Source organism: Paramormyrops kingsleyae, chromosome 25 (genome assembly GCF_048594095.1).
Source record: "Paramormyrops kingsleyae isolate MSU_618 chromosome 25, PKINGS_0.4, whole genome shotgun sequence".
Lineage (NCBI taxonomy): Eukaryota > Metazoa > Chordata > Actinopteri > Osteoglossiformes > Mormyridae > Paramormyrops > Paramormyrops kingsleyae.
In genome coordinates, this window is record NC_132821.1 from 14,898,931 (window position 1) to 15,011,379 (window position 112,449).

Here is a 112,449-nt window from a genome sequence, read left to right on the forward strand (position 1 = left end):
GACACAGACATGACATACAGTGACTACCAATATTAGCAGGATAGGCTCAATGTATAATGTTCCGAATATTTTGGTATATTGCTCGGCATTACTGGTTTTTTAATACATTTATTTGAGTCACCCTGTTTGTTTACGTGACCTGATGTTTACATGATCTCAGCCTAATTGTTACGTTGGCAGATTGCTGGGGGATGGGTAGCCCTGCATGTGCATCGCAGAGAAGTGCAAAACAGCAATCAAGGAAACAATAGCCCTAGGCTGGCAAGCCCAATCCAGGTATTTGTCCCCTCATCTCAGAAGCTGATGTTGACGGCTTGAGTAACTGACCTGCTTGATTCAAATGCTGATGACTCCCAGGCTGAGGAATTTGTAACTAAATAGTTGGATTAAAAATATTTGCATCATTGTAATTTGCTCACAACTACAGCTAACTTGCCTGTGTGGCCTGTTCCCTGTCCCTTGTTTTCTTCTGCTTATCACTTACTTTTAGTTGAATTTCCAATTGTCATCTCCATTGTTTAGTGCTCAATGTCTTTGATAAATAACATCATATTACACTCACCTAAAGGATTATTAGGAACACCATACTAATACGGTGTTTGACCCCCTTTCGCCTTCAGAGCTGCCTTAATTCTACGTGGCATTGATTCAACAAGGTGCTGAAAGCATTCTTTAGAAATGTTGGCCCATATTGATTGGATAGCATCTTGCAGTTGATGGAGATTTGTGGGATGCACATCCAGGGAATTAAGCTCCCGTTCCACCACATCCCAAAGATGCTTTTCTCAGACATGTCCTGGGAATTGTAGCTTTCATGGACGCTAGGTCGCTATACTTTATCAAAAAAATAACGTAACTACTGGAAAATCATTTGATTCAGAAATCAGCGACGCTACAGGCAAGCTACTAGAAAATGTAAGTAAACAAATAGCTTCGCTACATGGCTACCGCCCATCACTGACCGTACACCTCATCCAAAGCTACAGTAGTCACAGATGGGATCACTGCCCACTCTCTCCTTCATTGTTTGGCATCTTCATAGAACCACATGCGGCAGCAATACGACAGAAAAGTGAAATAAATGGAATTCATACCGATACCTCAACACAAAATAATCTGTGCAGATGATATCATGCTGTTTGTACAAAACTAGGGCTGCAACAACTAATCGATTAAAATCGATTATTAAAATAGTTGCCAACTAATTTAATAATCGATTAGTTGGGTCTACGTTATTACACACACAAGTACAGTGGTTACCTCCTAATTTGGGAGCAGTAAGCTAACCAAAGCCGCGGTGGCAGTAAAGTACGATTAAGCTGGATGCCGATCGCCATAAAAGGAAAAAGGTGACGAGAACCAATGGCGTGCCTTGAGAAGCTTACGTGATGAATTCTGGGAGAATTGAAAAAAAAGTTTAAAAATGGCGGAGGCGGACACAGCAGAATCTTGTTTTAGAAGCCAGAATTTGATGATAATTAGCTGAAATTAGGTCGGAGAGACACTGATGTATTATGTGACGTTGTGGAGTTTTTGGATAATTTTATGCAATTATTCAGATTACTTAACGCAAATCCTTCATTCAGTGGTGTAGTGGAGAGTAAATGCACACAAACGCCATTTACGCACCTTTTAAATTTACAAAACAGCGTTTACTTAACATTAGTGATCTCAAAAAAGGTAAGGATATAAATGGTTACCCACCGTTTTTACTGCTGTGCATATACACTCACCTAAAGGATTATTAGGAACACCTGTTCAATTTCTCATTAATGCAATTATCTAATCAACCAATCACATGGCAGTTGCTTCAATGCATTTAGGGGTGTGGTCCTGGTCAAGACAATCTCCTGAACTCCAAACTGAATGTCAGAATGGGAAAGAAAGGTGATTTAAGCAATTTTGAGCGTGGCATGGTTGTTGGTGCCAGACAGGCCGGTCTGAGTATTTCACAATCTGCTCAGTTACTGGGATTTTCACGCACAACCATTTCTAGGGTTTACAAAGAATGGTGTGCAAAGGGAAAAACATCCAGTATGCGGCAGTCCTGTGGGCGAAAATGCCTTGTTGATGCTAGAGGTCAGAGGAGAATGGACCAACTGATTCAAGCTGATAGAAGAGCAACTTTGACTTTTGACATCCCACAAATCTCCATCAACTGCAAGATGCTATCCTATCAATATGGGCCAACATTTCTAAAGAATGCTTTCAGCACCTTGTTGAATCAATGCCACTTAGAATTAAGGCAGTTCTGAAGGCGAAAGGGGGTCAAACACCGTATTAGTATGGTGTTCCTAATAATCCTTTAGGTGAGTTGATGGAGATTTGTGGGATGCACATCCAGGGCACGAAGCTCCCGTTCCACCACATCCCAAAGATGCTCTATTGGGTTGAGATCTGGTGACTGTGGGGGCCATTGTAGTACAGTGAACTCATTGTCATGTTCAAGAAACCAATTTGAAATGATTCGAGCTTTGTGACATGGTGCATTATCCTGCTGGAAGTAGCCATCAGAGGATGGGTACATGGTGGTCATAAAAGGATGGACATGGTCAGAAACAATGCTCAGGTAGGCCGTGGCATTTAAACGATGCCCAATTGGCACTAAGGGGCCTAAAGTCTGCCAAGAAAACATCCCCCACACCATTACACCACCACCACCAGCCTGCACAGTGGTAACAAGGCATGATGGATCCATGTTCTCATTCTGTTTACGCCAAATTCTGACTCTACCATTTGAATGTCTCAACAGAAATCGAGACTCATCAGACCAGGCAACATTTTTCCAGTCTTCAACTGTCCAATTTTGGTGAGCTTGTGCAAATTGTAGCCCCTTTTTCCTATTTGTAGTGGAGATGAGTGGTACCCGGTGGGGTCTTCTGCTGTTGTAGCCCATCCGCCTCAAGGTTGTGCGTGTTGTGGCTTCACAAATGCTTTGCTGCATACCTCGGTTGTAACGAGTGGTTATTTCAGTCAAAGTTGCTCTTCTATCAGCTTGAATCAGTCGGCCCATTCTCCTCTGACCTCTAGCATCAACAAGGCATTTTCGCCCACAGGACTGCCGCATACTGGATGTTTTTTTCTTTGCACACCATTCTTTGTAAACCCTAGAAATGGTTGTGCGTGAAAATCCCAGTAACTGAGCAGATTGTGAAATACTCAGACCGGCCCATCTGGCACCAACAACCATGCCACGCTCAAAATTGCTTAAATCACCTTTCTTTCCCATTCTGACATTCAGTTTGGAGTTCAGGAGATTGTCTTGACCAGGACCACACCCCTAAATGCATTGAAGCAACTGCCATGTGATTGGTTGATTAGATAATTGCATTAATGAGAAATTGAACAGGTGTTCCTAATAATCCTTTAGGTGAGTGTATATTCATATTTCAAGTAGCAACCTAGCAGTCGAGACATGTTCTGGTAAATTGAGCAAAATGGGTGGATTTTACCTTGCTACCAAGGTGAACCAATAGAGCAGGAGAATTGTGTTTGTTATACGTTTGAGCCTGGTTTTTTGGTGTTTTGTGACCAATCAGAACTTAGAAGTCCTTATCTGGAATTGAGAATTATCATGTCCATGTGCTCCACCACGCCTGGTCGCTGGAGATGCTTCAGAATGACCGTGGCCTCCAGGTAGTAGAGGACAAGGCAGCACTCTGCACACTCCAGGGGCATCTCCTCTGGATACACCTTGACACCAAGATTCAAGAGATTTATTTGTTACATACAGTACAACATGCAGTGAAATGTATCTCTGTGTCACCCTTATTTGGCTGTGAAAAATAGAAATAGAAGAGAAAAAAAGAAAAAAGGTAAGAAGTAAAGTAGGAGTAAAAAGAGAAATTACATTATATAAATACTATGGAACCAAGATATAATCTAAAATATACAGTGCAATATATACAACCTAAAATCAAGAATCTAAAATACAGTGCAAAAATCTGAATATAGTGCAAATGTGCAGTATTTGTGCATTCAGTGCAAACATACATAGTGTACAGAAAGGCCAGAGTTAGTTTAAATTGAGAAGCCTTATGGCTTGGGGGAAAAAACTCTTCCTGAGTCTCTCAGTCCTGGACATCAGGCAACGGAACCGTCTGCCTGAGTTCAGCCTGCAGAATAGGCAGTTTGCGGGGTGTGAGGAGTCCTTAATTATCTTGGTACCTCTGGACCTGCAGTGTTTATTGTAGGTGTCCAGCAGGGAGGGCAGAGGTACTGGAACTAAACGGTCTAGGCCAACCCCTGAAAAACAACCCCATACCATTACCCCTCTTCCATCAAACTTGGCACAATCCAGTCAGGCAGGTAACGTTTTCCTGGCATCTGCCAAACCCAGACTCATCCATCAGACTGCCAGACAGAGAAACTTGATTTGTCACTCCACAGAACACATTTCTACTGTTCTAGAGTCAAATGACATGCTGCTTTACACCACTTTATCCAATGCTTGACATTGCGTTTGGTGATGTGAGGCTTGCATGAAGCTGCTTGGCTATGGAAACCCATTCCATGAATCTTCTGGCATAAGACTTAATGCCAGAGAAAGTATGGAGCTCTGCAGTTATTGAGTCAACAAAACATTAACGAATTTTCCGCACTATGCACCTTAGCACTCTGTCACTTTTGTTGTTCCTAAACACTTCCACATTTCAATAATACCACTTCCAGTTGACTCTGGAATATATAGCAGGAAAGGAATTTAACAAACTGACTTATTGCCATGGAGGTATCCTATGACAATAGCCTGCTTGAATTCACTGAGCTTTTCAGAACGACCCATTCTTTTACAAACGTTTGTAAACCTGAATGCATGGTTAGGTGATTGACTTTATGCACCCACGACAATGGGTCTGAATGAAACACCTGTGATTGAAAGGTGTGTCCCAATACTTTTGTCCATATTGTGCCTGTCAAAATGTATACATTCAGTATGTTTCATGACTTCATTGCATTTCCCTCCGCAAAGATCAGTTTAATCTAAATGATGAAGTTAAAGACAGAGCTGAAAATTAGTTAAGTCATGACTTCGAAAGTTATCCTGACAAGGGATTCTGCAAAATCAGAGATGGAACTGCTGGTTGGGCTGGTCATCGCCTGCTTTTTCTAAGTGATGTAGGACTAAATGTAAAGTTTCAAACTGCTTAATGTATATTAGTCTGTTTTATAATGTTTAAACAAAAAGAACATTTAATGGGTTTGCATCTTATATCTCCTACAATGCGTTTTGCAGTTGATTCGTCCTTGATTTGGGTATAACGATAAATAACTGGCAAGAGAGACAGAGAGAAACTTTTGGGAAGTGTTATTGTTCAAAGTTAAACTGATTGTCCAAACCATTTTGGTTGTTAATTGTAAAAAGTTAATGTAAATCACCTATTACCCACTGTAATCCATTCTATACCCACCCCTGTAGACTTCACAGAGCATCACTGCCAACAAAATAAGAGGGTTACAATTAAAGAGGGTAAAAAATTCACGTAAAACTTGCCAATTCAGGTTTTCAGCACCATGGACAGCAACCTAATGTTGCTTAAAAGGCCATTACTATGCTCATATTCACTGTTCATAATTCAATTTTTAGGGGTCTACAAGAATATATGTACATGCTTCAATGTTCTAAAAGCACATATTTTCTTCTCATAATGTACATCTCTATTCACCCTCTGCCTGAAATGCTCCATTAAGGCTTTTAATCCCGCCTGGGTGATGAGCCTGCTGTGCCCTGATTGTTCAGCGTACCCTACATACCCCTACAGACAGATCCTTGCAGGTAGGCAGCCAATTAGGATTGTGTTACGAGGTGGATGTGTTGGCGCCCACTCCTGGGTTATTCCCTGCCCTGTGATGGGCTGGCGACCATAACACCTTAACTGTTGATGGTAGTTTGGCTTGACGGCAAAAACCCTGGGAAGCCTCATGTCTGTGCTTCCTTCCAGGTCTCACTTTTAGCCAGGTTGCCCTAGTTTCTTCAGTACTGCCGGAGGTTAGGTTAGGTGTAGGGCAATAACTCTTCTCCATCTTCTCTTTTCCGAGCTGATCGCGAGCCGACACTACACCGCTTGAACCCTCACCTGGACTCCTTGGAGATAACTACATGAAACCAACTGGGACTTTAAAACTACAGTATATGGACTCAAATTAATATCAATGTTAATACAGTTTCATGCTCCCCGGTCGCCCAGAGGAGGATGGGATCCCTTTCCGAGTCTAGGTTCCTCTCAAGGTTTCTTCCTGCTAGAGGGAGTTTTTCCTTGCCACTGTCACCTCAGGCTTGCTTGCTGAGGTTCTGGCCGGTTAAACGTAAAGAGCTTTGTGACATTTTCATCGTTCTACTCGGATCAGATAAATTTTCTTATTCAATGAGCAAATACATTTTAAAAGCAGAAGTGTACATGTTATCTGGTATGATACAGAAACAGCTATAACATCCAACATGAGTTAAGACAGCAATATTTATTTATTTTGTTTCTGGTACTGATGAGACATCTGAGACGGTTGCATCTTTCTCTCCATCAGCATTTCCAATTGTAACTGAAGAATCTTCATTTTAATATCATGCTCTTCCTGCAGATACTTTAGCTTTTGCTAATAAAATTCAATTGCCAGCCTTTCCTGGAGAGAGAGTCTTTGGTGAGCAGTACTGGCTGACATTGCTCCTGCAGATGTGAGCGGTGAATCAACTTGCAGGTCTTGAGTACTGTCCACATCATTTTGTCCTTGAAACAAGAAAAGTCCATATGTATGGTCAAATAAATGCAGATTGCATGAAGAGATATTTCATATCAGATGACACAGAAGTAAATGAAAGTGTTAAAGTAGAGAAAGAAAAGGCAAAGTGAAATGTTCTCACATACTTGAGGTAGATGTGTGTGACACCTCATCTGAACCCTCCGGATGGTCGTCAGTTGAGATGTGCTCCAACATTGGCTGGCTCTCCATTATTCCAGGCCGTGAATCATCCAACTGATCGGGTTCTTCATTTGCCTATAAATTGTAAATAAGACAACCTCAGTTCAGCTAATTCAGACTAGTATAGGTGATTTTAAATTGATCTTGCCTACCGCAAGTCAGGACTCCATAGTGCAGTAATCAGTAATTAGTCATTCAGAAAGCCATTTTTAAAACCATGATAAACTATTCCAGATTAAGGCCAACCCCTGACTTAATTTAAACCGTATCTGGGAAACTGCCCCCTTAAGATTAAACTCAGTACCTTGATGCTGGTCTCTGGGACCTCAACGAGGACAGAACTCACATGTCTGTTACCCACAGCTTCAGTGGCGTCTCCCTCACTGTCTGCCTCAGGTCCCACACCTGAAAACAATACTGAATGGGGTGTACAGGCATTTGTTCCACTTTTCTTTACCTTCTTCCTAGTCACTCAGTGGAAAGGTGTGTGATCTACAGGTGATGCAGTAGGCCTACCTGTCTCAGCCTCTGCAGCTGGGCTGCAGATATCATCGTCAGCAGGAGGGCTGCATGATTCCAGGCACTGATGCAGAGTGTGGTCCAATGAGAGAAAATTCTGGACAATACTTCTCACGAAGTACTGCCCAGCAAACTTCCACTCAGACCCTGCTTTCACGATGGCATTTGGTGCGTCATATTTGACAAAGCACCTTTTTCTGCCCTTTGTGATGGTGAACTCGATACACCGTGTAACGCCCCCCTGCTCATAAAAGACCTCCACACGGTAGACTACTCTCTTAACCTTGCACATTTTGGTGACTAAAAGAAGTTTGCAGTTAATGCGTGTTGCAGAAAATGTCAAACTGAGATGATCGTCCGACAACGATCAAATTTATGCTCTGGGTTCTAGAACTTACACACGTAAGCAACTGTTTATGCATGTAAACAACTGCTTATGCACGTAAACTACTGTTCCAAAATCTTCTTGGAAACGGACTGGAACTGAATGGAGGAATGTCACTTTGTAGACGAAATGTATTTCGTGAGTGAAAGAAATGCATTTTGTTTACGTAGAGGGTGCGCGCCTGTGTAGCACCTTTCAATGAACAGAAGGTGGAGAACAGGTGTTACGGAAAATTCAGTTTCCCCATGTTCCCCCTGTCGCACGCTGATCTGAAATCACGACGTCACCCGCTGCTTCGTAGTTATACGGTTTCGCTGTCGTCTTAATGTCTTACTTTATTTCTTTCATATCTTTCTTAATGTCTTTAGTGTGCTCCGGGAAACAAACTATTTATGCAAAAACATCGCCTGTCTTTTCGATATCTGTGTATTTAAAGAACTGAAACTATTTCAATCGCTGGTAATACTCCTTTGCGTAATACTGTTTATTCTAATTATGGCGTAATTGTACGCAACTTACTCGTTACATTTAACTACTGCTGACAGCGCTGTACATGGAAATGCATGGCTGAATCACTTTTCATGAAACCATCAATACGTTTGCGTATAGATACGAAAGGGGAACACTATTAGCGTAAGGCTGGAATATATGGTTCCCCTCGATAAAGCAGACACACAGCAAGTCTGGACCTCGATACTGATAATACAACTTCATTATTACATTATGCAGTTATGTGCCTGAATGACTTTCAGCCATCTCACGTGGTTCTTCGCACAAATATGAAAGGGAAACACTATTTCCTAAAATCCAGGATATTCAGTTCCCCCTGCTAAAACAGGCATGCAGCAACTCTGGGCCTCAGTACTGATAGCAATAGTTTATAAGTATTTAATCATATCTAAATGACTTCTAGCCACCCCTCATACTTCCACAGACAGTAAGATGGGGGGAACGGATTTTCCCAGTGCCTGGGAAAATCTGTTCCCCCTACTTAAATCACAAAGACAGTGTTTCTAAAACATGCTGCTCTTTGTGTTAACTCTGATATAGGTACACATGTCATTGAATAACTTTCAGCCACCCCTCATACTCCCACAGCCAGCAAGGCAGGGGGAACGGATTTTCCCAGTGCCCGGGAAAATCTGTTCCCCCTACTTAAATCACAAAGACAGTGTTTCTAAAACATGCTGCTCTTTATGTTAACTCTGCTATAGGTACACATGTCATTGAATAACTTTCAGCCACCCCTCATACTCCCACAGCCAGTAAGGCAGGGGGAACGGATTTTCCCAGTGCCCGGGAAAATCTGTTCCCCCTACTTAAATCACAAAGACAGTGTTTCTAAAACATGCTGCTCTTTATGTTAACTCTGCTATAGGTACACATGTCATTGAATAACTTTCAGCCACCCCTCATACTCCCACAGCCAGTAAGGCAGGGGGAACGGATTTTCCCAGTGCCCGGGAAAATCTGTTCCCCCTACTTAAATCACAAAGACAGTGTTTCTAAAACATGCTGCTCTTTGTGTTAACTCTGCTATAAGTACACATGTCTTTGAATAACTTTCAGCCACCCCTCATACTCCCACAGCCAGTAAGGCAGGGGGAACGGATTTTCCCAGTGCCCGGGAAAATCTGTTCCCCCTACTTAAATCACAAAGACAGTGTTTCTAAAACATGCTGCTCTTTGTGTTAACTCTGCTATAGGTACACATGTCATTGAATAACTTTCAGCCACCCCTCATACTCCCACAGCCAGTAAGGCAGGGGGAACGGATTTTCCCAGTGCCCGGGAAAATCTGTTCCCCCTACTTAAATCACAAAGACAGTGTTTCTAAAACATGCTGCTCTTTGTGTTAACTCTGATATAGGTTCCTGTGTCATTGAATAACTTTCAGCCACCCCTCATACTCCCACAGCCAGCAAGGCAGGGGGAACGGATTTTCCCAGTGCCCGGGAAAATCTGTTCCCCCTACTTAAATCACAAAGACAGTGTTTCTAAAACACGCTGCTCTTTATGTTAACTCTGCTATAGGTACACATGTCATTGAATAACTTTCAGCCACCCCTCATACTCCCACAGCCAGTAAGGCAGGGGGAACAGATTTTCCCAGTGCCCGGGAAAATCTGTTCCCCCTACTTAAATCAGAAAGACAGTGTTTCTAAAACATGCTACTCTTTGTGTTAACTCTGATATAGGTTCCTGTGTCATTGAATAACTTTCAGCCACCCCTCATACTCCCACAGCCAGTAAGGCGGGGGGAACGGATTTTCCCAGTGCCCGGGGAAAACTGTTCCCCCTAATTAAATCAGAAAGACAGTGTTTGTTTGTTTGGTTTTTTTTTTTAGAAGAATAAGCTTAGGTATTTTATACATTATTTTAATAAATCTTTTAAAGTTAACAACATCAAATAAATTAAATAGCTGTTTAACAGATATAACCAGTTAAATAATTGCAAACTTCAGTTAAAAGTGCAAAAGAACCATTCAGAAAATGCTAACATGCATAAGTTGAAAACTCGCTTAACGAGTTTTTGGTATCTTTCCGAAAACTTAACAATAAAAAATGTTAAAATATAATTACAAAATAATTAACATAAATACAGAAAAACAACCAAACTTAACAACAAAAAAACAAAACGTCACATGTAAATAAATAAATAAATAAATAAGGCAGAAGTTTCAAAGATTCCAAACTACTTCTTATTAAAAGTGCAAATGCCAAAATAATTCACTATTCATTAAAAAATTAAGCAGTCTTATGTGTAATTAGACATTCTGCACAAAATAAGTCCACATCTGTGGCTGGGTTTCCACTGCAAGACAAATGGAACCACCTGTCACATCCATTGCAGGCAATCTGAAAAAATAACAAAAATAACCACAACATTATTTCTAATAAATATCAAATCTCAATAAAAATATGACATGTAGTTTTATAGTAACTGCAAGTGTTTATTAGTGTAGCATTGAGACTGCCGACTAATTTTGATTATTTAAAAAATATAACGATAAACAAGTCTCCTATAGGAAATCAGCACTATGTGAAATTTCTCATTAAGCAAATGTTATATGGAGTACAATACTAAACCAAATGAAGCAGATTAAAATAGAAGATTCCAATCATTTTGTTAAGCGTAGTGGCTGTGAAGGCAGTATGCTTGTCTCTTAGCACTAGGTTTGCAACTTTCTATACAGTCATTTCAGTGGGGGTTTCTACGGGGTACTCTGGTTTTATCTCAAAAACATAGACAGTAGCTGAGCTGAGTGTTAAAGTATCCAAGTGGAGAGTGAATGTGATTGTGTGTTTTGTGTATGTGTCCTATAGTGAACTCTCACTTTATCCAGGCAGTACTCATGCAATACAGCGGGTTATCACATTTTTAGATAAAATAAGTTTTAAAAAGTCAGTGTGCATATGTGACTGCCTGCATTTATTGATTGCTCCTTTACCCATGAGTTGTCCGTTTCAACTTCTCCACAGATTGAACAGACGTCAGTGATGTCATCTGTTAAACATAAAATGTATGCAGAAGAAAACCCTTTATTAAGGAAGATATGACAAAGTGCATATTTGCTGATACAACAAAACAAACAGAGTTGTAGATCCTTTATGTTACTTACCTGACTCCTGGAGAAGTCTTATGGCCATTTCCTTTCTGAACTGGTCAATCGTCTGTGGATTATTAGAGAACCAGACAGGCTGGTCTTCCAGTATTTTCTCTGCAAACTACAAATATTTAAAATGTCAGAAAGAAATGCAAAACTTCAAATAGAATACAAAAAAACTTTGTATTTATTGCATACCTTGCACACGAATACCCCACGATACCACATCTCTCTGCTGTGTATGTGGGAGAGTCTCACACCTCCATCTGGATACATTGCATCCTTTACTCCTCATAAATGCTCTGTAATTTAATTGAATATTTATTTTGTCATATATATTATTTTATTATACAGTTCATACGTGTGTGTGTATGTGTGTGCGTGCATGCATGCGTGTGTGTCTTTCATTTGTCAAATGGGACAGACAATATCTGTAATTGGTACCTTGTGCTGTCAAGGCGTTTGTGGATCTTCTCTTTTGATTCCCCCAGTGGATCCAAAAAAACAGTTTTCTTTATAGATGGGTATATAACAAATACCACAGTGCAAAAAATTTATAGTCAGAAATAAACACTAAATGACGTGTACTTGCAACATAAAAATACATTTATGCAAATAAAGCTACAGAATGACTGCACCCAAAAAAGTCAAAAGCCAAAAACTGAAACAAATGAGGCAGATAATTTGACAGGAAATCTATGTAAAAAAACCAGCAGATAAATTAATGATTACAAATTGGTTGATTGTGGAGAAGTGAAGAAGAGACAGAAATGATCTCTCAACTAGAGCAGGTACTTACAGTATCCCAGCACTACATAACATAATAAGGGCAAGGGTATGGAAATGTTGTATTATATATTATTTAATGTGTCATAATTGTGTATATCTACTTACAGCAAGAGTCCAGTGTCCATGCTCCCCAATAACACCCAGAAACAACTTGAACCCATTTGGGTCCACCTAAATTATGCAGACCATAACAGCACTGTCTCAACTGAAAATTTCATACAATACAATACAATACAATACAATACAATAAAATACAATACAATACAATACAATACAATACAATACTCATTCACAGCTTTCATTATGAAAGACTGTCAGTTACTTTGATACTGCACCTTTCTAAGGATTCTGTAGGATCCCCGCCACACCTTAGTCATGGCATATGAATCAATAAGAAATGCCTTTTCAACTCTCTCCTGGTTATGCTGCCTTATCAGTGCAAATAAGTATCCATTTATAACCTTTGGAAAGACAGACAACATTTTTAATGACACTGATATATTTTCATGTAGAGTCATATTGTCTGAATCATGTGTGACTGGCCTACCTCACTCTCAAGTTCTCTCCCAGGTGCAATCCGTGCTATATCCCAGTTAAATATTTTATAGGAACCAATCTTAGAGAGCAGTAACGTTTTCTTTTCCTCAGCTTTGCCTGACCAAGCTGCATTGACACCTGCCAAAGTTATTACACACAATGTTAAGAGCCACTTAAAAACCTTAAAACCTTTTACAATTAAATAACTTAAAATGAAAATAATACAGCATTATACAATAAATGTATCACCTACTTTTCTCAACTTTGGAAAACGTGGTCGGTGCTGGAGACTGTGGGTCCTGAGGGGTCAGTGCAGGGGACTGTGGGTCCTGAGGGGTCAGTGCAGGGGACTGTGGGTCCTGAGGGGTCAGTGCAGGAGACTGTGGGTCCTGAGGGGTCGGTGCAGGAGACTGTGGGTCCTGAGGGGTCAGTGCAGGAGACTGTGGGTCCTGAGGGGTCAGTGCAGGAGACTGTGGGTCCTTAGGGGTCAGTGCAGGGGACTGTGGGTCCTGAGGGGTCAGTGCAGGGGACTGTGGGTCCTGAGGGGTCAGTGCAGGAGACTGTGGGTCCTGAGGGGTGGGTGCTGGAGGTTGTGAGAAACTTTTTTGAAGTCTGTGAGGCACACGTGGCAGTTCTTGAATATATGGAACCAGATGATCCAAATTAATTTTGAGAAACTTTATCCCTTTCTCATTAACCAACATTCTTCCCTTCAATCGAGGTTATTGTGAATGGCCCCAGAAGCTCTTTGTCAAGCTTTCCTCCTTTTCTCTCCAGACTCCTGACATTCTTCCTGAGAACTTTGTCGCCAATTTTAAGATTTTGTGGTGTAGCCCCAAGGCCCAGCTTTCTTCTCCTTGTTTTTTCCCTTGCTTTTGTCATATTTTTCTTCACTGCACTGAATATTAGGTCCTGAGTTTTAAGAGCAGGACTGACAATTTCGTCCTCCAAAACTGTCTCCACTGTTTCATTAATCTAGGCAATAATAAATAAATAACATTACTTTTACATCACCGATACTTTTAGGTTATCATTATAATATCTATCTTTCAATGTGAAGAAACAGATGTTTTGAGAAATATAAATTATTACCACAAATATACTCACATCAAAAGACTCTGGGACCTCTGAAAAATAACGAGCCTCCCTGCCAAACATAAGGAAGTATGGGGAAAACATTGTAGTCAGTTGTTTTTTGGTCCTGATGTTGAAAAGGACGGCATCAAGATAGGTGTCCCATAATGTGGGTCTTTCATCACAAACTTTTGAAAGGGTTCTAAAGAGAACAGAAGGAGTTTCAGGAGTTTACACACAGTGGTGGAGGAAGTACTGAAGCTTAGTACTTAAGTAAAAGTACAAATATTGTGCAAAATATGTACTCAAGTAAAAGTAGAAGTGCTACATCAACAATCTTACTTAAGTGAAAGTACTAAGTACTTACTTTTAAATTTACTTTAAAGTATTTTTTTAAGTAAAAGTACTCACCAATGGTTTATCTCGACGTCTCGGGTGTGCCATTTTGTAAAAGAATAGTAGATATACTGACTTACGCCTCTACCGATGTCATTGCTCGTAACAATTACAAGGAACTATACAGTATATGTGTATTGGAAAGTTTGGTGTGCTTATTGTGCGTGCACTCTGCAATACTGTCTGTACCCTAACTTAGAATTATGTGGATGACAAGTTATCTACTAGGTATCACCATTAATATACCATTAAGATAAACCATGTTGAATGGGTCCATGTTGAATGTCTCATCTTCTTGAAATCAAGCCAGTCTACCAGCTCGTGCTGCTAATTGACACACGCTCTGCCATCATTGGAGCTAATAAAGCCACCTGATTGGTAGGAAATGGCAAGCAACGGCAGAATGCAATAGGCTAACTATTTTTTCATGCAAGATTTTAAGGAAATTGTGTTCATGAAATGTAACGACTAACGGCATAAATTGTAGAAATGTAGTGGAGTAGAAAGTACAGATAATTGCCGCAAAATGTAATGGAGTAAAATAAAAAGTATGCATTATTATTTTTACTTAAGTAAAGTACAGATATGTAAAAATGTACTTAAGTACAGTAACAAAGTACAAATACTTTGTTACATTCCACCACTGTTTACACATAATATGCAGTGTAATACCTTAAATAAGTCATGCAAACAGGAAGTTACCTCTGTATAGTACCATTCATCCGTTCCACCAGTCCATTAGTTTGAGGGTGGTAAGGTGAACAGAGACTTCTCTCAATACCAAACAAGGTGCATACTTCTCTGTTTACCTAGGGAAAGACCAGCAGGAAAAATAACACCGTGGACTTCACATTTTTGGTGACATTTCTAACCAAAATTAGTATACAGTGTTGTTTTTTTTTATTGCTGATAATGTAGATAATTTTCTGGTTTTGATATACCTTTTATCCAGACAAAATTGTTCTCAGTCAAACCCTGAATGAATATGTATCTGAACTGTACAAGGCTATTCTTGAACATTTTTCAATATAAAAATTATTCCGATGTCCAACTTAAATGTAATGTTTTCATTAATATTGTATTAAACTACTTCACATTCCTCTTTGTCAAACCAGAAAAATTAAAATGAAAAGATATGTGTGTGCTGTTATAATGCCCATACTTGCTATTCAAAAAATGACATATATCCAACCTGATTAACAAATTCTCTGCCTTGATCAGTGAGAATCCTCTTTGGTGCTCCAAATCGGTAAAAAAAATTCACAATGCACATGGTGACATCTCCTGCTGCTTTTGAGGGTAATGGATATGCCTCTACCCACTTTGTAAAATAATCAATCAGTACACAAATGTACTGATTGCCTTTTTCAGTCAAGGGCAATTTTCCAATAAGGTCCATACCAACTAATTCCCATGGTTCATTTACCTACAAACAGAAATAAGTTCATTAGTAATTATTAAATGGAATAATGCTAATAGCTATAAAATCACAGAAATGAGAAACAAATTAAGTTACTTACAGTTATTGGAATATAAGCTTCTTTGAGTTTTATTACCCTTTTAGACTGGCATGCTGGGCATTGTTTAATCTGCATTTAAACATATAACATGAATACATTTAAAGAGCAATGTTAAGAACTATTTTCTAATAAATGTATAGATGAATCCATTCTAAAATAACTATTCTTTAAAAGATAATATATCAATGATGTATTATGTAGGAACCAATACATTAATTTTGGAAGACAACAGTTGATTTAGTGTTATAGCATAGTAAGAACACACATTTATAGACTTATTATAATTTTAGATAATGATTACAATTGTATTTCAGTCTTTAAGACATGTTACATCGTCTACGTGTCATTTGCCATGCAAATGCTTATCATAGGCTTTAATTAGCCTAATTGTAAATAATTAAAAACTTACCCAATTTTCGATATCGGCAGTCATGCTAGGCCAGTAATACCGTTTGGAAATTGCATCCTGCGTTCTTTCTTTTCCACTCTGTCCACCTGTGGCAGTGGCATGGAACTCTTTAAAAACGTCATCTGCCTCTTCAGCACTTCGCACAACTTTAACCAAGCGCTCTTCATTTGTGCCCTTTCGGCGGACATAATAAAGCACCCCATCTGTCAAGAGATTAAATAAATAAAGCAGAACCTCGATTGCAAAATATGTGTATGCCACATACCAATTTGGTATTTTCATTTTGATACAAAACGCCATATATTGTAACAAAGGCAAAATGTAAAATAATGGCCTATAAAGCTAGGCCTGTTAGGTAAGATGTGGTCAACAGGCTTAGGATAGACATGGAAAGTATATTTTTATGTAACATAATTATACCTTTTACTTAAGTAATGTAGGTCTATGTAAAATATTTGTATGACTCATGATTTAAGACAGATCACTATGGTAGGCCTGTTTAGAATACGTTTTACCTTTGATGGAATACTGTTGCGCACGTCGTCGAATGACATATTTTTCTGCCTTAGTTCGGGAATCAGGATATTTGCCAGCTGTTAAATATGTATATATTATACCATACTGTATTGGATCCATTTTGTCAATCTGTTAGTAGTCACACTCGAAAAACTATAATCGACCGCTATCTTCTTTCGCCTTCCAGAACTGAGAAACGTACAATGACGCAAACGACGTAGATATTTACGACAGAGCAATGCTGTTAAAATGATCTTTCAGAGAAAGCGTATGCGTCATGGAATAAACCAGGGCCTGATTATACGAAAAATCTGTACCACTGCCCCAAACAAACAAACAAACGAATAAATAAAATATAGCGCGTATAAAAGATTGAGTGGAAGTAAAATGTAGTTATTTGTTTATGAATGTTCTTAACAAAATCCAGGCAGTACAGTTATTGCTCACCATATGAAGCAAAGGTCCATACAAATCAAATTAATATGTTTCTAAATCTATTAGATTTATTATTAAAGTTGTGGCAGCATTGAAATACTTGTGATTTTTTTTTTTAATGAACAACAGACTTTAGTCTTTATTCTTGATATTTAAGAATTGAAGATACATTCAAGTGAAATTGGGGAGTCTGAGTAAAGATCTCAAACCATAACTTAGGTTTAATCCTAAGTAAGTGGGAATGTGGTGAATCATTCTGCATTATAACATGTTTTAGAAACACTGTCTTTCTGATTTAAGTAGGGGGAACAGATTTTCCCGGGCACTGGGAAAATCCGTTCCCCCTGCCTTACTGGCTGTGGGAGTATGAGGGGTGGCTGAAAGTTATTCAATGACATGTGTACCTATAGCAGAGTTAACATAAAGAGCAGCATGTTTTAGAAACACTGTCTTTCTGATTTAATTAGGGGGAACAGTTTTTCCCGGGCACTGGGAAAATCCGTTCCCCCTGCCTTGCTGGCTGTGGGAGTATGAGGGGTGGCTGAAAGTTATTCAAAGACATGTGTACCTATAGCAGAGTTAACATAAAGAGCAGCATGTTTTAGAAACACTGTCTTTGTGATTTAAGTAGGGGGAACAGATTTTCCCGGGCACTGGGAAAATCCGTTCCCCCTGCCTTACTGGCTGTGGGAGTATGAGGGGTGGCTGAAAGTTATTCAATGACATGTCCATGTACTGTACCTATAGCAGAGTTAACATAAAGAGCAGCATGTTTTAGAAACACTGTCTTTGTGATTTAAGTAGGGGGAACAGTTTTTCCCGGGCACTGGGAAAATCCGTTCCCCCTGCCTTACTGTCTGTGGAAGTATGAGGGGTGGCTGAAAGTTATTCAATGACATGTGTACCTATAGCAGAGTTAACATAAAGAGCAGCATGTTTTAGAAACACTGTCTTTGTGATTTAAGTAGGGGGAACAGATTTTCCCGGGCACTGGGAAAATCCGTTCCCCCTGCCTTGCTGGCTGTGGGAGTATGAGGGGTGGCTGAAAGTTATTCAATGACATGTGTACCTATATCAGAGTTAACACAAAGAGCAGCATGTTTTAGAAACACTGTCTTTGTGATTTAAGTAGGGGGAACAGATTTTCCCGGGCACTGGGAAAATCCGTTCCCCCCATCTTACTGTCTGTGGAAGTATGAGGGGTGGCTAGAAGTCATTTAGATATGATTAAATACTTATAAACTATTGCTATCAGTACTGAGGCCCAGAGTTGCTGCATGCCTGTTTTAGCAGGGGGAACTGAATATCCTGGATTTTAGGAAATAGTGTTTCCCTTTCATATTTGTGCGAAGAACCACGTGAGATGGCTGAAAGTCATTCAGGCACATAACTGCATAATGTAATAATGAAGTTGTATTATCAGTATCGAGGTCCAGACTTGCTGTGTGTCTGCTTTATCGAGGGGAACCATATATTCCAGCCTTACGCTAATAGTGTTCCCCTTTCGTATCTATACGCAAACGTATTGATGGTTTCATGAAAAGTGATTCAGCCATGCATTTCCATGTACAGCGCTGTCAGCAGTAGTTAAATGTAACGAGTAAGTTGCGTACAATTACGCCATAATTAGAATAAACAGTATTACGCAAAGGAGTATTACCAGCGATTGAAATAGTTTCAGTTCTTTAAATACACAGATATCGAAAAGACAGGCGATGTTTTTGCATAAATAGTTTGTTTCCCGCAGCACACTAAAGACATTAAGAAAGATATGAAAGAAATAAAGTAAGACATTAAGACGACAGCGAAACCGTATAACTACGAAGCAGCGGGTGACGTCGTGATTTCAGATCAGCGTGCGACAGGGGGAACATGGGGAAACTGAATTTTCCGTAACACCTGTTCTCCACCTTCTGGTCATTGAAAGGTGCTACACAGGCGCGCACCCTCTACGTAAACGAAATGCATTTCTTTCACTCACGAAATACATTTCGTCTACAAAGTGACATTCTTCCATTCAGTTCCAGTCCGTTTCCAAGAAGATTTTGGAACAGTAGTTTACGTGCATAAGCAGTTGTTTACATGCATAAACAGTTGCTTACGAGTGTAAGTTCTAGAACCCAGAGTATAAATTTGATCGTTGTCGGACGATCATCTCAGTTTGACATTTTCTGCAACACGCATTAACTGCAAACTTCTTTTAGTCACCAAAATGTGCAAGGTTAAGAGAGTAGTCTACCGTGTGGAGGTCTTTTATGAGCAGGGGGGCGTTACACGGTGTATCGAGTTCACCATCACAAAGGGCAGAAAAAGGTGCTTTGTCAAATATGACGCACCAAATGCCATCGTGAAAGCAGGGTCTGAGTGGAAGTTTGCTGGGCAGTACTTCGTGAGAAGTATTGTCCAGAATTTTCTCTCATTGAACCACACTCTGCATCAGTGCCTGGAATCATGCAGCCCTCCTGCTGACGATGATTTCTGCAGCCCAGCTGCAGAGGCTGAGACAGGTAGGCCTACTGCATCACCTGTAGATCACACACCTTTCCACTGAGTGACTAGGAAGAAGGTAAAGAAAAGTGGAACAAATGCCTGTATTCACCATGCAGTATTGTTTTCAGGTGTGGGACCTGAGGCAGACAGTGAGGGAGACGCCACTGAAGCTGTGGGTAACAGACGTGAGAGTTCTGTCCTCGTTGAGGTCCCAGAGACCAGCATCAAGGTACTGAGTTTAATCTTAAAGGGGCAGTTTCCCAGACACGGTTTAAATTAAGTCAGGGGTTGGCCTTAATCTGGAATAGTTAATCATAGTTTTAAAAATGGCTTTCTGAATGACTAATTACTGATTACTGCACTATGGAGTCCTGACTTGCGGTAGGCAAGATCAATTTAAAATCACCTATACTAGTCTGAATTAGCTGAACTGAGGTTGTCTTATTTGCAATTTATAGGCAAATGAAGAACCCGATCAGTTGGATGATTCACGGCCTGGAATAATGGAGAGCCAGCCAATGTTGGAGAACATCTCAACTGACGACCATCCAGAGGGTTCAGATGAGGTGTCACACACATCTACCTCAAGTATGTGAGAACATTTCACTTTGCCTTTTCTTTCTCTACTTTAAAACTTTCATTTACTTCTGTGTCATCTGATATGAAATATCTCTTCATGCAATCTGCATTTATTTGACCATACATATGGACTTTTCTTGTTTCAAGGACAAAATGATGTGGACAGTACTCAAGACCTGCATGTTGATTCACCGCTCACATCTGCAGGAGCAAGGGTGGCAATGTCAGCCAGTACTGCTCACCAAAAAATCTCTCTCCAGGAAAGGCTGGCAATTGAATTTTATGAGCAAAAGCTAAAGTATCTGCAGGAAGAGCATGATATTAAAATGAAGATTCTTCAGTTACAATTGGAAATGCTGATGGAGAGAAAGATGCAACCGTCTCAGATGTCTCATCAGTACCAGAAACAAAATAAATAAATATTGCTGTCTTAACTCATGTTGGATGTTATAGCTGTTTCTGTATCATACCAGATAACATGTACACTTCTGCTTTTAAAATGTATTTGCTCATTGAATAAGAAAATTTATCTGATCCGAGTAGAACGATGAAAATGTCACAAAGCTCTTTACGTTTAACCGGCCAGAACCTCAGCAAGCAAGCCTGAGGTGACAGTGGCAAGGAAAAACTCCCTCTAGCAGGAAGAAACCTTGAGAGGAACCTAGACTCGGAAAGGGATCCCATCCTCCTCTGGGCGACCGGGGAGCATGAAACTGTATTAACATTGATATTAATTTGAGTCCATATAGTTTTAAAGTCCCAGTTGGTTTCATGTAGTTATCTCCAAGGAGTCCAGGTGAGGGTTCAAGCGGTGTAGTGTCGGCTCGCGATCAGCTCGGAAAAGAGAAGATGGAGAAGAGTTATTGCCCTACACCTAACCTAACCTCCGGCAGTACTGAAGTAACTATGGCAGCCTGGCTAAAAGGGAGACCTGGAAGGAAGCACAGACACGAGGGTTTCCAGGGGTTTTGGCGTCAAGCCAAACTACCGTCAACAGTTCAGGTGTTATGGTCACCAGCCCATCACAGGGCAGGGAATAACCCAGGAGTGGGCGCCAACACATCCACCTCGTAACACAATCCTAATTGGCTGCCTACCTGCCAGGATCTATCTGTAGGGGTATGTAGGGTACGCTGAACAATCAGGGCACAGCAGGCTCATCACCCAGGCGGGATTAAAAGCCTTAATGGAGCATTTCAGGCAGAGGGTGAATAGAGATGTACATTATGAGAAAAAATATGTGCTTTTAGAACATTGAAGCATGTACATATATTCTTGTAGACCCTAAAAATTTAATTATGAACAGTGAATATGAGCATAATAATGGCCTTTTAAACAACATTAGGTTGCTGTCCATGGTGCTGAAAACCTGAATTGGCAAGTTTTATGTGAATTTTTTACCCTCTTTAATTGTAACCCTCTTATTTTGTTGGCAGTGATGCTCTGTGAAGTCTACAGGGGTGGGTATAGAATGGATTACAGTGGGTAATAGGTGATTTACATTAACTTTTTACAATTAACAACCAAAATGGTTTGGACAATCAGTTTAACTTTGAACAATAACACTTCCCAAAAGTTTCTCTCTGTCTCTCTTGCCAGTTATTTATCGTTATACCCAAATCAAGGAGGAATCAACTGCAAAATGCATTGTAGGAGATATAAGATGCAAACCCATTAAATGTTCTTTTTGTTTAAACATTATAAAACAGACTAATATACATTAAGCAGTTTGAAACTTTACATTTAGTCCTACATCACTTAGAAAAAGCAGGCGATGACCAGCCCAACCAGCAGTTCCATCTCTGATTTTGCAGAATCCCTTGTCAGGATAACTTTCAAAGTCATGACTTAACTAATTTTCAGCTCTGTCTTTAACTTCATCATTTAGATTAAACTGATCTTTGCAGAGGGAAATGCAATGAAGTCACGAAACATACTGAATATACATTTTGACATGCACAATATGGACAAAAGTATTGGGACACACCTTTCAATCACAGGTGTTTCATTCAGACCCATTGTCGTGGGTGCATAAAGTCAATCACCTAACCATGCATTCAGGTTTACAAACGTTTGTAAAAGAATGGGTCGTTCTGAAAAGCTCAGTGAATTCAAGCAGGCTATTGTCATAGGATACCTCCATGGCAATAAGTCAGCTTGTTAAATTCCTTTCCTGCTATATATTCCAGAGTCAACTGGAAGTGGTATTATTGAAATGTGGAAGTGTTTAGGAACAACAAAAGTGACAGAGTGCTAAGGTGCATAGTGCGGAAAATTCGTTAATGTTTTGTTGACTCAATAACTGCAGAGCTCCATACTTTCTCTGGCATTAAGTCTTATGCCAGAAGATTCATGGAATGGGTTTCCATAGCCAAGCAGCTTCATGCAAGCCTCACATCACCAAACGCAATGTCAAGCATTGGATAAAGTGGTGTAAAGCAGCATGTCATTTGACTCTAGAACAGTAGAAATGTGTTCTGTGGAGTGACAAATCAAGTTTCTCTGTCTGGCAGTCTGATGGATGAGTCTGGGTTTGGCAGATGCCAGGAAAACGTTACCTGCCTGACTGGATTGTGCCAAGTTTGATGGAAGAGGGGTAATGGTATGGGGTTGTTTTTCAGGGGTTGGCCTAGACCGTTTAGTTCCAGTACCTCTGCCCTCCCTGCTGGACACCTACAATAAACACTGCAGGTCCAGAGGTACCAAGATAATTAAGGACTCCTCACACCCCGCAAACTGCCTATTCTGCAGGCTGAACTCAGGCAGACGGTTCCGTTGCCTGATGTCCAGGACTGAGAGACTCAGGAAGAGTTTTTTCCCCCAAGCCATAAGGCTTCTCAATTTAAACTAACTCTGGCCTTTCTGTACACTATGTATGTTTGCACTGAATGCACAAATACTGCACATTTGCACTATATTCAGATTTTTGCACTGTATTTTAGATTCTTGATTTTAGGTTGTATATATTGCACTGTATATTTTAGATTATATCTTGGTTCCATAGTATTTATATAATGTAATTTCTCTTTTTACTCCTACTTTACTTCTTACCTTTTTTCTTTTTTTCTCTTCTATTTCTATTTTTCACAGCCAAATAAGGGTGACACAGAGATACATTTCACTGCATGTTGTACTGTATGTAACAAATAAATCTCTTGAATCTTGGTGTCAAGGTGTATCCAGAGGAGATGCCCCTGGAGTGTGCAGAGTGCTGCCTTGTCCTCTACTACCTGGAGGCCACGGTCATTCTGAAGCATCTCCAGCGACCAGGCGTGGTGGAGCACATGACCGTAACCCATAATGTTTTATCAAAAAAAAAAAACAATGTCCAAGACAATTTGGACAATTCTATGTGTCCCTATTTGTGGGAAAAGTTTAGGGAAGAGGCCCTTTTCTATTCTAGCATTCTGGTAGTAAAATTATAAATTAACCTCTCTGATAACTCTAGTTGAGCCACTTAGAATAAAACTCAGGGCCTCTCACTTGGTGAGCAAAGGTATCTCTTTTATCCAGCAATCCAGCAAAGCGCTCCCATCACACTCTGGCACCAGGTACCAAGGACCCCGAGCACAAAGAGAAACCAGTTGATAAACCATAATTCTCAATTCCAGATAAGGACTTCTAAGTTCTGATTGGTCACAAAACACCAAAAAACCAGGCTCAAACATATAACAAACACAATTCTCCTGCTCTATTGGTTCACCTTGGTAGCAAGGTAAAATCCACCCATTTTGCTCAATTTACCAGAACATGTCTCGACTGCTAGGTTGCTACTTGAAATATGAATATACACTCACCTAAAGGATTATTAGGAACACCTGTTCAATTTCTCATTAATGCAATTATCTAATCAACCAAACACATGGCAGTTGCTTCAATGCATTTAGGGGTGTGGTCCTGGTCAAGACAATCTCCTGAACTCCAAACTGAATGTCAGAATGGGAAAGAAAGGTGATTTAAGCAATTTTGAGCGTGGCCTGGTTGTTGGTGCCAGATGGGCCGGTCTGAGTATTTCACAATCTGCTCAGTTACTGGGATTTTCACGCACAACCATTTCTAGGGTTTACAAAGAATGGTGTGCAAAGGGAAAAACATCCAGTATGCGGCAGTCCTGTGGGCGAAAATGCCTTGTTGATGCTAGAGGTCAGAGGAGAATGGGCCGACTGATTCAAGCTGATAGAAGAGCAACTTTGACTTTTGACATCCCACAAATCTCCATCAACTGCAAGATGCTATCCTATCAATATGGGCCAACATTTCTAAAGAATGCTTTCAGCACCTTGTTGAATCAATGCCACTTAGAATTAAGGCAGTTCTGAAGGCGAAAGGGGGTCAAACACCGTATTAGTATGGTGTTCCTAATAATCCTTTAGGTGAGTTGATGGAGATTTGTGGGATGCACATCCAGGGCACGAAGCTCCCGTCCCACCACATCCCAAAGATGCTCTATTGGGTTGATATCTGGTGACTGTGGGGGCCATTGTAGTACAGTGAACTCATTGTCATGTTCAAGAAACCAATTTGAAATGTTTCGAGCTTTGTGACATGGTGCATTATCCTGCTGGAAGTAGCCATCAGAGGATGGGTACATGGTGGTCATAAAAGGATGGACATGGTCAGAAACAATGCTCAGGTAGGCCGTGGCCGTGTCTTGACTGAAGGATTTGCGTTAATTCGCCACCACACCACAAATATATAGTGTATACTATAATATAATTTACCCAAACAACAGATCCCTTATGTTGCTTGCTCATATACATTTGATTTGTCTGTGTTTGCCATGACTGGTACAAAAAGACCAGACGGGAAAACACAGCAGGAGATAGAACATGGGGACCAAAAATCAACTGACTCGGGAACAGACGCGGGGACGGAGGAACAAATCCTGGGGCATGAGGCGGAAAACAAAATGTAGGGGAACCAGAAGGGAAAGGACCAGGGACATGGGACTGGGACCGAAGCAGGGCAGAGGGACTGGAAGGAAAGGGCAGAAATGGAACTTGTTGGGGCAGCTGACCGGGAAACGGAGAAGGGAACTGTTTGGTAGGATGTGGGGTAGGTGGTTGGTAGGAGGGCGACAAGGAAGGGACTGCAGAGTGAGGATGGGAACTGGGACCGGAGGGTGACAAGGAAGGGACTGCGGGACGTGGACAAGGACGGGTACTGGAGGGCGATGAGGCAATGATGGCAGGACGGGAAAAGGGACCGGAAGGTGACAAGGAAGGGAGCGAAGGACCACAGGATGAGGAAGGGACCCTAGGACAAGGGCGGGAACTGGGAACGGAGGGCAACAATGAGGAGGGGACTACAAGACTGGGGAACGACGAGGAGGGCACAAGACCGGAATGGGGACTGGAGGACGATAACGAAGGGACTGTAGGATGGGGACCAGAGGGTGACAACGAGGAAGGGACTGCAGGATTGGGACAGGAACTGGGACTGGAGGGCGATGATGAGAAGGGAGACAGAACCGGGCTGGTCCTTTGCTGGGCCCCCACCAGTGCCAAGAAAGGTCCACTTGTGTGGAGGTAGAAGTCCGGGCCTTGGGGCATGGGGTCGGGACGGCCTTAGATGGAGAAGCAGAGGCGGCGGCCCCCTGTGGGCCGGGTGCGGACAGAGCAGAGACGAAGGTGGTCCCCTGTGGGCCGGATGCGGGCAGAGCAGAGACGAAGTCAGCCCCCTGCAGACCGGGCGCGGGCGGCTGGGACGTCGCAGAGGCGGCGGCCCCCTGCGGGCCGGGTGCGGACAGACCAGAGACAAAGGCGGCCCCCTGTGGACCAGGCGCGGGCGGCCGGGGCATCGCAAAGGCGGCAGCCCCCTGTGGGCCGGGCGCGGACAGAGCAGAGACGAAGGTGGCCCCCTGTGGGCCGGATGCGGGCAGAGCAGAGACGAAGTCGGCCCCCTGCGGACCGGGCGCGGGCGGCTGGGACGTCGCAGAGGCGGCGGCCCCCTGCGGGCCGGGTGCGGACAGACCAGAGACAAAGGCGGCCCCCTGTGGACCAGGCGCGGGCGGCCGGGGCATCGCAGAAGCAGAGGCCCCCTGTGGGCCAGGCACGGGCGGCTCGGGCAGAGCGGCGGAGGCGGCTGCGGCTTCCCCTGGGCAGGGCTCGGGCAGAGCGGCGGAGGCGGCTGCGGCTTCCCCTGGGCAGGGCTCGGGCAGAGCGGCGGAGGCGGCTGCGGCTTCCCCTGGGCAGGGCTCGGGCAGAGCGGCGGAGGCGGCTGCGGCTTCCCCTGGGCAGGGCTCGGGCAGAGCGGCGGAGGCGGCTGCGGCTTCCCCTGGGCAGGGCTCGGGCAGAGCGGCGGAGGCGGCTGCGGCTTCCCCTGGGCAGGGCTCGGGCAGAGCGGCGGAGGCGGCTGCGGCTTCCCCTGGGCAGGGCTCGGGCAGAGCGGCGGAGGCGGCTGCGGCTTCCCCTGGGCAGGGCTCGGGCAGAGCGGCGGAGGCGGCTGCGGCTTCCCCTGGGCAGGGCTCGGGCAGAGCGGCGGAGGCGGCTGCGGCTTCCCCTGGGCAGGGCTCGGGCAGAGCGGCGGAGGCGGCTGCGGCTTCCCCTGGGCAGGGCTCGGGCAGAGCGGCGGAGGCGGCTGCGGCTTCCCCTGGGCAGGGCTCGGGCAGAGCGGCGGAGGCGGCTGCGGCTTCCCCTGGGCAGGGCTCGGGCAGAGCGGCGGAGGCGGCTGCGGCTTCCCCTGGGCAGGGCTCGGGCAGAGCGGCGGAGGCGGCTGCGGCTTCCCCTGGGCAGGGCTCGGGCAGAGCGGCGGAGGCGGCTGCGGCTTCCCCTGGGCAGGGCTCGGGCAGAGCGGCGGAGGCGGCTGCGGCTTCCCCTGGGCAGGGCTCGGGCAGAGCGGCGGAGGCGGCTGCGGCTTCCCCTGGGCAGGGCTCGGGCAGAGCGGCGGAGGCGGCTGCGGCTTCCCCTGGGCAGGGCTCGGGCAGAGCGGCGGAGGCGGCTGCGGCTTCCCCTGGGCAGGGCTCGGGCAGAGCGGCGGAGGCGGCTGCGGCTTCCCCTGGGCAGGGCTCGGGCAGAGCGGCGGAGGCGGCTGCGGCTTCCCCTGGGCAGGGCTCGGGCAGAGCGGCGGAGGCGGCTGCGGCTTCCCCTGGGCAGGGCTCGGGCAGAGCGGCGGAGGCGGCTGCGGCTTCCCCTGGGCAGGGCTCGGGCAGAGCGGCGGAGGCGGCTGCGGCTTCCCCTGGGCAGGGCTCGGGCAGAGCGGCGGAGGCGGCTGCGGCTTCCCCTGGGCAGGGCTCGGGCAGAGCGGCGGAGGCGGCTGCGGCTTCCCCTGGGCAGGGCTCGGGCTGAGCGACGGAGGCAACCGTGGCTTCCCCTGGGCAACCTGGTTCGGGTTCCTTAGGCGACCCGGCCAGGTCCACCAGGTGCCAGAAGGCCCTCACCAGCCTTCGCACCTCCTCCTCCGGAGATGCTGGAGAGAGCTGGAGCAGCTGGTTGCCGGCCTCGGTCACGGCACGGCATAACCAGGGTGACTGGAGGACAGCTGGAGTCAGGGATAGCCATCTCCAGACGGCCTGAAGAGTGCAGAGCTCCTCAACAGAAGCCTGGACATCATCCAGAACAGCAGGTGTCCCAGAGCCTGGGGATCGTCCTTTTGGCTGGTTCATACTGTCAAGGTTGCGGGCAGCTAAGGCACGGGAACGGGAACGGGGCATGGTGCACGAAAAAGGGCGGACGACCCACTTGCGGCTCAGGGAACAGAAAGGGTTTATTAAAATAAACCGAAGACACTACAAACACAATGAAACCAAAAGGACCACGAGGGGTCAAAACTAAAGGGGATTAATTAACAAAAACTAAATAACAAAAACTAGGATGGTAAACAGAATACAGATCTAATCAAGACAAGCAACAACCCTCACATAGACACGACGCGATGAACCAGCAGGGAACAGAACAAAGGCAGGAACTAATATACTACGGGGGTAATGACTAACACAGGGCAGGTGAGGCTGATTAACAAAGACTAGGGAAACAGGACACAGGTGAAACCAATTAACTCAAAGACACTAACAATCAGGGAAACTAAACACTAACCAAGGAAGCATATATCAACACACGGAAGGTACATAGGCAATAACATAAGCAGGGGAACAAGAAACAAAACCAAAACCAATTACAAAGCAAACACCAGGAATAATTAAGCATAAAGGAAAACACCAGGGAGCTAAATAAAGGCGGGATTCGAACTCACAACAAGAGGGAACTCAGGACCGAGGGGCAAACAGACAACACATGCTTAATACATTGAGCCACGAGACCAGACAAGTAACAGGGGAGAAACAAGGACTGACGTATGGATGGGATGACCAGCACCACCTGCTGGTCAAATGGGGAAGGGGCACGGAAGGACCACAGCGGGAGGCCGACCCTGACAATGAGCAGGTTGGTGGGAAAACTCTTCAGTCTTTTTTACACATCTCACGTCGTTTCTTCAGTATGACATTTACTAAGAGTTTTTTATTTACTTATTTATCTGAAAGGATGATCCAGGAGCTGGAGCGTCGCCACATGGTGGTGCCTGACACCCCCTCCCCAGCAGTAGCGGCGCAGACCAGCAGTGTTCCTGTGGTGGCTGGTACAACCGTGCAGCGACCGGAGAGCTCGGCGACTGAGCAGTCGGAGGACGCAGTCAGTGTCAGCAACGGCGAGATCTTTCAAGTGTGAGTATGAGTGTCTCGGCTTTGCAGCTTCATTGATACCTTTTGCTTTTGCTTGTGAGCCAATTGAAGGTGCAATTTTAAGACGAAATATGTTTTCCACATGGCAGTACCCGGGAGGTGCAGTGGCCACAGACCTCCAGGCACATGATGCAGGAGAAGGGACTGTACCGGAAACATTCTCTGGACCATCCCCTCCTGAAGGGCTTCGCCGCATACTTGGAGAAGGATCTCCTGAATGAGAATTTCAAGCAGACGGTGAGGTCTCCCATAAAAGTTCACTCTATTATTTTTTGGAGCTTTATATCTACGCAATATATTCATTAAGTAATGCCGATTTTATTTTCCAGGTGGAAAATGTCAGCAGGTTCATGTTTTTTGTGAACCCTGAAGAGCCATCCCTTGAATTTCTGAGGGAGAGGGAGAAGACGAAGCTCTTCTTTAGGGAGCTGACTGAGGCTGGTCTCTCCAGGCAGACTCAGGTCAACTACATGAAGAGCCTGAAGAGGTTGGTAGCATGTAGATTTTTAACAGTATATTGTAGGTTTGTGTTGTATTGTCGTATCTGTTTTCTTCAAGGAAGTTCAGTCCTCCCACTATTGTCATGGTGGCATGTACAAGTTTATGTACATATGGATACTTACATACATGTCCTTCCTCTGACAGATTCCTCAAGTACCACACCGTGGCCACCGACCTCGGGCGTGACAACATTGCCTTGTGGAATGAGGCAATGTTCTTCGTGGAGTACCTGGGCTCACTCCAGCAGAGCTCTGCAAAGTTGGTGAGTAAGGAGATGACGCAAAGGAGGTAAGTTCAACTGTCAACACCCGTTAAATTCCATATTATGATTTGATTATACATCTCCTCTACTGTGTTTAACACACTCATAATGTTTTTTTTTTATCTCCCTCACTGCTCCTGGAGTGCACTGCATGGAGAAGCAGAGCCATTTTACATTGTGAGCACATTTTATTAAAATGTGTACTGAATTGATTAGGATTGACAGTAATTTAATTTTCTTCTCCCACCCACATAGTCATGTCATTCTCACGGAGATGAGCCCAGAGAAGAGTCCAGAGGACTGCTGGGCCGTGCTGAGGGCTGCCAAGAATGACTTCTTGGCAGTCCTTGGCAAGGTGTATCTGGAGGAGATGCCCCTGGAGTGTGTAGAGTGCTGCCTTGTCCTCTACTACCTGGAGGCCACGGTCATTCTGAAGCATCTCCAGCGACCAGGCGTGGTGGAGCACATGACCGTAAGTGTTGTATTCTTTTTGTCTTCACTTTTCCTCTTTGCCGATACTCTTATTTATCAGTGGGACATCATTGTATTGTGTAGGTCCAGGAGTGCATGACCAGGAGCACGTCCGAGGCCGACCATACGGTGATTGTGGTGAAGGAACACAAGACGTCGGCGCAGCAAGCGGCCACGTTTGCATTATCCTCTGAGGAGACGGTAAGTATATCAAGTTTGATAAGATTTATTTCATAGTTTATTTCAAGAGCAGCGATTTAATCTGTTTTCCTCTGCCAACAGTGGTTCGACATCTACTTCACCCAGGTACGGCCACAGCTCCTGAGCTCCAAGAGGAGCCGGACGACACCGGATGACCTGGGAGGAGACGAACGGTTCTTCATCTCCACCGCAGGCAGGCCGGTGTTCAACGCTTCGAGTGACCTCAACCGGCTGCACCAAAAGTGAGCTGATCATCATGATTAATTCCCCCTATAATATGTTCTACATACATGTTGTCAGGTGTTGTGTGAGACGTATTAATAAATGTATTTTTGTATTTTAGATACAAGCTGGATCCAGTCACCTACCAGACGGCCCAGCGCATCTTTGAGACGGCCACCAAGGACTTGACGGACCAAGAGAAGTCCTTGGTGGCCGATTATCTCACTCATTCCACTGCGACAGCTGACGAGCACTACCGGATGAAGCAGTCGCGGAATGTGGTGCTGGCCAGTTAGCTGCTGAAGAAGCTGGCAGGTGACTCAAGGTAGGCATGTTTTCTGTTTGTCAACACACCAACATCAAGACACACAACCAAAGCCCTCACCACTGAACACTAACCTTAAACTTTTGTGTTTTTTTTTTTTTTAATTTTTTAATTTTTATCTCAGCGCTGACTCCGCAGAGGAAGGACCCAGCTGTTCTGCCCGTGGTGCCGCACGGGATGCTGCCCCGGCATCCAACCAACAGATGGATATCCAGGCAGCGTTCGATCAGCTCCTTTGGACCCACCCCGTGACCCTGGATGGCGACATCCCAGACAAGACAGCACGCTCGCAGACGTCGGGCCGGTTTCAGCGGCAGCTCTATGAGCGCTGGCTGAAGGCCCAGATGGGGATGCGCGTACGGCATGTCTTGTGTGAGTATTGTTTGTAGCACTAATGACATTTTTTACTGTGAAACGGTCCTATCTACATAGGCTTCTTAACTAACAACAATTTACTTTGTTCTTGACAGCACACTTTGGCAGACGGCAGCCCACCGAGTCCTGGGTCGACGCTTGGATCAGGAACCAAGGCTGGAAAAGTAACGTTCCCAGCGCGGCCAATGTTCTGAAGGACTGGAGACCAGTGGGTTCGGTGGACACTGCCGTGGACTCTAGCCACATCCAGGAGCTCATCCACAACCAGAAGTGGAAGGGACTTGTGGTGATGGACATTGCGGGGAAGGGGAAGGGAGTCTGCGCCACCCGGCAGTTCCAGGCTGGTGAGGTGGTGTCCCAGACAGCAATTCCCTCTGTGCCGGATCCGTTTTCGAATCACTAGATTCGCGTAGCAGTCACACTCACTATGCACCTCTGCGCCAGCTTTGCAGCATATTTGTCCGCAAGCTCTGACTGACAGTCCGTCAGAAAGGTCCGTATCTGATCCGGAGCAGCAGCGCAGACCGGACCCGCGCTTTTTTTAAATCTCGCAGATGCGCGTGTACGTGCCTCAGTAAGAGGTAACTGAAGAGTCACACAATAACCAGTGAAGACCTGCTTGTGGTTCTTGGTAAGTGCATTATAAAACTATATTAAGATTGACATATAGGTGATAGTTCCATCCATGCGATTAAAAAACATAACTAATGCGAAAGTAGGCTTAAAGTAAGAATTGGCGATTGTGGTGAAAGCCTGTTCTCAAAATTGGTGAATATCTCCGTTCGCGTGGATGTTATGTGCAATGAGATGCGGGCAATATTTTTGTACGTCTGCGTAAAATTCTAATTTTGGGTTCAGTGTCACCAACTTGGCAGTAAATATTATCTAAGCTCATTTCCAGCCTGTTTGTGTCTTCCAGTTCATTTATCTGGTTAGCATGCAAACGTTACTTAAAGTTGCTCAAACTTAGTAGGCCCAGTTGATGGGACCCTGTTTACACGGTTTTTGGATAAATCAGCAAACTTCGTTTAGTTAAATGTTTGCTAGTGTTAGCATAAAATATTTTTCAGATTTAATTTTGATAGTGTTTGAACAAATATGTTTATTTAGATTTGAATTGTATTTTATCTATTAGGTGAAACATTAAGTGTATTTTTCCCCCTTTTTTCAGTTTCTTACTTGTTCATTTCAAATTCAGATTCTCATTTTTGCAGCAGTGTTAGAGTTTTTTTGAGTAGCTAAATATCTGCTATTTCTTTGAACTGTGCTCCATAGGTTTTTTTCCATTCCATCTGCTGATGCTAGTCAAGTTGAGGTCAAGCTGCCCATCATCTCTTGCAGGTAACCAGCTATATCACATACATACAGTCACATTTTGAGACACATAATGCACCTGTACCTTGATTTTGAAACTTGTTGCTTGATCTTTATTTCCACCTTTATTTCCACCCAGGTTCCTCAGATCTTTTGATAAAGGTTTCCTTCATGTTGCTCGGTCCCACCACAAAAACAAAGGGGACCGTGCTTTTGCCGTGGCAGCTCCACGTCTTTGGAATGGTTTGACTCCAGATATTAGATCTGCACCCACGATCACAATTTTTAAATCCAGACTAAAGACTTATTTGTACTCTTTGGCCTTTGCTTCTTAGTTTTTTTTTAAATTTATTTATTTATTTTATTTTTTATTTTTATTTTTTATTTTTATTTTTCATCTTGCTTTTGCTTTTTATGTATGTAATATATATTTTTTTTTATTGTGTCATGCTATCATGTTGCACTGTGTCCACGTCTTTCTATGCAGGTAGTTCTCGTTTGTGTTTACTGTAATGCTTTTAGCATTTTATGCTTGCTGTCTTTATTTAAATTTAGTTGTAGTTTTAGTTTGACATTGTACAGCACTTTGGTCAGTTTTCACTGTTTAAATGTGCTATATAAATTAAACTTACTTACTTACTTACTTACCTGATGCCCTGTCGAATAACACATTAAGATTTAGAAATGACACTCTATAGCGAGGGTCTCCAACTCCAGTCCTGGAGAGCTACTATCCAGTAGGTTTTCTGTCCCACTTAGACTAGAACAATATGTGGTACCATCAGTAATGCGATCTGGGCCCTTTAAGGCTGGCTCACTCCAATTAGTGAGCGAGTGCTTTCAGGCAGAAATTTCAGGGTAAAAACGGCGAAATCGAAATTGGATCATACTGCCAATATTGCTCAGAATCGCTGTAGCTTTCCGAAGGAATGCGGGGCGTTGCAGTTGCTTACCGTGACCGACGCATAAGAAAGCAAACATTCTTTATTATCATCCTATGTATGTTAAATTACGATCTTCCACATTAATCAAGAGAGTGTAAAACGTAAATTATTACAGCTCCAATAGCTTATATTAAAGTCACCCAAGAGTCACAACATGGTTTTGAAATGGCAAAGACAGACAGAAATTAAATGTATATGAGCAAGCAACATAAGGGATCTGTTGTTTGGGTAAATTATATTATAGTATACTATATATATGTGGTGTGGTGGCGAATTCGTGCAGAAATTTCAGGGTAAATACGGCGAAATCGAAATTGGATCATACTGCCAATATTGTGTAGCGGATATAAAGATCCGTAGTTTTTATTTTAAAGTTTTCCTGCTAGTCTCTGGGCTCGGTGGATCATGCGGTCATGCCTTAGCCTATCCAATGAGTAGCGTTGCTGGGCGAGTCTCTGGTAGTGAGGGGAGCGGTAAAAAAAGGTCGGTTGGGCGAAGTGGAAGCAGAGTCGCGTGAAGTTTTTTTTACAAGGAATCGCGGCTAGTATAGTTGGAGCCCGGCTTCGTTTTGGCAGGACGAAAGTCTGTTGTTTTTTTTCTTTGTGTTGGAGTTGGGGATTATTGGGGCTGCGCCATCCCAAGCGGAGAGCGTGGCGAGCAGCCTGGTGTGCATACGCCGGACGCCATCTCGGTCTGCAGCGGAAGACAGGGACGCGGAGGGGCTGTTTGAGTGGTGTCGACGACAGCGGGTATGACGAGTGGCATCTTCGGGAGTCTAAGTCGTGTCCTGGCATCCGGTGGAACTGAAGGAGCTGGGGAATATCGTGGAGGAGGGCACCCGGATTAGCGGTGCTGAAGTGGAGGCAGTGCGCGCCGGTTTTGAGATCCAGGGCCCCGGAGCTGTGTTACATGGGCGTATGGTTACATGGGACATGATACCTGGTGAAGTTCATGGCATTTCCTCCAAAATCAGCGTTCATTGTGGCCCAGTCACCTTTCAGCTTCCTCCGGAGAACTTGTTCCCATTCCCTTCCACTGCGTTGGTAAATTCCATCCAATGCAAGGACTTCATTCCAGAAACGGGCCCCTCCCACTTGGTTTGGGTCTGGCAGACTGTTGACCACCTCCTTCAGTTCACTTAGATCCCATTTCCTCTGCACCTGTACCATCCCGTAGTCTCTGGGGTTTGGCATTTCCACCAAGGGGAACTGTCTTGGCACTCCAACAGTTGCCCTTTGCTTATAATTGAAAACGACATTGACATAGTAAATGAGTTCAATGATAGTTTTGCACGGGTATTCACTGTTGAGGACACTAGTAACTTACCAGTTCTTATTACTAATCCAACAATTTTGAGGGATAGCCAGCATGGATTTAGGAGAGGTAGATCCTGTTTAACAAATCTGTTGGAGTTTTTTGAGGAAGCTACTCAGGAAGTTGATGATAAGAAGGCCTATGATGTCATCTACTTAGATTTCCAAAAGGCTTTTGATGTTGTCCCCCACAAGAGGCTCTCTCTTAAACTCAAAGCGACAGGTATTTTAGGAACTGTCGCGACCTGGATTGATAACTGGTTAACGGATAGGAAGCAGCGAGTAGTTATAAGAGGCTCAATGTCACAGTAGGCCTGCGTTCATAGTGGGGTACCGCAGGGTTCAATTTTAGGACCACTATTGTTCCTAATTTACATAAATGATATAGACACCAATATATACAGTAAACTGGTGAAATTTGCAGATGACACCAAGGTGGGTGGTGTAGCAGATACTGAACTAGCAGCTCAGCAGCTACAGCGGGATCTTGATTTAATTAGTGACTGGGCCGATACCTGGCAGATGAAAGTTAACATAGACAAATGTAAGGTACTCCATGTAGGGAGCAGAAATATAAAGTACAGGTATTTTATGGGACCTACTGAAATAAAGGTAGCTGATTATGAGAAAGACCTTGTTGTGTATGTTGATGCTTCCATGTCTCATTCTCGCCAGTGCGGGGAAGCAATAAAAAAGGCCAATAGGATGTTGGGGTATATCTCCAGGTGTGTGGAGTTTAAGTCAAGGGAGGTAATGCTAAGATTATGCAATTCCTTGGTGAGACCTCACCTAGAATATTGTGTGCAGGTTTGGTCACCATATCTTAAAAAGGACATAGCGGCCTTAGAAAAGGTGCAGCGTAGGGCCAAAAGAATGATTCCTGGTCTTAGAGGAATGTCATACGAGGAAAGGTTATTTGAACTAAATCTGTTCAGCCTCAAGCAAAGGAGATTGAGGGGGGACATGATCCAGGTCTATAAGATTCTAACAGGTTTGGATGCTGTTCAACCGAATAGTTACTTCAGCATTAGTTCAAATACAAGAAGTCGTGGCCATAGGTGGAAATTAGCGGGAGAACATTTCAAACTGGATTTAAGGAAGCACTTCTTTACACAGTGTGTAGTCAGAGTATGGAATAGTCTTCCTGATAACGTAGTGCAAGCTGAATCCTTGGGTTCCTTTAAATCAGAGCTAGATAAGATTTTAACAACTCTGAGCTATTAGTTAAGTTCTCCCCAAGTGAGCTCGATGGGCCGAATGGCCTCCTCTCGTTTGTATAGTTCTTATGTTCTTATATGGAATCAAATTATTGTCAATGTTAATGCAGTTTCAGAATCAGAATAACTTTATTGTCATTGTAACAAGTACAACGTAATTAGGTGCAATCCCCATGTTGGACATAAAGAATTTATATAAATAACAACATGTCAGTGTAGACAACATTCACTCTACATGGGACAATATTGCACGAGTCCTTATTGCACATGAGGTAGAATTGAGGTGAAGAAAAAAAAATTAAATTAACTGATATTCAATGCCCTGATGGCAACAGGGTAGAAGCTGCTGTATAGTCCATTTTTCCTAGCTTTAATGCTCCTATATCTTTTGCCTGATGGCAGCAGTTGGAACAGATCATGAGCAGGGTGTGAGGGGTCTTTTAAAATGTTTTTCGCTCTGCTGAGGAAGCGTGAGTTGTGCAGTTCTTCTAGAGTGGGTAAATGACAGCCGATGGTCTGCTAGGCGGTTCATACGATCCTCTGTAATGTTTTTCTCTGTGCTAGTGTACAGCTGGAAAACCACGCGCAGAGGCAGTAGCACAGGATGCTCTCAATGGAACAGCGATAGAAGGACACCAGCAGTTTTTGAGAGATGTTGTTTTTCCTGAGGACTCTCAGAAAGTAAAGTCTCTGCTGGGCCTTCTTTGCCAGTTCTGTTGAGTTTGCGCCCCAGGACAGGTCGTCAGTGATACGAACACCCAGGAAGCGGAAGTCCAACACCCTCTCCACACAGTCCCCACTGATGTAAAGTGGTTTGGTGTCTGTTTTCTTTTTCCTGAAATCCACAACAATTTCCTTGGTCTTTGCTGTGTTCAGGAGCAGGTTGTTGTCAGTGCACCACGATGTCAGCCGCGCCACTTCGTGCCTGTAAGCAGACTCCTCTCCCCCAGAGATGAGCCCCACCACAGTGGTGTCATCTGCAAATTTGACAAAGGTGTTGCTGTTGTGGGCGGGAGCACAGTCGTGTGTGTACAACGTGAAGAGCAGGGGGCTCAGCACGCAGCCCTGGGGGGAGCCAGTGCTGACAGTGATTGCTGAGGAGATATGGGGGCCCACCCTAACCCTTTGTTTATGGTCTGTCAGGAAGTCCTTAATCCACAGACAGGTGGAGAAGGGGAGTCCCAGGTGTGACAGTTTGCACACCAGTCTGTGGGGGAGGATGGTGTTAAAAGCAGAGCTAAAGTCAATGAAGAGGAGACGTGCGTAGTTCCCGTGATGCTCCAGATGGGACAGGGTAGCATGAAGAGCAACAGCTACCGCATCCTCCGTAGACCTATTTGCTCTGTAGGCATCAAAGGTGGGAGGGATAAAGGACATGATATGACTCCGGACCAGTCTTTCAAAGCACTTCATCAGGACTGGGGTGAGCGCTACTGGCTGGTAGTCATTCAGGCAGGTTACGGATGATTTTTTTTGTAAGGGGACTATGGTTGAGGATTTCAGACAGGGTGGACAAGTCATTAGACTCGCCTTTCATGCTCCCCGGTCGCCCAGAGGAGGATGGGGTCCCCTTCCCAGTCTAGGATCTTCTCAAGGTCTCTTCCTGCTAGAGGGAGTTTTTCCTTGCCACTGTCGCCTCAGGCTTGCTTGCTGGGGTTCTGGCCGGTTAAACGTAAAGTGCTTTGTGACAATGACTGTTGTTAAAAGCGCTATATAAATAAAATTGAATTGAACTGAACTGCAATAACTCCTAATGACTCTGAAACAAATTAGTCCAGCAAGCATTAAACTCATTGGGCCGGTTTACCAGACAGAGACTAAGCCTAGTCCTAGAATAAAAAGGTCTTTTAATCCAGAATAACTGAAGTATGCTTTCTCAGTCAAGGATTGAAACAGTTTTGGACTTAGCCTAGTCCTGAACTAATTGAGCCAATTTCCTGATGGAAGATTAGAGTGACTGCAGGAGTAAATGATGCCTTAAATTAAGCCTCCAAGGAGGCAGGTTTAACTTCAGATTAATGCTGCTTGTCAGAAAAAACACATGGATTATTTAACCTTTGTCAGTTAAGATCAACGAGTACCACTGTCATGACGGCTGACGGCGCGGCTGCAATTAATTAGCACCACGCCTACCCAACTACTTAAACTTATTGTTGGTCATGCCACTTCCGAGCGATTCTCACCCTTGTCTTTGTTACAGCTCCGCTCCGCCCGACTCTCCCCACTCCCTCTGAGTGTTCTGTCGTGACAACCACCAGATAGACAAGTTCTTGCTGACAGAAATGACCCATTGCAACATTTTCATGAATGTAATTTTCAAAATCATTTTTGAAGGCATAAAGAAAATGCAATGGAGATCATTTCTCTTTTGGAGGCCAGGCTTCCATCTATGATCCAAAGAGGAAAATCTGTTCCGGCTTGTGTCCAGGTACTTATAACTTTAAGGTTTTTAGCGTGTGGCACTTTTCACCAAGAGACTGGGTACTGGTGTAGTGTCATTCACAGAGTATACAGGGCAATATGTGAATTAAGAGCACATTACATAATCTTCTCTGACCCTACAGCTCAGACTAAGTACAAGACACAGGCGGAACTCATCTTCCCATAAAATATACCTCTACTCCAGATGCTGAGGAATATAGGAACCGCAAAAACTTTTTTTCCATAATTGCGCAAGGTGTACGCACATCAAAGTTACAGTTTTCAAACATCCTTGAACATTGGAAAGATGCAACTCATGATTTGTGAATTTCCATTAAATCATTTCTGTATACTCAGCTTGAAAGAGGAGATCATAATGGAATATTGCTTGACGACAGTGCGTATGCTCAGAAGAATTTTGTGTTTACATCATGCTCTCACCCAACAGCTGAGTGATGTCACTACAACCAGGCTCATGCACACTAGCAGTCTAGTAGAGCACGTTTGGTGTTTGGAAGAGTCAATGTCAGTGCCTCGGGAAAGCACTTTGGTTCAAATTAAGAAGCTGTTGCACTGTCATCACTGCAACAGCTGTCCTTCACAAATGTCTGAAATGCATGGATGCCCAGATCCTCCAAGAAAAGAGGACAACAATGCAGATGTTCCACCATTTACAACAGACTATAGATGTTACGGCGTGTGCAGCACGGAGCGGGGAAGCAGGCGAACGGAAGCCAGGGATCGGGGAATACAGAGTTTAATGCCAAAACACAGAGCACGAAAAAACAACGTCACAACGTCAATGACCGGACTGGGGATACAAACGGGAACGCGGACTAAATACACTGAACTAATGACAACAATCCGAAACAGCTGTAAAACACTGGGATTCCACATGAGGTTAACGAGGGGGCGTGGCACACATTAGGATCGGACGGAGCGGGGCATGACAATAGAGATGGACTTGCATACAGAGATGCTTTTGCATTGTGCCACATTGTTGACTTTATTTACATTTTCATCGTTCTACTCGGATCAGATAAATTTTCTTATTCAATGAGCAAATACATTTTAAAAGCAGAAGTGTACATTTTATCTGGTATGATACAGAAACAGCCATAACATCCAACATGAGTTAAGACGACAATATTTATTTATTTTGTTTCTGGTACTGATGAGACATCTGAGACGGTTGCATCTTTCTCTCCATCAGCATTTCCAATTGTAACTGAAGAATCTTCATTTTAATATCATGCTCTTCCTGCAGATACTTTAGCTTTTGCTCATAAAATTCAATTGTCAGCCTTTCCTGGAGAGAGAGTCTTTGGTGAGCAGTACTGGCTGACACTGCCACCCTTGCTCCTGCAGATGTGAGCGGTGAATCAACTTGCAGGTCTTGAGTACTGTCCACATCATTTTGTCCTTGAAACAAGAAAAGTCCATATGTATGGTCAAATAAATGCAGATTGCATGAAGAGATATTTCATATCAGATGACACAGAAGTAAATGAAAGTTTTAAAGTAGAGAAAGAAAAGGCAAAGTGAAACGTTCTCACATACTTGAGGTAGATGTGTGTGACACCTCATCTGAACCCTCCGGATGGTCGTCAGTTGAGATGTTCTCCAACATTGGCTGGCTCTCCGTTATTCCAGGCCGTGAATCATCCAACTGATCGGGTTCTTCATTTGCCTATAAATTGCATTTAAAGACAACCTCAGTTCAGCTAATTCAGACTAGTATAGGTGACTTTAAATTGATCTTGTCTACTACAAGTCATAGTGCAGTAATCAGTAATTAATCATTTTTAAAACCATGATTAACTATTCCAGATTTAAGGCCAACCCCTGACTTAATTTAAACCCTGTCTGGGAAACTGCCCCCTTAAGATTAAACTCAGTACCTTGATGCTGGTCTCTGGGACCTCAACGAGGACAGAACTCTCACGTCTGTTACCCACAGCTTCAGTGGCGTCTCCCTCACTGTCTGCCTCAGGTCCCACACCTGAAAACAATACTGCATGGTGAGAACAGGCATTTGTTCCACTTTTCTTTACCTCCTTCCTCAGCTTAGCCCATGGGCACAGGCTAGTCACTCAGTGGAAAGGTGTGTGATCTACAGGTGATGCAGTAGGCCTACCTGTCTCAGCCTCTGCAGCTGGGCTGCAGAAATCATCGTCAGCAGGAGGGCTGCATGCTTCCAGGCACTGATGCAGAGTGTGGTCCAATGAGAGAAAATTCTGGACAATACTTCTCACAAAGTACTGCCCAGCAAACTTCCACTCAGACCCTGCTTTCACGATGGCATTTGGTGCGTCATATTTGACAAAGCACCTTTTTCTGCCCTTTGTGATGGTGAACTCGATACACCGTGTAACGCCCCCCTGCTCATAAAAGACCTCCACACGGTAGACTACTCTCTTAACCTTGCACATTTTGGTGACTAAAAGAAGTTTGCAGTTAATGCGTGTTGCAGAAAATGTCAAACTGAGATGATCGTCCGACAACGATCAAATTTGTACTTTGGGTTCTAGAACTTACACACGTAAGCAACTGTTTATGCACGTAAACAACTGCTTATGCACGTAAACTACTCTTCCAAGATCTCCACTGGAACTGAATGGAAGAACGTCACTTTGTAGACGAAATGTATTTCGTGAGTGAAAGAAATGCATTTTGTTTACGTGGAGGGTGCGCGCCTGTGTAGTACACCTTCAATGACCAGAAGGTGGAGCGCCGGCTTTGATTTTGCAGACGCGTGTGACTACGTTTAACTGTAATTTCAATGTCATTTAAATTTAATAAAATGTGATTTAAATTTAATAGAAATAGCTTCTGGGCTCATACTTTCACGTTTGCATGTACTCATTGGTTTCACTGTTTTTTATTACATTTTGAATATTTTTGAGCCTAGCCAATGAAAAATCGCGCCGCCTATTCCCTACTGTTGTCGGCTATATTACCCAGCCGCTGAATACCACTCTCCCCGGTACTTCACATCAGACACACTGAGTAGCCTGCTTGTAGAATACAAGGTTAAAATTCCAATGGATTAATACCAGGAGTCACAGATGGTCTGCGGATCCTCGTAAAATCGCTGCAGCAAATGCGTTTTATGAACGAAATGACTTGTTGTTGGAAGCAGATACATTCAGCCTTCTGTCCGCGAAATGCAAGGTGCTGATATCAGATTTGACGTTTTATCTGAATGTCAGAGACTGTTTTAGTTCTGAAGTGTGTTCGGACTGAATGAACATTTGAACCAGACTGTAGCGGTCGCGCAGAGTTTGTTTACAGAGTTTGTAAGAGTTAACGTGAGTAATCTTGACGGAGCTTTATAATTTAAATGCAAAAAAAAATGCAATTGTAATCCGTTACAGTTACTAAAGAAAAAAGTGTAATTAAATTACAGTTACTTATGGAAATATTCATGATTACAATTTTAGTTACATCATAAGATTGTATGCTAAACCTTGCTAATATCTTTAATAAGTGTTTTTATTGCTTTTCATGTTTTTTTTTTATATAAAACATCCTCTTTTGCTATTTCCACAGACGAACGTTTGAAACTATTCGATGCTTCTGATTGGTTATCCTGTCACGTATGGTTCGAATTACGGGGGGTACTGGGGGGTACAGTACCCCCGATCAAGATCCAGACCCATACCCCCCCCCCCCAAAGACACAAAAATAGCAGTTTGGGGGGGTCTTAACGTTTTTCTTTTGTTAAAAAAAAAAAGATAAAGCTAACCTCACCTCTATGTAAAACAATTTCAGACACCCCTAATGTGGACCGTACCATTTAAATCACCTCGGCGCTAGAAGCAGCCAGTCGGTTGCGTCATTCATTCTCATTGAGTGACATGTTCGTTGTGTTCGTCTGTCATGGTACTGTTTGTCGTGCATTGGTCAAAGTAAGTAGTCAGCAGAAGTCTAGCCTGTTGAAAATGCGTTATTTTACAACCTTCATTTATTCGTTTAAGTGTTTCATCTACTAATGCAAGCTGACGTCTTTATAAGTTGAATTACGTACCATTGTCTTTCTGAGGCCGGTGTAGTCAACGTTCCTCACTTTAAGTTAGTTTAACTAGCAAGATAAGCTAAGTTCTCTATTTAAACCAGGCTTATTTGGTGAGGTAAAATCGATCATGGTTATTTTCCAAGGAGATTAACTCTCTATGTTTTCATTCTCATTTTATCATGAATAAATTGTGCCTTTCTGAAATTAATACGCCATTTAGCCTGTGTGGTTTATTACTATTAGGCTAATGTTAATGCATAAGAAGGTCTAACGTTATGCTCTGAAAAAACATTACTATAAGTGAAACTTTTTTTTTTCCAAACAATTTTTATTTTTAAACTTTGTCATAAAGATTAATACAACGTTCGAGTTTTCTATTATAACCCGATATAAAATAAACTATGTAACTATAGGATACTTGTCTATATACTCTCGTCAATGTCCATCAGTTCCACAAAAGAGTCACCATTCAGACTCTGCAAGTAGTCACAGAACACCTTCCAGATGGACCAGAACACACGAAGTCTGTTCTTCAAAAAGTAGGTAATCTTTTCTAAAGCAAGAAATGAAGTCATCGCCTTTATCCATTGAGGCATGTCAGGACATTCTTCTTTTTTCCAAGAGCATGCAATTACACGTTTGGCTTCCAGCAGACAAAGAATCAGCAGCAATCTTTCATGTTTGGTAATTTTAAAATTCAAAGGACAAATATGTAATATACACAGCTTGGTATCAATAGGAATTACTTTACCGATGATTTTACTTACGATGTTCAATATTTTAACCCAAAAACAATTAACTTTAGTGCATTCCCACATACAATGAAATAAAGTTCCCTTCTCTTGCTTACATTTATAGCATTCATCAGGAATATTCCGGTTGAAGTGGTGTAACTTGACTGGAGTGATATATTGTCTACTATCCATTTAGCCATTTATACTGAAGCAGTCTCAGATGAGTGTTCATTGTCTGGGTTTGGGCTTTTAAACATACGATTTGCCACTCTTTCTCTGTTATATTAACCTGCAGGTCAGATCGCCATGCTTGAAGTCTGTCATTAAATGATTCTTTAGAATTGGCTACAAATTGTTTATTTAATAGAGATATTTGACCTCTACCTTTCAAACATTTAAGTGTAATATTTTCCAAAGTAGAAAGAGGAGGCTCAACCAGGCTTTGGCCTTGCCTTGATTGAATGAAGCTACGTAATTGCAAATATTTGAAAAAGTGTTTTTGCGGAATTCTAAGCCTTGTCCTAATGTCTTCAAAGGACATGAATTTTCCTTCATTATAGAGATCAGACACCTTGCTAATACCTTAATTTAATCATTCTTCCAAGCAATAGCCTATAGGCATAGGCTACTTTTTTCTAATTCACTAATGGAATACTGAAAAACCATTAAAACAACATGAACCAGACCAGTGTGATACTTGTAGGCCTAACAATAGACTAGGGCTAAAGCTGATGCAATTGGTTGGGACTCAGTGGATGCAAATGATAGGGCACTGTCGTGGCTCGTGGGTAATGTAGTCTTTTATCGGTCTTGTGATATTGTCTATTCTCGGGCCACTGTCGCTGCGTCGGATCAGTTTCAGTAAGTACCGGAACGCAGAAAAAAGTGGCAGAACCCAAAAGACGAAAATACAGAAGTTACGGCACTGCGTCCCGCTGCGTTCTGGCCCACTTCAAGCACTGCATACAATGAAAATCTTACTTCACATGTTCCGTCGCATTGCCCTAAAGATAGAACAGTAAACACAGAGTGACAATACAATGTGCATTACAAAAATAAATAAAATTTAGACAAAGGCTATTGTGCAAACACATAAACCTTCAGAAATAATTTACAGTATTGTGCAAAAGAGCAATTAAATGAGACCTGAAGTGAATTTAAAGAATTTGTACAGCAGAGGAGCGGCCCCCAATCCAAACTGCCTGTAGTCTACGTGTACTTGTTTCTGTAGTTGTGATAGATGTAGTTAACTAATTACTTTTCTCAGTCTGGGACCCATCAGGATGAGAATAAATATGCAAATGTTATTTATCCAAACCAGAGAGGAATGAACAATGGAGAGGATGACTGGAATGTTTCCTTATTCAACTAAAAATCATGAATCACATCTAATCTTGAGTAACACTTCCATGACTTAACTGTCAATAAATGTTTTTTTTTATCCCCAGTGCTTCCAACAGGCATTTCCTGCTCTGCCCCATGTGCAAGAAGACACAGGCAAGCCTCTCAGTGCATCTGACTAGGGTGTGCATGAAGAGGTCTTCGAAGAAGGACATCCATGAAGTAGTGAAGAAGGCGAAGCAGGATTCACTTGAAGTTCTGCAGTGTGGCAGGGTGTTTAGCTACAGGCACCTGCGAGAGATTATGGATGATGCTAATCCAACTAGCAGGTTGGTGGAAAAACTCTTAAGTCTTTTACACATCTCACGTCGTTTCTTCTGTATGACATTTACCAACAGTTTTTTTATTTACTTATTTATCTGAAAGGATGATCCAGGAGCTGGAGCGTCGGCACATGGTGGTGACTGACACCCCCTCCCCAGCAGTGGTGGCGCAGACCAGCAGTGTTCCTGTGGTGGCTGGTACAGTCACAACCGGGCAGCGACCGGAGAGCACTGAGAGTGAGCAGTCGGAAGACATTGTCAGTGTCAGCAGCGGGCAGCTTGAAGAGACCTTTCAAGTGTGAGTATTAGTATCTCGGCTTTACAGCTTCATTGATATTCTTTGCTTTTGTTTGTGAGCCAATTGAATGTGCAATTTTATGACAAAATATATTTTCCCCATGGCAGTACCCGGGAGGTGCAGTGGACACAGACCTCCAGGCACATGATGCAGGAGAAGGGACTGTACAGGAAACATTCTCTGGACCATCCCCTCCTGAAGGGCTTCGCCACATACTTGGAGAAGGATCTCCTGAATGAGAATTTCAAGCAGACGGTGAGGTCTCCCATAAAAGTTCACTCTATTATTTTTTGGAGCTTTATATCTACGCAATATATTAATTAAGTAATGCCGATTTTATTTTCCAGGTGGAAAACGTCAGCAGGTTCATGTTTTTTGTGAACCCTGAAGAGCCATCCCTTGAGTTTCTGAGGGAGAGGGAGAAGACGAAGCTCTTCTTTCGGGAGCTGACTGAGGCTGGTCTCTCCAGGCAGACTCAGGTCAACTACATGAAGAGCCTGAAGAGGTTGGTAGCATGTAGATTTTTAACAGTACATTGTAGGTTCGTGTTGTATTGTCGTATCTGTTTTCTTCAAGGAAGTTCAGTCCTCCCGCTATTGTCATGGTGGCATGTACAAGTTTATGTACATATGGATACTTACATACATGTCCTTCCTCTGACAGATTCCTCAAGTACCACACCGTGGCCACCGACCTCCGGCGTGACAACATTGCCTTGTGGAATGAGGCAATGTTCTTCGTGGAGTACCTGGGCTCACTCCAGCAGAGCACTGCAAAGTTGGTGAGTAAGGAGATGACGCAAAGGAGGTAAGTTCAACTGTCAACACCCGTTAAATTCCATATTGTGATTTGATTATACATCTCCTCTACTGTGTTTAACACACTCATAATGTTTTTTTTTATCTCCCTCACTGCTCCTGGAGTGCACTGCATGGAGAAGCAGAGCCATTTTACATCGTGAGCACATTTTATTAAAATGTGTACTGTATTGATTAGGATTGACAGTAATTGAATTTTCTTCTCTCACCCACATAGTCATGTCATTCTCACGGAGATGAGCCCAGACAAGAGTCCAGAGGACTGCTGGGCCGTGCTGAGGGCTGCCAAGAACGACTTCTTGGCAGTCCTTGGCAAGGTGTATCCGGAGGAGATGCCCCTGGAGTGTGCAGAGTGCTGCCTTGTCCTACCTGGAGGCCACGGTCATTCTGAAGCATCTCCAGCCACCAGGCGTGGTGGAGCACATGACCGTAAGTGTTGTATTCTTTTTGTCTTCACTTTTCCTTTTTGCCGATACTCTTATTTATCAGTGGGACATCATTGTATTGTGTAGGTCCAGGAGTGGATGACCAGGAGCACGTCCGAGGCCGACCATACGGTGATTGGGGTGAAGGAACACAAGACGTCGGCGCAGCAAGCGGCCACGTTTGCATTGTCCTCTGAGGAGGAGACGGTAAGTATATCAAGTTTGATAAGATTTATTTCATAGTTTATTTCAAGAGCAGCGATTTAATCTGTTTTCCTCTGCCAACAGTGGTTCGACATCTACTTCACCCAGGTACGGCCACAGCTCCTGAGCTCCAAGAGGAGCCGGACGACACTGGATGACCTGGGAGGAGACAAACGGTTCTTCGTCTCCACCACAGGCAGGCCGGTGTTCAACGCTTCGAATGACCTCAACCGGCTGCACCAAAACTGAGCTAATCATCATGATTAATTCCCCCTATAATATGTTCTACATACGTGTTGTGTGAGACGTATTAATAAATGTATTTTAGATACAAGCTGGATCCAGTCACCTACCAGACGGCCCGGCGCATCTTTGAGACGGCCACCAAGGACTTGACGGACCAAGAGAAGTCCTTGGTGGCCGATTACCTCACTCATTCCACTGCGACGGCTGACGAGCACTAGCGGATGATGCAGTCGCGGAATGTGGTGCTGGCCAGTAAGCTGCTGAAGAAGCTGGCAGGTGACTCAAGGTAGGCATGTTTTCTGTTTGTCAACACACTTACCAACATCAAGACACACAACCAAAGCCCTCACCACTGAACACTAACCTTAAACTTTTGTGTTTTTTTTTTTTTTTTTTTTTAAATCTCAGCGCTGACTCCGCAGAGGAAGGACCCAGCTGTTCTGCCCGAGGTGCCGCACGGGATGCTGCCCTGGCATCCAACCAACAGATGGATGTCCAGGCAGCGTTCGATCAGCTCCTTCGGACCCACCCCGTGACCCTGGATGGCGACATCCCAGACAAGACAGCACGCTCGCAGACGTCGGGCCGGTTTCAGCGGCAGCTCTATGATCGCTGGCTGAAGGCCCAGATGAGGATGCGCGTACGGCATGTCTTGTGTGAGTATTGTTTGTAGCACTAATGACATTTTTTACTGTGGAACGGTCCTATCTACATAGGCTTCTTAACTAACAACAATTTACTTTGTTCTTGACAGCACACTTTGGCAGACGGCAGCCCAGCGAGTCCCGGGTCGACGCTTGGATCAGGAACCAAGGCTGGAAAAGTAACGTTCCTAGCGCGGCCAGCGTTCTGAAGGACTGGAGACCAGTGGGTTCGGTGGACACTGCCATGGACTCTAGCCACATCCAGGAGCTCATCCACAACCAGAAGTGGAAGGGACTTGTGGTGATGGACATTGCGGGGAAGGGGAAGGGAGTCTGCGCCACCCGGCAGTTCCCGGCTGGTGAGGTGGTGTGTGACTACCACGGGCTGGTAGTCACAGCCACTGAGGCCCAGCGGATTCACTCATCGACGAAGGAAGAAGAATCTGGCTACATGTTCTTCTTCCGGAACAGCCATAAGTCTGAGTGTGCCTGTCACCCGGGCATATAGACTTTTGGCCGGCTGATTAATCATTCCCATAAGAAGGCCAACCTCCGGCCAAGACTGTACAGCCCAGCCGTCGGGGGACAGGACGTTATTTTGCTTTTGGCCCTGAACAGGATTAATGTTGGGGAGGAACTGTTGTTCGATTATGGGGTGCAGAGGAAATCGTTCAGGGGAGAGGGATTGAGAACCATTGAGAACATGTAGTTAATTTTTGGCAAGATCATCATTTTGATTGTTGCTACTCTTCCCAAAAGTGATGTGGGTAGATTATTCCACCATGCAAGGTCGGGCAGATTATTCATTCATCAAATTTAAAGCTCTTAATTTCTAATCAATTGGCCCAAGTACATCCTGATTGCACTGTACTATTTTCTTGTATGCAGTTTTTATGTGAAATAACTCTTTAAATGTGAAATAAAGTGACACTTTTCTAGTATAATTGTTTTGGGGTTTTTTTTGACAATGTATAAAGTTTAAGACCTTGTCGTTGCCCCAAGTATTACAGTAGTTTAAGTGCGACACACAGGTCACTTACTCAAGCGGTTAACATCAACATCTGAGATGAGGGGTAACAGACTTCGGAAGGGCCTGACAATCTGTACGGATGCCTAGAATGAGGTCTGTTTGAGCTCCTACCTCAGGCTATAAAGCCAAATTAAGCATCAAATTAAAGCACAACATTTGTGGTCCACACAGAGACCAGACACATGTCAATAGCCCCAGCAGTTTTAGAGTAACCCTTCAAAATATTTGGAGCATTATAGACTGGGCCACTACCTATCTGATGCGTGGCACACTGACCTGTAATACACCGCAAATACACCAAAGCACGTGACGAACTGAAACACACAGCCCGTCTACTCAAATAATCACGCTTTTATTTTACAGTTTGCAAGGGAATTAGCAGGATAACCTTAGCAAAATCACAGAGGTCAAAGCAATGACAGACAATATAAAATGTACACAGGCAAATAAAGCTGAACCTACAGTATTTGTGGAGCATAAAAACATGATGAATAATGGCACCATTTAAGGAAAAAAAAACCTGAACTATTTTACCAGTGCGACCCACAGGTTACTTACTGAAGCGGTTAACATCAACATCTGAAATGACGGGTAAGAGACTTCAGAAGGGCTAATTATGATATATATAGTTGATATACAATTAGTATTAAGCTTGTCCTAACACATTAAATTATAAAGTTATTAAACTTATATTACACTATATATATTAGACATATTATATATATGATGTTATTTATCAAAGGCATTGAGCACTAAACAATGGAGATGACAATTGGAAATTCAACTGAAAGTAAGTGATAAGCAGAAGAAAACAGGGAACAGGCCACACAGGCAAGTTAGCTGTAGTTGTGAGCAAATTACAATGATGCAAATATTTTTAATCCAACTATTTAGTTACAAATTCCTCAGCCTGGGAGTCATCAGCTAGGTTTGCTAATGCTAAGGTTAGCAGTGCAGCCTTATGCTACTTCCTCTCGCAAGATAAGACAGCCTTACTGTCACTGTGCAAATACAATAAGATGTCTTTGGAGCAAGCATGTTAAGGATAAAACCACAAGTAAAATACAATATGAAATAAAAGAAATATTCACCAACAGTAAAGAAGAACAAAGATGAATAAAATACTGGTACTGGAAGCAAAGAAACCAGTAAAACATAGTCAGAGAAACATTGGAAAGCTCGGAACAGCTGCGAATGTGCCTCCATCATTGTTCATAATTCTTCAGTTGACGTTGCTACAGTGGAAGAGTGAAATGGCTGAAGATTAATTACAGCCCTGCTGCCTAACTGTCCGGGGGTCAGACAGAGCAGAAAATAAACCACCGCGGGAACCTTTCCATGAAAACTATTAATTAAAACCGATACCTGTACGAAAAACACAACATCGCAATAAGTGTATCGACATATCCCTAGATTCTTAGGAATATTAGCACTACACCAAAATTTCCAACTGTGCTAAATATTCAGTTGTAAATCAAAACCACAAGTGAGATAAGAACGTCTCCCGCTCATTCCCCTCCATCAAATCTTCCACTAACTGAATGGGTCGCTTAATTGTCGCTATGAATTCTGGGAGTCTGTGGAAGGTCACGACCGCAGCTCTCGCGTTACTTGCACCCGGAAGAAATTGTATTCAAATACTGTAATAGTGACCTAATAATTTTAACAAATGATCAAATTTTATTTAGATATATATATATAAATATCAATTATACAGACACGACCTGTATTGTGTCATTCTACATCTTGTTTTGATAATATATTTGTATTGCGTAAACATATTCCATAAACAGCCCAGCCACAATTGGTTTCTTTGTCACCCGGAAACTTAGCAACTGTGTTGTGAGCGGATCTGCAGCGCTTTTCTATTTTTAAACGTGTCTTCTAAATTTGCGGTGCTTCTATTATTTTTCCGCGCTTTTGTTAATGTACATCGTGTGTGTTGTCATTTGGTTAAAGAGAATTAATGGCACAGTCAGAATAGTTTATTTTCCTCTTAAGTTTACACCTTTGACTAGACACTGGCCTACTAAAAAGGGCCTTCATTTGTCAAAAAGCCTGAACAAAACAAAAATAAATAAACTAGATTGGCTTTTATGCTACTAGGGCGAGGAAAGCATTTCAACATTGGTGTAATAATGCATAAGATACATCAGTTTCCAGTGTGTTTTTTCGCTGTTGTTCTGCATATCAGGGAATCTGTGCACTAACTGGTGTGTTTTTATAAGTCAAGTTCCCCTGTTGAAACGCAGGTGGCCCGATTCAAGACCAGCGCATAAGTCTCCCAAGCTTGCGTTTCCTGTATCCAATAAGATGGCAGAATTTTTCTCAATGTGCAATACTGACTGCCAAGTGTGATATCTGTGATGTATGTGATGTAGTTTTGTTGTAGAGTGACATAAGGATTCACTTTAATTAAATGTGCTGTCCCCTGTCTTTTTAACCCCAAAGGACGAACCAGCACCAGTGGTGGAGGCCATCGGAGGAAATGCCGCACTGGGCCGCCGGGACCCAGCTCCATCACCGTGTCTGCCGCCACTTCGTCTACTCCCTCCCCGGTGGCAACCAGCAGGGGTGAGAAGATCCCGTGTGAGGATCTCACCCAGAGTGACGACGAGGTTGCAACCATCCTGTGTCGCACTCCATCTATGTCAGAGCCTGAGCCTGAGCCCTGCTCACCGGCCTTCTCCTCCACTTCATTCTTAGTTCCGTCACCCATCCCATCCTCTTTTGTCTCCTCTCCATCTCCATCTTTTTTTACAGACTCTCCTCCTTCGTCACCACACGTAGTCTCACATGTAAGCCCAGCCCCACATCCATCTTCAGCTCCGGCCACGGTTCATCCCACCCCTCCGTATCAGGTTCCAGCGCACCCCTCATCTCAGCTGGTTACGGGTCCGACACCCCCATTTATGTCCCCTTCTGTTGTTTTTGAAAAAATGGAAAGATTCAATAAGTTGCATAACTATTATCTTAGCAACTACCCTAAAATGACCTATGAGGCCAAGTGCTTAACTTACCATTGGTGTATTCAGTTTTGGAGTGAGTTTTTAAATGCAATTTCCACCTGCAAGCAGGGGAGGGACCAAAACCTAGAGGCTCACTACACGTATGTTGACAATTGGGTTGATGAAGCTGAGGTGATATTTCCTAATGATGCGCTGGACCAGCTGAGTGCCATCCCCGGGGTCCTGGAGTTGGCTGTGGAGATGGGCTATCTGTGTGATGTAAATAGTTTTTTATAGAACCTGTAAATAATTAGGTGAGAGATCTCACAAGTACTTAGGATAAGATAAGATTAAGATAGTTTAACCTTAACTTATCCTAAGTTTGTATGACATAAGATTAGAATAAGATCAGACTAATATAGGTTAAGATAAGATTTTGTATAACATAAGGTAACATAGAATAAGATAAGACTAATATAGAGTAAGTTAAGATAAGGTTAAGATAAGATTTTGTATAACATAAGGTAACATAGAATAAGATAAGACTAATATAGAGTAAGTTAAGATAAGCTTAAGATAAGATTTTGTATAACATATGGTAACATAGAATAAGATAAGACTAATATAGTGTAAGTTAAGATAAGGTTAAGATAAGATTGTATAACGTAAGGTAACATAGAATAAGATAAGACTAAGATATAAATAAATGTGGATTATTTTGCATTTGGTTTGTGTCTGTGTGGTTATTTAAAACATTGTGAAGTTTGAAACAAAATTTGATTAGCTTAAATAATGATTGGTTAAACACATGTACATGTAGAGAATTGTAGTGGACTTGCCATTGAATTAAAGGTTTCTTCAGTTCTCAAGTGCAATGCAAAAAACATAGAGGGGCAATTCATTAAATGATGCAAGCACAGGGACATGATTTTGGTGTTAAACCCAAATTGCATGACCATTCTGCCGCAAATACAGGCCTTTAAGGTTAAAGGTGCCATCCAACTCTACTTTGAAAACTTGTGAAACTGATAAAGTACATGTTTCTTTGTTTTCTGCACATGCGTCCACCAAACGGAAGGGGCCTGAGAGTGGCATTAAGAGTCTGCAGCTGTATATTATTATTATTATATATATAAAATTATATTTATATTATAATATTATATTATATAAGCTAATTTCCTAGATCCTTAAATTTGCAAGCATAGTGGTGACATAGTTTCATGGACAAAGAGCAAGTCCTAAATGACCAACAGCAAGCAGTTATGAAAGAGGAAAAAGAGAGAAAGAGTCCGACGGAGTCACCACTAGATCCAGTACCAGGGGGGTCAGCCACGTTTCCGTGAAACGTGATATATTGCAGTTTCTTGCATCACGCTGGAACCCCAACCTCGCTCTTAGGTCACCTACTTTAGACTGGACGTTTGCGAGCGGGACTCTGGGCAGGCGATGTGCTCGTTTCCTCAGTCTGTTTCGGACGCCGGCGTGTGTCCCACAGTGCTTCTTTGTTCGGCGCCGCGGGGTCATGTGGCCGTGTCCTTTGTTTGGTTTGTTTTACACAAACGTAAAAGCATGGACTATACCCCTAAAGGGAGGCCTTATTGAAATAATATGGATCATTTAAGGCCTGCATTCAAATATTACATTAAAATGACTAAATTAAAATTATTAAGTTTACCCATCTTTATCACTCTGCCTTAAACAAAGGAGACGCCTGAAACTCATTCCGGTCCATCTCCTCGGTATACAAAGTACACTTTAGATGGGCAGTAAGTGCATTTCCCTGCCACTCCAGGGAAGCCGGTGTGGATGTGCAGGCTAGCTGTTTGGTCCCTGTTTCAGGTTCATGCGGCAGAATCTGCAAAGGCGCCCTGCTTGTCGTGAGTCTGGCCTTTTCCTCTTTTTCTCCATCTTCTTCTCCACCCGTTTCTTGGCAGCCTCCAGCTCCTTCTGGAAGAATTCTGTCTCTGCAAATTCATCTAAGGCCATTTTGGGGTTAGAGAGCCCCTCAGCAAAAAATGTTACGTTTGTAAACAAAAATCAGGTAACACTACTTAAGGCCATTGCTTTAGCAATTTATAAAGACATTCATAACTAATAATAATGAATCCGTAAAGTATTAGAAACATGGCTATAATTATTTATCAAAAGGCATAACACATTATACCCATGTGTATTATGCATTATGAATGATTTATGAAGCTCTCATCTGGAATGCACTATAGATACCCTCATAATGCATTATGATGGTCGGAATAATACAGCTTTCTACTGCATTACAAAGGTATCTATAGTGCATTATAGATGAGAGCTTCATCAGGCAGTCATAGTGCATAATAAACATGGCAATGTGTTATGCCCTTTTAGAAATATAGCCGTGTTTATAATGCTTCATGAATGCATCATAATGCATGGTCAATGTGTTTAAAAATGACTAAAACAAAAAAAGATGTTACCAAAAATCATTTATGGTTCTGCCTGTGATGCTATCAACACTCAAGCTTTTCTGGTCAGTGCAATTTATAATTGTTCAGACAGATAATAGTCTACCATGTGAGCGATGCTCAGGTCACTGATCAACACAAGTTTGTCAGAAACGGACTGACAAGATTTTTTAACGTTATGACAAAAAACTATACACACAAATATGTAAAACGATCATGTCCATTCATTATCCCATGTGCCATTTTACTACAAGCCATGGACACATAGGCTATGCGGCAAACCTAGCTTCAGCCTCTTACCAAGTGAGCGATGCTAGCTAATTGGTGACACAAAATTACTATCAGTACCGTGGCGAAAAGATTTTATCATACAACAACATAAAAACCACACACATTATCAAATAACGGTCATGACAATTCATTATTTAGTGCATAATTACAGGGAACGTATGAGAGACAAAAGTCTGTCAGTTCTCTCTCGTCAAACAAGTGAAATGGATGCGAGTGATAATGTTACTATAAGCGAGCTGTTATGAAAACACCTGGCGGTATAACTGTAAATTTATCCTGTAGTTCTACATTTATCTCAAACATGTCATTCTGACACTGATATGTCTTCAAGCCATCATTAGTGGCTCCCTCATCTGGCCTCAGTAGTGGTTGCATCCCAGAGCCACCAGCAGCCTGCTGGTCTTGGTGGCACCCCAGTGTTTGCTTGTAGAGGAGATGCTCAGTGGCAGTGATGGTGGGAGTCCCAGATGAGACAAGATGAGCACAGAGCTGTCCAGCCCACTGTTGCCAATGGTCACATTCTACCAGAATGCCCTGACACTAACATCCAAACATCCCACGGACCCCAGCTATCCACTGTAGGGAAACTGAATAAGAAGCCTTTACTTTGGGCAGAAAATGCTTTGTTTGTGTAGTACGTCTTAGTGACAGAGTAGCAATTTCAGAGGCCATTAAGTTGAAAAATATGCAGTGAAATATCTAATGATATCTGAACATTCAAACACAGCATACAATTCAGTTTGAAATTAAACGGTTCTTTTAAATAGAATTGTTTAAATTTGCAGAGCCGACGGCCGTGTGACCATGAAATGAAATGAAATGCCGACAACATTCCTGGAGCCTTCAATTTAGCATACACAGTGCCCTCTACAGGATTCTGTCGAAACCGCATCCCCTTCAGCCTCGTTCACAAAACGTGCGAGTTGTTTTCAACATACGTTTTTCTTTATAAATCCCAAAATCCTCTTAGATACGTACCTATGAATGTTTGGCATCTTTTTCGGTCACATGAAGCCTTTATAAATGAATTCCCGATTAATGCCTCTACATGGCTAGTGGTGTAATTGTATCATTAGAAACACATGAAAACATCTTAATTGCGTTAAGGTATGTAATGGTATAGTCACATGACAAAAGATAACTTCGTGACTTAGCAAACTGCATGTTCTTCATCTCCTCTGTATGGACCATAGAGCTGTGTATAGGAGAGTCTGGCAACACGTCACGTTTCAAGATACAGGGATTGCAATTCAATATGTTGCTATATTTTGCAATTTTTAAATCTGATGTTAGGAAAACTTGTCATAGTATAAAAAGCACACCACGTACAAATGGAAGAAATCTGAGTAAAAATGTTAACTTTTTTAAGGCAACCATAATAGGGGGCTCGATTTGCATTTATCACAGTCCCTGTAACAATCTAACGTCATATATATAGCACCACAACTATTTCAGAATCAGCCAACGGTGGTAACGTTACTAGTCTGCAGCGTACTTTAGAGTTTAGATTCTCTGCCCGAGCCCGAGCCCGAGCCCAGACCCGACCCGACCCGACCCGTGGGCCGGGTCGGGCCGATATTTCCTGCCACTATCTTCGGGCCGGGCCGGGCCGGGCCGGGCCGGGCGGGGCCATGATCAAGCATTTGTGTGTGTTTTTTTTTTTTTAAATCATTACTTAATTAGCCTAATTGGGTGGAGAGCTATGCCATAATTATAAATGTAGCTCCCTCCCGTAAGACACGAGCACAAGAGTCCTTTGCATTTAACTGAGCCGACGGTTTATTCGAAAGACAGTGGCTTCGTTATTATCACCATCATGGCAGACGTGAGAACTAAATACAGATACGGAAACACAAAATCAAGCACATTTACTTACAATATTAGCTAACAAACATTGAAATTCAAATGAAATATAAACATAAATAACAATAAAGACAGCTTAGAGAATTCATATACAGTTAACACGAACCTCAGTTAGCATTTACATTTACATGGCTAAATACAACAAACTTAACTAAAACTTAATTAACACATACCTCGTTGGCTGCTTACGGAAGGATTTAACCTTTTTCTTAACCCTTTACTTAAAGTTCGATGCCGAGCACACAAACTGGTTCCAGCAGCAAGCGAACTGGATAAGTGAAAACGTGCTTTTCTTCTAAACGTGTCTCAAAAATCCATTCTGAATAAACAAACAATGCAGTTTACATGCTTCGTCCTTGTTGCATTTTTTATTAAGATAAATCTAAACTAATTTCTGTAGTTCAAACAACTTAGAATTGTAGTTGAGAACGTCTGTTACAACGGCTCACGTATTAAAAAATAGTCGGGTTTAAATCGGGCTCGGGCTCATAATTACAGTTAATGTGTCGGACCGGGTCGGGCTCGGACACAAGGTGCACGGGCTCGGGTAGGGTCGGGTTTAATTTTTTGGGCCCGATCTAAGCTCTAGCGTACGTTGTGCAGGTTACCAAAAATGACTAGTTATCAAATACTGCATATAAAAGTAATTATAATGAGGGTGGGACTGGACCGTGTCCGTGAGGAGTTTCGACGTGTGGTGCACGGGTGCGGCGAAACGTGCTGCATCGATCAGCGCATGCTCCTCCAGCCTGACCTAACCTGTATATATAGCCTAATAAAGGAAAATAATAGTGGCCTAAATGTTGCATATTGATCGCTTTAACATCGGGGGAATATGGGCTCAAATGTTCGGTAGTGATGTTTCTGCAACACAGAGATGTTTGCCGATGGATTTTCAAGTACCGCGGAGACATAGTGCCAATGCATGTGTGCTCTCTGGGTAGTTATATTACTGTAGTGTTGCTGCTGTGAGCCAGACAATACGACTGTCTAATTGTACCTATCAGCGTACCTATAATATCACCCATTCATTGCGCCAGGGTAAGGTCGGATGGCGTTACATCATAAACAGGAAATTAGGGGAACATGCTGCCTTTATCCATTAATATTTTCACGCAAGACAAAGGTAACGAGTCCATTGAAATTTCAGTACTTTGCGTTTTTTAATTTGAAATGGTAATTAGTTACATTACTCCTTACAGACAAAAGTAGTGTAATTACAGTAACGCGTTACTACCAACATTGTTAGGTAGTGTGGGATTCAATAGAATTATAAAGAACACACAATGAATAGAGGAAAAGGAGAATATAGCTTAAAGCAGGGCATGATGAAAGGGGGGGGGTTGATTCTAGAAAATGCAGTTAACTGAAACGAGAACTGACTGGCGCCGGCAGGGCAGGGGGACCTAATCTGAACAGATAGAGGAAGCGACAGAAAACGTCAGCGGCCCCTACTTATCATTTAGCCTTCCAGAAGGACAAGTACTAACCGACTAACTAGAGCAAATATCAAACATGTGGTTGTCACGTAGACGGAAGGTACCGAGAGAGGGGGGAGATGCCCAAAGGGCTTTAAAAGGGAAACAGCTGATACATATGGCAGAGCCTCCTCTTGTACATGCCGAATGTATGTCAGATGGTCGCTCCCGGATTGCAATCTGTCAGAGAATAAACTGGTGACCTGCAACTTCTCCACGTGTCAGCTGTGAATCTCTTGACCCGGTGGAGACGGCGTACTCCAACACTCCCCAGCCACTCTGAAGCACTGTGCAGATCAACAGTCACCTGTCTTCACAGATATTTTCAACCAGTCACTGGATCTTTGTGTCTTAAATCATCCACAATAACACCTTTTCCAAAGAAACCCAGAGTCTCTTGCCTCAGTGACTACAGACTGGTGGCTCTCACATCGGTGGTAATGAAGGCTTCTGAGAGACTTGTGCTGTCATACCTTAAAACCATCACAGACGCATCTCTTGACCCCAGGCTACAGTCTGCCTACAGAACCAACAGACCTGTGGACAATGCAGTTAACACTGGACTCCATTTCTTGCTCCGACACTTGGAGTGCCCTGAGACATATGTTAGGATTCTGTTTGTGGACTTTAGCTTTGCATTTAATACTATTCTATCGGAGCTAATGCGGACTGAACTCTCACAACTGTCCGTGCCTGATCCAAAATAACATGTTATAACCACGATGGCCCAGTTTTACGCTACAATCATTGAGTCAGTGAACGAGACCAAGCCAGACTGCAACACATCATCCACTCAGCAAAGCGAATAATCGGCAGTAACCTGCCTACCCTCCAGACACTGTACATCACCAGAACCAGGAAACGGGCGTACAAAATCTTTGAGGACCCATCTCACCCTGCTCACCACATCTTTCAAGCCTTACCCTCCAGGAGAAGACTCATGGCAATCAGAACCAAGACCACAAGACACGCCAAGAGCTTCTCCCCTCAGGCAGTCTCTCTCATTAACCAAACCAGTCTCTGAATGGACGTTCAATTAATCGTCAGCTGCAGTGAAATATCCACCAGCATAACCAGTGAACAACTGATAAACTTCCTCTATGATTATATTCTGCACTCTTGCACATTATGCACACATACTGCGAACTCTTTATATATTTTGCACTCTTGCACATATAGTTGACTTGGCTGCTACTTAATAACGACACTATTCAAGAGCCCTTTAAATTATTATACCATTTATATAGTTTATATTCATACTACAATGATTACTATGTACACACACATATATAAATATCATAATACCATCATTACTGCCATTAATAAACTTAATTATCATATTATTATCATATTACCCAATTGCCAGTCTATTGTCTATTACCTTTCTGCATATGTCTTTGCTAAATGATGTATGTTCTTTGTAATGTCATGTAAAAGCACCACCAAGGCAAATTCCTTGTATGGAAACATATATGGATTCCGATTCTACATCCTTCATCAGGACTAGAAAACTTCCATCCAGTGTTGCATTTCACTTTGACGCTGTCGCTTTTGAAACACTTTTCTGTGATCTAGCTCTTGTTTTGGTCGCCGACTATCATCCAACAAAAGGTTCATTTCAGCTCTCCTAATCTGACATAAACCACACTCACAAACACTTTCGGGCTACTGTGCCACCGGGAAGGGATGGACTCCGGTCGGGATGGGTTTCCAGCATTTCCTATCCTGGCTGTTCTCTTTAGGGACAAACACAAGAATGGAGTCTAGTGATCACACCGGAACCTGACTTACCTGAACGGAGATGTACGGAGCAGACTCTCATATGCGCAGGGATGCTCTGGAATGCAAGGTCTTTACGCCCCACCGCTAGAAGCTACGCCATCCGACGCCATTTCGTCAACTATTCCACTTTTGCCCTTTGTCTTTTCCAATCCGGAAAGGAGAAGAAACGTGTACTGGTCCTGAAGACCGAAGAGAGACCGGAGTCGACATGGGGCCGCCGCTTAGCGGGTTGCCGTTAGCCGGGCCTCCGTGACGCCCCCGCTCGGAGTAGAATGCCCAGGGACGTCGCAGCCACCGGCGTCCTCCCTGTCCTCCTGTCCTCTCAAAAAACAGCAATCGTTTAAACAAACATGAGGGAAAATTCAAAAGGCAAAGATGACGTCATGCCTTACCTCAGCACAGCTGCCCACCGCACAAGCGACAGCGTGTCACCTTACTTTAAAAAAAAAAGAAAAAAGAAAAACGGCGGGAAATGGGGGCCGCGCACGGACAGGGCCCCTCCCTCACACCACATGCGGCTAATTAGTTGGCCATCCAGAGGCACTCAGTCTATTAGTCACCCATTCAGTCAGTCAGTTCTGCCTTTCAACAACAGGGGGCAGTAGAGGTGCACCGTTCCCGGAAGCACTGCAATACCGGGTCGATGCCTGGAGCAGACGGGGCAAGCCCCACTTCCGGCTCCCTGTTCCAAAAATCCGTTTAATATGTGGTGCCCTCCATGGGGGACGTATCAAAATAACCTTTTCATACCAAAACAAAATGTAAATCAGCTCAAATACATGAATAATAAATATTATGCTTGTACTACTAACATTTACACATAATCACAATCTATAAGGCTGAAACATTCCCACACTATGCAAATCATGCCAACACAGTACAATCAGACTTTCAAAGATAATATTAAACAAATAGAACAACCTGCAGAACTATTACCCATAAAACAGGAAAAGGGCAATAAGACCAGCAAATACAATTATACACCATTTAAACCTAATTACAATTATATGGTCAATAAAACAATTAAAATGTCACCTTATATGCATGCTATTAAAAAGTTAAGACCTTTAACCCTCTGGAGTCGACGGCATCGTCGGCAATGCCGTGTATCTTTCTCGTGTATTTCAGTTCATAACTCGCTGAAATCTTATTATAGAAACATGAAAAAATGCTGACTAAATCCGTAATCTGTCTTCTTTTCAAAACGTCCATTGTCGGAAGTATTAAACTTTTAAAAATTAGGTTAAATCGGCAAAAAATTAAACCATGTCACCTTACTTTGTTTTACCTGCTTCGGGGGCATGTAGTACCGCTGTCACCCGAAGATCGCTATTCACATTCTAAATAGCCGCATTAGCGTGTATTCAGATCGCATTCGCATGGTAATTTGATTAACAGCACAACGGTGAAACGCGATCCAGATACATCTCCATCAGCACCATAAAAGGGGGGTAGGGACGTGGCCAAGTGACAATGGCTCATTCATACACATGAAAGTTGCTAAATATTCAATGAAAGGAGCCAGAAATAGTTACATGAGTTAGGTTTTTCTTATTCATTTATCCAAATGAATATTGCAACTACACCATTTAGTCATCTTCATGTAGCCAAGACTTTGGTGATCAGATATCTGGGATCAAGACAGACTGCCAGCGTTGCTTACTATGTACTTTTATAATGTTTCTGCAAGTGTTCCAAACTGCATTTTGCAATGTCTATACTTTGAATGTCAAATTACAAACTTCACATAAATCTGACATATTTACAAAGTACACTAAGATTAAGATGAGTTTGTTGCCAAACCAAATATATAAGAAATAATTTATTTGCCAGGAATTAAGTTTATGATATTGAATGAAATGTGTGAGCTTGTCCCAGTTAGTGAAAGTGTGTCCCCTACCCCTAGACTCCAGAGGGTTAAAAAAAGAACACATCCGCAGACTTCCAAGCTCTGCACAAGGGTTGGGCTAAAACGGCATTTACACCTTCCCAAAACACATAAAATCAGTAAGCTTGGGAATAAAATAGGTTAATCGCACAATAAACAGCACAACAGATCAAATAAAATGCTAATAAATGTTAATAATGTTAATATTGATAAGTGCTACAGTGATCAACCAAAACAGTGCTCAATAAAATCTTTACGTGCCATTAAATAAAATCCATACCAAATAAAACACACACACAGAAAAACAAAGCACACTTACCTAAAACCCAAAGTGTCCTCTGTGTGCTTCAGGAAAGTGCATCACGTCAACCCTGTAGGATGGAGTGTCACCACCTAGACGTACCGGGGCAGCTTTCGCCTAGGATCAAGGCAGTTGGATGGATGTCAACTTACCTCTGGGGGTAGGTCGTTTAGGTAGATGGGTGCTTCCTTCTGGGGGCTGGGGGTTTGGGTGAATGTCAGCTTACTTCTGTGATCAGGGTGTTTGGGTGGGAGCGAGCTTACCTCTGGGGTCAAGGGGTTGAGTTGAAAGCAGCTTGCCTCTGGGGTTGGAACATTTGGGTGGATGTGAGCTTACATGAGGGGCCTGCATTTTTGGGTGGACAGCAGCTTGCCTCTGAGATCGTCTGCCGCCGCCCCCCAACTTTCATTGCCAGGACCCCCTCCCTTCCCTAAGGTAGAATAATTCAGACATCCCAACCTGCAAAAACTCAATTCAGGGAGGTGCCCCCAACCGCCCGACATGGAGTGAGATGTAACTTCAACAAACTTGATTTCACAGTTTAATTTCTTCATTAATTTCCTCTAGTCAGCGCACTAAATTACGAAGGTCAATATTATGTATTATTTTGACAATAATATAAGTAGATTATTTTACCATTTATGCAAATTCCTTAATTATATTCCATTGCTACTTTACAAAAGTCTTCAAGGAGTCTTTCATGACAGCATTGGCAACTAACCAAGTGTCTAACTAGTGTAGACCTGAATACAGCACATGAAATGACACTTGTTAAACTCAACTCAACATGCATTTTACAGTCGTTTAAACCGTCATGAGCAATGCTGAAATCACTGTTGCTAACAGTACAGCACGCAACACTGTCATTATTTTCATCCTTATTAAACAAGGATACACTTTTGTGTAGTCTGAAGTGAAATACGTTTTATATTTCCGTTTTTTGGGGCACTCCCCCTCTGTCATGATGCTCCACTGAACCGATAACTTCGGTCCTCGAGAAGTTAAATAAAAGCCCGCCCGCATTGAAATCTGATTGGCTTATTTTGCTAAGTAAACCAATCAGGATGCTGTCTGTCTAGCACGGGCTACAGGCACACACGCAGGGATCCACACATATGCACGTTCTCTCTTTCTCTCTCTCACGCTCATTCCGTCGTACGCGCGCGTCTCAAGTGCGCGATGCACACGCTACTGTCTGGTATGCATGCTCTTGTTTACTTGCTCTTCTTTCCGGGATATTTTATTCAATTTGCGGGTATCAGGGAGTCGCGGTCAATATGTGGGAGACTCCCGGAACTTCCGGGAGACTCGGGATGTCTGGATAACTGCTTATTTGTACTATAATGATAGCTGTTAATTTTCAGGGAGCTGTGATGATATTCGAAATTGTGCTGGGATATATAAGTACTGTGAAGCTGTATTCTAATTCTATTTATACTTTCAGCTTATTCACAGGTCTCTCCTGCATTCATCTTACTGTCCGTCCATGCCTACTTTAACGTAAAATCAGACAGATTGCTTAACTTGCAGCTGTCCAATTACGCGTACATGTTTTATTGCTGCAGATAATTAAGGTAGGTAATACAACGCTGAAGGTTAGATGTATAGTACGATTACATATGTACAACATGTGGTAATTTCAGTCAGACAAACGTTTAAAATGGAAAACCAGCTTTCCGTTTCCATAGCACGTCTTAGTCGAAGTACTACACTGCCATCTATTGGAAAAGTCAGGTTACTGAATCGTGAAATGTGTCTGTACTAAAATGGATAATATCTTCAGTCATGTTTTCTTTCAGGACCACTATAAGAGGATTATCAGTATGAAGGTTTATCAATAAAAACAATTTATTAAACTAAATATTACAGGGCTCTCCCTGAAAATACGACGCTCTTAGCTTCCAAAGGCAAGGACACTGTTACCGACAAAGATAACATTAGAATAGTTGTTGTTTCTTTCCTTTTAATTCCTTTGTGCAGAACTCACAAATTACAGACTTTGTACTAATGTCACCTTTTCTACATCTCTGCAGGAGCATTTGGTATCTGCGTATTGTATATGTGGTCAAACTGTAACAAAATAGACAACTTAAATTTCACTTAGAAAGCTGTATCATGTTATAAATTCGGGAAATCACACACCTTCTATATTAACTCTTAAACATTAGGCTTTAGCTTCAATATCTCGAACACACTATCAGACATCTTTAGAACACTTTCGCCTTTTCAATAGAAACCAAATTGTCATGATCCGCTCCGTCCGCTCCCGATGTGTGCCACGCCCCCTCATTATCCACGTGTGCTTTCCCGATCGTGCCCAGCTGTTCCTTGTTATTTTGGTTAGTCTTCTGTATTTAGTCCGCGTCTGAGTACGTTACCCCAGATCCGTCATTGATGTTTGTCACTGTCTTGGTCCTGTCTGCCCGAATAAACCCCGTTTGCCTGCATTCTCGGCTTGCCTCGCCTGTTTCCCGGCTCGCTCGCTCACCGCACGCAACAGAATGACGGATCTCCACAACGCACCTCCGCAGGTCGATGATCAACGCGTCGATCTGCTTCGCGAGGTGCTCTACTGGCTCCACCAGCCGGAGGTCCGGGAGGACTCCGGACTACTGGACTTAGCCAGTAAAAGCGGGACCCTCCTTCAGGAGGTAACCCCGCTCACGGCAGCGCCTGTCATGGCGGAGGTTCGCGAGAACCTCCGACAGCTCGTCGACAGGGTTACGGAGAAGCGGCTTCAGCCGCTCGCCCTCTCCGAGGCAACCCCGCCGCAATCGTCATGCCCCAGCCGCAAGAAGAAGAAGAAGCGGAAGGGGAAAGGGGAAGCAGCCGCCCCGACGCTGCTCTTGGGGGCCTGCTCCTTACTCCCCGCCGGGGATGACATCGCCGCGGCACCGCCTGCAGCAACAACGGCTGCTGACGCCACACTGCCCGCGGCTGCGCTGCCTGCTGCAGCTGCCGCCTCTCTGCCCGCGGCTGCGCTGCCTGCTGCAGCTGCCGCCTCTCTGCCCGCGGCTGCGCTGCCTGCTGCAGCTGCCGCCTCTCTGCCCGCGGCACCGCAACAGCCTGATGCCTGTCTGGCTGCTGCTATCCTGCCATCGCAGGCAACTTCCCCCTTCCAGGGAACACGGCTAGCCCTGAAAGGGGCCAGGGCCGTCTGGGATTCGATTCCCCGGATCCCCAAGGCCCTTGAAGGGGCAGCGCCAGCACGCCCGGCGCCGATCCTGGCGCCTATCTTGGACCTGCCTTCCCCGGACGTGCCTGCTGCAGCTTCTGCCGCTCTGCCAGCGGCACCGCCTGCTGCAGCTTCTGCCGCTCTGCCAGCGGCACCGCCTGCTGCAGCTTCTGCCGCTCTGCCAGCGGCTACGCCTGCCCCGCCCGTCCTGCCCTGCTCGCCTGACCTGCCCGTCCTGCCCTGCTCGCCAGCAGCCACGCCCGCAGTTCCCCCTGCTGATGCTGCCGCGCTGCTTACGGTGGCCCCTGCGGACCGCTCACCGGCCCTGCCCGTCTCACCGGTCCAGCCCAGCTCGCCTGTCGGCACTGCAGCCACGCCTGCAACTGCCGTCACCGCTCTGCCTGCAGCACCGCCTGCAGCTGGCTGCTTGCCCGAGGTGCCCACGGCGGCGCCCCCTGCTGGCCGCGTGATGGCGGCGCCCGCGACGGCGCCCCCTGCTGGCCGCGTGATGGCGGCGCCCGCGACGGCGCCCCCTGCTGGCCGCGTGACGGAGGTGCCCATCCTGCCGGCACCTGAACTGCCTGTCTCGCCCGTCCTGCCGGCACCTGAACTGCCTGTCTCGCCCGTCCTGCCGGCACCTGACCTGCCTGTCTCGCCTGTCCTGCCTGACCAGCCTGCAGTCCCTGCAGCCACACCGCCTGAGGAGGACGCTGCTTGGCTCGCGGCGCCCCCTGCTGGCCGCACGCCGGTGGAGGAGGAGGCCGCTCTGTCCGCCGAGGCGCCCCCTGCTGACCGTACGCCCAAGGCGCCTACCCAGGCGGCCCCTGCTGACCACGTGACGGCGGCGCCCGCCGAGGCGCCCCCTGCTGGTCGCACGCCTGCAGCGGTCTCCGCTTTGCCCGAGGTGCTCCCTGCTGGCCGCACGCCCAAGCCCGTCTCGCCTGTCCTGCCCGTCTCGCCTGTCCAGCCGGCCCAGCCCGTCTCGCCTGTCCAGCCGGCTCCGCCTGCTGCTACGGCCGCGCCCGTGGCCCCGCCTGAGGCCACCGCTCTGCCAGCGGCCCCGCCTGAGGCCGCCGCTCTGCCAGCGGCCCCGCCTGAGGCCGCCGCTCTGCCAGCGGCCCCGCCTGAGGCCGCTGCTCTGGCTGCCCCGCCTGCGGCCACGCCGGCTGCCTCTTTAGAGGCCTTGACTCTTGTCCGCCCAGGACTAACCTCCCTCATGACTCCCTCACCCTTGCCTCTGCGAGGCCGACGCCCCCCAGGACCCCGCCTGTCAGTTTCCCGTAAGGGACGGGGACACAGGCGTCGGGCCCGGGTCCCGCCCGCCCTGCCCCCTGGCTCGCCCGTTCGGCCCCTGGCGGTGGCTCGGTGGCTGCCTGCGGGTCCTCCGGCTCGGGGTCGGCGGTCGCCTCCGGATCCCCCCCTGGTTCCTCGGTGCCGGTCCTCGGTCCCGCCTCCGGCTCCGTGTCGGCCGCCTCCGGGCCCCCCTGCTCCGGCTTGGCGTCGGACGGCGCCTTCCCCGGCTCCGGCTGCGCCTCCGCCTGCCGCGGCTTCCCCCTCCTGCCTACCTGCACCGGTGTTCCCTCCTGCTCCTTCCGTGTCCCCTCCGTCACTCCCTCGTCCCGTTCCCTTGGCCCCTGGGTGGTCCCCTCCTGCTCCCTCCTCCCTCTCGCCTGTGGCCCCTCCGGCCGCTGCCCGTCGCCCGCCTGGGTTCCTTCGGGCTCCCCTGGCTCCTCCTCCCTTTCCCTCCGTCCCGTCTGTTTTTGCTCCTCGTCCCTCTGTGTCTCCTCCGTTCCCTTCTGGTCCCTTTGTCCCTCCTGTCTTTGCTCCTCGTCCCTCGGTGTCTCCTGTGTTCACTCCTCGCCCTGTTGTTCCTCCGTTTTCTGTCCCCTCTGTGTCTCCTTTCTCAGTCTGCCTGTCTGCGTTTCCTGTTCTTTGTCAGGTCCTGTCTTTCTGTTGGTCCTTGTTCCTGTTCTGTGTCTCTGTCCTGTTTCCGGTGTCTCGTTGATGTTTTGCTTTTGTTTTCCAGGTCCTGTTCCCCGGTTTCGTCCCGTCCGTCGCCTCCTCTCGGGCGCGCCCGGTGTGCGCGCCTTTGGGGGGGGGTTCTGTCATGATCCGCTCCGTCCGCTCCCGATGTGTGCCACGCCCCCTCATTATCCACGTGTGCTTTCCCGATCGTGCCCAGCTGTTCCTTGTTATTTTGGTTTGTCTTCTGTATTTAGTCCGCGTCTGAGTACGTTACCCCAGATCCGTCATTGATGTTTGTCGCTGTCTTGGTCCTGTCTGCCCGAATAAACCCCGTTTGCCTGCATTCTCGGCTTGCCTCGCCTGTTTCCCGGCTCGCTCGCTCACCGCACGCAACACAAATAAGCCTATAAACATAGTTAAATAACAACTGCATCACATTTGGCGAGAAGACGTTAATTATCCACCGCGATCTCAATCAACCTTAACATAAACCACAAGCGAATTGTAACTACAATAAAATATGCTCACCACGCTGGGCTCAGGAAAGAATCAAAAAATGTAAAGCAATTTGTTATTATTAGATAGTTTAAAGCAGAGATCACTAACAGGCGGACTGCGGTCCGGGTCCGGACCCAGAAGCTGTCCCATACGGACCCAGACCGATAGCCAAAACAGAAAGTTATTATTTTGAACCTGATGGGGTGCTTCTATTTTAACCGACGCAGCTTTTGTAGTCTTTTCGGTAGTGAGTTGGTACTAGAACCGCCGTTTCCCACGCCAATGAAAGTCAAACGCCTTTGATCGCCAAGCAAGACGTAGTTCTGCGTATGCAGCCCTTTGTTTGCGCTAATATGCCATTAGTGTTAATAGCAGCAGCAAAGCTAACACCTGCAACTAAAAAGCGTAATGTTCCTAACAGAGTGGCTGATCGGTCCTGAAATCGTAAAGCTGAAAAGTTTTCAAACACAGTGTATAGGCCTATTATATAACATGTTGGATAAATAGACGTAGTTTATTGGTGACTTCATGTTCGTTGAAGTTTCCGCTTTTTAAACAACTGTATAAACTGAAAGTAATATTATTTGTTATATAAATCAACTCAGGTGAAACAAAAAATGTATGTTTTCAGGGCTGCCAAATCTCAAGCAGCTGGCATGACACTCACGCTTTCAGACTAACGCAGCAAATCTATATTATTCCATTATAAATATCATGAGGCATGGAACGGGGAAACAGGAGTCGAATGAACACAAGGTGTAATTAGGAAACCACGGTCAGGTACATACAACCACTACATAACGTTAATGACCACACTCCTAAAGGCACACAGACACGGACTTAAATACACAGAACTAATGAAACACAACTAGAAACAGCTGATGACACGTGGATTCCACATGAGGCAGCGAGGGGGCGTGGCACACTTCAAGATTCAAGATTCAAAGCGTTTATTATCATATGTACAGAAAAGTAGTATTTCTCAGTACAATGAAATTCTTACTTTGCTGTCCACTCACAAATGCCAGGTTAAATTAAATTAAAGTACAAAAGAGCATACTTGAGAAAAATAGTGCAAAAAGAGCTTAAAGTGCAAAGTGACCTGTTGTGCAAATGAGGTAGGTCATGATATGCAAAGTGATCTGTTATGTAATTGAGGTAGGTCGTCTATTTAGGAGTCTGATTGTAGTGGGGAAGAAAGAGTTGTTTAGCCGGGATGTTCTAGATTTCACACTTCTGAACCTTCGTCCCGAGGGCAGGAGTGTGAACAGTCCGTGTTGGGGGTGTGTCGGGTCTTTGAGGATGGAGGCAGCTCTCCTCAGTGCTCTGCGATGGTAAATGCTCTGCAAAGAGGGCAGTGGAGTCCTAATGATCTTCTCCGCAGTTGTTATCACTCTCTGCAGGCGTTTGCGGTCCATAGCAGTTGTGCTGCCATACCATGCGGTGATACAGCTGGTCAGTGTGCTCTCCACAATGCAGCTGTAGAAATTGCTGAGGATCTTGCGTGACATGCCAAACTTCCTCAGCCTCCTCAGGAAATACAGCCGCTGTTGAGCTTTCTTGACCAGCTGTGTGGTGTTCAGTGTCCAGGTGAGGTCCTCACAGATGTAGATGCCCAGGTATTTAAAGCTGCTCACCCTCTCCACTTCAAGCTCCCGGATAAACAGTGGCAGGCGGGGGCTCCTCGTCTTCCCCATGTAAAAAAAAAACCTATTTTTTTTAAGGCTGAATACCCCTGGTTTAAAGTCTTATCAGCTACATGAATTGCGTGCTGTAAATCGTCTCTCTTCTACGGTGGCCCAGAGAGCTCAACGCGCTGCAACTTCAGAAAACACATGCAAACATAAAAAAAACCCACAACAAATTAAGAAAACGTCTCCATCAGTTGGACAACACACAGACGGTTTTAAGGTATGACAGCACAAGTCTCTCAAAAGCCTTCATTACCACCGATGTGAGAGCCACCAGTCTGTAGTCACTGAGGCAAGAGACTCTGGGTTTCTTTGGAATAGGTGTTATTGTGGATGATTTAAGACACAAAGATCCAGTGACTGGTTGAAAATATCTGTGAAGACAGGTTACTGTTGATCTGCACAGTGCTTCAGAGTGGCTGGGGAGTGTTGGAGTACACCGTCTCCACCGGGTCAAGAGATTCACAGCTGACACGTGGAGAAGTTGCAGGTCACCAGTTTATTCTCTGACAGATTGCAATCCGGGAGCGACCATCTGACATACATTCGGCATGTACAAGAGGAGGCTCTGCCATATGTATCAGCTGTTTCCCTTTTAAAGCCCATTGGGAATCTCCCCCCTCTCTCGGTACCTTCCGTCTACGTGACAACCACATGTTTGATATTTGCTCTAGTTAGTCGGTTAGTACTTGTCCTTCTGGAAGGCTAAAAGATAAGTAGGGGCCGCTGACGTTTTCTGTCGCTTCCTCTATCTGTTCCGATTAGGTCCCCCTGCCCTGCCGGTGCCAGTCAGTTCTCGTTTCAGTTAACTGCATTTTCTAGAATCAACCCCCCCCCCCCTTTCATCATGCCCTGCTTTAAGCTATATTCTCCTTTTCCTCTATTCATTGTATGTTCTTCATAAATCTATTGAATCCCAAACTACCTAGCAATGTTGGTAGTAACGCGTTACTGTAATTACACTACTTTGGTCTGCAAGGAGTAATGTAACTAATTACCATTTTAAATTAAAAAACGCAAGGTACTGAAATTTCAACGGACTCGTTACCTTTGTCTTGCGTGAAAATATTAATGGATAAAGGCAGCATGTTCCCCTAATTTCCTGTTTATGATGTAACGCCATCCGACCTTACCCTGGCGCAATGAATGGGTGATATTATAGGTACGCTGATAGGTACAATTAGACAGTTGTATTGTCTGGCACTGTCACAGCAGCAACACTAAAGTAATATAACTACCATGCAATTTGCTAAGTCACGAAGTTATCTTTTGTCATGTGACTATACCGTTACATACCTTAACGCAATTAAGATGTTTTCATGTGTTTCTAATGATACAATTACACCACTAGCCATGTAGAGGCATTAATCGGGAATTCATTTATAAAGGCTTCATGTGACCGAAAAAGATGCCAAACATTCATAGGTACGTATCTAAGAGGATTTTGGGATTTATAAAGAAAAACGTATGCTGAAAACAACTCGCACGTTTTGTGAACGAGGCTGAAGGGGATGCGGTTTCGACAGAATCCTGTAGAGGGCACTGTGTATGCTAAATTGAAGGCTCCAGGAATGTTGTCGGCATTTCATTTCATTTCATTTCATGGTCACACGGCCGTCGGCTCTGAAATTAAACTGTTCTTTTAAATAGAATTTTTTAAATTTGCAAACTGAATTGTATGCTGTGTTTGAATGTTCAGATATCATTAGATATTTCACTGCATATTTTTCAACTTAATGGCCTCTGAAATTGCTACTCTGTCACTAAGACGTACTACACAAACAAAGCATTTTCTGCCCAAGGTAAAGGCTTCTTATTCAGTTTCCCTAGAGTGGATAGCTGGGGTCCGTGGGATGTTTGGATGTTAGTGTCAGGGCATTCTGGTAGAATGTGACCATTGGCAACAATGGGCTGGACAGCTCTGTGCTCATCTTGTCTCATCTGGGACTCCCACCATCACTGCCACTGAGCATCTCCTCTACAAGCAAACACTGGGGTGCCACCAAGACCAGCAGGCTGCTGGTGGCTCTGGGATGCAACCCCTACTGAGGCCAGATGAGGGAGCCACTAATGATGGCTTGAAGACATATCAGTGTCAGAATGACATGTTTGAGATAAATGTAGAACTACAGGATAAATTTACAGTTATACCACCAGGTGTTTTCATAACAGCTCGCTTATAGTAACATTATCACTCGCATCCATTTCACTTGTTTGACGAGAGAGAACTGACAGACTTTTATCTCTCATACGTTCCCTGTAATTATGCACTAAATAATGAATTGTCATGACCGTTATTTGATAATGTGTGTGGTTTTTATGTTGTTGTATGATAAAATCTTGTCGCCACGGTACTGACAGTAATTTTGTGTCACCAATTAGCTAGCATCGCTCACTTGGTAAGAGGCTGAAGCTAGGTTTGCCGCATAGCCTATGTGTCCATGGCTTGTAGTAAAATGGCACATGGGATAATGAATGGACATGATCGTTTTACATATTTGTGTGTATAGTTTTTTGTCATAACGTTAAAAAATCTTGTCAGTCCGTTTCTGACAAACTTGTGTTGATCAGTGACCTGAGCATCGCTCACATGGTAGACTATTATCTGTCTGAACAATTATAAATTGCACTGACCAGAAAAGCTTGAGTGTTGATAGCATCACAGGCAGAACCATAAATGATTTTTGGTAACATCTTTTTTTGTTTTAGTCATTTTTAAACACATTGACCATGCATTATGATGCATTCATGAAGCATTATAAACACGGCTATATTTCTAAAAGGGCATAACACATTGCCATGTTTATTATGCACTATGACTGCCTGATGAAGCTCTCATCTATAATGCACTATAGATACCTTTGTAATGCAGTAGAAAGCTGTATTATTCCGACCATCATAATGCATTATGAGGGTATCTATAGTGCATTCCAGATGAGAGCTTCATAAATCATTCATAATGCATAATACACATGGGTATAATGTGTTATGCCTTTTGATAAATAATTATAGCCATGTTTCTAATACTTTACGGATTCATTATTATTAGTTATGAATGTCTTTATAAATTGCTAAAGCAATGGCCTTAAGTAGTGTTACCTGATTTTTGTTTACAAACGTAACATTTTTTGCTGAGGGGCTCTCTAACCCCAAAATGGCCTTAGATGAATTTGCAGAGACAGAATTCTTCCAGAAGGAGCTGGAGGCTGCCAAGAAACGGGTGGAGAAGAAGATGGAGAAAAAGAGGAAAAGGCCAGACTCACGACAAGCAGGGCGCCTTTGCAGATTCTGCCGCATGAACCTGAAACAGGGACCAAACAGCTAGCCTGCACATCCACACCGGCTTCCCTGGAGTGGCAGGGAAATGCACTTACTGCCCATCTAAAGTGTACTCTGTATACCGAGGAGATGGACCGGAATGAGTTTCAGGCGTCTCCTTTGTTTAAGGCAGAGTGATAAAGATGGGTAAACTTAATAATTTTAATTTAGTCATTTTAATGTAATATTTGAATGCAGGCCTTAAATGATCCATATTATTTCAATAAGGCCTCCCTTTAGGGGTATATTCCATGCTTTTACGTTTGTGTAAAACAAACCAAACAAAGGACACGGCCGCATGACCCCACGGCGCCGAACAAAGAAGCACTGTGGGACACACGCCGGCGTCCGAAACAGACTGAGGAAACGAGCACATCGCCTGCCCAGAGTCCCGCTCGCAAACGTCCAGTCTAAACTAGGTGACCTAAGAGCGAGGTTGGGGTTCCAGCGTGATGCAAGAAACTGCAATATATCACGTTTCACGGAAACGTGGCTGACCCCCCTGGTACTGGATCTAGTGGTGACTCCGTCGGACTCTTTCTCTCTTTTTCCTCTTTCATAACTGCTTGCTCTTTGTCCATGAAACTATGTCACCACTATGCTTGCAAATTTAAGGATCTAGGAAATTAGCTTATATAATATAATATTATAATATAAATATAATTTTATATATATAATAATAATAATATACAGCTGCAGACTCTTAATGCCACTCTCAGGCCCCTTCCGTTTGGTGGACGCATGTGCAGAAAACAAAGAAACATGTACTTTATCAGTTTCACAAGTTTTCAAAGTAGAGTTGGATGGCACCTTTAACCTTAAAGGCCTGTATTTGCGGCAGAATGGTCATGCAATTTGGGTTTAACACCAAAATCATGTCCCTGTGCTTGCATCATTTAATGAATTGCCCCTCTATGTTTTTTGCATTGCACTTGAGAACTGAAGAAACCTTTAATTCAATGGCAAGTCCACTACAATTCTCTACATGTGCATGAGTTTAACCAATCATTATTTAAGCTAATCAAATTTTGTTTCAAACTTCACAATGTTTTAAATAACCACACAGACACAAACCAAATGCAAAATAATCCACATTTATTTATATCTTAGTCATATTATTCTATGTTACCTTACGTTATACAATCTTATCTTAACCTTATCTTAACTTACACTATATTAGTCTTATCTTATTCTATGTTACCATATGTTATACAAAATCTTATCTTAACTTACTCTATATTAGTCTTATCTTATTCTATGTTACCTTATGTTATACAAAATCTTATCTTAACCTATATTAGTCTGATCTTATTCTAATCTTATGTCATACAAACTTAGGATAAGTTAAGGTTAAACTATCTTAATCTTATCTTATCCTAAGTACTTGTGAGATCTCTCACCTAATTATTTACAGGTTCTATAAAAAACTATTTACATCACACAGATAGCCCATCTCCACAGCCAACTCCAGGACCCCGGGGATGGCACTCAGCTGGTCCAGCGCATCATTAGGAAATATCACCTCAGCTTCATCAACCCAATTGTCAACATACGTGTAGTGAGCCTCTAGGTTTTGGTCCCTCCCCTGCTTGCAGATGGAAATTGCATTTAAAAACTCACTCCAAAACTGAATACACCAATGGTAAGTTAAGCACTTGGCCTCATAGGTCATTTTAGGGTAGTTGCTAAGATAATAGTTATGCAACTTATTGAATCTTTCCATTTTTTCAAAAACAACAGAAGGGGACATAAATGGGGGTGTCGGACCCGTAACCAGCTGAGATGAGGGGTGCGCTGGAACCTGATACGGAGGGGTGGGATGAACCATGGCCGGAGTTGAAGATGGATGTGGGGCTGGGCTTACATGTGAGACTACGTGTGGTGACGGAGGAGGAGAGTCTGTAAAAAAAGATGGAGATGGAGAGGAGACAAAAGAGGATGGGATGGGTGACGGAACTAAGAATGAAGTGGAGGAGAAGGCCGGTGAGCAGGGCTCAGGCTCAGGCTCTGACATAGATGGAGTGCGACACAGGATGGTTGCAACCTCGTCGTCACTCTGGGTGAGATCCTCACACGGGATCTTCTCACCCACTTGGGTTGAGTCAAACGGGTTTCCCAATTTGCAGTTACTGAAGCGTACTAGATTCTGTAAATTTTTTGTAAATGGCCCCTTTTGTTTTTTACGCCAATTTCTACGTCCTGACCGGCCTCCCGCCGTATTTCTACGGCGTCCTGAGCCCTGCTGACCCCTGCTGGTTGCCACCGGGGAGGGAGTAGACGAAGTGGCGGCAGACACGGTGATGGAGCTGGGTGCCGGCGGCCCAGTGCGGCATTTCCTCCGATGGCCTCCACCACTGGTGCTGGTTCGTCCTTTGGGGTTAAAAAGACAGGGGACAGCACATTTAATTCAAGTGAATCCTTATGTCACTCTACAACAAAACTACATCACATACATCACAGATATCACACTTGGCAGTCAGTATTGCACATTGAGAAAAATTCTGCCATCTTATTGGATACAGGAAACGCAAGCTTGGGAGACTTATGCGCTGGTCTTGAATCGGGCCGCCTGCGTTTCAACAGGGGAACTTGACTTATAAAAACACACCAGTTAGTGCACAGATTCCCTGATATGCAGAACAACAGCGAAAAAACACACTGGAAACTGATGTATCTTATGCATTATTACACCAATGTTGAAATGCTTTCCTCGCCCTAGTAGCATAAAAGCCAATCTAGTTTATTTATTTTTGTTTTGTTCAGGCTTTTTGACAAATGAAGGCCCTTTTTAGTAGGCCAGTGTCTAGTCAAAGGTGTAAACTTAAGAGGAAAATAAACTATTCTGACTGTGTCATTAATTCTCTTTTTTCCCCAGTTACTTTGGCAATATTGTCTTTTTATTCAATTTTGATAGTAATTTGAAATGTTTTAATTTAAATTATATTTCCACAGCTAGTTCTGGCAATAGTTGAAGTTGTCATGAAAAATAATAACCCTGTACCATGCCTTGATCACTAACTGCTATTCTGCTACTGCTAACAGCATTGTAAGGAACTGTGGTTTTGATAGACATTTCACATAATTAAGTAATGATGTCTCAGCAACAACGTAAAAACCAAAGACCAAATTTTCTGGAGATGTTCATGACATTATTTGCTAGATTTATTTAAAAAATTGATCAATTTTGAAATACAGGTGTTTTGTTATTGAATTTTTAATACTTTAATAACCCATGGTAATTATTCGTATGGGGATGGCATATTATTTGTTCAACCTATAGAGCTGGACAATAGCTTTAAAACAATATGAGGACCATTTCTGTGCAGCTTATATTATGGTAAATATAGCCAGTCAAAAAAAAAGAAGTTAAAACTTCATCCATCCACACATCACAGCGACAGATTTTACTGATTTCATTATACAATACAGCAGACATGCCGAAAAGAGCCCCGTATTTTTACTGCTTCGTGGTAACAAATCACCGTTTGCCTAAAAGTCAACCATTTTATTATCTAGTATCCTAAGACATGTAGTTCCAAAATAAGATAGTTATCACAGACTGCAAGATTCAACAAGACCAGCCAACCCTATTCTGACTTTCATTCTTCGAGTGCTGAGCTATTCTGGGCATCACTTTGCCGTCCGTACCATGGCTAACTGAACCGGGGATGTCTTCCGGAGCAATCCGGACACTGACTGCCCCATTTGGCAGGAGCCAATCGATTCTCCAGAGGCACACAGTGGCGTTCAGGGCAGACATCTCGATCACGTCTTGTCTCTCGCTGGGAAGCTGCAAATCTGAGCTGCTTTGAATGTTCAAATCAAATTAACTCGAAGTGCAACTACAATTGTTATGATGCGGTTCAAACAGACCTCATTCCAGGCATCCGTACAGACTGTCAGGCCCTTCCGAAGTCTGTTACCCCTCATCTCAGATGTTGATGTTAACCGCTTGAGTAAGTGACCTGTGGGTCGCACTTAAACTACTGTAATACTTGGGGCAACGACAAGATCTTAAACTTTATACATTGTCAAAAAAAAAAAACAAAATAATTATACTAGAAAAGTGTCACTTTATTTCACATTTAAAGAGTTATTTCACATAAAAACTGCATACAAGAAAATAGTACAGTGCAATCAGGATGTACTTGGGCCAATTGATTAGAAATTAAGAGCTTTAAATTTGATGAATGAATAATCTGCCCAACCTTGCACGGTGGAATAATCTACCCACATCACTTCTGGGAAGAGTAGCAACAATCAAAATGATGATCTTGCCAAAAATTAACTACATGTTCTCAATGGTTCTCAGTCCCTCTCCCCTGAACGATTTCCTCTGCACCTCATAATCGAACAACAGTTCCTCCCCAACATTAATCCTGTTCAGGGCCAAAAGCAAAATAACGTCCTGTCCCCCGACGGCTGGGCTGTACAGTCTTGGCCGGAGGTTGGCCTTCTTATGGGAATGATTAATCAGCCGGCCAAAAGGCTGTATGCCCGGGTGACAGGCACACTCAGACTTATGGCTGTTCCGGAAGAAGAACATGTAGCCAGATTCTTCTTCCTTCGTCGATGAGTGAATCCGCTGGCCCTCAGTGGCTGTGACTACCGGCCCGTGGTAGTCACACACCACCTCACCAGCCTGGAACTGCCGGGTGGCGCAGACTCCCTTCCCCTTCCCCGCAATGTCCATCACCACAAGTCCCTTCCACTTCTGGTTGTGGATGAGCTCCTGGATGTGGCTAGAGTCCACGGCAGTGTCCCCCGAACCCACTGGTCTCCAGTCCTTCAGAACGCTGGCCGCGCTGGGAACGTTACTTTTCCAGCCTTGGTTCCTGATCCAAGCGTCGACCCGGGACTCGGTGGGCTGCCGTCTGCCAAAGTGTGCTGTCAAGAACAAAGTAAATTGTTGTTAGTTAAGAAGCCTATGTAGATAGGACCGTTTCACAGTAAAAAATGTCATTAGTGCTACAAACAATACTCACACAAGACATGCCGTACGCGCATCCTCATCTGGGCCTTCAGCCAGCGATCATAGAGCTGCCGCTGAAACCGGCCTGACGTCTGCGAGCGTGCTGTCTTGTCTGGGATGTCGCCATCCAGGGTCACGGGGTGGGTCCGAAGGAGCTGATCGAACGCTGCCTGGACATCCATCTGTTGGTTGGATGCCAGGGCAGCATCCCGTGCGGCACCACGGGCAGAACAGCTGGGTCCTTCCTCTGCGGAGTCAGCGCTGAGATAAAAATAAAAAAATTAAAATAACCACAAACGTTTAAGGTTAGTGTTCAGTGGTGAGGGCTTTGGTTGTGTGTCTTGATGTTGGTAAGTGTGTTGACAAACAGAAAACATGCCTACCTTGAGTCACCTGCCAGCTTCTTCAGCAGCTTACTGGCCAGCACCACATTCCGCGACTGCTTCATCCGGTAGTGCTCGTCAGCCGTCGCAGTGGAATGAGTGAGGTAATCGGCCACCAAGGACTTCTCTTGGTCCGTCAAGTCCTTGGTGGCCGTCTCAAAGATGCGCCGGGCCGTCTGGTAGGTGACTGGATCCAGCTTGTATCTAAAATACAAAAATACATTTATTAATATGTCTCACACAACACGTATGTAGAACATATTATAGGGGGAATTAATCATGATGATCAGCTCACTTTTGGTGCAGCCGGTTGAGGTCATTCGAAGCGTTGAACACCAGCCTGCCTGTGGTGGAGACGAAGAACCGTTTGTCTCCTCCCAGGTCATCCAGTGTCGTCCGGCTCCTCTTGGAGCTCAGGAGCTGTGGCCGTACCTGGGTGAAGTAGATGTCGAACCACTGTTGGCAGAGGAAAACAGATTAAATCGCTGCTCTTGAAATAAACTATGAAATAAATCTTATCAAACTTGATATACTTACCGTCTCCTCCTCAGAGGACAATGCAAACGTGGCCGCTTGCTGCGCCGACGTCTTGTGTTCCTTCACCACAATCACCGTATGGTCGGCCTCGGACGTGCTCCTGGTCATCCACTCCTGGACCTACACAATACAATGATGTCCCACTGATAAATAAGAGTATCTGCAAAAAGGAAAAGTGAAGACAAAAAGAATACAACACTTACGGTCATGTGCTCCACCACGCCTGGTGGCTGGAGATGCTTCAGAATCACCGTGGCCTCCAGGTAGTAGAGGACAAGGCAGCACTCTGCACACTCCAGGGGCATCTCCTCTGGATACACCTTGCCAAGGACTGCCAAGAAGTCGTTCTTGGCAGCCCTCAGCACGGCCCAGCAGTCCTCTGGACTCTTCTCTGGGCTCATCTCCGTGAGAATGACATGACTATGTGGGTGGGAGAAGAAAATTCAATTACTGTCAATCCTAATCAATACAGTACACATTTTAATAAAATGTGCTCACAATGTAAAATGGCTCTGCTTCTCCATGCAGTGCACTCCAGGAGCAGTGAGGGAGATAAAAAAAAACATTATGAGTGTGTTAAACACAGTAGAGGAGATGTATAATCAAATCATAATATGGAATTTAACGGGTGTTGACAGTTGAACTTACCTCCTTTGCGTCATCTCCTTACTCACCAACTTTGCAGAGCTCTGCTGGAGTGAGCCCAGGTACTCCACGAAGAACATTGCCTCATTCCACAAGGCAATGTTGTCACGCCGGAGGTTGGTGGCCACGGTGTGGTACTTGAGGAATCTGTCAGAGGAAGGACATGTATGTAAGTATCCATATGTACATAAACTTGTACATGCCACCATGACAATAGCGGGAGGACTGAACTTCCTTGAAGAAAACAGATACGACAATACAACACAAACCTACAATATACTGTTAAAAATCTACATGCTACCAACCTCTTCAGGCTCTTCATGTAGTTGACCTGAGTCTGCCTGGAGAGACCAGCCTCAGTCAGCTCCCGAAAGAAGAGCTTCGTCTTCTCCCTCTCCCTCAGAAATTCAAGGGATGGCTCTTCAGGGTTCACAAAAAACATGAACCTGCTGACGTTTTCCACCTGGAAAATAAAATCGGCATTACTTAATGAATATATTGCGTAGATATAAAGCTCCAAAAAATAATAGAGTGAACTTTTATGGGAGACCTCACCGTCTGCTTGAAATTCTCATTCAGGAGATCCTTCTCCAAGTACAGATGGGGCATTTAAAAATGAGCGTTTTTTTCTGCGGCATGACGCAATTCTTCCCGCTGACTGCCGCGGTATTCTGGGAGTCCTCGCCTTGAAATTTACATCCAAGTGTTGTACTTCACAGAATTCCCACCAGGTGGCACATGGAAGAACTCTTCCAGAGCACATTATACGTATAATCATTCAAAGTCTGCAATGTATAGTATAGTCTATATGCACATGCAACTTAGTGATTGTGTTAAAACAGCTACAATAAATTCTGAACAAATAGACACAGTTCTTTATATATATATATATATATATATATATATATATATATATATATATATATTATACAAACATATATATATATGTGTATTTATATTATATTGTATTATATTATTGTATTATTTTATAATAATATGTATAAAAACTGTCTATTTGTTCTGAATTCTACACAACAAGTTTCTTCTTTGGGTTCTGCCAAAGTCGCGTGCATTTTCGGAAGCGGAACCGCGCGCGAAGTCACGGGTAATTTTTTTTTATCTATCTATCTATCTATCTAATCTATCTAGCTAGCTAGCTAGCTTCCGAAAATGCACGCGACTTTGGCCGAACCCGAAGAAGAAACTTGGTGTAAAATTCCAACTTCACCAGGTGCTTTTCAACACACTGAATGGACATTTTTTATTTGCTTTTCCAAAACTGTTGCCGTAAATCCTAAGTCTGTTTTATGTGACGGACTGATGTGAAATAAATAAAATATCTATATATAATAATAATATTGTTGTTGTTGTTGTAACAGTGTAATACACACTACATTAATGTTGACAAACAGCGTTTAATCTCATCTCTTGAGGAAACAGTTGTGTGAGGACAGGTGAATGCAACGAAACTTTACTCAAAAGGGAAACTGATTAATGCAATATATTTATATATTAATGCTATATATACTAACACTATGAGTAAAAATGAATTAAAACGTGAGTAAAAATAGTGGGCATTTTTGTGTATAAATGAATGTATTAATAAAAATGCCTCCTTGGCATATGACTTAATCTTTATAATGCATGAGTATAATAACAATATTAAAAATTCAATATTGTTAACTTTATTTTGGAAATCTCACAACTAGTGTTGACTTTATTATCTAAATATTACTGTTAAATCATGCATTATAATGACTTTAAACGACTAAAACGACTTTAATGACTAAAACGTTTTTGCCCTAACTCTCCTTCCTAATATGCATATGTATGGCATGGTAACTATTTCACAGTCGTTCGAGCTGGTGATCCAGGTTTTCTTTTTCGTAAATGCAGTGAATACCAAGACATTCACACTATCTTTAGGAGGGGAGGTCCTAAGATATAAAATGCTGTATCAAACTAGCCAAACTACAGTGTATGCATTTGCAGTTCGCGTGAAATTGGTATTACACATTGGTTGCTGAATTTAATCTCACAACAGACATGGAGGCAAAGACATTCTATAAGAAAGTCACAGTTTGCGCTAGCAAAAAGCAAGAGGTAAGAATGCATTTTTATTTACACCATTTCTTATTAAGTTTGTGTTGTCCTTCTGTTTTAACCTCAAAATCACTCTACAGAAATCTGGAAAGGAGAACAAGCCATGCCCAGGCAGGAAAGCAACAGCGGCAACTCGGCTTGTAAAAAAGAAATCGGTATGTACAGTAATTGTTTTTTATTATAACAGTGATAAATACTCATGTACTGTACATGTCCGTGTTGTAATAAAGGTATTAAATTACTCTTAAAATTGGTTTCTTCAGGCTGCACTGATTAAAAACCAGTGTCCCAGCGCAGCGAAAGTTTCGAAGCAGGAGTTAACGACTTTGACAAGAAAGCTTCTGAATTTGGAGGCAAGGGTTGGCTGGTTGGAGGAGCGTTTGAAAGAAAAAGCACACCAGTCTCGGCCGCTGACAACAGATAGGGGCACCTCCACAGACGGCTTTCCCGCGTTGATGTCGACTCTTTTGGAGACTCCCACTCCAGAGTCTGATGAAAATGAACCATTTCCTCATTATTCTGCATTAGAAGAGAAAACAACCTCAGCCAGCGGACACTTGGACGATGCAGATGTACCTGTAGGCCTAAGTCTAGATTTTCCATCAGCGGCCTCTACACCCCTCGTTGACCGCACTGTCAGACAGCAAACTCCATCGGAACACATTTCGTCAATGGACTGCACACCAGTTCGAGAAAATTTGGGATTTTCTTTGGTGTCCAACGCAACGTCCTTTTGTTTGAGACTGCCTGAAACACCACCAAACGCCTCACATTATCATGTTCGTCGGTCTCTCATACAGGGAGTAATCCAACCTGATATAACTTTAAATCACGTTCCTCTGGAGACAGAGCAACAAATGTATCTGGATTCAACAGGACCAGATGGCAAACCAAGAGCAGATCGTTTTGCTGTTCATCTGTTTAAACGGTTAATTCCTCTTCGCGTCTATCAGGACTGGGTAGGATTGGTGAATTTCGATGGTTCCAGGGGAAAAAACGCTTTGCCCCACAATGTGCGTCAAGCAATTTCTGATGCTGTTGCAAAGAAATTTCACGCCACAGCCCAGGACTGGAAGCAAATAAAAGATAGAATTAACGAAATACTCAGAAAGAAACAATTAAGTTTTCCTCTGTTTTAAGGTGTCGTGTAACAAGCACTGTTTGAACACTGTTTATTTACTGTTTATTTTTCCTACAAATAAATACTTGCTTTAAATTCTATACTGTCTTGTGATTATGTGAACAAACCGACAGGACATACAGGGGATACACAATTCCTATCAAAAAACAGATGATAACAATGTTTAAACATTATAATTGATATTTAACTAGTTTTTCCAGAAAAAGTCAAACAAAATAAAAGTAGACAAAGTAGCAACACTGAGTGAAAATGAGTAAACTCGGGTAAAAAATTTTAACTACAGAAGGAGTATTTTAATCTAAAACAAATAAACTAAACTATAGTTTGCAACTATTTAAAGTATGTAAAACCTACTTTGTGGGTGTAGCACTTTTTACAGTGTCTGTACTAAGCTCTACAGTATGTTCGTACTGTAGCACTTGTTAATATATCACATATATTTAAAATATCGCCAACCCATTGTCATATGATTCACGCCCCCAATGACATCATGAAATCTTAAGGATAAATGCATTGCATCCACGTGCACTATAACAGCATTTTAAAATGACAAAGATCAGCAAGATTCATTCCCAAGACATCAGGACAATGAGATCTGCAGGATGTTCCACTCGAGAGATACATCGCCATCTGAATTCTATTGGTGTTCACGCAGCCCTCTGCACAATCAGAAGACATTACAAAGAAAAGACAGCACGCAAACGTAATCCTCGCAAAATTACTCCGTAAGTTATTTACCTATAGTTATTTACGCTATCACAAATGATACAACAGTATTTTTGTAGTTTTTTGCCTAACGTGTCAAGTATTTAATATCTTTCTCTTGTTTTTAGGGACATTGTCACAGCCATAGAGAACATCACTGATCAAAACGATGAAATGGCTGCAAGATTGGTGAAAAAGCAACTATTGCGTGACTTTGGTGTGGACATTAGCGTGCGATCCATACGCAGTGTCAGACAAAAACTTGGATGGAGGTATGGGAAAACTCAACATTGTCCCATGATCCGAGACAAAAATAAAGAGCTTCGTCTTCAACAAGCTCAAAAATGGATCGAAGAGAAAGAGTTGTTTGATGACGTCATTTTCACAGATGAAACAACGGTGGCTTTGGATCGTTTTGCCACGATGGCGTTTTGTAAAAGAGGAAGACGTGTGTTCAAACCAAAACCAAAGCATCCTTTGAAAGTTCATGTTTGGGGGGCAATATCCAGACTTGGGCCAGGACCGATTGCAATATTTGAAGGGATAATGGATCGGTCTTTCTTTGAGGAAGTTATCATAAAAGAAACCGCCGCCCCATACATCAGGGAAACATTTGGAGTTCACCACCGTTTTTTCCAGGACAATGACCCGAAGCACACTGCTGCAAGAAAAGCCATTGCCGCAGAGGGCATTAACTGGGTCAAGACTCCAGCTGAATCCCCTGATATGAATCCCATTGAGATGGTATGGCATGCAATGAAAGACTATATTAGAAAAACAGCAAAACCAACTACAAAAGACCGATTTAATTGCTGCCATAGAAAAGTTCTGGTTTGAAGAACTAAAAGATACTACATGCAACAACTACATAAATAGACTGTTTAAAGTTCTTCCAGTCGTAGTTACGAATCAGGGTGGACATACCGGAATGTAGTAGATGTACAAAACACAAATTAAACTGTAATCCATCTTAATCTGTATTTCTGCCTATGTAACCACTAGGGGTGTGCAAAGCAGCCGGTATTTGTATCTGTATTTGTATTTGTTGAGGGGGGAAAAGTATTTGTATTTGTATTCGAGTAAAATTCAAAATAGGCGTAAAAATCCAGTTTTTTTGCGTTGCACTTCTAATTTACGTTATAGTGTAAGTATTCTTTAATTATAATTATGGATATGCAGTAGACAGAGTAACTTAAACGTACCATATAACTCCTACAAGTGCATACAATTCGAGACAACTAGCCTACACAAGCATTGTTTTAACCTTTTTAACCAAATGTTAGCGTTACTCTGTCAACAGCCTATTGCCTAAATTACCGAGCTAACAGAGCTACGTAAACAGAGCGAATATGAGAGCACCTGACTGCAGACGTCAATAATGCAGCGTAATGGAATAATCTCCCGATCAAACTCCACTTCCCGAAAGTTATAAACTGCCTCCGGAACCCAGTTAAGGTACAAAAATCTATCCAACAAAAATAGTGATACAGTTAAGTCTTTTTTTCGCTCAGCCGAGCCTTCTCTGTTGCTGTGTGGAGCAGCCTGTGTCAGTCACCTCTTTTACTCCCCCCCCCCCCCCCCCCGATTCCTGAACTCACTCACTCATCCGGGCATGCACTGCGGTCTCAAGAGGAAACGCAGCTTTTTAATATAAAGTTTTTCTTGTTCCCGAATACAAATATTTTTTAAAGTATTTGTTTGAAATAAGTATTCGTAAAAAACACATTATTTGTGCCTTTCCGAATACCGTATTCGGGTTCGGCTCCACCCCTAGTAACCACTCAATAAAAACCTTACAGTAATGAAAACGAGGTCTGATTGTATTAAATAGAAATATAAGTTAAAAAAGCATCTTCAGCTTGCTCTTTTAGTTGGAAAATAGCATATTAAACTGATTAAACTAACTAATGACAAGATTGTGAAAATGGTGGAGAGTTATCACAGATCGTCTGAGCAACGGTCGAACCGGTTTTTACATGTAAATTACATTTCACACCTCATTGGGGGAAGAGATGACGAGAAGAGATTCAGTCAAGAGCATACAGTACTAAAACTTCCCCCAATTTAATCCACTAACAAACATCATGCAATCTACAGTATATTGAAGCTATACAATCAACGTACAATATTAAATCAGATGAAAACAGATCAGTGTATCAAAACTATTATAGTACGAGGAGGCGACTAGTTTGCAAGTCACTTTGGATGAAAAACATTTTTCGGTCAGGAAAGCATGGCAGCGGGCTTGATCTCGGACACTTCGTTCCACCTCGGGGGTGGGGATGGGGTGGATTCAACGAAATAATTTGTTGACGGCGGGGGGTATTTTGAGCGCAAAAATGAACACGTTTTATTTTGAACTTACAATATCAGTCTAAAAATATATCACCATAGGAGCACGGCTCCGGAGCCGCAGCAGAGGCATGAAAGAGCCGCATGCGGCTCCGGAGCCGTAGGTTGGCGACCCCCGATCTAGGCTACTGTATATATATAAATGTATGCATATATATTAAAAGAAAGATTGACACAAACATAAAATCCAACCTAGTGTTTTTTTTTCAATCTAAGGTGTATGAAGTCTGCTGTCCCGCACGCACCCGACTTTGCAACCAATCTGAAGCGCTGCTATCTTAATGTTATGACTTTTAATAGCTTTTGTTTTTTGTCACATTTTCACAATAAAACCTCACAATACAAAGTTATGATATTGAAAATATAACAGTAAATATGATTTCCACACGTTTACTTTATTTGTTTGTTTTAATCTGTGCCTGAGAACTGCCACCTGAAACATGACTGCCACCTACTGGTCTCGTGTTTTCTGCGACATCGCGTCTCTTGAAATCTCGCGCACTGCCGCGAGTCGCCGTGAGATTCCGGTCCCTCTGACGCGCATTTTTTATTGCCCCATCTGTATGCGGCGAAGCCCTTCAGGAGGGGATGGTCCAGAGAATGTTTCCGGTACAGTCCCTTCTCCTGCATCATGTGCCTGGAGGTCTGTGGCCACTGCACCTCCCGGGTACTGCCATGTGGAAAACATATTTCGTCTTAAAATTGCACCTTCAATTGGCTCACAAGCAAAAGCAAAAGGTATCAATGAAGCTGCAAATCCGAGACACTCATACTCACACTTGAAAGATCTCGCCGTTGCTGACACTCACTGCGTCCTCCGACTGCTCAGTCGCCGAGCTCTCCGGTCGCTGCACGGTTGTACCAGCCATCACAGGAACACTGCTGGTCTGCGCCGCTACTGCTGGGGAGGGGGTGTCAAGCACCACCATGTGGTGACGCTCCAGCTCCTGGATCATCCTTTCAGATAAATAAGTAAATAAAAAACTCTTAGTAAATGTCATACTGAAGAAACGACGCGAGATGTGTAAAAAAGACTGAAGAGTTTTCCCACCAACCTGCTCATAGGATTAGCATCATCCATAATGTCTCGCAGGTGCCTGTAGCTGAATACCCTGCCCCACTGCAGAACTTCAAGCGCATCCTGCTTTGCCTTCTCCACTACTTCTTGGATGGCTTCTTTCGAAGATCTCTTCATGCACACCCTAGTCAGATGCACTGAGAGGCTTGCCTGTGTCTTCTTGCACACGGGGCAGAGCAGAAAATGCCTGTTGGAAGTACTGCGGATAAAAAAAAAAACAATTAACAGTTTTATGTAACAGTCAAGGAAGTGTTACTTAAGATTAGATTTAATTCATGATTTTCAGGACCCATTCCAGTCATCATCATCAACATTGTTCATTCCTCAGTGGTTTGGATAAATAACATTTGCATATCTATTGTCATCCTGATGGGTCCCAGACTGAGAAAAGTAATTAGTAAACTACATGATCACAACTACTGAAACATGTTTACTAATTAGTTACATTTATATCAAGAAATATAAGCCCTTTGTGAACACTGCAAATAAAAAAAAATGGTATTCTACACTTTAATACTCCTTACTACTAATTTAAAAGATTAGTATAAAATACATTTTATTTGTATTGCACTTTATATTTCAGCAATCTCAAAAGTGCTACAGAGCAAAAAATAAAGAGATAAAACAGGAGAATCGATAAAGTACCTTAACAAAATGTCTTTCGAAAAAGATGAGTTTTTAGTAATTAAAAAAAGTTGCTTCGAAATATTGTTTTACTTTTGTAGTGGATGCAATTTAAGTTTTAACAATAGTAGTCAGTTTAAGAGACTTAAGCACAGTGTCAGTAAACTACATACAAGGATGAACAAGTTATCCACAGTCTCTACACATTCAAATGCAATAATAAATTGATCACAACTTACGCCTTGGAAGCCATTCTTGACGAGTTGTTCGACAAAAGATGAAACCTTGAGCAGAATCTGGAGCTCCTGTCTCGCTGGAAGCAGAGGTAGAGTAACTGTACATGCGGAGGTCTCCTCTTAATATACCATTCTGACCGCGTCCCCTCCCCCTCGTAGCCCCGCCCACCCCAGCCCCAGTGTCATTCTGAGGGACACTTTGAAAGACAATTTGAAAAAATGTAACTTTTAAAAAGGATAAGAACTGAATTTATATTTCTAAATAAAGTGATAAATCGATAGTGCAGTTCTAAAACTTCTGCACCAATTCGCCACCACACCACAAATATATAGTGTATACTATAATATAATTTACCCAAACAGATCCCTTATGTTGCTTGCTCATATACATTTGATTTGTGTCTGCGTTTGCCATTTCAAAACCATGTTGTGACTCTTGGCTGACTTTAATATAAGCTATTGGAGCTGTAATTATTTCCGTTTTACAATACCTTGATTAATGTGGAAGATTGTAATTTAACATACATAGGATGATAATAAAGAATGTTTGCTTTCTTATGCGTCGGTCACGCTAAGCAACCGCAACGCCCCGCATACCATCGGAAAGCTACAGCGATTCTGAGCAATTGTAGCGGAGAAATTTCGCCCCGCCTTGGTAGGGAAAAACTGGCGGTTATTCTACCCAGGGAGACTAAGTAATGAGAGGATCTGAGTCCCTCACCCCGAGTTCTTTTAGTCCCAGTATTTGCGTGTGCAAATATGTTTTACCCGTCCTGCTGCGGGAGGGTGTTGGAAGGCAGGTTCAGGGGACAAAAATGGACACGGTGGCACCCTGAAGTATATATGTTTTCGGCCGGGTACCGATATAATCTGCCGACAACCCTGCACTCCCAAAACCTAGCACGTCGGGTGCGACGCCCCTACCCCCGGGTAGTTACACAATGTTTGAACGCATAAACCACCCTAAACACAAACGAGTGATTTATTGTAAACGGAAAGGTCGCTTCTCTTTCCGCTGTCCTCCAACCTTAAACAGCAAGCTATAAAACGGACGGCATGAAAGAAAATACTTCAGGCCACAGAGCTGAATTAGGCCCCGATGACGCAGAGGAAATTGAATAATTCAAACATCCCCTTTTTTAGCAATTCACCAATTTGTCCCGTAGTCATCAATAACAGAAAAAGACAGATTTAACTCAAAACGGGGAAAAAAGAAAGAAAACATCTCAGGGTTACACAGCAAAGCATAGCACAATACCAATCGTCATTCACCTATTCAAAATACAGTGCGTAAATGACATTAAACAAACACTTCGACTGCGCTTAATTACATCCAACACACACTTATGCATACAATTGTCCAGATCTGCAACTTTGCCGAGACCTTCACCCGATTGAGGAGAGTGAAGAAAAGGAGCAGGTTTACCAGTCAACGACGGAATGGGTCGAGATGAGTTGTAGGGGGAGGCCTCTGTATGGCAGGGTCACTCACTCGCGCTGCATCCGAGGTCGAAATCGCCCGCGTATACGCCCGTGTAACACAGCTCCGGGGCCCTGGATCTCAAAACCGTCGCGCGCTGCCTCCATTTCAGCACCGCTAATCCGGGTGCCCTCCTCCACGATATTCCCCAGCTCCTTCAGTTCCACCGGATGCCAGGACACGACTTAGACTCCCGAAGATGCCACTCGTCATACCCGCTGTCGTCGACACCACTCAAACAGCCCCTCCGCGTCTCTGTCTTCCGCTGCAGACCGAGATGGCGTCCGGCGTATGCACACCAGGCTGCCCGCCACGCTCTCCGCTTGGGATGGCGCAGCCCCAATAATCCCCAACTCCAACACAAAGAAAAAAAACAACAGACTTTCGTCCTGCCAAAACGAAGCCGCGCTCCAACTATACTAGCCGCGATTCCTTGTAAAAAAAAAAAACTTCACGCGACTCTGCTTCCACTTCGCCCAACCGACCTTTTTTTTTTTTTTACCGCTCCCCTCACTACCAGAGACTCGCCCAGCAACGCTACTCATTGGATAGGCTAAGGCATGACCGCATGATCCACCGAGCCCAGAGACTAGCAGGAAAACTTTAAAATAAAAGCCACGGATCTTTATATCCGCTACACAATATTGGCAGTATGATCCAATTTCGATTTCGCCGTATTTACCCTGAAATTTCTGCCTGAAATTTCTGCACGAATTCGCCACCACACCACATATATATAGTATACTATAATATAATTTACCCAAACAACAGATCCCTTATGTTGCTTGCTCATATACATTTAATTTCTGTCTGTCTTTGCCATTTCAAAACCATGTTGTGACTCTTGGGTGACTTTAATATAAGCTATTGGAGCTGTAATAATTTACGTTTTACACTCTCTTGATTAATGTGGAAGATCGTAATTTAAAATACATAGGATGATAATAAAGAATGTTTGCTTTCTTATTTGTCGGTCACGGTAAGCAACCGCAACGCCCCGCATACCATCGGACAGCTACAGCGATTCTGAGCAATATTGGCAGTATGATCCAATTTCGATTTCGCCGTTTTTACCCTGAAATTTCTGCCTGAAAGCACTCGCTCACTAACTGGAGCGAGCCAGCCTTAAAGGGCCCAGATCGCATTACTGATGGTACCACATATTGTTAGATAATCCGTACTGTTGTGACACAGACATGACATACAGTGACTACTAATATTAGCAGGATAGGCTCAATGTATAATGTTCCGAATATTTTGGTATATTGCTCGGCATTACTGGTTCTTTAATACATTTATTTGAGTCACTCTGTTTGTTTACGTGACCTGATGTTTACGTGATCTCAGCCTAATTGTTACGTTGGCAGATTGTTGGGGGATGGGTAGCCCTGCATGTGCATCGCAGAGAAGTGCAAAACAGCAATCAAGGAAACAATAGCCCTAGGCTGGCAAGCCCAATCCAGGTATTTGTCCCCTCATGTCAGAAGCTGATGTTAACGTCTTGAGTAACTGACCTGCTTGATTCAAATGCTGATGACTCCCAGGCTGAGGAATTTGTAACTAAATAGTTGGATTAAAAATATTTGCATCATTGTAATTTGCTCACAACTACAGCTAACTTGCCTGTGTGGCCCTGTTCCGTGTCCCTTGTTTTCTTCTGCTTATCACTTACTTTTAGTTGAATTTCCAATTGTCATCTCCATTGTTTAGTGCTCAATGTCTTTGATAAATAACATCATATATATAATATGTCTAATATAAGTTTAATAACTTTATAATTTAAGTTAGGACAAGCTTAATACTAATTGTATATTGAGGGAATAATTAATAAAATAAAGGGAATGATTCTATAATGCTGTAACTAATCAAAACGAGAACTGACTGGCACGCCGGCAAGGCAAGGCTACCTATTCGGAACAGATAGGGTGGGCGACAGAGAATATCAGCGGCCCCTACTTATCTTTTAGCCTTCCAGAAGGCCAAGAACAGTACGAGCCGGCTGGAATCACACATGTGGTTGTCACGTACACGGAAGGTGCCGAGAAGGGGGGGGGGGGGATGCCCAAAAGGCTTTAAAAGGGATACAGCTGACACATATGGCAGAGCCTCCTCCTGTACATGCTGAATGTACGTCAGACGGCCGCTCCCTGATTATAATCAGTCAAGACAATAAACCGGTGATTTGCAACTTCTCCCCGTGTCAGCTGTGAATCTCTTCTCATCCACGAAGTCGGTGGAGACGCCGTGCTCCAACAATTTGGGGGCTCATCCGGGATCCCCAGGAGATTCGCAGGATTCGGCTAAGGGGTGACGCGGCCTACTTGGACACAGAGAACTGCGAGGCGCCGACTAGAAGAGGTATGCAGAGCCTGTTATATCAAAATCTGCACATTGGATATGTCAAATTGAGCAATTTGAAGTGTCCAGGGGCCCGTCGGTAAATTAAGACGGAGGAGAGGTTGCACGCACTGTGTTTATATAATATATTGGGTATGTCTATGTATTGTGTATGCATTGTGTCCAGGTATCATGCGCAGAGAAATAGAACCTTAAGGAGCGGAGGGCACGGGACCCCCGCAGGGAAATAGAATTTTAAGGAGCAGGCAGGGAAATAGGACCTTAGGGAGCGGAGGGTACGAGACCCCCGCATTGTCTTTGGTGTGGCAACCCCACTATTTGCTGACGAGCGGTAGAATAACTGGGTCAGAATCCCGAGGAATTCAAGACCCCCGAATGCTAGATTGGCCAGAGGGAATAAGGTCCCCCTCTCTAAAACAGGTTGGAGTCTCGAGACGAGGAGTCTCAAAGCTATTTGTGTGTTGTGCTGAGTTGTGGGTGAGCAGGGTTGTGGGTTCTTCCTGTTCAGGGTGCTCGCCGCTCGCTCTCTGTTGGTCGAGCTGCCCGTGGCTCTGCTGTCACTGCTTGCGGTCTTACAGTTTGTCAGAACCGAAGGGGAGTTCTCAGCAATTGGATGCCCAAAAGCATGCCAGCCCGGCCGCACCCGCTGACTCAGTACGGGCAGGGCCGACGGGTACCTCAGGCGTTCATTACAACTGCTGAGCAGGACCTCGCCTAGGTTGAGTTCTAAGAACACCCCTAGCTTGGACTCTCGGGAGGGTGGGTGACGCCTGAAGGCTATTTTGCCGGCCTTGGTCGAGTCAGAACACCGGTAGTGCGGCCGATAAGCTGACTCCCACCTGGGTTGTCTCAGTTGTGCGTACAGAACACCCCCTTCCAAGTTGACATTGCTGGGGATCTGGGGGGTTTCGGCTGGGAGCGGGCCTGTTTGACTGGGATTGGGCTTGTGTGACGTGCCCTGTTCAGGGGGGACACAACAGTGAGCTGCTCTGAATATAGTCTTATTATTTTAGAAGTTGTTGATTTATGTCTTGGTGGTGTTTGTTGGTAGGACATTCGACTAGGATAAGGAGGTGTACTAAGTGTGGGTGGCTGAACCCACATCCGGAGGCAGAAGGGCTGTTAGACAAGGGATCTAAACAGTCAGGACTGATTAAAGATGGACCGCGAGTTTGATCGGGAGCTAGATGACGGGGGATGGGCGCCCCTGGAAAATTCAGTGTGGAAGCCACTAGTAAAGCAGATCCAGGTGGTGAAGGAAGCTATAGAAGGGGCAAGTGGTGAAGGAGATAAGGAGAAGGAGGTAGCTGATGCCGGGGAGCATATGTGTGGGGCGGTTCGAAGCGCCGGGTGTCGAGTAGAGGATGAGCGCTCACTGGGAGAATTACTGTGGAAAAAGGAGAGAGAGCATGCTAGCCAAAGGGACGAAGCAGCAAGGCAGAGGGCGACAGCCAGTATAGTGCAGAAAGGGCAGTGAAAAAAAGAGGAAGAGAGGCATGAGAAGGAAAGGAGAGTGTGGGTGAGATTAGCCATATTTTGGCAAGGGACAGACCACCTCCATAGTGAGGAAAATGGGGAGGGTAAGTCACTCCCTCCCATAAAAGAAAAACAAGTAAAACATGGGGATCGTCCCTCAGCGTATAAGGGTAGGGAGGCGCTCCCAACAGCGCCCCTGGCCCATATGTGCCCCATGATCAATGTGACAGGAGGAACCTTCCACATTCGAACACAGGATACTCAGGAAGTCTCAGACTGTGTCTGGTCTGGGAAGGCAGAGGAAGAGTCAGACAGGGACTCAGACATAGGATCTGAGTGCTCTAGTCAAGTGAAAAGAGACAGGTCAGATGTCCGTGAAAATACAAGGGCACAAGAGCAGCCAGCATTTAGCAACAGAGTATTGAGGGAACAGGCAGAAAACCTAGGGGGAGGTGGATGTGCTAAACCCGTCACACCAGGGAGAGAGCTAGGCCTCAGCGGCCGGACGCAGAAGAAAGTAGAGGTGCTGGGCCAGTTGTTAGGGTTACTGGAGGAGGAGGAGACAGAAGTGGCCCTACAGATAGACGGACTCAGCGAGGAGTACATAGAGGGACTGCCAGGCCCGTCTGGAAATAGATACGGCCTGCGCTCCAGAGGCAAGCAGCTCCCCCTATTGAGGGGAGCAGGCAATGGAAGGGAAAGGTATAAACCTTTCTCTATAGGAGATGTGCAGGCCTTGGCAGATAAAATGCCCCCCCGGCAGAGGGGGGAGGACAGTGGATGGAGAAGTTAGACCAACTCACTCAGGGCATGACGCTTGCACTGGGAGATTTCCGGGCGGTGGCAGCCCGCTGCTTGACTAAACATTCCCTACAGGGCGTAGAAGACAGAGCAGGGACTATTACATATGCAGACAATATGTGTCTGACGATGGTGGTGATGTGCTTGGGTGACGCCATGCGGGAGATGTTCCCCGCCCCTAGTGGAGCAGCCATCCCAAAGTTTACGTTGGATCCTAAGGTTCACCCTAGAGAATATTTGGATAAATGTAAAGAGGATTGGACCCGTCAAACCGGGTGCCACCCGGGGCAGGAAGGGGTGCAGCGGGAGTGGTTTAGGCGGGCAGTAATGGAGGGGGTCCCAGAGGCAGTTAGGTCAGCTATACTGGGCAACCCGGAACTCCCGGGAGCAGACTCCCATGTGTGGGACCGGCATGTAGTACACCATCTGCAGAGGGCACGAGAGGAAGCAGAAAAGGAAAAGAGCAACCTTAAGGAACTACAGACACAATTACTGAAGCTGCAGGTGGGCGAAGTGAGGCAAAAGGCTAATGAAGCTAAAAGGAAAGAGCAGGGAAAGCAGATGGTGGCGGGGGTGTCCCCAGGGGGACCACCCATATACCTGCCCGGCCCTTGGAATGGGCCACCCACCTACCAACAGGGGAGGTGGGGCCAGCAATGGGGAAGGGGCCGAGGCGGTTGGCGCCGGGGATACAGGGGCCGGGGCTGGGGAAGGGGCTCACCGCAAAGAGGACCGCCGTCAGGTGTCTGTTTCAGGTGCCGGGCAGAAGGACACTGGGCAAGACATTGCCCAGCACCTGTCCCGGCCAGTATACGCGGCAGGGGAGGACCTCCTGGAGTCCAGGGACTGTCAACCGATCCACAGGTGATGGCACCCAACCCCCAAGCGGCTCCCACAGCAGGACAGTATCCAGCAGTGGAGGCAGGGGAGTGGGACTGGTACCCCTCCTCACCATGACGGTTCCCACGAGCGGCCCGGGACGCAGGGGAGGCAGACCCTATGCTGTCCCTTATGGTCATGGACAAAGAACTGCCATTTCTGGTAGACAAGGGAGCCACGTATTCCACTCTTAACGTGGTTCCACAACAACATCATCTGTCTACCTCAACAGTGACCGTTGTGGGCTTCTCGGGGGAAGAACAGAGACTGCCAGTGACTAAACCGGTGAAGGTTGCGGTGGGAAAACAGACCTTTCTCCACCCCTTCGTGGTGTCTTCTTCCGTTCCAGTGAACCTCCTGGGATGGGACATGCTGGTGAAGCTGGGGGCCTCGATGCTGTGTAGTAGGGGTGGAGCCGAACCCGAATACGGTATTCGGAAAGGCACAAATAATGTGTTTTTTACGAATACTTATTTCGAACAAATACTTAAAAAAATATTTGTATTCGGGAACAAGAAAAACTTTATATCAAAAAGCTGCGTTTCCTCTTGAGACCGCAGTGCATGCCCGGATGAGTGAGTGAGTTCAGGAGTCGGGGGGGGGGTTGTAAAAGAGGTGACTGACACAGGCTGCTCCACACAGTAACAGAGAAGGCTCAGCTGAGCGAAAAAAGACTTAACTGTATCACTATTTTTGTTGAATAGATTTTTGTACCTTAACTGGGTTCCGGAGGCAGTTTATAACTTTCGGGAAGCAGAGTTTGATCGGGAGATTATTCCATTACGCTGCATTATTGACGTCTGCAATCAGGTGCTCTCATGTTCGCTCTGTTTACGTAGCTCTGTTAGCTCGCTAATTTAGACAATAGGCTGTTGACAGAGTAACGTTAACGTTTGGTTAAAAAGGTTAAAACAATGCTTGTGTAGTTGTGTCGAATTGTATGCACTTGTAGGAGTTATATGGTACGTTTAAGTTACTCTGTCTACTGCATATCCATAATTATTATAATGGATATAATTAAAGAATACTTACACTATAGCGTAAATTAGAAGTGCAACGCAACAAAACTGGATTTTTACGCCTATTTTGAATTTTACTCGAATACGAATACAAATACAAATACTTTTCCCCCCTCAACAAATACAAATACAGATACAAATACCGGCTGCTTTGCACACCCCTACTGTGTAGTGCAGACGGACTGGTGGTCACCCTGCCGGAGGGCACTCGCCTGCGGTGCGACGCCCGCACCGCGGGCACGGGACAGTGGCTGGTACAGCCGGTCCAGAGTCAGGCCCTAGCAGACATCTATTGGGGCCTGCTGGAACCCAGCCTGACTGGCATCCTGGCGGCCTACTCAGCGTGGCGGCCCTGGATCTCGCTCCTAGAGCCCTATGTACCCCCACCTGACCCTCCTCATGTGACCCTTTCCTACGACAGGGATAGTACTGATTGGTATGAGGAACTGTTTGTTGAGCAACTAGAAGGCCAGCAGTGGCAAGTTGCCTCTGAGAACTTATATGTGGGTCCCGAAGGGGTAGCCTCAGCCACACTGCTTACCCCAGAACAGCTGCCCTGGTACATGATGGGACAGGAAGCTGTCCCACATGTCTCTCTGGCCCTCCATCCCAAACACCAGGCCAAGGATTTGGGCCCGATGGTGAAACGGGCCAGAGAAACTGAGGACTGGGTGCAGACCCAGATCCCACAGGTCTCCTTCTCGCCCTCCTACAGTACCTATCGCATACAGGTCACAACACAGGACACAGCCCTCCTGCAACATGAGCAGATAGCTAGAGATCACGGGTGTGAAAAGATGGACCACCCAAAGGCGTCGGCCCTTCTGGCGTCTCTGCCAGATTCGCTGTGGTCCACCAGCCCCACAGATGTAGGTCTAATATCCTGCACGCCAGTGCAGTTCCAACTTCGATCAGGGGAGGGTCCCCTCTGGCTCAGACAGTACTCGCACAAGCCGGCGGCGGAGGAAGGGATAGCTGAGACTATAGAGGGCCTCTTGCGGGCCAGGGTGTTAGAGCCCTCCACGTCTCAGTGGAACACCCCCATCCTCCCAGTGGCAAAACCCGGCACAGGCAAATATCGGATGGCCCACAACTTACGCGCCATAAACAACCTCCTGCTGACCCCTACTGTTCCAGTCCCAAACCCATATGTTGCCCTAACTAATCTGACCCCGCAACAAAAATGGTTCACATGCATTGATCTAGCAAATGCTTTTTTCTGTTTGCCCCTAGCAGAGGAGTGTAGGGACATATTCTCATTCACTTACAGGGGCTGCCAGCTGCGGTACACCCGCCTGCCTCAAGGGTTTGCCCTTTCTCCAGGTATCTTTAACCAGGTCCTGAAGCAGGCTTTGCAGGGGTGTCCTCTCCCGGACGGTGTCACCCTCGTCCAATACGTGGACGATCTTTTGATCGCGGCCCCAACAGCGGAGGCGGCCCTACAGGCCACCCAGTCAGTGCTGCGCCTTCTGTCAGAAAAAGGCTTTAAGGTCAGTAAAGACAAATTGCAGATTGCTAGGACAGCAGTGACCTTCCTAGGACGAGTGTTGTCGGGGGCAGGAACAGGCCTCTCCCCAGCTCATCGGTCGGCTATCTTGCATTACCCAAAGCCCATCACAGTAAAAGACATGTTATCTTTCCTAGGGCTCACAGGTTACAGTCGCACCTACATTCCAGATTACACGGGACTTACACAGCCCCTGAGGGCGCTTGTCCGAGAACACGGCCTACGTAACCTCAGGGCGCCCCTTAACTGGGACCAAGCATCTGAGGAGGCGTTTATCACCTTAAAGCAGAGGCTAGCACAGGCCGCGGACCTAGCCCTCCCAGATTACTCCCTCCCGTTTCACTTGGATGTGTCGGAAACAGGAGAGGTCGTCAACGGCATCCTGTTTCAGAAAAAAGGGGGAGAGAGGAGAGTGCTGATGTACGTCAGCATAAAACTCGATACTACAGAAAAAATACACCCCGCCTGCACAAGACACGTGGCGGGAGTGGCCAAAATTATTCAGAAAACAGCACACATAGTGATGGGACATCCGCTGCACATTCTGACCTCGCACAGTGTGGTGGCTTATGTGAATTCACAGACGTTTACCATGACGTCACTCAGGCAACAGAGACTTAGTAAAATACTAGAGGCACCTAATCTGAATTTTTCTCACGAAGGGATCAACATGGCAGACCACATGAGCGGGGGAGAACCACACGAGTGTGAGTACCGAGTTCAGAAGGAGGAGAAAGTCAGACCAGACTTAGGGGCAGAAAAAATAGAGAAAACAGACGATTGGTTTACAGATGGGTGTTGTTTTAGAACAGACACAGGAGGGTTGCAGCCAGGGTATGCAGTGGTGGCCAGACAAGGCCAGGATTATGTAACCTTGAAGGCAGACAGGCTGGGGGGAACCCAGTCAGCCCAGAGAGCCGAGGTGATAGCGGTTATCGAGGCCCTGAAATTAGCAGAAGGGAAAGAAGTTACCATATACTCAGACTCAGCATATGCTGTAGGCGCAGTGCATGTGGAACTCAGCCAATGGCTGAGGGCAGGATTCTTGACCGCGGGGAACAAGCCAATAAAACACGAAGCAGAAATGAGGGAATTGGCAAAGGCCTTGATGCTTCCCAAAAGAGTGGCAGTGGTCAAGTGCAAGGGACATGAAGGGTCAGGAACAATGGTAGCGAAAGGAAATCAGGCGGCAGATGAGGAAGCGAAGAGGGTCGCAGGGTACGTGGTGTCCAAACAGATGATCACAGTAGAGGAGGAAGTTCACCAGAATTACCGACTGACCCTAGAGAAAGTTAAGCACGAACAGGACAAGGCCTCCCCAGAGGAGAAAACGATGTGGAGAGAGAAAGGGGGGCACAAGAAGGAGGGGCTATGGCAGAGTAAGGAAGGGAAACCAGCCCTTCCCCCAGGTCTTCGCCAGACAATCTTGGCAGAAGCCCACGGGGTGGGTCATGCAGGGGTGAGACAAATGTTAGAGAATCTGACAAGCTGGTGGCATCCATTTATGAAAGAGACGGTGGGGGGGTATGTACGGAGTTGCGCTACCTGCACCTTGTATAACTCGCGACCCACAGTCAAGCCTGAGAAAGGACAGTTTCCAATGTGCACCAGGTCAGGGGAAGAAATCGTTATAGATTATACAGACATGGTGATTCCAGTGAGAGGGTTCAGATATGTGTTGATGTGTGTGGACGCATTCTCAGGATGGCCAGAAGCATGGCCCACAAAGAAGGAGGATGGGGTATCCGTGATAAAGTTTCTGATTAATCAGTATATACCACGTCACGGGTTTCCCAACAGGATTCGGTCAGACAATGGGTCCCACTTTAAGAACGAGGACCTCCGGACGGTGGAGAAAGCGTTGGGATTGAGACATGCATTTGGAACTGTGTATCATCCGCAGTCCCAGGGAAAAGTGGAGCGAATGAACCAAACAATAAAACAAAAATTGGCAAAAATCTGCGCGCAGACCAAAATGAATTGGGTTGACGCTTTACCACTGGCAATGATGTCAGTGAGGTGTTCCATAAATAGGGGGACCGGGTTCACCCCCTTTGAGCTCCAGACAGGCAGGCAGTTCCCAGGACCCCAGAAAGGGTTAACCTGGACCCCCGACGAGGGGGGGGGAGCAAAATCCAAGGGCATATTATGATTGTTTGCAAGGCCTCGTTGCAGATTTCTCTAAACAGATCCAGGAGGCGAGACCAGAGAACCAGCCAGCCAAACCACACACGGCGGAGTGGGTCCTCCTGAAAGTCATCAAACGGAAGTGGTCAGAGCCCAGGTGGACGGGCCCCTTCCAGGTCACTGAGAGGACGTCACACGCGGTTCGTCTGAAAGGCAAAGGCGACACGTGGTTTCACTGGAGCCAGTGCGCGGCTGCGGAGGAGCCAGGGAGAACCACGGCAGAGATCCAGGAGGCCCTTAGGGAAGGAATCCAGGGCGTCAGTTCGGCTGAACTAGACGCAACTCAGGTCTCAACAGAAGGGGCAGAATAATCCCCTGACCTGAGCAATCAGAGCAGGGTAGTCCACCCCTGCTCCAACGACCAGAAAGAACAAAAGCACCTCATCCACCGCCAGACAACACTAGGACCAGGATGGAGATCAAGATAAAAAGGGGAATGTTGGGGGAAACAAGTGTGTTATGTGTGATGCTTAAAATGTTTAAAGGGTTAATGATTATGGATATGATAATACTGCTTTCCACTGTCCAAACAAAAGCGGCCATGTGCGTAGGTTACCGAGGAGAGGCACCTCTGCGACTCCAGTACATAAGAGGCACCCCCACCACTTTCCTGTTTGACTTATGTGACGTAATAAATTGTCAGTACCAGAACGCGTCGTACCGAGGGTACGACGTATGGCTTTGTTATGACCAGCAACATCATTTAGGGTGTCGCGCCGGTTGGACCGTGGCCCGACCGTGTGAAAGCTGGGACAGGGTGGCTAAGTACACCGGACCCTGGGAGCCCTATGGGCCAAGGTCCGCAAGGAGCTGGTGGACTAACATCACCTTCTCCAGGGAAGGGTATACTGGAAAACCCAGTTTGAATCCGCTGGCGTTGTCGATAGGAGAGTATTATCACCCCCCGGAGGAGGGAAACGATTTGAATATCCTGCTGGCCGTGGATCAGTCTGGAAAGGACCCCTGGGGCGTGGTGAGTATCCTATTTGTAGACCCTCCTCAGACTGCCCCACAGCCCACTAGAGGGCCCACTATGGCTCAAATAACCACCCCGGTCCAAGGCACTAACGATACTATAGTGCTCCAGGTCGATTACACTAGACTGAATCCCCTAGACATTTTAGAACTAGCTACAGGGTACAAGAACGGCAACATCTGGCTGGCCTGGATTGCGCAGAATGCCAGAGAACAGCAGATGGAGGGCTGTGTGGCCTGTGCTTCAGCCAGACCCCAGCTCTATACGGAACCAGCCCCATTGCATCCCTCGGACGCCTGGGGCTATGCCTGCATGTTAGCCTTGACCAGGGAGGCCACACCGGGGGACTGCACCACGTTGGCATCCCTTTTTCCACCCATAGATAACAGGACTAAAGTAGGACCATTCACTCCCCGTCCAGGTAAGGCGGAATACCTCTGCTTTAGCTTCGCGGGTACTGGTCCCCGCGTGGGGGACATTCCCAGCGAGTGGTGTCGTGATATCATACACAATGGTTCCAGTAACAACTACATAGGGCATTGGGCCCGTTCTGGCCTCTACTGGTTCTGTGGCCGGGATAAGTTACTAGTTAGAATGCCTCTCAGCGGTCACGGGGTATGCGCCATGGTAAGGCTAATGGCACCGTTAGTCCTGATAGGGGAACGTCCCAATACACAGCAGGTCACTACTGGTGCACCAGGTGGGAAACTGGTGGGGAGGCGACGAGGACGCCTACTGATTAGACGCAGACGCGAGGCACCCAACTTTGACCCCACGGTAGATTCACCCACCTACATCGACGCTATAGGGATCCCGAGAGGAGTGCCAGATGAATTCAAATTGGCTGACCAGGTCGCTGCGGGATTTGAAAACATCCCTATTGTGGCGGCCATATTCCCCATCACTCCCAATAAAAATGTAGACCGCATTAACTATGTGCACTATAACATTTTGCGCCTGTCCAACCTTACTAGAGATGCAGTGGCAGGCCTGGCTGAGCAATTAGGCCCTACTTCTCTGATGGCGGTCCAAAACCGGCTGGCGCTAGATATGCTACTAGCCGAAAAGGGGGGAGTGTGCGCTATGTTTGGGGAAGTATGCTGTACTTACATTCCCAATAACACAGCACCAGACGGCTCAGTGACCAGGGCACTCGAGGGTCTCCGGACCCTCTCCAGAACGATGCATGCACACTCCGGGATCAGTAACATCTGGGATGCCTGGCTGACCTCAGCGTTCGGACAGTGGAAAGGCTTAATGGGCTCGCTTTTATTATCCTTTGCTACTTTTGCTGCGATTTTAGTTACTTGCGGGTGTTGTTGTATTCCCTGCCTGCGCGCACTGTCAGTTCGTCTTATCACTACCGTGATAGAGAAGCGGGATGGCACCTATGCGCGGATGATGCCTCTCCTGCCTGTCGGGCCGGAGAGGGGCAAAGGTCATTTGGACAGCTTTGACCTACGACTCCCCCGCCAATAGGGTGATCTCCTTGCGGAGACCAAAAGGGGGAATGCAAAATTTCATAAATAAGGGAAAATATTACTAATCAGCATAATCAGGGTGATCTCCTTGCGGAGATCAAAAGGGGGAATTGAGGGAATAATTAATAAAATAAAGGGAATGATTCTATAAGGCTGTAATTAGTCAAAACAAGAACTGACTGGCGCGCCGGCAAGCCAAGGCTACCTATCGGAACAGATAGGGGGGGCGACAGAGAACATCAGCGGCCCCTACTTATCTTTTAGCCTTCCAGAAGGCCAAGAACAGTACGAGCCGGCTGGAACCACACATGTGGTTGTTACGTACACGGAAGGTACCGAAAAAGGGGGGGGGGATGCCCAAAGGGCTTTAAAAGGGATACAACTGATACATATGGCAGAGCCTCCTCCTGTACATGCTGAATGTATGTCAGACGGCCGCTCCCTGATTATAATCAGTCAAGACAATAAACCAGTGATTTGCAACTTCTCCCCGTGTCAGCTGTGAATCTCTTCTCATCCACGGACCCGGGGGAGACGCCGTGCTCCAACAGGGGGTCTTAACATTTTTCTTTTGTTGTAAAGAAAAAAAAAAAAGCTACTTTCACCTTGTAGGAAAATTTCTATGTAAAACAATTTCAGACACCCCTAATGTGGACCGTACTATTTTAACCACCTCGGCGCTAGAAACAGCCAGCCGGTTGCGTCATTCATTCTCATTGAGTGACCTGTTCATTGTGTTTGTCTGTCATGGTACTGTTTGTCGTGCATTGGTAAGTGTAAATAGCCAGCAGAAGTCTAGCCTGTTGAAAATCTGTTATTTTACAACCTTCATTTATTCATTTAAGTGTTTCATCTACTAATGCAAGCTGACGTCTTTATAAGTTGAATTACTTACCATTGTCCTTCTGAGGCCGGTACAGTCAACGTTAGCTTATCTTTCTAGTTAAATTGACTAAGTTCTCTATTTAAAACCGGCTTATTTGGTGAGGTAAAAGAACATTACACTAAAAGTATAGGTGCAGTTTTGCAAACTTAATGTGTATGAAGGAAAGTGGTGGTCAGCAGAAGGCAGGAGAGGCACAGGAGCAGGGAGATGGCAGGATGAGGACAGAGCGAAGAACCAAGAGGTGAGTTAGAAATTAGGCTGCACTTTAAGATCTACTGTATCATCAAGACAGATATTAGCCTAATAGGCAAATATTTATTTCTGAAGGCTGTTGGAGCTGGGGGGACTGAGAGGGCAGGAATAACACCAGACTGCTGGACCAGACCAGGCTGTTTGTAAATGTATAGGCTTATTACTTTTAGTAGTATACTTCTAGGATAATTCCTGGGAGTTATCAAATCCGAATTCTTTTGGACAGGGATAAGGACAATGAGATCTTCTGTACTGATTCTCATTGTGTCGCATGTCCAGACCATGGCCGTGTGTTGCATACATGTTAGTAAACACCCCTAGCGCATCTTTCACTCTTAACATTGATCCTGGTGGCTATTCGTATTGACGCGGTAGCGGACCATAATGGTCATAGAAGTGTTATGAAGGCAGTACCCCCCAATTATGGAGGGGTAATTCACACTCTGATTAACATTACGGGTGTTTTAGTGTTATTAGTGTTAATAACAGCAGCTAACAACACAATATCGTGAACAAAAGGGCTGCATACACCCAAGTAGTTCTTGTTTGTTCATTGGCGTGGGAAAAGGTGGTTCTATTGTTATTAGTATTGTAATAAGCGTTACCTGCAAGATCTATATTTTTCTTTTTGCTGCAATTGTTTTCATTACTTTATTTAACTTGACACATCACATCTTTAAATTCTCATCCTTGCATTAGAATATAGACCAGTTAATACTGATGGTATCTCATGCTGCGTCACACTGAATGTTGAACTGAAGCTTGACATTAAAAAAATTAAATCGCAAATCAAATCGTAATCGCAATTTCTGTCAGAAAAATCACGATTCGATATTTTCCCAAATCGTGCAGCCCTAGCATAATGCCCTTTTAAGCAACACTAGGTTGCTGTACATGGTGCTGACAACTGACAATTTAACAGTAACCCTCTTATTTTGGTGGTAATGATGCTCTTAGAAGTCTACAGAGGTGGGTATACAAAGGATTACAGTGGGTAATAGTGATAATAAACATAATACCCTATGTTTTCATTCTCATTTTATCACAAATAAATTGTGCCATTCTGAAATTAATTCGCCACTTAGCCAGTGTGGTTTGTTATTAGGCTAATGTTAACGCATAAGAAGGTCTAACGTTATGCTCTGAAAAAACATTGCTATAAGTGAAACCTTTGCAAACGGTTAGCCGACATCACTCCTATACGTCCAATGATGACATTCACACTGTGGTGAGCAATTTGCTGGGACAAAGTTAGTAATTGTATGAAGTTGTGGCCTCCTTCCATCTCACCGCTGGGACCCAGGCCACCCGACGCCTCTTCATTACCTCCTCTACCTGCTGTCCATATCCGATTTTCCAAGTGGGAAACCGAAAAAATCTCATGTTGTGGTCCACCTTTCTGCCAATTCTACCATGTGATTTAGTATGACAGCCTTTCACACAGCACAAGTGTCCCATCTTACCAAAGATAATGTTTCACGCAAATGCTGGCACTTGAGTTGTATACAACCAAAATGGCGATTCGACCCACAATACACTGACGATATAGTGAGTGAGACGTCAACTGTCAAAGACTGAACTGAATCTTTTATACATAGTTTTATTTTATTTGACTTGAAGCTTTATTTAAACTTCTGGACTTTAAGACACACCAGTGTCACCAATGTGCACTTTAGTTGTATTGTTTAATGCGTTTCTTTTTTATTGTGATGGTCACACTAATATAAAAACATCTGATTATTTTCAAATTCATATGTATCACTGGTTATTTTATTTTGATTATTATAAATTTGAATCGTTTTAATGCAGACACATCAGGGGGACATTCACAGGGGGACAGACGTGAGCAGATGAGGTAAGACATGCACTGGAGCCCAGAACAGGATGTGTAACCACAGGTCATAGGCATGAAATAATCGTGACTAATCGACAAAAAATTTGAGCGATTTGTCAACTACCAAAATAATCATTACTTGCAGCCCTAGTAACATGACCAAAATAACGATAAGCAGCAGTAAATCCCTCATTAACTTACACAAATATGCAACTGCTATTGCTAATTTCCTTGAGCAGACAGGTTTTGTGCTTATTTAATAACGTGTGTGTGGTCTTTGGTAAAATGATGAATCACCTTTGTTTGATGATAATGATTATGATTGTTATTAATGTTGTGTATTCTTGTTTGTTGTTCAGTTACTGGAGGGAGGGAGAACCTAATGACATTAATGATGAGGACTGTGCATATAACATGACAGGAACAAACCCCCGATTGAAGGCAAATCTACACACACATGCACATGCATTTCCATGTATGTAACAGTTCAATTACTTTGTAAACAGTCAGAAGAGTTTGCAAACTACCCCAATGTTTTTGATAAAACTCACTTTAGGTTAATAATGGAATAAAATTGATTTGCTATAAGATTTCTTTTGTGAGTGTGAGAGTCTGAAAGCGAGCCAGATGTGTGAGAGTAGGCAACCCTGAAAATGCCATAATTAGCTCTATACACTTAATTTCTCTTTTTCTACATTTCTATTTTCATACACATCTTCGTTTATTTCTGTATTCCCACATTTTTTCATGTATTTATTTCTGTATATATGTTAATAATGCCTGGGAATTACACATGTGAAAATTTCATTTAACAGATTTAAATATAATTTTATGTGATTTCTATTTTTAAAAATACATTTCCACATGTGAAAAAAATCCACAACTAAACCAAATTTCTTGCATTTTTTTTCTTTAAGACATCATTTGAGAAGGTAAACCAAGTTGAATACACAAACCATTAACATTGTTAATGGTTTGTGTATGGTCAATGTATTTGAACTAATGCTGAAGTAACTATTTGGTTGAACAGATATGTATGTGTAACTTTTTGCGGGCAGCAACACCTTACTTGAAAGGATAAAATTATTATCTCCACAAAAGGGGATCAAATGACTGGCAAATAGAGTTACTATCTGTAATATCAGCATTCATGTCTACCACCACATAAACACTGTAGGTGCTATATGTCTTGTATAAATGCATTAATAAAAGCCAGCTTATTGAGATATTCATCCTCATTTTCACGAGACTCATATGGCATATACACATTTAGAATGACAAAATGATTATATTCATGAGTATATTGTATACCAATACACCAATCTACATCGAGCCTAATCGGCTTTATCACACCATCGAGCTTTTTATCCCCGAGCACAACGGCCCCTCCTGGAATTCTACCTCTAACTATCGTCTCACTAAGACCAATATTTGACTCCCCCACACCCAGGAAGTTTTGATCAATACAGTTCAATTTTTCTAAGTCTTGTTTAGCTAAAATGTCTCTTATTAGCCTCATATTCGATATTCAGTTTTCTAGCTTCAATAACTTTTCACGGAAGTAAGGTGGGGCGTTTTTAGTGATAAAATCGTGTTGTCCAGTCCACAGACAACGATGCACACCGATTATTTTTTCGCTTCAAACCGTTTCGTGATTTGTGCAAAATCGTGTTAATAGCTAATAAAATAGGTCCTGTCAGCTGTAATGACATGGTCATTTTGGGCTCATGGTGACTGTTGCACACCCCTTTGTTTCCCAGATTACTTTACGTACGATTTTTAATTAATTTTTGAATGTTCGAATGTATCCGTATAATGTGCAATGGGACAATACATGAATGGGTTAATAACTTTAAAACTAGATGAGACAGGCACATCTAGTGAAGTGTGCTTTGATCAGTGGACTACAGGGAACAATGCACACCCCTTAGATTTTCAGAAAAACTTTCACTCTAACAGTTATTAATTAATACATTGTATGCATATTACATGGCATAGGGGCAATGCACTAAAGGGTTAATAGCTCTGGAACAAGATGGGACAGCCATGTCCCATAAAGTGTGCCTTGATCAGTGGACTACAGGGAACAATGCACACCCCTTGCCTTTTCAGATTATTTTTGTCTGTAATAGTTATTTGTTAATATATTGCATCCAATTAAAGTGCAATGGGGCAACACACTAAAGGGGTAATAGCTCTGAAACAAAATGGGACAGCCATGTCCAATTGAGTGTGCTTTCATCAGTGGAGTCTGGGGGACAATGCACACCCCTTGGATTTTCAAGATCACTTTCTGTCTAGCAGTTATTAATTATTACATCGCATCCATATTACATGCCATTGCTCCATTTCATACATATTGACAGTTAATTGATAACACAAATTTATCCATAAGTAAGTTGTAAAGTGTGAATTAGGCAGTGCACCATGGGACAAAGCAAAAGTATCGCAGCTGAATTGCTTGATTACGTGTTTCGTCACATTTAATACATTAGCATTAAGCATTTATCCATTGAACAAAAAAGAAAACAATAATTAAGGAGGGTTGTTTTTTTGCTGACTGCTCTTAATCTGAAACTGAAGAAATGGAACAGACTTCATACTCAATTGTAGCATCCTCAAAGTCTCCATTACGTCTTTCTTCCTGGTGTGCAGTGGAAGCAACAAAATCCTCATAATTACTCCATGGTGAGTGATCTGTTAATAGACTGTATTGTTTGCTGTCTGTGAGATCATCTTCTTGTGGAGTTTGGACATACTGATCTTGTGATGGAAAGGAAAGTTTTGATAAGCTTGAGAGATTCATTTCTGCATGGCCTGAGAACACTGTCTGATGCTCCAGAACTCTGTCTTTTACTTTGTTCCTGTTTTGGTTCCACACTGTCCTTAGCCACTTTTTATTTGCTTCTGACTAATCTCCAAATAATCTTTTTGCCATTGCTGACCAATTTTCAGAACTGAAACATACAGTATACCTGGATGTTACTAGAATGTAATGTCACTTTATTTCACTGGATGTCAATTTATTTCACATTTAAAGAGTTATTTCACATTAAAACTGCATACAAGAAAATAGTACATAGAAGAAAACAGAAAAAATTCAGCAGCTGCCTTCCTTGGATGTGGTAGCTGTTTCTCAGACTCCCTCTGCAGAATCGAACCCTGATTCCCCATGTACATTGTATGTTTTTTGTGTAATGTCGCTGCAGATTCGGCCTGCTATTTTCTCTGATGGCGTTGCTTTGACCTCTGTGATACGGCTATGTTTTATTTTTTTTGCTAATTTCAATAAAATGAAAGCACACTTCCTTGAGCAGACAGGTTTTGTGATTAAGCTAAAATAAAGGGAACAGCATATGTGACCTGTGTGGCCTGTTGTAGTGGTCCAAACTCAATGCTTACAGACTGTAAGAGCCTACCCAAGTGTAGGTGCTTTCAGCACACATGGAGATCTTCTCAGCTTAAGGAAGTGACCTGAGTATCTGAGCTGTAATACTTCAGACTAGTTTTCTTATATGTTTGTGTTCTTATATGTGTAGGCACGTGTGTAGGCATGTGTTAACACAGACAGAGACATATGAATTTAACAGTACGACTTAGAAGGGTGTAACTTTGAGAAGACAGGAATCTCACTGGTAAAAAAAAAGTATAGGCACATTTTATAGCAAAAATGCAATAAAGACCTTTATTACATTTATCTGACTCACTCTATTTGTTTATGCGACCTGCAGGTCAGCCATGGCTGTGTTCCCAGTGTGTTGGGGGACGGGTACCTCTGTGTGTGCATCAGAGAGAGGTGTGAAACAGCCATCAAGGAAACAGAAGCCCTAGCAGCAGCAGGAGGACAGACTCTTTCTACAATGTGCCTAACATTTTGATGTGTTGCTCTAAAACTAGTTGGATGAAGAACAACTACATGTTAAGAAGCATTAACAATAAGAGTCTTTGCTGTAGGTGAGCATATATTATACAGGTCTACAAAAAAAAAATCAGGTGCCATGGTTTTTTGAATGGATTTAGGGTATTTTGAGGGTGCTGAAATAAAAAAAAATTGCTGAATTGGTTCTAGTTTTTGAGATAATGGAAATCCACAAAAATAATGCATTCCCCCAATGCAACTTGTGTGTGATAACAAATGCAATAGCTTTTGGTCTGTCTTTTGACTCGTTAACAGTGTCTTAGGTAATGAAATGAATGATTAGATATTTTTTATTCCTTTTTGTGTGATGTTAGACTGTTTACTTACTAGTTGTAACTAAAATAAAAACATTCTTGCAATTCTGAATGCTTTTCAAACATGTTGCGTTAATTAAATAACTATTAAATGTCTCCTGGGGTGGCATGTTGGTGCAGTGGTTAGCACTGTTGCCTCATACCTCTGGGACCCAGGTTTGAGTCTCCCCCTGGGTTACATGCGTGTGGAGTTTGCATGTTCGCCCCATGTTGTCATGGGGTTTCCTCTAGGTACTCTGGTTCCTCTAGGTACTGGTACCACAGTACAAAGACATGCTGAGGCTAATTGGAGTTACTGAATTGCCCGTAGGTGTGCATGTGTGTGTGAGTGTCAGTGTGCCCTGCGATGGGCTGGCCCCCCATCCTGGGTTGTTTCTCACCTCGTGCCTGTAGCTTCTGGGATAAGCTCCAGACACTGAAGTTTACCTTTCATATGAGAAAATGCTTTTTACATATTGATTCTGTACAACATAAAAGTCTCATCCATAGGATTCGGACTCGGCTGTAGGACTGATAGCGGTTTTATTCTCTCCATCATGGTTGGTTTCAGTTGGCATTGGTGTCAGCGGTATGTAAACTGTGTAACATGAATAACTGCAGCATCTTTAACGTACCCTATTAGAGCTGGACTCACTTGGCTTCACAATCTCTAGTTTAATGTGGAAGATCATATTTTTACATTATGTCACACAAATCCATACATTGTCTAACTATATATTGAGGTCAGTGGAGAACTTCTTGTACATGAACCCACACATGTACAGAGCCCCATGCAGCTTTTCACACCCAGCATAGGTCTAAACCCTCTCCTCTGAATGACTTTCGCTCTACACCAAAATCAAAACGAAGTTCTTCACCAAGATCAATTTTCCCCTGAGCTAAGAAAAGGATGACGTCCTGCTCTTTCCCGTCCATCTCCACGGTGTAGAGCCTGGGCCGAATGTTGGCTTTCTTCCTGGAATGATTAATTAGCCGTCCAAAAGTTTGCTTCTTGGGGTGGCATTCACATTGAGGTGCGTGTGCATCAATGCACATGTGATTATTTTTACTGTTCTTGAAGAAAAACATATACCCAGTCTGCTCCTTAGTTGTAGCCTGGTGGATCTGCCAGCCCTCTGTGGCTGTGACTACCTGCCCATGGTAGTCACAGACCACCTCACCAGCCTGGAAATGCCGGGTCGTGCAGACGCCCTTGCCCTTCCCCACAATGTCCGCCACCACCAGTCCCTTCCACTTTTGTGTGGTGATGAGCTTCTGGATGCGCCTCGAGTCCATCGCCGTCTTGACAGATCCGGTGGGCTTCCAGTCTTTTAGGATCCTGGCAGCGCTGGGGACGTTGCTCTTCCAACCCTGCTTCTTTATCCAAGCGTTGACCCTCGACTCTGTGGGTTCCCGCCTGCCAAAGTGTGCTGTCAAAAGCAAATGAAATTGGTTGGTTAGTCAAGAAGACCATGTGAATCGTGTACATAGGATAGTTTCTCAGTAAAAAGGTCATTAATTAGTGTCAATAACAATACTCAACAGAGGACATGCTTCACGCGCAGTTTCATCTGGGCCTTCAGCCAGCGCTCGTAAAGCTGCCTCTGGATCTGGCCTGACGTCTGTGAACGAACGGTCCTGTCTGACACGTCTCCATCCAGGGTCACCGGATGAGTCTGCAGAAGCCGGTCATATGCTGCCTGGACGTCGGTCCGTTGATTTGATCCGGGGGCAGCACTCCGCACAGCGCCACGGGTAGCACGGATGGTTCCCTCTTCTGCAGAGGAGGCACTGAAATACAAACAGTTTAAGATTAGCGTTCAGTTATGAGGGCTTTGATTGTGTGTGTTGAAAGTCCGACAGCAAACATAAATCATGCTTACCTTAAGTCACCTGCCAGCTTGCTCAGCAGCTTACTGGCTGCCACCACATTTTTAGCCGTCGCAGCAGAATGACTGAGATAATCAGCCACCAAAGTCTTTTCAGAGTCGGTCATGTTCTTGCTGGCTGTCCCAAACACTCGCCGGGCAGTCTTACTGGTCACTGGGTCCAGCTGGTATCTAAAGTTCAAAATTAACATGGCCTTTATTAATACTTCTCACATGACGCCTGATAACGTGTATTCAGAACATATTGTGGGGGAAATGCATCACGATGATTAGCTTACTTTTGGTGCAGCCGGTGGAGGTCATTTGATGCATTGTATATCGGCCTCCCTGAGGTGGAGACAAAGAACCTCTCATCTCCCCCCTGCTGATTGGTGGTTCTTTTGCTCCAATTGGAGGCCAGGAGCTGCGGACGCACGTGACTGAAGTAGGTATCAAACCACTGTCGACAGAGGAAAAACATGAACAAGGATTTAATTTTGAAAAGATGCTGTTTGGTTCATGCAGGAAATATGAAATAAATCTGGACCAATTTGAATAACTTACCTTCTCCTCCTCAGAGGATAGGGCAAATGCAGCCACTCGCCGTGTGGACGATCTGTGCTCCTTTACCCCAATGACCGTGTAGCCCGACTCGTCTCTGGTCCTCTTCATCCACTCCTGGACCTGAACAAAACAAGGACGTCACACTGGTTAATAAGGGTAACGGCAAAAGTGTCAGCGGCAGACAAAAGAAGAGTACAGTACTTACAGTCATGTGCTCCACCACGCCTGCTTGCTGGAGATGCTTCAGGATGACAATGGCCTCCAGGTAGTAGAGCAGGAGGCAGCACTCTTTCAACTCCAGGGGTGTTGCTTCTGGATAAACCTTTCCGACGATCGCCAAGAAGTCGTGCTTGGCAGCCCTCAGCACGGCCCAGCAATCTTCTGGATTCAGAGGGTTCTTCTCTGTCAGAATGGCATGCCTATAGAAAAATCAATTATTCTCAATCCTGATTTATACAGTCCACATTTTAAAATGCGAGTAAGACGGAGGAGACTATGGGCAGAATTTATAAGCAAATCACGATGTAAAAAATGAAATAGGTTATAACAATTGAACTTACCTCCTTTGGACGATCTCCTTACTCGCCAGCTTAGCACAGCTCAGCTGTAGTGAGCTCAGTTCCTCCATGAAGAACTTGGCGTCGTTCCACAGTCTTCTGCTGTCATGCCGGAGGTCGGTGATGACAGTGTGGTACTTCAGGAATCTGTCAGAGGAAGTACGGGTATCTAAGTATTCATATGTATGATATACATATATGTTCATATGCACATATATACATATACACCTAAGCACATATATAAAATACACATTAAAATACTATAAAAAAAAAATATACAAAACATGCTACCAACCTCCTCAAGCTCTTCAGGTAGTTCACCTGGGTCTGCCCGGACAGCCCGGCCTCACTCAGCTCCCGGAAGAAGAGCCTGGCCTTCTCCCTCTCCCTGACAAATTCCAGGGAAGGCTTCAGAGGGTTCATGTAAAACATGAACCTGCTGGCATTTTCCACCTAAAAAGAAAAAAACAGAATGAAAATGAATAAATATATGAATATATTACTTACTATAAAGGTAAAAGAAGAGTGCATTTTAAGGGAATCCTCACCTCCTGCTTAAAATTTTCATTCAGGAGATCCTTCTCTAAGTATGTGGCGAAGCCCTTCAGAAGGGGATGGTCCAGAGAATGTTTCCTGTACAGTCCCTTCTCCTGCATCATGTGTCTGGAGGTCTGTGGCCACTGCACCTCCCGGGTACTGCCATGTGGAAAATATATTTTGTCATACAATTGCACATTCAATTGGCTCACAAACAAAAGCAAAGAGTATCAATGAAGCTGTAAGGCCGAGATACCCATACTCACACTTGAAAGTACTCGCCGCTGCTGACACTGACTGCATCGTCCGACTGCTCACTCTCAGTGCTCTCCGGTCGCTGCCCGGCTGTGACTGTACCAGCCACCACAGGAACACTGCTGGTCTGCGCCACCACTGCTGGGGAGGGTGTGTCTGTCACCACCATGTGCCGACGCTCCAGCTCCTGGATCATCCTTTCAGATAAATAAGTAAATAAGAAACTCTTAGTAAATGTCATACTGAAGAAACGAAGCGAGATGTGTAAAAAAGACTGAAGAGTTTTCCCACCAACCTGCTCATAGGATTAGCATCATCCATAATGTCTCGCAGGTGCCTGTAGCTGAACACCCTGCCCCACTGCAGAACTTCAAGCGAATCCTGCTTCGCCTTCTCCACTACTTCACGGATG

At 44.2% G+C, this 112,449-nt stretch overlaps 3 protein-coding genes, 2 long non-coding RNA genes and 1 pseudogene across 11 annotated transcripts; 2 read left to right on the plus strand and 4 right to left on the minus strand.

The window, feature by feature from the left end:
* Nucleotides 1–10,475: 10,475 nt before the first annotated feature.
* LOC140582681 (uncharacterized) lies at nucleotides 10,476–11,510 on the minus strand. The gene is made up of 3 exons (XR_011985492.1): nucleotides 11,440–11,510; nucleotides 11,269–11,324; nucleotides 10,476–10,675 (listed from the first exon to the last, which is right to left on the minus strand). It is a non-coding gene; the product is annotated as an uncharacterized lncRNA (long non-coding RNA).
* Nucleotides 11,511–12,601: 1,091 nt separating this feature from the next.
* On the minus strand, nucleotides 12,602–17,153 carry LOC140582840 (uncharacterized). 2 transcript variants are annotated; one of them, XR_011985632.1, is made up of 9 exons: nucleotides 16,665–17,153; nucleotides 16,150–16,352; nucleotides 15,741–15,809; nucleotides 15,413–15,646; nucleotides 14,923–15,029; nucleotides 13,858–14,026; nucleotides 13,004–13,725; nucleotides 12,761–12,888; nucleotides 12,602–12,674 (listed from the first exon to the last, which is right to left on the minus strand). It is a non-coding gene; the product is annotated as an uncharacterized lncRNA (long non-coding RNA). The 2 variants fall into 2 exon arrangements; XR_011985631.1 differs by having other exon boundaries at nucleotides 16,150–17,153.
* A 27,343-nt stretch (nucleotides 17,154–44,496) lies between these two features.
* On the plus strand, nucleotides 44,497–48,407 carry LOC140582969 (uncharacterized). 3 transcript variants are annotated; one of them, XM_072707496.1, is made up of 10 exons: nucleotides 44,497–44,834; nucleotides 44,932–45,126; nucleotides 45,234–45,381; nucleotides 45,474–45,631; nucleotides 45,790–46,373; nucleotides 46,457–46,576; nucleotides 46,658–46,773; nucleotides 46,902–47,105; nucleotides 47,228–47,475; nucleotides 47,574–48,407. In XM_072707496.1, exons 1-5 carry the CDS (start codon nucleotides 44,593–44,595, stop codon nucleotides 45,935–45,937), a joined length of 891 nt encoding a protein of 296 aa, XP_072563597.1. In that variant the 5' UTR covers nucleotides 44,497–44,592; the 3' UTR covers nucleotides 45,938–46,373; nucleotides 46,457–46,576; nucleotides 46,658–46,773; nucleotides 46,902–47,105; nucleotides 47,228–47,475; nucleotides 47,574–48,407. The 3 variants fall into 3 exon arrangements, with proteins under 3 accessions (XP_072563597.1, XP_072563598.1, XP_072563599.1); XM_072707497.1 differs by having other exon boundaries at nucleotides 47,242–47,475; XM_072707498.1 differs by lacking the exons at nucleotides 46,457–46,576; nucleotides 46,658–46,773; nucleotides 46,902–47,105; nucleotides 47,228–47,475; nucleotides 47,574–48,407 and having other exon boundaries at nucleotides 45,790–46,083; nucleotides 46,162–46,176.
* An 11,491-nt stretch (nucleotides 48,408–59,898) lies between these two features.
* LOC140583238 (U2 spliceosomal RNA) lies at nucleotides 59,899–60,131 on the minus strand (annotated as a pseudogene).
* Nucleotides 60,132–76,185: 16,054 nt separating this feature from the next.
* Nucleotides 76,186–88,879, minus strand: LOC140582812 (uncharacterized). Of its 4 annotated transcripts, none has more exons than XM_072707200.1 (14): nucleotides 88,335–88,879; nucleotides 86,912–86,985; nucleotides 86,026–86,247; nucleotides 85,748–85,927; nucleotides 85,426–85,640; nucleotides 79,225–79,354; nucleotides 78,975–79,132; nucleotides 78,523–78,816; nucleotides 78,228–78,444; nucleotides 78,025–78,144; nucleotides 77,783–77,943; nucleotides 77,488–77,691; nucleotides 77,118–77,365; nucleotides 76,186–77,019 (listed from the first exon to the last, which is right to left on the minus strand). In XM_072707200.1, the coding sequence occupies exons 8-14, from the start codon at nucleotides 78,588–78,590 to the stop codon at nucleotides 76,421–76,423; spliced, it is 1,617 nt and encodes a 538-aa protein (XP_072563301.1). In that variant the 5' UTR covers nucleotides 78,591–78,816; nucleotides 78,975–79,132; nucleotides 79,225–79,354; nucleotides 85,426–85,640; nucleotides 85,748–85,927; nucleotides 86,026–86,247; nucleotides 86,912–86,985; nucleotides 88,335–88,879; the 3' UTR covers nucleotides 76,186–76,420. The 4 variants fall into 4 exon arrangements, with proteins under 4 accessions (XP_072563301.1, XP_072563304.1, XP_072563302.1 ...); XM_072707203.1 differs by having other exon boundaries at nucleotides 78,523–78,556; nucleotides 78,673–78,816; nucleotides 78,975–79,354; XM_072707201.1 differs by having other exon boundaries at nucleotides 78,975–79,354; nucleotides 88,401–88,879.
* A 1,503-nt stretch (nucleotides 88,880–90,382) lies between these two features.
* Nucleotides 90,383–101,559, plus strand: LOC140582995 (uncharacterized). Its single transcript, XM_072707558.1, has 2 exons — nucleotides 90,383–90,423; nucleotides 98,618–101,559. The coding sequence occupies exon 2, from the start codon at nucleotides 99,028–99,030 to the stop codon at nucleotides 101,068–101,070; it is 2,043 nt and encodes a 680-aa protein (XP_072563659.1). The 5' UTR covers nucleotides 90,383–90,423; nucleotides 98,618–99,027; the 3' UTR covers nucleotides 101,071–101,559.
* Nucleotides 101,560–112,449: the final 10,890 nt, after the last annotated feature.

Excerpts from the sequence above, each read along its gene's own strand:
- LOC140582969 (XM_072707496.1), top strand. The coding sequence starts at position 44,593 with ATGTTTTTTTTTATCCCCAGTGCTTCCAACAGGCATTTCCTGCTCTGC. Across the intron at positions 44,835-44,931 it reads GATGCTAATCCAACTAGCAG|GATGATCCAGGAGCTGGAGC; the intron begins GTTGGTGGAAAA and ends TTTATCTGAAAG. Across the intron at positions 45,127-45,233 it reads CTTGAAGAGACCTTTCAAGT|TACCCGGGAGGTGCAGTGGA; the intron begins GTGAGTATTAGT and ends TCCCCATGGCAG.
- LOC140582812 (XM_072707201.1), bottom strand. The coding sequence starts at position 78,590 with ATGTTTTTTTTTATCTCCCTCACTGCTCCTGGAGTGCACTGCATGGAG. Across the intron at positions 77,366-77,487 it reads AAGCTGGCAGGTGACTCAAG|CGCTGACTCCGCAGAGGAAG; the intron begins GTAGGCATGTTT and ends TTTTTATCTCAG. Across the intron at positions 77,020-77,117 it reads GCGCGTACGGCATGTCTTGT|CACACTTTGGCAGACGGCAG; the intron begins GTGAGTATTGTT and ends TGTTCTTGACAG.
- LOC140582995 (XM_072707558.1), top strand. The coding sequence starts at position 99,028 with ATGGAGATCAAGATAAAAAGGGGAATGTTGGGGGAAACAAGTGTGTTA.